This window comes from Excalfactoria chinensis, chromosome 1 (genome assembly GCF_039878825.1).
Source record: "Excalfactoria chinensis isolate bCotChi1 chromosome 1, bCotChi1.hap2, whole genome shotgun sequence".
Taxonomy (NCBI): Eukaryota; Metazoa; Chordata; class Aves; order Galliformes; family Phasianidae; genus Excalfactoria; species Excalfactoria chinensis.
Window position 1 is genome coordinate 123,224,051 of NC_092825.1, and position 121,896 is coordinate 123,345,946.

General features: G+C 42.3%; 4 protein-coding genes across 13 annotated transcripts; 2 read left to right on the forward strand and 2 right to left on the reverse strand.

Annotated features, from left to right (window-relative positions):
* Positions 1–24,022: 24,022 nt before the first annotated feature.
* Positions 24,023–46,701, forward strand: TUBGCP5 (tubulin gamma complex component 5). 2 transcript variants are annotated; one of them, XM_072345126.1, is made up of 24 exons: positions 24,023–24,342; positions 26,279–26,332; positions 26,453–26,561; positions 28,416–28,512; positions 29,066–29,176; positions 29,727–29,806; positions 30,819–30,954; positions 32,744–32,861; positions 33,510–33,599; positions 34,147–34,240; positions 34,506–34,737; positions 34,948–35,150; positions 35,700–35,815; positions 35,988–36,256; positions 36,676–36,874; positions 38,237–38,425; positions 39,209–39,391; positions 39,662–39,746; positions 39,849–39,969; positions 40,909–41,087; positions 42,342–42,467; positions 43,025–43,113; positions 44,001–44,101; positions 45,449–46,701. In XM_072345126.1, exons 1-24 carry the CDS (start codon positions 24,053–24,055, stop codon positions 45,493–45,495), a joined length of 3,318 nt encoding a protein of 1,105 aa, XP_072201227.1. In that variant the 5' UTR covers positions 24,023–24,052; the 3' UTR covers positions 45,496–46,701. The 2 variants fall into 2 exon arrangements, with proteins under 2 accessions (XP_072201227.1, XP_072201237.1); XM_072345136.1 differs by lacking the exon at positions 29,066–29,176 and having other exon boundaries at positions 45,449–46,700.
* A 4,893-nt stretch (positions 46,702–51,594) lies between these two features.
* Positions 51,595–109,476, forward strand: CYFIP1 (cytoplasmic FMR1 interacting protein 1). Of its 4 annotated transcripts, none has more exons than XM_072334279.1 (31): positions 51,595–51,787; positions 62,117–62,240; positions 62,407–62,496; positions 63,245–63,322; positions 63,991–64,092; positions 65,472–65,653; positions 66,307–66,403; positions 66,546–66,674; positions 67,302–67,406; positions 67,599–67,690; positions 68,781–68,898; positions 69,525–69,647; positions 70,967–71,092; positions 71,393–71,559; positions 72,413–72,560; positions 74,429–74,582; positions 75,810–75,966; positions 76,564–76,660; positions 77,004–77,080; positions 77,166–77,274; positions 77,499–77,618; positions 79,558–79,757; positions 84,209–84,296; positions 93,101–93,244; positions 94,997–95,087; positions 103,177–103,307; positions 104,963–105,035; positions 106,092–106,186; positions 107,384–107,622; positions 108,493–108,640; positions 109,071–109,476. In XM_072334279.1, the coding sequence occupies exons 2-31, from the start codon at positions 62,124–62,126 to the stop codon at positions 109,233–109,235; spliced, it is 3,762 nt and encodes a 1,253-aa protein (XP_072190380.1). In that variant the 5' UTR covers positions 51,595–51,787; positions 62,117–62,123; the 3' UTR covers positions 109,236–109,476. The 4 variants fall into 4 exon arrangements, with proteins under 4 accessions (XP_072190380.1, XP_072190372.1, XP_072190364.1 ...); XM_072334271.1 differs by lacking the exon at positions 74,429–74,582 and adding an exon at positions 73,984–74,131 and having other exon boundaries at positions 51,654–51,787; XM_072334263.1 differs by having other exon boundaries at positions 51,654–51,787; positions 67,602–67,690.
* Positions 85,731–90,875, reverse strand: LOC140256908 (fibronectin type III domain-containing protein 9-like). Its single transcript, XM_072345798.1, has 2 exons — positions 90,486–90,875; positions 85,731–88,660 (listed from the first exon to the last, which is right to left on the reverse strand). Exon 2 carries the CDS (start codon positions 88,535–88,537, stop codon positions 87,884–87,886), a length of 654 nt encoding a protein of 217 aa, XP_072201899.1. The 5' UTR covers positions 88,538–88,660; positions 90,486–90,875; the 3' UTR covers positions 85,731–87,883.
* A 153-nt stretch (positions 109,477–109,629) lies between the features above and the next one.
* On the reverse strand, positions 109,630–121,523 carry NIPA2 (NIPA magnesium transporter 2). Of its 6 annotated transcripts, XR_011903360.1 has the most exons (9): positions 121,297–121,523; positions 119,534–119,590; positions 116,044–116,104; positions 115,510–115,732; positions 114,200–114,256; positions 113,688–113,778; positions 112,957–113,117; positions 111,810–112,560; positions 109,630–111,147 (listed from the first exon to the last, which is right to left on the reverse strand). XR_011903360.1 is itself a non-coding variant. In XM_072334298.1 (8 exons), the coding sequence occupies exons 4-8, from the start codon at positions 115,646–115,648 to the stop codon at positions 111,923–111,925; spliced, it is 1,086 nt and encodes a 361-aa protein (XP_072190399.1). In that variant the 5' UTR covers positions 115,649–115,732; positions 116,044–116,104; positions 119,534–119,590; positions 121,297–121,523; the 3' UTR covers positions 111,578–111,922. The 6 variants fall into 6 exon arrangements, 5 of the variants coding, with proteins under 5 accessions (XP_072190399.1, XP_072190412.1, XP_072190428.1 ...); XM_072334298.1 differs by lacking the exon at positions 109,630–111,147 and having other exon boundaries at positions 111,578–112,560; XM_072334311.1 differs by lacking the exons at positions 109,630–111,147; positions 121,297–121,523 and adding an exon at positions 120,967–121,190 and having other exon boundaries at positions 111,578–112,560.
* Between the last annotated feature and the right edge of the window lie 373 nt (positions 121,524–121,896).

Below are 121,896 nucleotides of genomic sequence, written 5' to 3' on the forward strand. Positions count from 1 at the left end.
TTGTTTCATGCTATTTTTTAAAGAAAAAGAGGGACAAAATCGACACGTTCTGCATAGTTTAGTGTAGCAGTATTTCCATTCTGGTTTCCAAGTTTGTCACTGAAAGCACTGGCTGTTTTTAACCTGATATAGCATTGGCTTCCTGTGTATTATCACTCTAACTTGATTTTTGCTCTTCCGTCTCCCACAGCTCTTCAGCTGACAAGAAAGCCTGTAAATGTTGGAACGCAGTGCTTCAGCCCCAGAATCATTTTTATCATCTCAGCAGAGGTTTTAAAATAGAACTAGTTTCCTCTGTATCTGTTCATTTTTTGGATGGTGCATGCTCTTGTCATTTTCAAAGAGCACTTTGTGATCAAAAATAGCTTGATTATCTGATAAAATTAAACGTGCTTTGCAAGAGGAGCATTGGCCTCACACATCCTGGCTGCTAATGAGCACCGTGCTCGCAAACATTGTCACTACGGACTTCAGCCAAAAGGAAGCTCGTGGTTAATGACAGCTTTCAAAGCTTAAAGCAGCCAACAAGCTAGGACAACTTTTTTTGTGTAACTGTTTTTCACTTTTTTGAAGGTTCTTAGTCATCGGGGGTTTCAACACGTGAGGCGGTACGTGCTTTGCATACAGGACCGGTCCCAATAGGTCACAGGAAGGAGTGCGCTGAGAATAGCAGGATGCCTGGTGCCATAAGAACCAGGTGGGTAAGCACTTGGTTTGCTGCAGTAGCGGAATTTCCCTAAAGCAGAATAGAGGCAGAGCCTGCAGGAGGCCTGAAATACTAATAATTAATACTAATTAAGTAGCAATGAAAAAAGAATGAGATGTATTCAGTGCTCAATCTCAATGCTGATTTAGCTTGAGTATTTCCATGGATGAGTCTAATTTGACGTATTTAAGGTTCTTCATATCAGACTATGCCCTGTTATCCCATTAACAGTGGCAGAGTAACCTTGCAGCTCAGCAGTGGGCATCTGCTGTATGAACAGCCAGCACCTCCTGAAAGCCTCTCCATGCCTGACAGTTTGCAGTGTCTACTGAACAAGAGTTATTCTAACAGGAACATGTTTGGGGTCTCAGCACTAAAATGGATCCGATACCATAATTGATAATAGCAGAAACCAGAAATATTTTTGTTTTCTCTCAGTGTTGCAGACAGGCTGTTGCTGAATTAGAGATGCTGACAAAGAATAACAGCAAGCTTTTGCAACTCGACTTAAACCATTGTGTCTGTATAATTAGGGAACCAAATCTTGTACAGTTCAGTCAAGCGAAAAATTGAGACTATTTTTAACAGGGGATTTATTTTTTTTTTTCCCCAAAAAAACTCCTCTGACATTTACTGCTACAAAATACGTGTAGGTCTTCTGTGCTTTGTAACTCAACACTTGCATGGACACAGTATGACATATATCAGGCATTTGGTAACCGCACTTTGCGTAGTCAGAACTGAAGTGGCAGTAAGAAGCAAAGGTTGCAGTAGGTATCGGCACCTTGGCAGAAAACAACTGAGGAGGATGACATGCTCACAGTAATTTGCTTTGAAGGGTGGACTCCTTAAATTTGCCCGTTCTTTGTGTGCAAACTTGAATTGTCAGGCTCTATGCTGCTTTCGTTCTGTAGATGGTTTAATGCAATTTTAGGCTGCACACAACACTGAGAATTGTCTTGCAGATTTTACTAAAGCTTTAGTACAGATGACATCTGCCTTTTTGCTCTCACATTATCTTCACTCATACCATACCTATCAGAAAAATGAAGAGCAAACCCACAAACTCAACTCATTGAACAACTGGGTGAGCAGAAGAAAACCACAAAGTAAAAGGTAATTACACAACTACAGGGTATAGTAGCTTGCTGACAGATGAGATACAACTAATGTTCCAGCTGAACGACGACTGAAAAGTTGCATACAGTTGCAGAGCTCCTGTGCAAGTTAATGGGATCTCCTCAGCTCAAATAGGAATCACCTAAATTCAGGCTGGTCTCAGTGTAATCCCTGCAATACTCCTCATGTTCTTCACCCAGGATAAATTCCTGCCCTCTCTGCTTTTGGGTTCTCTAAATAAATGTTCTGATCTCTGCACCTCCTGGAACTATCCTCTACCCAGGCAGGTTTCCTGCATCATGCATTAGCTGCTGGCCTTGGTTGGATGGAGAAAAGCGTGTAGGCATTATGGCAGTAGGATTGAATGGGTCAAATTGAGCTGCTCCAGCTTGCTGCCTGTGACATTCATGAGCCAAGCAGATACTAAAACACTCCCCATACCTCTGTTCTGCATTCAAGAAACTTTGTCCTTCACTCTCTTTAATCCTCTCACCTACAGGCATTGTCTGCTTATCCTCCTGGTAAAGGGTGCAGCCCCCAGCCCCAAGGAAGAGCCCTGTTCCACCTGAGGCTGAAGCGGCTGCCAAGGTAAACAGCAAGAGCAGGCTTTCCACATCTGTTTTGATACTGGGGTGAAATGGAAGGAAACCACTGTTTTCCATCTTATTTTGACAAAATGCCTCCTGGAAACACAGTAAGACCGTTGCTAAGTCAGAAGATTTAGCCAAATTGTCAAATATTTCACGTATTTGAAATCATTGCCACAGCAGCATCTGTGTACTGACACGCTGCTCAGGCAGGGTGCCTTTGATCTGGACTTTGCCTACAGATGGCCCTGAGCAGGTTGCAGGAGCTCTGGAGGGCAGGCAGGAAGAGAAAGGTGTGTGGGTGGGTGCTCTCAGGGGATGGCACTGGTAAATGACAATTTTCTGTGCTCTTGGCTTTAGTTTCTGTCACCAGGCACTTCGAGGGATGTGCTGGATACCCCCTCACACCTGAGCTGACTCACTGCTCTAGGGCTCAGGCTCTCCTACCTGTGCCCACTAATAACTGCTGAAAGAACAGAAATACCACAGTGCATTGCTGTTAGGGTTAGTGTACAGTTGGTGTATGTGCATGTTCTCCTCACATTCCCAAAGTAAGCATAACATCAGTGTCACATAGGTGTATCTTCTCTTGGCACCCTAGGTGTACCAACAGCTCTGCACAGGCATCGGTCTGAGCCGTGCCTGGCGCTTTGGGGAACTTTAGTCTCCATGCCTTTCTTGACCTATTTTGTTTGTCACTCTTCTTTCTAGAGTCTTTTTTTTTTTTCCTTCCCCAGGTCTTCCAGTACCTGAAAGGTTCTTACAGTGAGAGTGGGGCTGCTATCTTCTCACTAGTGACAAGTGACAGGATGAGGGGAAATGGCCTCAAGTTGCGCCAGGGCAAGTTTAGGTTGGATATTAGGAAGAAATTCTTTACAGAAAGGGTAGTTAGGTACTGGAATGGGCTCCCCAGGGAGGTGGTTGAATCGCCATCCCCGGATGTGTTTAAGAGCCATTTGGATGTGGTACTCAGGGATATGATTTAGCAGAGGGTTTTTAGAGATAGGGTACTGGTTAGGCTGCGGTTGGACTTGATGATCTTCAAGGTCTTTTCCAACCTGGGTAATTCTATGATTCTATGATTCTAATTTGCAGCCTCAATTCTCTCCACCCAACAGTACTTTGTATTTTGATCTATCTCACCTTACAGCACCGACAAAAAGTTCTGTTATAGGACACTGTAAACCAGTGCTTTTTCAGTAGTTTGGGTTTACTGCCTTCCATAGGGTCCATACGATGGCTAGGGAGCCTGATATTTACTCTGCAAGGAAGACAAATGGATCGGTTTGTTTAAATGTTCTGCCTGGGATCTAAGATGCCCTGTGTCTATTTACTTGGTTAATTTACCTTTATCCTGTGGGAGACCAGGAAAAAAAAAACCAAACAGAGTGTCTTTAAATAGCTCCTGAAAAAAAACCAACTAATTAAAATTATCTGTGTTTGTTTTAGGAAACTTGTTTTCCACCCCTACGTGACCTAAATAAGAGCTCCCTGCGACCTGAGCACCAGCCTTGCATTTTGCAGGGCTGAGTCTTTCTGTCTTGACCACAATTCCTTCTGATCCATGATATGCTAAAGCACAAAGCGTGCAACATCTTTCCTGATCTAATTAGTGATGCCTCCATCTGTCTCATGATGGAAGTAACTGGCGTCACCACCAAGTTACATGGCTTTGTTTTCTCTCTGTCCTTCAGCCTTTCTGTACTGCTGTAACGTGTCACCTGTTGAGAGGTGAATTATTATGTATTTCTGATGTAGGAAACTGTATGGAGAGGCTGGAATACAGTAAAATTAAATTCTGAAAGGATGTCATCAAAGCAATGCTCCTGAGCTTCTGGTGGCCCGTGCTGCAGCCTGCTCAGTGCCTCGGCAGGTGATGTGCCATCACCACGTGGCAGTGCTCATTAGCCCACCCTGGTTGTACTGCTGGCGTCTGCTAATTGCCACTGGAATTTTGTACCCAAGGACATAGTCTGACTTGACTATGTAGCTCGTAGGCCCACATGGTTGTTTCAGGGCGTGACACTGAATTAAATTCATCTTTCTACATTAAAATACAGCTGCTCCTTCAAAAAAATCCACTGTGCTGGCAACTTTCTAATTTGTTCTGACACTTGAGTAGAAAATGTCCGAATCACAGACTCACGGGATGGCAAAGCCTGGCAGAGCCCTCAGGGCCCACCTGCAGCAGGGCCACCCAGAGCAGGGTGCCCAGGGCCCCATGCAGGCAGCTGCTGGAGATTCCCAAAGAGGAGACCCCACAGCAGGTCTCTCAAGTTGGGTGAGGCCCTGGGCAACCTTATCTAGTGCCTCATCTAGTGGTTGGCAACCCTGCCTGTGGCAGAGGGTTGGAACGCGATGGTCTTTTAGATCTCTTCCAACCCACACCATTCTGTGCTTCTATCATTCTGTGATCCACATCCTTCTCCCCATATTTCCAAGGGCTCAGCCCCATGCAGCTCCTGGCACCAGCACTAGTGATGTGGCAGCCACATGTATGGCATGCTCCTGTCCCCTTCCTCCTCATCACTCAGTTGAAGAGTGATACAATTTTCTACAATGACAGTCATCAAAGAATAAAGAGAAGCCTACAGTCCTAGCTTGTACCATGTCTTGGTTCTTCAAGCATTTGGAAGCTGCTCGCTGATGTGGAAACTTGAACAGCACACCACCCACCTTATCTGTACTCAGTCCCAGCCCTACATGGGACTGCATGTTGCCTGCAGATGTGGATAACAGGAGCTCTGCACCACCTACAGCTCAGTACCATATCATGGTTCTGCAGGCAGCTGGAAGGCACCAATAAGTCACAGACAACTGGAGCTGCTCCCTACCCACCAGCACTGTATCAGAGCAGACTGCAAAACACCACCTTGAACAGCAGTGTTTTGTTTTCTGCGTGTTTAAAAACACATGAATAAGCCAGCACGTTTCTTTGCTTGGCAGATATGTCTCTGTATTTCTGTGAGCTACTGTAAGGAAATACTGTAAGGAAAAGCTAATGTAAGGAAACCAGATGTGCTGGTTATTTAGGTGCTGAAGATTAGGTGGTGATATTCCTAAGTATGATCTCAATGTGTGACTGATACTTTCAGCCATCGGTGCTATATCAATGCATGCAAAACACCAAACACTCTCCTCTCTCTGCTTCTGCTGAAGTGAAATGTGCTCCCACCACACCAGGAAAACTAGGCACAATTGGATTGGGCCTACTGTTAGCCTGATAAAGGTACTTATATTTTCTGTGCAGCGGTGTACTCGTACAGATATGAAGCCTTTTCAAAAGGCTCGATTTAAGAAAACTAATGTAGTTTTGTAAGTGTCCCAGTACAGAGCAGTAACTCAAAGGATGACCTACAGTCACACTGTGGGCAGTGTGTTGTTACAGGGAAGGTATTCAAGTAGGATTCAGGACATCTGGACATCTTGTACTGAAGTACTACATGGACAGGGACAGGCTGTTTTCCATGTCAGCCTCTCAGTGTTCGTGTTGATCTTCACCGGGAATGCTGTTGTCATAAACATAATCAGCACAGTCAGATGTACCTCTTCAGAAGAACTGAAAAGGACACGTGTCACTGCTTCATTATAAAGACACAACACAACACTCAGGTCTTAGGCTAAATGCGAAATGCTGTGCTCCTCTGGCCACACCATCTGCTGAGACCTAAGGGCAGATCTGGGCTGGCGCAGCATCCAGAGATGCAGCAATCTGCATCACAGGGGAATAGAGGCGTCCCTGCAGCAGACAGATTAAGCTTCTTTTTTTCTCATTCTAATCTGTTAATCATGCGCAGGGTTTAAGTACAGCTCAAGGCACAGCAGACACTGAATGATTTAATTTTGCACTATTTATTGAACTGGATTTAACTTGAAGATACGTTGTTATCCGCTGCTCAGCAGGTCTTCAAAAAATATATAGAAGTCCGTCATGAGATTGCTGCCATGAATCGGTGATTGTGTGCTTAAAATGGGTCACGGGGCATCAGGGCTGGTCTGTACAGCTCCTGCCTTTGCTGTGCTTATGCAGGGTAGTGGCAGATATTGCACAGGCATTGCAGCACGCATGACAGCATGTTTCACAGTCATTGGTGTCTGTTCCGCATCCTTGCTGATGCTGTGTGCAGGACTGCGTGTTTCTAAATCTTCCTCCTGGTTCAGGGCTGCCTGTTGGCCATGCGGTCCCACGTGCTGCAGCCCCTCTGTTCACCTCGCACCTGGGATGTGGAAGAGCTAACTGGTCATGCAGGCTGCCTGCTCGTGTAGGGAAGTGATCATCAGCTCTATATACATTTGCCAGTGCCAACTGAATGTATTCATCTCTCTCTATCCATTCCTGAGGTAGATGTGTGCTTTCAATAATCACCAAGAGTTCTGATGTTTTGTTTTCCCTTCGGCTCCTTCTCTCCTCAATTTCCTCTCAGCCACATTCCTGGCCTCATTACAGAATTTGCTCAGATAGTAAAATATTGTTTTTTGGGAGCTGGATTAGAAAAGAATGCTAACCACATTAGAGATAAAACCCGTGTTGTGGAGATGAATGCATAACCCACAGTCCAGAGAGGGATACAGCTCTTGAGTGCGGTATGTAAGTTTGAAGGGGTGAGGGAGTTAGGGAAACATTCTGTACTCTTTCTTTACACCTGAACATTTTCCTCATGTTTACTGATGACATTCCTTCAGCTGAAAGTGCTGAAAAGGCAAAGGGTGGCAACCCCACCCAGGTCAAGGTGTTGGAACTAGATGATCCTTAAGGCGCCGTCCAACCCAAGCCGTTCTATGAATGTGATTCTATGAACTGTTCTTTCATCCTTGCTCTCTGTTATGTGTAAACCCTTCTTCAGCCATATGCCCTTCAGAGGGAAAGCTCCCAGTCACACTGGTTTGAGTTATGGAGTTGTGATCACGTCCTCTCTTGTGATGTGGTATTCTTTTATTCTGAAGGGATGCCTCCAGCTTTGCTTCTGTCCTCTCTCCCTTCTCGTTACTCAGAAGCAATGCTCATGGCACCAATTACTTGGGTAATTGAATCTGCATAGCTGTTAGCCAAAGGATGCTATGGATGCCATGCCATGAGTGCTGCCGAGGATGTCCTTCTATCAAGACTGCTTGCTTGTACTTAGTGCTGTTTCAGAAAGGCATGGATGACCTTCTAAGGTATTGGGTGTGTGGGAATTATAGCAACCGTAGCTTAAGGCACTCCTAAACCTAAAAAATATTGAAAAACACATTGTGTGATGATTACAAAGGGAGTTTCTTCCCTTCTGTCACGCAAGCAATCTGTGTGGCAGCTATGGGCTGTATTTGACAGCAGTGGCAGAGGGATGCTTTTCCTCCACACCTCCATACTACTTCACACCCTCCCAGCCCACTGTTATCTCTGACTCATACACAGGGATGAAGATCGAGCTAATCTATTTTCAGTAATTAATGAGAGAATGAGATTTTCTGGTAAATAAGGTGGTACTTCCAATGCTAGTTGCTTCTTTGGCCATCACAGTCTTCTCACAAATTGGCCATTCTGGTTGCAGGCCTCCATCCTTCCCTTTTCCTATGTAGCTCAGCCCCAGGCGCTTTGCATTCCCCAGCAGATCTGACAACAGTTCAGTATCTATTGCTCTGCCCACAGAGGGATAGTGGAAGAATTTCTTAATAACTGGCTAACTCTCGTCATGTAAAATCTTCTTTCTTCAGTTCAAAAGAGCTGCAGTTTCAAGCCTATCAAAGTGCCTTCAAAGAAGCAGACTTTCATGCCTTCAAAGTGGCAGACAGCATAGAGATCCTTATCTCGACAAAATCATTCCCTTCAGTAAGTTTTCCTTTGCCTTCCTGACAATCTGTTGAGAATATGCACATACAATTGTGTCAAAACTTGCTTTTTTTTTTTTTACTTAGATAAGTAAATGGAGCAGCAATATCACTAACCCTCTACGATTGTCCTGTTATCGTTTCAAATGCTGCAAAAGACTGGACTCGCAGCTGGTGTGGGTACAGGCCTTGGGGGATAGCTGCCTTTGGCTGCTCCAATTTTACATGTAGACACTTTTGCCTGGGCTTCACAGCATCTCAGGATGATGGAAGCTGTAGGAGACCTCTGGAAGTCCTCTGGATCAGTCCTCACTTCTTCTGACCTGGTTTTATTCATCCATGTTGGAAGCACGTACAGCTCAGCTGATCACCCTGTCTACACTTTACAGTCAAAAGAGCGAAACTGGCAATATCAAGGTGCTGTTTGTTTTATCTAGTTCAAATATCAGCTTTTCAAATAGAATGACTCATGCCTAGAAACATCTGCTGTTCTCCATTTGCTACAAGGAGAGCCCAAGGTGACTAACGCTGAAGCTGATGTCCGCACAGGAAACATCTAATCTGAGCCCACTGTCTGTTCATTGCATTTGCTTTTTAAAACCTCTTGGCATGGCTCTATGCACTCTTTGTGTTCTTCCTACTTGCTGCGGAACTTCAGAATTTCATCCGCAAGGATTGGGTTGAGTCTGAATAGTCTTTATTATGGATTTATAATACAAGCAGAATTAGTTCACCTAAGTGTTCTAAGATCCCTTCTGAGGGATGATGGCAGACTTTTTTCCACGCATCTTCAGATCCGGTGCTCACTTACTAGGCGTCCTTAAAGAAATCAAAAGGTCATCAAATTATAGAATCATAGGATGACAGAACGGCTTGGATTGGAAGGACTGTTTCTAAAGAGTCTGCTTTCTCTTTCTCAAATGTCATTCTTCGTATCTCGCGTGCACATGAGGAAGTACCTGTATTTTTGACTCACACTGAATTGATGGCCATAGTCTGAAAGATGCAAGATGCTCTTCTTACCCCCAGACAGACCCTCTCTGACTCCCCTGTACACAAAGAGCAGGGGTGAGATGAGAGATGGACATCTCAGCCTGTTTACTATTGAGCTGAATTCCTGCTGGTTTATGTGGAAAATCGCCTTAAGGAACGAGATTCACTCCTCAGCCTCTCCCCACTCTTTCCCCTGTTATCCTAGTATTAGCATCACTGTGTTGAACACCATAGTACGGTTTGGATATTTGGTTAAAACCTGAGGTGATATCAGGTTACCCTTTTGTGATAAGAACTTCTCCAGGTTTCTAGGAACCTGAAAAAAGTTGCTTCTGCCTTCAAATGTGAAATCATCTCATTTCTTGATGTTTGGTATCTTTATTTAGGTTTCACAGTTCTTGGAAGCCGCCTCAATGCATTGCCTTTTGCTTTGTCAACAGCTCCATGGCATTGCTGATTGATTTTCTAGCTCTTTGTTACAGTTTTCCACTTTCTGCCTCCTCTCTCTCTCTTTTTTGGGTTGTTTCACGTTTTATTTAGCCAGGATGAGGCTGGCTTCTGTCCTACTTTGATTTGTTTAGAAAGCAGCTTCCTCTCTTCACAGTTCCTGCTTCACTACTTTCTTCCAGAAAGGAGAAGGACAATTTAAGCACAATTTGCCTTAATGCAAGTTAATACAAAGGTGCAGTTTTAGCAGACTTTTGTCCTATTCCTCAGCACTGAAGACAGGCTACCTTGAGCTACTGCCAGCAAATGCTGAAAGTATTTTCCAGACCAGATGACATTTGCCAGATGACCAGATGAAAAGTAAAATGAATTAAGAAACAAGGAAGTAGATTTGGAAAACAAATAAAAAGGAAGCAAGAAACAACAAACTTTATTGTCTGTCTGTCTCTGCTCTGATTCCCAAAGTCCTCTCTGGGTTTTGTTCAGCTGGGAGCTGATGGGACACGTCTGCAGCTTGTTGGAGCACGGAGCTGGCTCCCTTGACAAGCTGTATGCCCTGGCGCTATCCCCTGGTGCTAGAAATTTGTTTACAGCAAAGCTCTTCTCATGAATTTCTCTAGGTGTTGCCAACTGCTGAATATAAATGCAATTCTGGAGACATCCGGTATGCTACAGCCATGACACTTCCTTTAAGTAGGGTATTAATTTATGGCTCCTCTGTTTGTGAAGCGCGGTGTCAGCCAGAATTAGCTTTCAATCTGCTGTGGCACTTCTGAGATGTCAGACAGGGCCACGTGGCCTGTGTTCTGTTATTGACCAGTTGTCAATAACTTCACTCGCCTAATGCAAATCTATCCCTTTTGACAAATAGGGTAATTAAGAGCTAGATTTACAAGGCTCCAAGCATATAAATTTTCTGTAGTGCAGGCCTCAACAGCTACTTATTTGACAGCCATTTCAGTGCTATCAAGAAATACGGCTTCAGAGGGAGACTAAATATGGTAACTTGGGGATCATCCTGATAACTGCTTTCAGGATCCGTGTTTACTGGCAGATGAATATGTGAAAGGGACTGCAAGAACCTGGGGCGGGGTAAGTGGAATGCTCTTCTTTAAAAGGGCTAGATTCTCATCTCAGTGTTGTAAAGTAAAAGTGAGACCACTGACAGCAGTGAAAATATGCAGGTGTTTCAGGCTCATAGGGAATGTTGTACATATACAGCTAGACAGGACAGGAGTGACTTGCCTTAATACCAGTGTAATAGTTGTATGGATTGTGGGACCTACAGTAGAGCAAATTAATAAGGTATACTTGACCATTAGAACAAACCGCAATATACTCTGGAGCCCACAACCTTTCTACAGTTTTTCTACTGCTCAGGGCAGCAAAAAAAGGTGGCTCAGAATTGTTACGATCCATCACAACAAATGGTGGCAAAGCCCTTCCCCGAAGCCCTGCAGAATTAAACACGTGCTTCCCCAAAGCCCTTCACTTTTAGATCTCCTCCACCTATGAGTGTGATGAGACCATATATGGCTAAAAGAATTTTTGTTATATAAAAATAATCACAGTCAGGAACTTGCACCAAAAAAAATAACAGGAAAAATAGACAGCAACTTTGACAGAAGCTTATCCACCTCCCTCTCTGTGATTTCCAGATGGCATCCAAATAACCACTTGTTATGAAAGTCATGTTGATGGTGTCCTAAATGTGTCTGTCAACATCTTCCTGCTATCCTTGATGCTGATGTGTGCTTGTCCTAGTTAGAATTCTTGATGCTGTAAGAAGATCCTTCTCTGAAGATTTCCTGTATGTACTTTGGAATAAATCTATCAGTTTTTCCATGCCCTCACACCTACAAAGTACAATGTCTCCATCAAAAACACATATTTCTGGGGCATTCTTAATTTATGAAGGTTAATTCTTGTTTAGATACTCATTGCTCATTGCCTACATAGAGCAGCAACATTATTTTCTTTCAGTAATACTTTCTCTACCCACTCAGGCATTTTGGAATGCATGTAGCAATATAGTTTGACTTTTTCCTGAGTAACAGGTATGGTTTCCATATTTCTAACAGATCAAGGCACTCAAAGTAATTAAATTATCCAAAGAAAATCAAGCACTCACTATGGCTACCTTCCTTACGGCTTGTCTTGCAGAATTAATACTGCAGTTAGGGTAATTTGCACATCCACACTTCAACATTGGGAAGGCTGTCAGTGGCAGATGCTGGTGAGTTCCTTCCAGCCATTTCAAATGGTCTGTTTAGCAGCTCTGTACAGAGCTCAGGATATTTTTTTGGCATCACCTACCTTTGTGTTCATCAGGTTTGTTTTGGCGGTCTTCTTTCTTCTACTGCTTCCTGTTAAGCTGTTTTACTACTGCTCTTATGTGCTCCCCATTTCACAAGAGTTTCTCTCGTGTCTTCTGAAGAGCCCGGCTTTTTGCAGTTGCGCTGGCTCCTCATTTGCAGCTGAAACATTCTTTGAGTGCTTGTCTTTTACTTATGGACCACTGGAGACTCGTCTACTCACCCTCTCCATTTAAATTAGTTTCCACTAGTGTCACAACCATGCTTGCTAGCCTATACAGCATTCAAATATGTCTAGAAATGTTAAATTTTCCAGATACACACCATGTGCTGGAGAGCTACGTTGCATTTTATGTATTTCTAAGTAGATTTTCTTGAATCAACAGTCCATTCACAAAGCTAAATTCAACTTAATCATTCATTGTTTTGGTTAGAGTCAGAACCAGTCCAAACATGCCCAAGATTTGCAACAAACGATCACTGTTGTTTTGCATTAAAATCACTACCTCAGCACAAGATGTCATCCCTTTAAAAGCCTCCTGTATCAAGTTATGACAAGAATCTTCACCTTTTCTGGTTTTCTTTATTATTATTATTATTATTTTTTAATAGACTTATAATACCGAGAAATATAGAGAGTGGTCAGGCACTGGAATGGCTGCCCAGGGAGGTGGTGGAGTCGCCATCCCTGGCAGTGTTGGAGAAGCGTCTGGATAGGGAGCTAGGAGCTATGGTTTAGTGGTTTGCTGTAGGTATGGTAAGGGGAGAACAGTTGGACTAGATGACCTTGTAGGTCCCTTCCAACCTTGTGATTCTATGATTCTATGATACTGTTTTGATTGCTTTTTTTAACCCTCTGATCTAGCAATACACTTTACTAGTTCTTTCACTGAGTGGTTCTCCCTGAGTCAGTGCCTGCACTGCTTCCAACATCACCAAGATAGCTCTGCCAGGTTCTAGAAGTGGACAACAGTGATTTTTGTCCTCCTACATAATTTCCTTGAACTGCTCTCTATTTTACCTGACATTTTACCACTGTCCCTCATTAATCTCACATTCTTAAGTTCAGTTTTTATTACTGGTTTTGTCTACAGGATTTTTTGGGGCCTGGCTTTCTTCTGTGTTTTGGCAGAAGTCCATCACGTTCTTCAGATTAAAGTGATCTCTTGCTGAGGCCAGCTTGGCTCCCAGTATGTAATTCAGTAGTAAGAATTCTTCTGTGCTATGGGAAATGCATAAATGCAATGGGAAATCCTCTAAGGCACTTAGTGAGGAAGAAAATATTAGAGATCCCTATGGTATTATCTGGAATTTATCACTTGAAATAACTGGCTAAAAAACCACTCTTCCAAATCATCCCTCTTTGTGCCTTTTGGGAATGCTGTGAGAAGTCTGAGAAGTCACCGTGGATAAAACCATATGGAAAATCATATAAATAACTGAATAGACATTCTCCCCATCATATAGCCCGCTAACACTTTTACTTTTTTGTAGCTCAGTTTTAGATGTGCTGGATGCAAATACATAGCTCCCAAATGATTGTTTAGCATGTCAAAAGGGATGTTTGCTGTGCTCAGCAAAATGTGTAAGCTAACCTTATTGTAAGGCATAAAGCAAATGCTAATTTATCTGTAAAAATGCAGTCATGAACTCGTGCAAATACTCCTTCTATAGTGATGTGCGTGCATCTATTTCATTTCTACAGATGAAAAAGGTTTATGCGACGTATGTGTTGAATTTGATGTAGATTGATTGATTCTAAAAAAGAAAAATCATGAAGGATCCTCATCTCCAGTACAATTTGCCATACTAACAAGAACGTGCAGAGTTCTGCTCTCTTGGACAACTGTCAAATCAAGTCAGTTTTCATCACCAAGCTCCTTTTCACCAAATACCCCACAAACGTCCTTTCCGAGGGCAATGCTGCTGTGTGTGTTTAGACTGCTTTGAGGTCTGCCTACCAGTTTCACCATCGGAACTCTCTCTTATCCTTGCAGATCTTAGAAAAGTCCATGGTAGTTCCTGTGCTCCCATTTCTTTCTTTCTTTTAGACAGCGATAGTACCTGTGTTTTGGGTATGAATACCGACTTAACCTCTGCTGCCAGCTCACGTAAAGAAACTTGTACATTTCTTTTAATGCTCTGAAACGTAAAATTAAAGACGCTCCCAATTATATCAACTTAAAGCAATCCAGCTTGAAATCATGCAAAATAACTAGTGATCTCCTAATAAAGTGCTGACATAATTCAGCTCATCATGTAGCAGTTACGTCATTTGCTGTGTGTTCATTGGAAATTCTCAGCTCCAGGACAAGCATTTCTCATATTTCATTTATTCTTTAATTTAATTCTTCAGCATCTTCCATCCTACGCCTGGAAATCAGCTTCAAAGCTACCACCACAGGAGCCCCAGCTACAAACTGCAATTACGTTTCTCAGATGAATAAAAAGAAATACCCTTGACAATACTGATGTTTTCACAGCTTGCAATGGGAAGTGTTTCCGGATTAGATCAGGCATTTCTCACTCCAGCATGCAGTGACTTCAGATTTGCTGAATACTTGCACATCCATGGACTAATAACAGATTAATCTAAGCGATGTGTCTGGAAAGAACTGAAAACGATGCAGGCTTTTACAGGGAGGCACAAGGAGGTGCTTTCCATGGAAAGGAAGGCTATAAAATTTCAGAGATCTTCAGGAAATGTAAGGTAACTACAGTGTGTTATGAAGAGAACGTATGCTGCTTTTTTCTTCATTTGGCTTGTTTTCCTTGCATGTCTCTTCACGCCTGTGTTTTTAAGTGAAATCTATGGATTAATACTTAGATGAACTTGAGAGTTCAGGTGTTGTATTTTACCTGTACAAGGGAAGAACCTGTTATCCCCGTCTTGCTTTGTTTTCTTAAATAGGCTTCACATTACTGCAGCAGACAATACTGAGCAACTGTACAGATACGCTAAGTCGTAATGCCACTGAACACAGGAACAGAATAGCAACATGCTCCCAAAAGCACCTGACAAGGATGGAAACTTACATCAGTACATTTACCATTAAAAGAAACCAAAACTGATCTAAAAGAGCAAAATATTTTTAGTTGGAAAGGGTAAAAAGAAGAGAAAGTGACGATATTTTTTTAGCGAGAAGGAAAGCAGCATATGGTAAAACTGTCTAAGAAAGCTTGATAGCTTTAAGGGGTGGGAAAAGCGAAGAACAGAAACAAAATATAAATGACGGTGACAAACTTCACAAACTGGAATACTTGCTGACATTTGTGAAGGTCAAGCGCAGTTCCCATGGAGGATTAAAAAATGGCTCTTCAACCCGGTTCACAAACAGGTGACTAAATGTGGGGACTGGCAGCTCCAGTGACCTTCTGGAATTAGATTTTTGAAGGAAAATGCGTCATATACAAATACAAATTCAGACTAAGAAGTTATTTCAGCAAAGAGGCTTTCCATGGAGCCGGTTTCACCAAGCTACCATGTAACTGCTGAAGTGTAACTACTCAGAAACACTGGAGGTTTTTCAGTATTCCAGCAAGGATTTGCTGTTTCTAGTGCAATGGTGATTTGGGATACAACGTGATTTCTGTCTTCTGTGACTCTACAGCACGAGGCATTACAGCCCTGATCAAATGGATGGGCTGGCTGTGCACACAAACCTAAGCTGAATCACGAAGTCTTTTACCCTGTACATTATCTAATGTCTCTTGTTTCCTCCTTCTATTTTTTTCCCCCCTCCCCTTTTTGGAAGTCTTCTGCTCAGCTTTTCTTGTTTCATTCTTTTTCTCTGTGTGCTGGGTTTCCAGTCTTTAGTCACAGTATCAGTCTTCCAGCTCCTTCTTCACTCATGTCATGGTTTTGCAATTTTGTAATTTTGCTATCAGTATTCCACATCATAACATCATGTTAAGCATAGATAATTTTGACGAATCTGCTGCTCACAGAAAGAAGACTACATGTCCCAGGGAGCACCACGGTCAGTCATATGACCAGGACTATATAATCTCACTTCAGTGCTGGACTCGCTCTCTTGGATCCTGCCAGCCAGGGGGAGAGCCGTGTGGGAGCGTTGCAGCCGTTTCGCCTAGAGTTACAGTAGGCCTCTCGGTTTCGGGACTCACTCTCTCTTATTTTACTTGATTTGTTAGCCTTAATTCCAATTATATTGCATTATATTGTGTTATTCTGTATTCCAATATAGTATTTAGTAAAATAGTGTGCCTCCTTAGATCGTTGCCGCTGTATTTATTTTCTCTTTCCTTGTTTTCTTTTCCTTTTGGGATAGCGGCCCTGCAGGCCGTCTATACCCCTGTCATGGGTACCGGTAGATTTTAGGGTAACCTATGACATAATTGGTGGAGAATGCGGGCAGATTGCCAAGAAATTTGGGCAAAAAGGGGCAAAAGTGGGTAAAAACTGCAAAAGCTGCTGTTTTTCCTGCTGTTCCTTTAGCTTCTTACAGAGCTTCGAGTTCTTTTTCGTTAAGGAGCTATCTGAAGTTTACGTTTCTGCACCTGGGAGCTTGACCTTGAAAGTCCAGGCGGACGGCCAATACCCCAGAATATTTTGTAAACTTTTAGCTCTGCTATCTCGTTATTGAAGAGAGGAAAAAAAAATGTGTGCTCTGTTAAAACTGCTAGTAAAACTGCTTTTCAGGGTGCTGTATGCTCCTCGTCCCTTCCCTGAATCCTTTATGCAGTTTTTGAACGCCCATTTGACCACACTGTTAATTTCCCTGAACATACTGTTGGTTATTTTATTAATCTCACTCAGTATCTGGATTTATAACATTCTGAGGAAGTCTTCCCCAGAACCAGAGAATACTGAGTGGCAGGGAGTGTGGAGAGGCTTTGAGGAGACTTTAAAAAGGCAGACATCTTCAGCGTCATGGAGCTTTACTCCTGAACACTTGAAGAATCCTGAGAGCTTGATCGCATATTTGAGGCAGGAATGTTGTGGCACAGGCAGATCTCAGGAGGCACAAATGATTTGGGGCCTGGCTAATGCCTATTGGGCCTTATTCAATTTTGAAGCTGAGAGAGAGAGTCTCAGAGCTGAAAAGGCAGAGAGGGAAAAAGTTTCTGAAGCTGAGATAGAGAGTCTCAGAACTGAGATGGAGAGTCTCAGAGCTGAGAGAAATGACCTCCTATATCAGCGTGACACCCTCCGGTCCGAACTTGATGCTTTCTGGTCCAGGCAAGACGCACCCCAGTCTGTGAGAGACGCACCCCAGTCTGAGCGAGATGCCTTTCAGTCCGAGCGTAACACTCTCCAGTCTGAGTGTGACACCCTCCAGTCTGGACACGACACTCTCCAGTCCAAGTGCAACACTCTCCAGTCCGAGCGCAACGCCCTCCAGTCTGAGCACGACGCCCTCCAGTCCGAGTGTAACAACCTCCGGTCAGAGCAAGGCTCCTTCCCGAGCCCAGACGAGGCAGCCTGTAGCGGAGCAGCGCAACCCCAAGAGGACAACACCGGTCTTGGCTCCCCCAGTGGGTCTGTTCCATATCTGGAAGGGGTTGGTGCACTTCCGGGCTGAGCAGGCGCCCGCTGCTATGGCCACGGGTCAGGAGGTCATGCTGCCCCCCATCCAGCCCACTGGAGGCCCAGCCGTCCGGCATGAGGGGTGGCCTTAGATGTGGCTGAATGGGACAGGTGGCCAATGCTTCATCTTTATACTGATTCATGGATGGTGGCAAATGCCTTATGGGGGTGATCGCAGCAGAGGGAACAAAACAACTGGCAACGAAGAGGTAAACCTATTTGGGCTGCTGAACTGTGGAAAGACACTGCTGCCCAAATAAGAAACATTGTTGTAAAAGTACGCCATGTAGATGTTCACGTGCCTAAGAGTAAGGCTACTGAAGAACATCAAAATAATCATCACGTCGATCGAGCTGCCAAAATTGAGGTGGTTCAAATAGACTTGGACTGGCAGAACAAGGCCGAATTATTCCTAGCTTGATGGGCCCATGAGACTTCAGGTCATCAAGCAAGAGATGCAACATAGAAGTGGTCCAGAGACCGAGGGGTGGACTTAACTATGCATGCTATTGCTCAGGTCATTCATGACTGTGAAATATACGCCATAATTAAACAAGCCAAGAGGATGAAAACTTTTTGGGGGGAAGGGCGATGGCAAAAATATAAATATGGGGAGGCATGGTAGATTGATTATATCACCTTGCCATGACCTCGCAATGGTAAGCGTTATGTGCTCACCATGGTGGAGGCAACCACTGGGTAGCTCGAAACATACGCAGTACCAGTACCCCATGCTATCGCCCGAAATACCATATTAGGGCTGGAGAAGCAAGTCCTATGGAGGCATGGTACTCCAGACACTGCCCCAGCAGTTCCACTCCTATCCCTGTCACCTGGGCATGAAGCAGAAGCCCATGGTGAGGATGGTGTGGATGTGCCAAGTGAGCCACCCCGCAGTGAGAGGGGGGTCATCCCGCAGCCACGAGGCCTGAGTTCACTGTTCCCTTACGAGGGTTTGGAGCTGAACTCTCCAGGCCAGGATGTGAAGCTGCTGGCACAATCGTGTGCCCCGGTGGTGCGGTGGTAGAAGTGCTACTTGCAACGCCGGAGGTCCGGGTTCAAATTCCCTGTGGCGCAAGTGGTAGAAGTGCCGCTCTGCTACACAGAAGTCTTGAATCCCGGGAGTTGGACTCAGTGATCTCTAAGGTCCCTTCCAACTCGCACAATACTGTGATACTATGATCACTTGCTGGGGAGTTTCTTGATGAGCCTCTCCTTGATGCTTCTGTTCCACTGAAGGGAACAGATGACTTGGAGGATGGCCATACCACCAGCAGTGATGCTGGTCTGCTTCTCCCCTCTGCTTATGCTCTGGGCTCCTGCCTGACATCCAGATTGATGGAGACAGAGGAGGACAGTCCCGAGAAGTCCTCCGTGCAGCAGCCCTGTAGCTTAGGGAAAGGATGAGTGCACCTTGATGTGGGGGAGGCCCCACTAGTGCTGCCTTTCCCCTTTTTCTCCCTCCACCGTTATCATGTTCCTCTTTCCGGCAGTTTTGCCATTTTCTCGAGTTAGTAAATAATAGTGTGTTAAGTTACGGAGTTTTATTTTCAGCTTATGGATTTGCATGAAATAGATATAAGTTGTTAAGAAAATAAGGTTGCTGATTGCTCACGACTATATATATGTGTGTGTGTGTATAATAAGCATAATGTAATGATGTAGAATAAGGGGTGGAATGTCATGGTTTTGCAATTTTGTAATTTTGCTATCAGTATTCCACATCATAACATCATGTTAAGCATAGATAATTTTGACGAATCTGCTGCTCACAGAAAGAAGACTACATGTCCCAGGGAGCACCACGGTCAGTCATATGACCAGGACTATATAATCTCACTTCAGTGCTGGACTCGCTCTCTTGGATCCTGCCAGCCAGGGGGAGAGCCGTGTGGGAGCGTTGCAGCCGTTTCGCCTAGAGTTACAGTAGGCCTCTCGGTTTCGGGACTCACTCTCTCTTATTTTACTTGATTTGTTAGCCTTAATTCCAATTATATTGCATTATATTGTGTTATTCTGTATTCCAATATAGTATTTAGTAAAATAGTGTGCCTCCTTAGATCGTTGCCGCTGTATTTATTTTCTCTTTCCTTGTTTTCTTTTCCTTTTGGGATAGCGGCCCTGCAGGCCGTCTATACCCCTGTCATGGGTACCGGTAGATTTTAGGGTAACCTATGACAACTCACCACGTCACATATGTTTGTGTGCCTTGGTTAATTCATGAGGAAAAGCTTAAGAGTCTGATTTGGTTTCAACAACATGCATAGCTGAAGGGAGACTGTTGGCCCACACTGTCCTGTAACCTCCTGAAGAAAAAATGACACGAAGTCAGAATGTTATCTGTTATTCTACTGTGTAGTTAAATGAGGTGCATCAGAACGATACGGTGATCTTTTTGAAGCTGGCAGTAATGGTGTAATCAGAAGACTTGCAGTATGCATTCTGTTTCAGTATGATTAACTTGAATAACGGGCAAGTGGAAATTTAACCTGCGTATGAAATACTGACTCTTAAGATTAGCAAGACTTTAACACGATGCGAAATTCATCAAATCAGCCCCATTATCCCACTGTCTTTTCTTTCCAGTTAGTCAGTTCGGCACCCTTACAATATCTTCATCTGCACTCCTACATCTTTTTATGACTGCTAAAAATTACAAAGCAAACTTTTTCTTCCTTTAGGACTTATACCAAATCTTTATCAGTCCAGCATAAAAGTCTGCTGGATCTGCAGTTAATGATGGTTTAACTTACGTCCCGGAATTTCTATTCAAACAGGAAATACAAGCAATCATAAATCACAGACTTAAAGCCAGTTCCAGCAGTTTAAATTATCTGTCCTACATTTTACTCAGTTGTGAAACTCCACCAGAGGAAGAATTCAGAGTAAAATGTTACGGTGTGCTTAAAAAACTATTGTAGTAGAAAGTTATCAGATGACCTCCTTCCTGTTAAGGATAAAGATCAGGTACACCATCTTCCTGTTGCGCTTCTGAGGTACTTTTTGTGCAGCTTCTGATGCAAATCATTAGCTAAATTCCAAGAGCTTAGAGCCTCCCCTGGCATTCAGTCATCCAGATTGATTTCTGCAAGACCACGAAGGCAGGCCTTATTCTATAATGACAGTTCAGCACTCAGATTAGCCTCGTTCAACCTATGCTTATTATTAAAGGAAAATATAGCCACAACTTATTTATAATAAATATCTATTTTCTCTAGCTTCCTCCAACTAATTATGAAATCATTATTTCTATAGATACACTGACAGTGGGAAAAAAAAAGCACTTTGAAGTATTAATTACTTCTCTAAACACAGTATTATCCCTCAATCCTTTGGAATTTGTTGCATACTTTTCTGGTAGCAGCCAGCAGGCTGAGGGAAGCAATTGTCCACCTCTGCTCTGCCCTTGTGAGACACCACTGGGAGTACTGCAGGAGAGTGGGGCCCCCAGCACAAGAAGGACGTGGAGGGCCAAAAAGATGATCAGAAGGCCTCTCCTGTGAAGACATGCCGAGAGAGTTAGGGTTGCTCAGTCTGGAGAAGGCTGCAAGGTGACCATATAGCAGCCTTTCAGCATCTAAAGGTGGCCTGCAGGAAAGCTGGAGGAGGAGGGGCAGTGATTTTGAACTAAACCAGTGCAGGTTTAGATTACACTTTAGGAAGAAACTCTTTACTCAGAGGGTGGTGAGGTACTGGCACAGGCTGACCAGAGAAGCTGTGACTACCCCATCCTGGGCATTGTTTAAGGGCAGGCTGGATGGGGCTTTGGGCAACCAGGGTGGCGGATCTGCCCACAATAGGGGATTGGAACTAGATGAACTGAGGACCTCACATAGCTGATCTGATGAATGATCCTTTGGAGATAGGATTTCACCTGTTACGGTTCATATCACACAGTACTTTTGCTTTTAAATCCTACTTGACAGATTAGCTTGTCAGTTGTTCAGAAGCAGGGAAGAGCTCACAACAATCTCACTAAAATAAATACTTCAACAAAACTTGCCTTGTAATTCCTCCTCCAGCATATAACTGGACACAGATGTTTATATGACTTTATACGGATAAACATGCCTCAAAGATACGACCCAGTTCTATGACCAAGGAAAGTGTTCAGAGAAACACATCTAGTTCACGATAGCAGTGTGATCTGGACAGATAGTCTTAAGCTTCCTAGATTTAAATCTTACTAGAAAAAAGTTGAAACCTCTTTAAGAGAGAGCTTTTGTGCCCTCTCTTTGCCCGGTGCTCTCTCCCCAAGTTGAAAACAGACACCAAGCCTTGCTACTGTAAAGTGTCAAAACAAAAAGAGAAAACGAGACTTATGATGAGAAAAAAAAGTAAAAAAAAAAAAAAGTAGCATTAAAACCTTTTATGACTGAAGGAGCACAGATGTTATACATTTGTCCCAGCCCTTGTATCCTGTTTTGAAAGCCAGCTACAGATTTCTTATTCACCAGCTACTGAGGGTGTTTTACTGCTTGGAGGCTTTAGGGTGTGCGGTTCTTCCCTCTTCTCTTGACATCCCCAATGGATGGGATTGGCAACTCGGTCTGGGTTAAAACTTGCAAAACAAGATTATTTTTTAAATGGGACCAATCCCCTGATGCAGCTCACTGTGAAGCTCCAAAAACAGTGCAATTGAGGGTGTGGTGTGAGGGGAAAGGACTTGTACAGGGCAGCTGGGAAGCAGGAAATCTTTCAGACAGTGTTGTTATTAAGGCTTGTGTTTTGTGGGACTTGGCTTGTCATGAGGCATCTAACAAGATTTGGAACCCTCCCTGTGAAAATCCCTTTTATTCTGATGGTGTATCAAAATGGGTGGTTGCCAAGCGTAGCGTACCACAAAGGGCACAGAAGACACATGCATGCCACTGCAAAGCCTGAAACTTCCCCTCTCAATAACTAAAGCAGTGGCACAGATATGCTTAAGTACATAGAAGTAAGCGATAAGCTAAAAACCACAGTGGTGTTGTATAAAGAACATCTGAAGCTGTAGTGTCTAATAACTTTCTTTCAATGCCATTCATAGCATTCCAACCATTAACTGCTATGATGTATACCACTGAAGTGTCTATTGGCTGCACAGACCCAGGACAAACAATGATGGCTCAGCATACTGCTTGGCTAACACCGTTCAGCTAAAAAGTGAAAATGCTGCTTCTAATCCAAAGCAAGAAATGTAATATCAGAGGAGAAAGAGGAGCACCAACAAAGCTTTATAGATTTACCTCGGAGTATTTTATTAAGGCTTTACAGGAAAGGCCCTGGCATCCCTCTGAGCTCAGGCTCGTGCCGAATTTCCTGCCTGTTGGTGCACTGAGAGCATCACTTCCTTGCAAGCTTGCAAGATTTAGCCTATCTACATAAAAACGCACTAGTGCTCCTTAACATAACTTCTAAGAATCTCAATATTATTTTCCTGTTGTCAGGAACACGAAATTACACTGCATTTTCACAAGAAATAACAAACAAACAAACAAAAAGCACCCCAGAAAGAAAAGTCCTTTTAAAAAAATACACGAAATGTATCAACAAAACGTAAAAGCTGTACTTCTCTGTTGATATGGTTCATGTATTTTAAAGAGGGATGATTCTTTCCATGCCCCCTTTTTTGCTGCTCACTGTGATCCACTGGCTGGTCCATTGGTTGTGCCAGTAGCAATGTTGGAATGGTAAAGAAGGTCATTCCTCTTCACTGCAAAGAGAGAGGGAGGAAAGGTTACACCCAGCATTTGTTGGCGAAATGAAACACAACAAAGCCTAACGGTAAAGGATATGGGGTATGACAACCGCAGCAAAGGAAGGACTTGCAGTAAAGGATCAGTAATCATTTCCCTCTGGTTCGGATAATTGCTTTCCAGGAGGAAGCTCATGCTCAGGATGCTGTTGCTGCGCTACAAAGCTACAGTGAAGGACAGAAGTGCTTTAGGCTGCTCAGTGCCGTAACTGTGAACATTTAACACAGAACAGGGACAAAACTGAAGCTGGTTTATCGCTCCGCTCCTCCCACGTAGCCATGTTACTATTACAGAACATACACGGTGAATTTCTCCAGCTATGCCAAGCGGTGCTTGGTCCGGGAGGTGCAGATGCAGCTGCTTGAGGTCAGCTCACTGACAGCTGGACCTGCTGGTGATGGGGGAGGTTATGAAAAGGCTTCAACCCAACGTACTGCTGGTGACAGCAGGCTGGATGATGTAACACCGTGCACAGCACCCCAGGGAAAACCCCTGAGAGGTGGGAGCACCCTACCCTGACCTCAGACCTTCCTCACCACCGAGACTGCCACAACATTAGATGGGTCGGAGCAGATGATCTCCAGAGGTTCCCTCCAAACCTTCTTCTCCTGCGCACACATGACACCCACACGACCACGGAGCTGTGCTTTAGGCTGCAAACACCCACAAACGACCCACGTACACTCAACTTTTCCGCCCCATCACCACACAGCACGTCCACTCTTCCCCTGCCTTCCCGTCCCGCGCATGCGCACACTCCCTTCCCGCCACACTCCCACGTCCCCTGGCTGATGGGGGTGGGTTTGCGCTCTCGTGAGGAGTCGCCGCGAAATCTCGCGAGAGGTGCGGCCGGAGCCTCTGTGGCGCCTCCCGGAGGTCCTTCCTCCCGCGCCGCGGTGATGGCGGCTCCGCTGCTGGCTTCGCCCGGCCGTCGGAGCCGCTTCGAGCAAGAGCAGGACCGGGCCGTCCGCGCCCTCATCCGCAGCGTCACCGGCCTCCCCGAGGAGGAGGAGGAGCAGGAGGAGGAGCCGGGAGGCGGCCGGTTTCAAACGGCGCTGAATTTCGCTTGGTCCAACTTCAGGTCAGCGCCCGCGGTCTGAGGAGCGCCCCTGCGCGGCCCCGAGGCTCGTGTGTGGGCCGGCTGCGGAGGAGGGCTGAGCTGCTGCTGCGCTGTTCGCGTAGGAAGGTGCCCTTCGGAGGCCTCGCCGGGCAGCGTGTTGTTGGTTGCAGGGAAACGAAGCGTAATGGCTGTGCGTGGTGAGCAGGGCAACGAGCTGCCGGCCTGGAGCGCTGCGGATACCGAACTGACATCTGAGCTTGTCATAAACATGGTGTATTTTAACCCGCGTCCTGTAATTCCGCATTGGCTGCGTGCCTTTCATTTTATTACAGTGCCATCCAAAACGCTCCTTCTGAACTTCCCTGCGCTGCTTTTTCAGTTATCACAACTACCATTTCACTGGCTGCTGCCACTCCTGACATGACCCATTTCCAGCTTCCCTCACCACCACTTGGCTGCTGCTGCTGCAGGGCCGTATGCTCTTGCTGAACTTAATGCATGGAGCACTGAATCCACACGTTAATACTATTTAGATCCAGTTTTTAGGTAAGCAGTTGCATTACTGCACTGCGTCGAGTGAGGCAGGGAATCCGAGCTCCTCTTAGGCTCAAATAAGGCTATTTTATATAGAACAGTAAACAGCTGTTGGACGGCAGTGTGGAGGTTTGACAAGTTCAGCTTGGATAGATATTAAGTGCACTTGTGTGCACTGGGAATGCAGTAATATGGTGTTGTAACTGCAATGTAAACATTGCTTGTAACAGTGGTCATGCTGAGTCTAAATGTTGCTCATGGCCCCAGGATTTCTCAAAACCTCTGATCATTCTCATTTATAACTTCCTTTCACATTATCAATTTATTCTTGCGTTGGGTGGGATTCTGCTTTCCAGCCTTTTATTTTTTGCCCCCTAAGTCTTCCAAGTCTTGTGCTTGCCACTGTTTACTGTCTTGTTTGGTTGTTCCATCTGCCATTTATTCCAAAGCCTTAGATGTAGCTGAAATCAGGCTAGTAGATCCGTGGTTAACGAAAAAGGTTCTTTTTCATTTCTTATATACAGGCGTGTCTTTTTCCTCCAATGATGTTATTGAAAAGCCTTGTTACTAGGCTTGCAGTTTTGTTTTGCTTGTTACCGTGACACTGAGGTGATGTTAGATTGTTTTTTTTCTGATTTTGGTTGGTTAAACTTGGCTTTTGCCTCTGATTCAGAGGCAGTGGTTTTCATTTCTCTCTGCAATCACATGAGTTTAGGCTGGCTTTCAAGCCTGTGTTCTTGGTATCTTGGATCTTGCTCATGTGCTCAGTGCTGTTACATTCCATTTCCTGTTTTTTTTTCTCCCTCTATACCTAACTGAAGAACCCTTATTCCTGTTCTGACGCATTCTGTAGAGTCTGTGGTACCTTTCACAAGTTTGGTTTTTTTTTTAACCCTATGCATGCTACTTTTGGTGGTTTATCTTTTTGTTTGTTTGGATGAGGTCCTCTTTTCTTTTAGGCACTGTCCTTTACCACTTAAGAAGGAGTTTCATTTGGGTTAACCATTTCCACGGGGGTGTTTGTTTCGCCTGTGCTTGTGGTGCAGCTCCCAGATAATTTGTGTGTTTGACACAGATGACTTTGACAGTCATTCCTTTTTATCTCCTTGCTCTGCTTGACTGATGACATACTTTAATTACTTACTTTGCTGTTACTGCAGTAATTTTCCATTCATCTGAAATTGCTGGTTAAATTTAAGCTGCGTTCCATTTTTCTGTCTTTAAGGCTGATTGCCGTTAATCCTTCTTGAGATAAGAGGCACGGAGATTAAATTCTGTTGATGTTTAATGATGTTGCTGAATTAAGCAGGCTTTGTTAAACAGAAAATAAGATTAAAAAATTGCCATAATGTAAATTGTCTTTATTCTCTTTCCTATGTAAGTTGCCTTTTCAAGCATACTCTAATTCAGATTTCTTATACAGATTTCACCGTTTTCTTGATGTGAACAGTCATAAAGTAGAGAGGACTATAGAAGGGTGAGTTATGAGTTTATGGATTAATAATGGTTTAGTTAACTTTTTTTGAAGCATTACTTGTACTTTATTATTATTATTATTATTATTATTATTATTATTATTATTATTATTTATTATTAGAATACATGAAAAACTGATAGTTCATTCTGACCTGGGAAAAGCAGCAAGCTGGAAAAGATTAACAGAAAAATTTCTGAATTCACCACTTCCAAGCATAGAAGAAACGAAAGTATGTATGGTTCAGTTTCCTTCTCCTTTTTGCACTCTTCTTGACGCAGTGAGCTTCTACTGTAATATCATGTTGGAAATTTCAGGTGGCTTAGCAGTAGAGTCTGTGGTTGCTGTTCACAGCATGGATTTTCAGAGCTGCATTCTGTAGTTTCCCTATTTTCTTTAGAGGAAGTATTTTGTCCTTTTGGTGTTCCAAACCTTGACTTAAAGAACGTATTTTCACTGCTGTGCAAACATTGTAGCCAAACCCTTGTCGAGACGTTTTAAAACAGGGGCCAACTGAGCAGAAATTCTTGCTCTTTGCCCGAATTTGTACCTTAAATAATGAATGTGAACTTTTTGACTTTATTATTCCCAAATGGAGCACTCCTGGATTGTAGCTTCCTTACTGAGACTGCATTTGTGGCTTTGGAGTGGGTTGTTCATTTTGCCTTTGATACAGTTTATATCAAAGCGCTTTAAGATGTGGCCTGAGTGGAAATGGCAAAAAATTGCCTCACTCGGGTGTTTTCCACTATGGTAGTTTATTATAAATTTCACTTTTGAAAACCAGAAGTTCCTGCTGTTAGGAAGTTTTAGCTTGCAATTTGAGAGGTGTTGCTCCACATAGTGTCATTCTTTAATACGAGGCTCTGTTCAGGGCTGGAGTTGATTCTCCTTCTCACTGAACTGCTGTCACATACCTCTCTTTGGACTATTTTAGCTTTCCTCTACTATGTGTAAAGAACTCTGGAACTCTCAAAAGCTTGCACGTCTCAAGCTACTGTACCATACTCCATAGATTTTTTGTTTATTACAAACCTTTAACTTGCATTTGTTTTGACAGATGAATAGAAACAAAAATCCAAGCAAGTACTTTATACTTGAATGTTGCAAATATCCTAAGACTTTTTTTTCTTTTTTATACTGGAGCTCTTATATGTCTCATGCTTGGAAGTTAAACTGCTTTTAGTTGTCAGCGGTGTCACATAACTGGGAAGACTGAGTATTTAGCAGTGTTGTGCCTGCTAAGTGGAATACCAGCTCTCATTTGTGGTTCTGTTGATGACTTACTAAAGCTCTTTGACTAACTCTCATACGGGATGTAGATAGCAGAATATCCACATGGCTAGATGGGAAGTCTTCTGCTGAACAACTCTGGAAAGTCAGAATCAAACCAATGGAAAATCTTGCTTCAGAAAGAAAAAGCTCACTGATGGTAACAGTGGTTGTCCTCTAAGCAAGCGTTAGGAATTAGGACCATGACATCAATCTCTGCTAAATACCACTGTTGCTATTATTAATATTCTAGCTTGCTTGAAGGCCTGTTTCAAAATTGCTTTAGCACAATATCAGAGTTAAAAATGCGTCATTACACTTTGTGTAGGTTTTCAGATGAGGGAAGGTGATGTGAAGATGATATCTAAATGTAGCAGTTTTAGTGAAATGTATCTAGCTAACTTCACTTTAGCCTATATTTGAAATAACAAACCATACGGGTGTGGGAAATCAGATATCTGCAGGCCTGTTTCTTTTGTCCGTGTTGAAATAGCCACGTACACTTTCCCTTGCATCAGGTGACTTCTTACTTTCACAGTAGTTCTGGGTTCCTCTTATCTCTTTTCCATATCTCCTGATTAGCTGCTCAGTGAGAGGCAGCTGAGAGTGTTTTCTAAGTATTTACATATTGATCAGCTAGCTAGTGGGCAAAGGCAGATACCATTGGATATTGTGTTGCAGATCTTCTTTTCAGGACTGAGGTGAGGGAATTAATGTGGATCATTCTTAAAGATAATAGGCTGAGTTTGTTTTTAACCAAAATCTTTTCAATATCTTTTTAATTGGCTTTTTTTTTTTCTAATGTGTTTTATAGACAGATACACACTATTCCATACTGTCTCTTCTGTTATGTTTGTCTGATTCTCCATCTAACACCACCTACGTGGAAAAACCAAGAGAAAAAGAAACAGGTAAGTTTACAAGATATTTGTGTTGCTAACAAAAGATGCACTCAGTTAATACAAACTGATAAGGAGGCTGTTTTTCCTCTCCATTTTTATGATCTCCATCACATCAAGGTGCATTATTGATAGTCTTTTTTATGATGTATACATTTCAAATAGTCTGCAAATAGCCTTTCCTGCCTCCCGTTTATGTTGCTTTTCATAATTGGGTTTTCCAGCCAGCAAAGTACCTTGGGAGCTCTTACATGCTCAAAGACAGACAGCTGGTTTCTATCCTCAGTCTCTGTCTTGCACCTTAATAGGATATGTATTGAAACAGTTTTGGTAATATAAATTCCTCTGTTCCCAATGTAGTCAAGGAAGGATAAATACCTTTGAAGGTTCCCAGAGGGAGACCCCAGATGCTTGCTTTCTGAAGTAGGACTGTCTCACTCAGTGCCTAAAATGAGGCTTGTGCTTAAGTTTGAGTGGATACCCTCCCCCATTTGTTTACAGTATTGTATCATAGACTGAAAGAAAAATATTTCAGACTAACCGAAAGAAAATCTTGCATCTTAAGATTCCTTTTTGAATGATCTCTGCACATTCCCTCGGCGGTGTTTTGAATGCACTTTCAGCCCATTCCAGGAATGTGAATATGAAGAGGTTATCTCAAACAGCTCTAATTACAGTTGAGTAAGCTTCATGTTTAAGATATAATATATTCTAAGTGTGATTTGTTGCTTTTAAAATATGACACATCACATCATGGATATGTGGTGTCTTTAGGAGAGTAAGACAGTTTTTGCTTTATTGTTGCTTATAGTCCACTATACTTGTGTGTATGTAAGTTACACAGTTAGAATGTCTCCACTGAGCTAATGGAGTAGTCACAGTCAGTGATATGTCGCATTCTTGCATGTTTTTCAAGGACTGAAGCATAGGGTAGTGTAATATAATAGAGATAAATATGCTGACAGTGCTCTGTGCTGCATATTTTGAGTGTGTAAACAGCTAAATTGAGAACTCATAAATAAAGAATATACAGAGTTGATATCACAATTTGTGTGTCATGTTGAAGGTGTATGACTTTATTAAATGAGCAGTGATGTAACCTTAAGTGGACGGCAACGTGTTTGTTTTAGATTTAGAGTATAAAGGTAATTTAAGCTTTGGAATTTGTTTACAAAGGCAGTCAGAGTGAAGTGATACTTACTGTTTTATTTTATTTGTACTTCTAGAAAAGGAAGAAAAATTTGACTGGGGAAAATATTTGTTGGAAGGAGAAGAAATTTACTTTGGCCCAGGCGGAGATTCACCAGTAAGTAATTTCTTGAAGTCAAAGGAAGGCATATAAACTGTTCTGAAGTATGCTGTCTGCTTAAATTGCCCTGGCTTGTGTGCTCTGTTTACCTTGGTTCTTAAAGGATTCCCTACCATGCTGCTTCTTATTAACACCATGAAATGCATTCAGACTTAAGCAGAGTGGTAGTAATAGAAATGCTTTTGATCTTCATTCTGTTCTGTCTTAGCCTTGCAACTGAGCTGGCCTTGTCTGTCTGGTACTTGTCAGAACTTCCTTTAGCTTTGCAGTGCCACTCCTAAGTTCTGATTCCCCTGAAAGAGTTCAGGGAAAAGAAATAGCTTTTCTTTGGCAGCCAGTGTACACTTCTGTCCTCTTTCCTACTTAATATAGGTGACTGCTAGCCTTAACCAAATATCATCTGTAGTATAAAGGAGTATGTGGAATTTTTAGTATCAAAGTAGGATGTATATAGCAAGAGGAGGTGAGGACTACAGCGGGTTTTCAAGCAAGTTGAAACTAATGGAATGTGTGTAGATTTCCCAGATCATCCTAACGTGGACTTCCAAAAGTTAGAATCTTGCCAGTATTGTGGTAAGTTTCGATAGTAAGTAAGAAGCAGAGGAAGTTCGGGTTGCGCTATGTTTTGAGTCTCAGGAGGAGAATTTCTGGCAGTAACTTTGAAAAGCACAGTATCATTATCAGAGCCTTCTTATGTGATTGTGGGCATGTGGAATATAGCTCAAAAATTCAGTGGCATGTGTTTTATTCCACACTTAAAACCAATTGTGCTCAGTTTCTGTGCAGATAAATACAAATGCTTCTTCCACCCAAAACCTGCAGCTTTAATGTTAATATCATTTAAACCAGTCTCTGTGAGACAGTTGTGTTAGTCTTAATGTCCTGAAATTAGCTTTGTAGTGAAAGAAAGAAAATTGTTATGTTCAGCTTCAGCAAGTCCATAGGAGCTGAGTATAGATATGTCCATTATATTGTACTGGAACATGTGGGGTTTTGTTTCCCTTGTTAGGATTGGTCTGGAGAAAGTGAGGAAGAAGAAGATACTCAGCCTTTGAGCAGGGAGGACTCTGGTATTCAGGTAGACAGAACACCTTTAGAAGACCAAGATCCAAACAAGAAAACTGTACCTAATGTTTCCTGGAAAGGTTAGTTTAAGTATTAATTCTTCTAAACAAATCATACATACTCAGATTTTATGAACAAATATGCTTTATTATTCATTAATGAAATACTGCATTTCAGACCTCTAATTGTAATTCCACGATTCACTTCACTTGTTTAATCTGTCAATATGGAAAGCTTGATTTAATTTCTGTTGATGCTAATGGAGAAGGCTTCTGTTAATTTGTGTGGAAAAAGGCATAAATATTCCAATATAGAAATGAAAGCTTTACACAGTAGTTGTAGCACGCGGCTTTATGCCCATAAAGTAAATCTTTATTATTAACTACCAGGATACTAAAACAGTGTTTAATTGACAACAGAATTGATTGACTCAGTTCTGTGTATAAAACACTTCTGAAAAATTAGTTTCATGTCATTAGAACACTGGTGGCTTATTCTTGAATAGTTTCACAGATCATTAACTATAGCAGTAGATTCTCATGTAGAGCATTGTTCGATATATGGTATCCTATATAAGAAATCTGTAATGTTCATAGTTTGTATAAGTGGTAGTTATCTACTGGGATTAGTAAAGGTTTTCTTGGTAATCCCATTTCAGATAAAAACATTTCTGTGTAAAGTACTGAATGCATAGTAAAGAGGAACAGCGTGACAAAGACGGTGACATTTGGCAGTTTATTTTTGAAGTCTGCCTTGTTTTGTATTGTCAACAGTTTATGGGCTGGCTTGGCCCAGCTCTGTGACTAGCAGGGCAGAGGGACCCATGGATCCGTGCCCTGGAAAAGGGAAACGGGTTGAGAGATGGGTCCTAAAACAGAGCAGCAACATCAATCTGAGGAGAAACAAGCTATTTTTCTAAATAAGATATTGGAATGCAAGATAACACCCTATAGTACAATATAATTAGAATTTGAGCTAATAAATCAAATACAATGAGAGTGTCCAAAAGCTGAAGGCCTTATTTAATGCTGAGATGAGCAACAGAGACAAGCCAGACAATCCATCAGGTGAACTACAAAGGCCTTTTGTCTTTTCCCCTGTAAGGTGGAATGTTACAAAGATGGTAACAGATATTCAAAAGGTTATTTATAAGGAAAACTCACCAACATGGATGTCTTCACTGGGAAATGCTGAGGCAATTTCCACCAGAGAGCAGTCTCCAAGAGATGCTGCCTTAGTGGCAGTCAGCCCTTAAATGAGGTCTAGAGGAGGTGGAGTCAAGCTCCACCCCTTTTGGGAGCACAGCTAAATTACTCTCACCTGTGCTCCCACAGCTGACCTGACACTTGCCTCAGCTGATTAATCAGAGGTTCAGGCTGTGATTTCCCATACATCCCCCCAGTGGAAATGGTAACAGAACAGCATACAGTCCTCTGGGGTACGTAGTTCTTCTCTTCCAGACAGGTACCCAGACCTGGAGCATTTACTCTTTAACTCCCAGCGCACTGCATGATGTTATGATGTGGAATACTGATAACCAAACATCATAAAACCATGACATATATATATCATATGACAACTGCCAGAAATAGAAATGCATTTTCTGAGGAATAGTTGAAAACTAGGCACGTCTCCGAGTCTGTTTTTTAAGACTTTTACAACTTTAGGAGGTGAGACATTTCTGTGTGTGTTAATTAGTGTATGATGCACAAGTCACACGAGCAAAGTAGTTGAAAACTTTGATTTATATGAAAAGGTCTTTGCTTCTGCAGCTGAGCGGATAGGCTTATAAATAACATTTCTGTGTGTTTTTATAAGCATTTCCTGAGCAAATATAAAGACCTCACCCACAGTCATATGTTTTTACAGTTGGTGAGCCTGATGCCCGCAGCTGGTTGGAGCAGCATGTCGTTCCTCAGTACTGGACAGGAAGAGCTCCTCGTTTTTCACATAGTTTGCACTTGCATTCCAACCTAGCTGCAGTCTGGTGAGAAAACAGTGTCACATCTTCCTTGCTGGCATGTAAAGCTAAATAATGACTTAATTAAGCACCTTTACTGTTAAAGTATAAATCTAGTATAGTTATTGCTTGTGTAACTGTTGCCTCTGATAAAGAGTCAAACACCACAAATACGAATAATCATTGTGTCTTAAAATATAAAAAATACTGTGGAAGGCTTACAAAGAATTGTGAGTTACTACAGGGAAATGTTCGTAGTTGCCTGTGGAAGTTTCAATTTCAGAAGCAAACTTTTGAGATGAAGTATGAATTGGCTGCTATGAGTTAAGGAAACTGAAACGTTACTTTTTAGCTTAGTTTTTGGAACGGAAAGATTAACTCCATAACTTCTCAAACGATTGAATGTAAAATAATTAGAAACAAAAAACAAATTTCAAATTCATTACTTATTTCCTACCTAATTGTTTCTCTTGCTGTGTACAACTAGATGATAGTATTTTTCATAGTATTTTACTTAGCAGTGTGGAAACAAACTCTGACTTAAAATTTCTATGTAAACATTGTATCTGTCCATATACAATTAGTGCAGAACTGAGCCTGAAGAGTACTGCTTGATCCTTCCTTTCAGATGACTGATCATTGATTTCAGCCCTTAAACTGTTTTCATTTCACTAGGGACCACCACCTGTACACCAGTGATCCTTTATACCTGCCAGAAGAGAGAACACTAGTCACAGAAACTCAGGTTATAAGGGAAACACTTTGGTAAGAGCAGTATCATAAAGCTTGCATTTTAAGTTCTATGTTTTTGTATCCTCATTCAAGGAAATAAGAAATTTATCTTTGAAAATCTATCTGAAGAAAGATTTATTACAGAGCTTCTAGCTTCCAGTGTTGCTGACAGTAAAGATGCTGCTCCTGTATATTTAACCATTGAGATTTATAAAGAAAATAGTTTACTGCTGCTTGTATGTATTGATTCCTCAAGCCTAACTGTTAAGAAGAACCAGCTTTTTCTGATGTTGCCCCAGGGTCTTTTAATGCAGTGTCCAACTTTGCAAAGTAGGTTTTGACTCATCCTGTGGCTGGAAAATGTCTCATTTGGAGAGGAACTTTCGGATGTGTTAGCCTAGTGTCAGTGTTTTGTTCTTGTCTAGCAACAACTTAACAGTATGAATAGCATTATAGGTGATCTTTGATCCCCTTTCATATGAAAACAAGAAACGTAGGTAAGGCAGAGCTGATTCTTTTATTAATGTTTTTATGAGCCCATCAAGGTGGAGAAAAAACGATCTTTTTGTTTCTTTTCAAGGCTACTTTCGGGAGTGAAAAAGCTCTTTATATTTCAGCTGAATGATGGAAAAGTGGTTGTGCGGAACGATATTATTGTAACTCACTTAACCCATGTAAGTTGTTTCTGAATCTCAGCTGAACGTATCTGTCAGTAGGAAGATGTCACTTTTGGGAATAGGAAGTTACATTGCTTGTGGGAAAGTAACATTTCCGTAATTGTTCTTGATTTAGTCAGAGCAGGATGGGCTGTTCCTGAATGTGAGAATGTGATGAAGCAATAAAGATGGCAGAATTTCATCGTGTGTAAATTCAGATAAATGTCTTGTGATGATTTAATTGTTAGGCTTTCATAAAATAAAAAATACATCTTTATTCTAGAATTGCCTAAGGTCTGTGTTGGAACAGATTGCCGCGTATGGTCAAGTCGTGTTTAGACTGCAGAAGTTTATTGATGAAGTGATGGGACACAGCCCGGAAAATGTTTCTACTCCAAAGAAAACCACCGAAGCCCCATTCAGAACATACCAAGCTTTTATGTGGGCCTTATACAAATACTTCATTAGCTTCAAAGAAGAGCTTACTGAAATTGAAAAATGCATCATCAACAAAGGTACAGTGCAAGGGAAATTTTATGGGATATTTTACAAGAGGGGAGCACAGAAGGAAGTTTTTGTGAAGGAAGCACGCAGAATATTATGTGAATGCATTTTGAAACTTGGAAAGGTGTCATGCTGTGTTTTCCAACCTCGTGAATAGCAATACCAACATTTGATTATCCGTTGCATGTTGCCTTTATGCATCTTTTTTTTTTTCCCCTCAGACAAAACAGTCACACTTTCAATAGTAATAGATAAGCTGTCTCCCCGCCTGGCACAGCTGAAGGTACTTCACAAGGTTTTTAGCACAGGAGTAGCAGAAGTGCCACCTGACACTAGAAATGTTGTACGAGCATCTCATCTGCTTAATACTCTTTACAAAGCTATTCTTGAATACGACAGTGTTGGAGAAGCATCTGAGCAAACGGTAGGCAAAATCATTCTTAATGAAATCACACTCTAGAATATTTGGTAACATAGATTTCATTCTACTGCCTGAGTACGCTGTCCTTCAGCAACTGAGGACAAATCTGGTAGCCGTAATGAATTACTGTTTTCTGACGAGTTCATTCAGACTGCATACAAGGTTCACGAGGAGATGAGCATTAGTGAAAATGTCGTAGATGTCACTTTGTCCTTTTTTTCACATTTTCTGCACTATAAAACCACGGTGTGTTACAGCTATCGGTTATCATTTAAAGGATGTCAGAGTGACAGTAATGAAAGTTGCTGTTTGGGTCTAATTGCAATGCCAAAAGTAATAAGGGGAATCTTGCACAATGCACGTCTCCGTTAATACCACTAGTCCTGTAATTTTTAATTGAATATTTTATCTTTAAAAATTCCTGAAGTATAGCTAAGTATAAACTTACTATCATACAATTAACGAGTTAGACTCTGCCATGTTGCTTTTAATACTTACAAAGCTGAATTTTTACTTAATTATTACTTAATTTTTTTCTTTCTTTAAATTCAGGTGTCCCTTCTGTTCTCTCTCTGGGTTGAGACTGTGAGGCCATACTTACAGACAGTAGATGAGTGGATTGTCCACGGCAATTTGTTTGATCCTGCAAAGGAATTCATCATTCAGAGGTAGGGGTACCGATGCTAAACACTCATAGTTTGAAAGTACTTCTTGACTGTTGTGAAAGAAAGGCAAAGTATAGAGCAAAGATGAAAATAAACCTTCTACTAAGGAAGCTTCATCTTTTAGTAAGGGAAATAATCAACACCTTTTTTTTTTCCCTCCCCCCCTTCTCGGCAGAAACAAAAACGTTCCAGTTAATCACAGAGATTTTTGGTATGCTACCTACACGTTATATAGTGTGTCAGAAAAGACAGAGAATGAAGAGAAGATGAGTGATAATGCCAGCGCCAGTTCTGGCAGCGATCAGGCCCCTTCAAGCAGGCAACACACCATGGTCTCTTTTCTGAAACCTGTGCTAAAGCAAATCATCATGGCTGGAAAATCCATGCAGCTGCTAAAGAATCTTCAGTGCAAAGACGGCTCTCCACAGCAGGCTGCATCCAGGGGTGAGCTGTCAGCTGGTGGAGTACTGCGCCATAGGGTACCTAACAGCATGGGAATATTTTATATAATGGTGTTTGTGACTACAGAACAGTTTAACTGTCCTCTTTATATGTCACTATCATGGTTTGTAACTCCAGTTCTGATCTAAAACTTATTCTTCCAATGCAATCATGTGACAGGAACAAAGCGAACAATGATCAGTGATCAAGTACTCACTCAGGTACTTGGCTCAGGTCTTGTTGCTTCATATTTTCATAAACTTTTTTTTACATGCTTTCAAAACATTTCATTTGTTATTAGACAAATACAGATAGTATTTGATGCTCTTGTAGTTCATCTTGTTGTACAAGATGCTCTTGTAGTTCAGGTGATACTTTCTCTTATGATGAAATCTTACCATGAAACATTTTGCCCAAATTAGATGCTGAAAGAAAGAGTTTGTATACGCTGTTCCTGGAGTCTGTGCAGTCTCGCCTGAGGCATGGGGAAGAGTCTGTTCCAGATATTATTACAGAGCAGCAGGCCACCAAGGAGAGCCTGATAAAGATGCAGTCTATAGCAGAAAGGCACTTGGAACTGGATGATGTCCATGACCCTCTGCTGGCTATTAATTTTGCCAGGTAAGTAAATACCCACTAGATGAATGATCTTCCTGCTGTGTTGTTGAGAGCAGTGTTCTGCTTAGTGACATTTGGCAAAGAAGATTTTTATTGCTGCTGCAGAAAACAAGCAAATAGAATAAAGAGGAGCACCCATAATCAGTGGCAGAATCTCAATAAATACTGCCCTCCTGCTTAGTTAGAGGAAAAACAAATCAGCGAGGAATTGGCTGCTTATGTCGGTTAGTATAGAAAATAGGTGCAGCCTTTCTCATGACCTTTTTACACACAAATAAATGTTTAAGTAGTGGATGCTGTTGTAAAATCTAAATTTTAAATGTGCTTGCTTGGAATTTGTGTGCAATACGCACCCTAAGAATGTTTTTCTTTTGTTGTTTCAAATAAGGAATAGCTATTGAAGTTTTTCCTAAATACTAGTTGGCAATTCGTGTGTTTTCAGTTCAGACTTAGGAGAAGGTTGTTCTAAAGAAATAATAATTATAATTATTAATAGAGGAAACTATTACTTCTCTCGTTTGTTGGTACTATTTAAGTTAGACAGTCAAGTTAGTTCAGTGTCTGACTCATCCAGTCTATCAAGGCAATATCTGCACTGAACCAGTCTTCTTACACTGGATTCAACTACTGAGCGGCTTTTCAAACATTATTATAAGCTGAATTTTTCTTCAGATACAATAAGAAGTAAACTTAACAAATGCAGGCTGCCTGCAAATAATACAGGTATCTTATACTCAAGGCAAACTCTTCTTTTCCCCACATTTTTGCTATTTATTTATCTATTTATTTTTAATTTTTTTCCCTACTGGGAAGTTCATCTGGCTACTATATGTACATAATGGTAGCATAGAATCATAGAATCACCAAGGCTGGAAAAGACCTAAAAGATCATCCAGTCCAACCGTTCACCTATTACTAATAGCTCCCACTAAACCATGTCCCTCAACACAACATCCAGTCTTTCCTTGAACACATAGCATAATTTTCAATGTACCAATGAGGAAGGGTTTATTAAGCTGGACAGTGTTCAAACTTGATGTTGTTTGTCAGGATTCTTCCTTTAGAAGTTCAGTGATTCCGGTATGCCATCCTTTTTCATATTATTATGCCTGGTCACTATATTGTGAAACTAATATACTAATGGTCGTAACTGCAATGTTATATAATTCTATGTTAGCTAGTAATAGTATAACTTTTAATGTAACAGTTAAATAGCTGCAAACACCTTTTATTCTGTGATCCTATTTTTTGAGCAGAGGTTCCAATTTTGATTAAAATTTTCTTAGATATGACATTTTTCTTCTATATGCTGTGCAAATTTTATGTATTCTTCCCTAAGTAATTGTATTTTATGTAACTTTTAAGATTATATTTGGAGCAGAGCGACTTTCATGAGAAGTTTACTGGTGGGGATGTTTGTGTGGATAGATCCTCAGAATCGGTCACCTGCCAGACATTTGAACTGACGCTGAGGTCTTGCCTTTATCCTCACATAGACAAGCAATACTTGGAGTGCTGTGGTAATCTAATGCAAACTTTGAAGAAGGATTATAGGTAAGAAAGTAATGTGTTTAGCATTTCTAATTACCAGTGTTTTGCCATATGAGTAAAAGCAGGAATTTTCTTTTAAAATTTTAATTTTTCTTTCTACAACAACTGAAACGTCAAGAAAATACTTAACAAAAAAGGGGAAATCTAAGATGGACACGAGTGAAACTTTGGAACATCTACTTTAAACCAGCAGCACTGTTGAACACCCACTGAAAACAGGGAAATTGTTTTGGATGGTATTTTTAATAGTGCTGTCATTTGAAACTGGAAGATGAATTTTAGGAGGCCAGAATGTGTCTATATAGTCTGTAATTTGGTTATGGTGGTAGAAAATTTCTACTACGTGAAACAACATTAGGCAATATTTTTATACTACATAAAATAGCCTATTCCTTTTAGGTGGTCAGAAGTGGTTGTACTTTTAAGCTACTTTAAGTACTTAATGTATTTTTGCAGTTGTGTTTTGAAAAAGATGAGGAGGCACTGCGAAGGAAGAATCACTATCATCACTTTCTGGAGATCTATTGTGAAGTCCTTTCTTACACAGAACTCTGCTAAGTTCTGTTTAGAAAGAAGGGACAGAATTGCCAAACTGTAAGCTGTTTTTGAGAGTTGCCTGGCCTGTAGGAAGGCTAAATGTCGTGATCATGTCTGTTGAAGACAGCTTGCCGTTCAAGTTGATGGGAAAAAATGAGTTGATTATTTTGTTTTATTTGAACATGCTTGGAAGCTTTTCTTTTCTTGATGAAGACTTAGGTAATGTTCTTTAATTCTTTCCTTCTTTAGGCTCGTAGAATATTTGCAAGCTATGAGAAACTTTTTCTTACTTGAAGCTGGAGATACTATGTATGATTTCTATACATCAATTTTTGACAAAATTAGAGAAAAGGAAACTTGGCAGAATGTTGCCTTCTTAAATGTTCGGCTTCAAGAAGCAGTAGGGCAGCGCTATCCAGAAGACAGCTCAAGGTAAATGCAAAATCCTGCAAAACAGACTTTAGTTACAATCTCTTTCACTTCTGCCTGTATTAGTACATTTCACTTACATAGTTCAATACTAATTACTGCATATTCGTTGCAAGAATCTGTTTCAATGAAGCTTTGAGTTGTTGTCACAACACAGCTCTATCAGATTGAATTAGACAGATGTTTAAGAAAGTGAAAAAAAATCTGGAACACGGGTAGCCACTAATTTAGAATTAAACCACCACCAATAAAATTACTTCTTTCCTTGTAAAGGTTGTCTATATCATTTGAAAGTGTTGATACAGCAAAGAAGAAACTGCCTGTCCACACCTTAGATGGCTTGACATTGAGTTATAAGGTAGGGTATAGTAAGTTTAATATTGCTGCGGGTTTTTATTCTAGAATAAAGTGTTGTATTAACGTGACTTACCTTTTCTGTCTCATCCTCTGCTGTTCTTAGGTTCCTTGGCCTGTGGACATAGTTATAAGCCTGGAGTGCCAAAAAATTTACAATCAAGTTTTTCTGCTCTTATTGCAAATAAAGTGGGCCAAGTATAGTCTGGATGTTCTAAGATTTGACGGTAAGAAACTGTTTCAATAAGAGATCTAAAAACTTTTTGTGTGGTTTAAGGATATAAATGATCTGCTGCTTTCTGAAGTGAGTAGTTTGATTAAATCTGTAAAATATCAATCTCTTTTGGCTTCACAAACCAGATATATTAAGTAGAGTATGTTTTTCACATCTCCTCAGCCTCACAGACAGTGCTATGCATGCATTCTTGTTGCCTCTTTGGTTCAGGTCTGGTTGGTTTATATAGAAGCTTGTATTTCTTTCTTCCTATCTTGCAGTTTATAGGAAGATTGTCCACCACTTCCCTTATTCATAGCCCAAGTTTTTGAGTAATATCTTGCAAGCAAGTTTAGAAAACAAGATGAAAAAAGTACTGTAGTTGAGACTGAAACAGTAAACTAAGTAAGAGTATATAATTTAAGCTACAGTTTAATAATTTGAAGTTTTAGAAAGGGGTCCGCTGGTGAGCTCTTAATCTTCACAGTTTATGTTTCTCCTTTCCTATATGAAGTCTATATGTGTTTTGTGTCCTGGAAAATCGAATTAGAAAGTTGGTGGTTCATCTATGTTTTATACATCAGCTAAATAATTCCATTCCTAAAAGTATGTGGTTGTTTTATTGTTAAAACTTTACAGATAAGGCTTTGTGTTTTAAGTATTTCCCCCTTTGTGGAGATAGTATACACATTCATTTTGTAATTTTTTTTATCCATTTACATAATTAGCTCTTAAGTAGCATTTCCTGTTCTAGTATTTATCAAATTACATTGTACATATGTTTTCACAGTACAATATACTGCTGTTATATTTTAATAAAACACCTGAATTGCAAGAAAAATCATATATCAGCGTATTGTGCATAGTGATGAGAAATAAATCAGTTTTAAGTACCATTTTAGCTACAGTTTGTTTTCATAAACGTTTTAATACTTCTGTGTTCTGTTTTTAGAACTAGTCTGTGCTGCAGAAAACCCACAGGTTAAGGAGGAAAATTTATTAGAACATGGAACGTTGCCTGGAATTGGACCACAAACAGAAAGTATAAAACAACAAATACATCGCATGTTCCTCTTAAGAGTGAAACTTATGCATTTTGTTAACAGCCTGCACAACTACATCATGACTAGGGTTTGTCTTATATTATAATTTCATTTATGCTAAGAACTTGTAACTGTAGATGCAGTATTATTTTTAAACTGTCCAGACTAAAGAGATATAAGTTAATTGAGGCCCTGGAGTGTGTTCAAAGAAGGGCAACAAAGCTGGTGAGGGGTCTGGAGCACAGGCCTTATGAGGAGCGGCTGAGGGAGCTGGGATTATTCAGTCTGGAGAAAAGAAGGGTCGGGGAAGATGTTATTACTCTCTATAACTACCTGAAGTGAGGTTGTAGTGAGCTGGGGGTCGGCCTCTTTTCTTGCATAACTGGTGATAGGACTAGAGGGACTGGCTTCAAGCTGCACCAGGGGAGGTTCGGGCTGGATGTTAGGAAATACTGCTTCTCTGAAAGAGTGTTCAGGCAGTGGAATGGGCTGCCCAGGGAGGTGGTGGAGTCACTGACCCTAGAGGTGTTCAAGGAACGTCTGGATGTTGTGTTGAAGGACGTGGTTTAGTGAGAACTATTGGTGATGGGTGGATAGTTGGACTGGATGATCTTTTAGGTCTTTTCCAACCTTGGTGATTCTGTGAATAAAGCAAAATCTTTTTCTAATGCCTGTTCTGCAAGGTGATTTTAATCTAAAATTTAAGATTAAAAAGTTTCAGCTTTCACTTGGACAGTTAAAATCAGTAACTCTAAGAGTGCTTCACAAGTTCTACTTGCAGACTGATCTTCAGATATTATTATTTCTTATCCCTTTTTTCTTCTCGGCTGTTTGTACAAGTGCTATGTGTGCAATGCACAATCATGTCAAAATAGGCTTCTGTAAACTGTTAATCTCTGAAGAGCTGTTACAATCATAAAAGTGTTGCTGCAGATGTTTCACGTAATTAGATTCTTCTAAAAAATCTCTACTATGCAGATCCAAAAGTATTACTTCTCAAAAATAAAGGTAACATCTAGAAAGTTCCTATCTACTCACTTGCCATTTTATTGGCCTTTATTGAAATAATGTAGTCCAAATTGATTCCTCCAGAGCTAATGTATCTGCTTGTGTGCAGTGATAATGTTCCTTGTACAAAGTATACAACATGTCACTGAGTTATGAAAAGAGTTCAGAGTTTTTACTTTTTAGTAGGTAGCAGGCTGAGCCTCCCAGTTGAGATTGAAAAGGGAAGAGTGAACGTATCAGGCAGTTTTTGGCTCTCAAAAAGAAAGCCTTGGAAATGAGTCACAAGGATTTGTGTGCAACATAGGGTTTAATTAGCTGTGATTTTCTCTTTAAGATTCTTCACAGTACTGGCTTGGAATTTCAGCACCAGGTAGAAGAAGCTAAAGATTTGGATCAATTAATAAAGATTCATTATAGATATCTATCTACCATCCATGATCGCTGCTTACTAAGAGAAAAGGTGGGTAAAAATGGAATATTTGATGTATTGAGTTCGGTAGGACATGATAATAGTTTAGTACTAACTATGCTGTGACTATTTTGCCGTTCATACATACACTGTAATAAATAGGTCCTTTTGAGGAAACAGTAACTTGTTCAGGATTAACGGTGATGTTGTTTCCCTTGCAAGTCTCAGTTTCATTTCTATGAAGGAGAGAAAATTAAGTTATTTACATTGGAGTTTATGTACATTGGTCTTTCAGAGGTGCTGGGATTTGAACAAACAGGAAATGTAGTGAGGATTGTACGTGCTAGTGTGGTAGGAAATGGAGATGTATGTTGTTGCAGTCATCAGTCTCATATGCTGTCTGTGCTAATCCTCAGTGAAATAATCATGAAATGAATCAGGGCAAATAGAAGATACATCTTAACTGAGCAGACTTGTGTTATACCTTGGAGACCATTTTTGCAGATGAGATTAAATGGTGTAGGATACTTTTGCATCCTTAACAATGAAAATGATGATGCAATTCATTAACAATTATTTTCTTATTGTTATTCCTTTTGTTACTTTAGGTGAGCTTTGTCAAGGAGGCGATAATGAAAGTTTTAAATTTAGTGCTGATGTTTGCAGACCGTTGGCAAGCGGGTTTGGGAGCTTGGAAGTAAGTGTACATACCTAAAATGATACACAGTCATGATTTCACAGCTCACAATGTGCTTTTGGGATGTTTAACAGTAGGTGCCAGAATCACTGTTTCTTAACAGAAGTGAAATTTATCTTAGATAGAACATAACATATGCTTGTGTGAATGTATGTTCAGCATTTTCTAATGACAAGTATGGTTCATAGGTATCTTTAAAGTATTTGAAAAGATTGCAGGGTGTAGCAACAAAAAGTTGGTATTCATCCAAATCTAAATCTAATACCTAAATAACCTTATTTTTGTAACTTAGACTGTCCACATTATAAAACCTTTGTGAAAATTTCAAGGGCAAAAATGTGGAAATGTTGAAGTCTATGATAGTTGACTTTGGGCTGAAGGTTTTCGTGTAAAGTCTGGGTGATCTCCAGAGGTCCTTTCCTGCCCCTGCAATTGTGTGTTGTTCCGTGATTCTGTAATAAGAAGGCAGTATGGGTGATTGAGGCCCTGTTTAACTTGCTATCTGTCCCCGTTTTACTTGGCAGTGTAAGTTTATCCCAGAGAGCTCCAAAGCAATTGGGACAAGGAATGACTGTCTTGAAATTCCTGTGAAGACCTCAGAATAGTAGTTCTCATCAGCTGAAACCACAAAGTTCCCCTTAGTAACTGCAGGCACTTACAAAGAGATGACTATCCTTAGTAATGCCACTCTGATACAGTGTTCAGGCACTCCAGTCTAAATTGGCCACAGCTAGGGTGGCATACTCAGATATAAGTGGAATCTTTTAAATTCAAGATGGAATGCAGTGCAGGGAACATGTTGGTCATTCACTGAGAAGTTTTGGTTACATTTTGAAGGTAACAGTTGCTCAACTGAGTGGTAAGGGTACCTCCCTTATACTTTGTAGGATGGAATCCATAGAGAAAATGGAATCTGACTTTAAAAACTGCCACATGTTTCTTGTAACTGTCCTCAACAAAGCTGTCTGCCGAGGCTCATTTCCGCACTGTAAGTACACGATGCTTTTCATTTACCTGCACTCGTCACACAAAACGTGTTTAAGTTTTAATCTGTTTGTCAGTACAGATTAAAGAATCTCATTTGTGAAAGTAATAAATGAAGTATTCAGAGAAACATAAAACCTTACTTTCAAATAAGTTGAATTCATTCATTTTAGAATACGTGTACCATATTTTCTTTTTCATGACAACTGTCTCCAGTTTACCTGTTTGCTTGAAGAAAGGATCAATAGAATCACAGAATGGCTTGGGCTGTAAGGGACCCAAGGGTCAAGTTCCAAATCCCTGCCATAGACAGGGCCACCAACCTCCAGATGTGGTGCTAGAGCAGGCTGCCCAGGGCCCCATCCAACCTGGTCTTCAACACCTCCAGGGATGTGGAATCCACAGCTCCTCTGGGCAGCCTGTGCCAGCACCTCATCAGTCTCTCTGTAAAGAAATTCCTCCTAACATCCAATCTAAACCTTCCCTCCTTGAGCTTAAAGCCATTCCCCCTTGGCTTATCACTCTCTGCTCTTGTAAAATGTTGATTCTGCTCCTGTTTATAATCCCTTTTTAAACACTGGAAGTGTGCAGTTGAGGTCTCCTTGCAGCCTTATTTTCTCCAGGCTGAACAAGCCCAGCTCCCTCAGCCTGTATCCCTTGACAGATAAAGCCAAAGCAGTCTTCTATATAGGTAATTAAAAGGAAGACCTGAAGAGTATATACAAATATTTTTGATGTTGCTAGGTGACAGCTGGGAAATAGCTTAAACAAATAACATTTTAATATTTTGGCACCTTAGCTGCAGCTGCCCTTGTGCTCTTGACTTCCTGCTGGAGGTTACTCAGTACCAGAAACAGAAGAAGAGGATATGATACTAGCTTAAATGGGTTGTCAATGCCAGTTAGAGCTAGGGCGTGACTTCTGAATGGAATTAACTGGGATTTAGATGCACATTCACCTGTTTCTCCTCTGGGATCAGCTCTTTCTGATAGGGAAGGGAGATGGGCTTCTAATAGAGGTTTGCTGCTTTTCAGTCAGCAAGAGGTTGTCTGCAAGAACTGTCTGTGAGAATGGCTAACTGCACGTAATGCCCCCAACTTTTATTCAGTTTTCTGTTTGCTGCCAGTAGTATTTCAAACAAAGGAGCTTATTTCTTGCCAGTTAACCATCAATAAGAAATATCAGAAATTCATAGCATTTAAAATGTCTTTACCATCTTAGATCCCGAAGCGTTAACATTTAAAAAATAAACTGGTGTTTTCCATTTAAACTATGACATTGAATGTTACAGTGAATGTTTGCAGACTGGTGTATGTGCAAATACTCACTTCTTAAATGGTTTGATTCACAGTGGAATCTTTAGCTCTGTCACTGATGGCAGGCATGGAACAGAGCTAGCGCCCGAATCTGCTGAGCTGCAGAACAACTGAAAGCTGCGTTTATGTTGAATGTCCTTTGTTAACTGTAAGCATTTTACACTCCATTTTGAAACATACATCGTTAAATTATACCGACGGTTTGGAGTTGTGTAAAGTATTTTCAAATGTAAATAATGTACAGGTATTTAAGTGTGTTGGTTGTGGCTGCATTGTTCTCTGTCTGAATATGCTTTACTGTGGAAAAAACGTGCATTGTAAAATGCATCCTGCGTGAACAATCTTGTTTGAAATATATGAAGCGTATTTCGTGCTGTATAAAAGGTTCTTTTAAAAAAAACTATTATTCTGAATAATTGCTGATTTATTGTTTCCATTAATGGCTGGGTCACAGGGCACTGTGCCGTGCTGTGACTCAGTTCTTGTAATTATTCAAAAGGTTGGTTGAGTTCATTTTGGCCTTTTTTCCTTTGGAGGGAAAAAAAGAAAAGAAGCTAAGAGCCATTTATCTTGTTTGCTTAATGGCTCTTAAGCACTCTTTGGGAACAGTTATGACTGTCACAGTAACCTGATATTAAAAAAACCAACAACATTAACTTAATTGAAGTGGGTTATTGCAGGCCATAAAATACTGATATTTTTGATGTTAAATGATGAAAGGGTACTAATTTTGGTGGTAAGCTTGTCAGTTTAAGCATGGTGAAGATTGCAGTGTGAAATACGTTGCTTTTACCTGTTGGATTGCTGAGATGTTTCAGAGGTCGTCAAATACTACTTAATCGTTCTCCTTCAAAGCCTTTTGTACACAAATCATTCATCTAATAGTTCATCTCTGGTAAAGATCATGATGCAGAAAGGGTGCGTTTTTAGAGAAGTGGATGTAGGGCTTGTTCTACAACCCTGCTACATCCCCATGATCATTTTTTTTTTTGTCATTCTGACATGAATACACATTTTAAAAGAGTAAATCGCAGCCATTTGCCTTTTTATTTGAATAAATAAAAGATTAAATAATTGGAATTTGACCAGTTGTGTGCGGGAGTTTCTGCTTGAAACTAAATGGTAACTTACTAAAGTTAGAGAGGTGTTTCTACTGTATAAGTATATTAATAACAGCTGTGAAACTGTAGCTCACGTCATAAAGCTGTTTTTGGAGCTGTGAATTTGCTGCATTACTTTATACATATAAATATTGCCAGTCTTATATAAACAAGAGATCTCAAAAGGTTCCTGCGAAGTTATGGCTTTTTTTTTTTGTTTAACTGAGTGGAAGAATCATAGAATCATAGAATTACCCAGGCTGGAAAAGACCTTGAAGATCATCAAGTCCAACCGCAGCCTAACCAGTACCCTAACTCTAACAACCCTCTGCTAAATCATATCCCTGAGCACCACATCCAAACGGCTCTTGAACGCATCCAGGGATGGTGATTCAACCACCTCCCTGGGGAGCCTATTCCAGTACCTAACTACCCTTTCTGTAAAGAAGTCCTTTGGTTTTGGTATGTACGCCTTGTGATGCTGCCAAGACCTTCCATTGGCCTTCTGGCAGTGCCTAAGGTCTGCCTATTCACAAAAGAGGTTTTTTGGTGAAGCTTTGGGTATTTCAGCTATTTGCTCAAAAACCAAAACCATCTAGCATTTTCTGATCTCTTTGGAGAGCAGTGCTGTTAGTTGGATTTCACCCCATGCCCATTTGTTCTGGATGTTTTTGGTTGTTCGCAAATTCCAATTTCCATCAGTTATCTCAGATTGGAATCTTAAGTTTAGGATCCTTCTCTTCAACAAGGAGATGCAGCACTTCTATATGCATTACTTACACTTTTGGGATTCTGAGCATGGAGGAGCGAATGATTCTATAAAGCAGCACTGATCTGGGTGAAACAGCAAGCATGGATTTAGCTACTTAAAAGTAAGGATCTGGCTAAATGGTATTAGAAAAGATTATAATGTTCAAGGTAAGATGTTACATCCGATGTCTCAGAATCCGTGGGAAATACAGAAATACTGCATGACTGGATACTGTCACTGTTAAATCTACGCTTTATTTCCACATCACTTTTTTCCTCTCTAACTTCTCGGTGCACTCTGGCAGAAGTTACAGTGTAGAGGCCCTTATCTGTCAGCCTCAGTACTTCCCTTCCTTTTCTTTCCTGTGATCTTCTATGGTATCTAGGCCCCATTTTAGAACAGATTTCAGAAATTCTCTAATGCTTTCTTTGTTGTTTAGTTTAATAACCTCCTAATTAACTAGGTCCTTGAGGACCTTTGCTAGTGTCAAGCTACTGATAGCAAAACCAGTTAGCAAGCAGTTGCTGATTGCATGGTTTCCTTGGTAGCATGGATTAAAGATACCATCTCTAAATTGCATGCTCATAAAAAAGCATAAAAAAAAACAATCCATCCCCCAGCTGCATTTTAATCATATTAACTCTACAGATTTACATGTTGCCAGCTTTCCTCCTATACTCTTTTGCTCACTTACAGAAAAACATTCCCACATCTCTGCAATTTGTAGCTATTGGATCATGCTGTGGCTTGTTGCTGCACTGCTTTTATTGCTGGGAAAGCCATATTGGGTTGTTGGTTGTGGCATTTAGATAGCTAGTAAAATGGCCAGCATTAGATGGGCCTTGGATGAGACCAAGTGAGGGATTATATTTGAGCTGTTGTTTGCATGGTAGAAATGGGATTTGGACACAGCAAACACTCCCCAGATATTCTGCCTATCTCCTGAGAGCTGAAGCAACAGCCTTGTTTTATGCATGGGAGTATGGAATAGTTCCATAGTCTTGCTCTGCTTTAAGCCATTTGTCATGTCTGATGCAAAATTGTGTACTGACTTGTTATGTCAGACATCTTTTTTTCCCCCAGTCTTTTAGAGTGTGGACAGCTGGCTGACTTTTTGCTGCAGGTGTGGGTTTATTTATCACTTCTCTTTCTTTGTAGTTTTGCATGGTGTCCTGTTCTGGCTGTCCTTGTGGCCATTGCTCACAATGGCTTCATAAATGCCTTTCTGTGTTGGATCATGACAGATCACTGTATGGGAGATTGGTAATCACAGCCTGAACCTCTGATTAATCAGCTGAGGCAAGTATGGGGTCAGCTGTGGGAGCACAGGTGAGAGTGATGTAGCTGTGCTCCCGGGAGGGGTGGAGCTCAACTCCATTCCCTCTGAGACCTCATTTGAGGGCTGACTCCCACTGAAGCAGTATCTCTTGGAGATCGCTCACCAGTGAGGACTGCCCCAGCTTCTTCAGCCAAGGCACCACCATTGGTGAGTTTTCCTTTACTTATATTTACTTATACCGTCTGTACATTTGCCACCATCTGTATATTTATAACCAATACAGATCACAGAACGTTCCTGTGTTGTGTTATCTCCTTAGCGAGGATAAAAAGAAGCAGGTAAAAATTAAATTGATAGGTAGGCATGCTGTTAAGCTCAATCACTAAAATACCAGGGTGGAAAGGTGTAAAACTGGAGCACATGAGCATCTTAGACATACATAGGTAGGACCTCAAGACCTCTGTCTAACCTCTTCTTTTACACAGAATGACATGGAATGGAATCCTCCGGGCTTCTGCAGATGATTTTCATTCACAGACTTTGGATAAATATGGTACAACCCTGAGAAAGGAATTCAAAATAGAACAAAACCAGCTGGAATTCAGGAAATAGTCTTGTGGGTATCTATGGCTAGCATGGCTAGCATAGAGCTTTGACGAAAGACTTAGTCTGATCTGCAGGGAGTTAAGCTTGTACTGTCTTAACTATCTGGTGTTTATCTGATGCAGATGTAAAGGGCAGAAATTGTCAGGAACATAAAACAGTGGTGTTACAGATCTCAGTAAAGATTATGGTGACAGGTTAAATACTGAGTTTAAGTAAATGCCACACAAGAAAGGACTGTTTGAAATTCTGATTCTAGTCATTGACATCATAGAAGCCACAGCTACCTTCTAGTGGGTAGGACATCAGGTAATGATCAGCTATATGTAGATATACATATATTTAGCCAGGCCCAGAAGGCCTGTATTGGCTTGTGCAAGAATAAGAGGGATGATACGGTAAAACAAGAAGCTGGTGATACAGTGAAACAAGAAGTGGTCACGAAGACTCACTGAAACCCTTAATCAAGTACAGTCATTGCAGTACTTAAATTGCACAAAAATGGAAAGCAAGGAGTCATGGGGGCATTCCAGAATGTAATACTGATAAGCATGCTTCACGTTACATGAGAATGTAGACATCCAATCCAGATGGTGAAATGGGATCATCCTCTAATTCCAGTATAGAAAAAGGTGGAAAAGATCTTGACAGACAAAGGAGCTGCATGTGATCAATTATCAGTATTTTTAATTTATGGGTTGGTATACATTGGAGCATGGGGATGCCATTAAAGAGCAGATAGCTCCACTAGTGGGGAAATCTCTCAATCACTCAATCACTTCAGAAGGAGCATGGGAAGACCCTCAGACGTCAGCCAGTCCTTAGGATAAGTTGGAGCAGCCGCTCTTGGCACTAGGAGACTTTTGGCAAAGGTGGGAGCTGTGCCCCCAGGAAGTCTAAGCAGCATCACCCAGCTGGAGGCAAAATGCTGTTGATCAGATCTCTGTGGGAGCTTTTAGCTCTGGAGTAAGTTCCCTGTCTAGTGCTTGCAGACACAGCATGTTTCAAGTCTCCCTTGTTTCACTTGTGGCTTGGGAACAGGTTTCGATGCTGATGTGCTGAGTGCTGCACGAAGATTGGGATGTTGTCAACTTTGTGTTCACTTGGGACAAGGAAATGAAACCAATCCTTCATAATGTAGGTGAGTTGTGTTTTGTTTTTTTAATTTAAAGACCTCACTGCACTAGGGATTGTTTATGACAAAGCATACGAGAGCTTGCATTGAGTAGTATCAGCTAGAAATGGAAGCATCTGGCTCTGGTTGTCTTCTGCAGTATTCATTGAGCTGAGTAAAGAAGCTAAGGATCATGGGCTGCGATGGGTGAGATTCATTCCACTGATACAAACATGTTGCACAGAGAGGTGATGGATCATAGAGATCATAGGTCAGGCTGGATGGGGCTCTGAGCAGCCTGATGTAGCTGTAGGTGTCCCAGCTTATTGCAGGGAGGGAGTTGGACTAGGTGTCCTGTAAGGCTCCCTTCCAATGCAAACAGTTCTATAACATATACACTCAACATATACTATGGAAATATTCTATCAGAGAAGAACAAGTAGCCACATCCAACAACAGACTGTTGGAAATCTTGCTGATGTGGAACGGGTGGAATAATTCCATAAGCCAGTAGTTGAAGTACTGAGAATGATGGGCTTTGCAACTTATTCCCACTTTCCAAAGGCAATTATTACAAGGAAGCTATTTAAAGGAAGCTCTTAGTACAATGGAAACTCACTTGAGGGGGGAAAAAATAAGACAGCAAGTGAAGGAATAATAAATAAAACAAAGCCAAAACACAAACCTCAAACATCAGCTGTTGAAAGTATGACAGAAAGTCGCTTGCTCCAGCAATACCGCCTAGTTTGCCGACGACTGAAAAGCTGACTTTCAACAGTGAAAAATATTGGGAACAACTTAGTCCAATGACAAGCATCCAGACTCTGGGGAGATACCAAGATGCTCTGGACCTTTCCAGGTTGCGAACTGGCAGCAGCCCCTTACACACGGTGTGTTTGTTTACCTGGCCTACGCTAACTCAGCGATTCTACCAGTCTTTAAGAAGCAGCAGCAGCAGCGCTTCGGCTACGAAAAAAAAGCCATACATGAGCACCACCTAGAGGAAATGTTTTCAGACGGCTTTCTGTTGCGTCCCCTTTGATTCCTCAAGGTTAGATCCTCGACCCTTCCTGCTGGGCTCACCGTCCTGCCGAAGAGCTGAAGGAAAGAAACCGCGTTAGTTTTCCACACAGACGAATGTGGCCGGGGTGCCCCAGTACCGCTGTCCCCTCACACATTCGGAGTACAGCTCGGACGGGAGCGCGGCCTTTTGTATGCCGACGAAACAAGCTGCCGTTGTTTGAGCAAGACGCCGGCAGGCCGGGCGGGAGGAGGGGCCGGCCCGGGAGGGAAGGAAGGGAAGGGGCGGCAGGCTTGGGACGGGCGGCGGGAGGAGGGGCTGGGTCGCAGGAAGGGTGTTTCCCTGCGCGGCTCCCAGTCCGGTGACTCACACAGGAAACTCCCCGCCGGGCGCGGCCCAGGAGCGAGCCGCCGGCCCAGCGCCGCTCTCAGCCCAGCCGAGCTCAGCTCCGGACGGGTCCCCGTCGCCGGGCAGCGCCGTTCTCGGGAGCCGGCGGTGCGGAGAGGGTGAGCAGCCGCCGCGGCAGCGCTTCTCGGGAAGTGGAGCGGCCTGGTCCGGCCGGGCCCAGAGCGACGGCGCTTGGGGTGCGGCCTCGCCCCCTGCCCGGTCCGGAGCGCTGCGCCCGGGGCGCGTCCCGCCGCTCCTCACGGTTCCGCCCCTGGGTTTCGTGTGCCGTCTGATGGGTTGGGGCTGCTGGGGCGGGGGCCGTAAGTTCACGATGCCTCGGTGGGAGCCGAATTCCCGCATCGTTCGGCGGGGGGTCTGGGCAGAGTTTGGGCATGTGCGTCGTTATGTATAGCAGGGAGCCCTGTGGCTGCACGGCGTGCGTTGGAGGGGAGGAGAGCTGTGTGAGGGGGTTTCTCCTTAGTTAGAGGGTCACGGAGCGTTACGGTAGCTGTGTGGGGTACAGAGCCTGGGCTCTAATTGCAGCTCCGGTCCTTGTTGCGTTCTGCTTGCTTGTGACAATTTGTATTCTGAAAACTTCCCCTTGAGTTATTGTATTTTCTTCGAGTGCAGGTTCTGGTAATAATAGGAGGTAACTTTCCGTTTTCTGGATTGTGCTTAAGAATTGCGTTTGTACAAAGAGTTTTTTATTTTCAGATTGGGTTTGTGAGCTGCGTGCATGAAACTGATGCCAGTCCTCATATCAGTGCTCTTCTGCTTCTCGTCCTTATCTCACTTTTCCCTGCATCCTTTTGAAAACCCTGGCTTTTTCAGCTCCTCCTGGCCTAATGCTGAAGGCTTTCTAAGCATTCCCAAACAAGAGGTCTGTGAGGTCTGGCTGGCATAGGCAGCAGTGTTTCTGAAGCTGCCAGGACAAGGAAAGAGGTGGGGGTGCTCAATAGCTGTCTGCTGAATGGACACTGCATTTGGGCAGGTCCCGCTGAGGGTCACAAGGAGGAGAATGGAGCAGTGTTTGAGTTCTGCTCAACAGGGTTACCCTAAAGCTTCTGGATGAGATACGTGCTCAATGTAGGGGGGCTGGACTACGTGACCTTTAAAAGTCCCTTCCAACGATGAACACACGGTATCTAAAGTATTCAGTAATAAAATTATTGGGTTTTAAGTTTGCTTTAGGTAGAAATCTGCCCCAGGATTTGAACCTACAAACTCTCTCAACTCGCATAGACCTTAAAGTGCAATTATGTAATTAACAGATATCAGTTCCAGCTGCGTGATTTATGTTAAAAGCTTGCCTGATGTGCTCCTTGGTTTTGGTTAGTGCTTTGTTTATTCTCTCTGAAAGAGAGCTGTCTTGGAAGGTGATTGGATCCTGAGAGTGGTTGTCATAGTCTTCCCATAACCTGTTTCTCAGGATCATCAGACCGTTTATTTCTTGTTTTGCTTCTCAGAGATTTGAGATAACCTCAGTCTGAGGTTTGTTGAAGGCATGGAAGCTTCAGAGGAGTTGCATGAGAGCTACGAAGTTACATAAAGTGGAACAAAAAGCCCTCATAAAGCTCCTCCGGCTCAGTTTTATTCATCTGCTGGCCCTTAAGTTACTAGGATCACTTGCACTGTTATGCAAAAGAAAACAAATTTTAGCGTAATTACTGTATCTATTTTACATGTGAGTCAAGACAGTTTCATTTTACAGTCATTACTCTGCATTCTTGGGGCAAATTCTTCTTGTGGTTCCTTTGCCGTACCAATAAGTAAAAGTAAACTTCGGTGCTGGGCAGCGTGTTATGTCACAGCAGAAGTCAGACACATGATTGACTTGACATCTGCCATTGTAGTGATGTAACAAATGTAAGATTCATTGGTGTGCCTTGCATTCCTTCTCATAGAGTAACAAAGGTGAATGTGGTGGTCTTTGGACCAGGCAGCTGTTCTGTGGTTCCAAGTGGATCTGTGCCATTACTTCATAGTCAGAGCCGCTACTGGGAGTTAGATTTTTTTCCAGTTCAGTGGTGTCTCCCTCAGTATCCTCTCACAGGATGGCTTTCTGTAGGTCTGTGATAGAACGAGCAAACAGGTTGGTAAGCTCAAGAATTATTCATTTGGAGCACAGAATACCTTCCTTCCCTTCCTCCACCTACAGGTATGTTAATGCTTTAGAGAAAGGGTGGACTTACACTTCTTAGATGACTTGTCTCTCACAAATAATTACTAGAATTGAGTCTCTTTAATGCTCTTATGAATGAATGCAATATAAAGCACTGCTGTTTTTAGGAAAGAGTAGCCAGCGTTCAAAACCAGCACGTTGTGTTAGCACATGCATTTCAAGAGGTGACGTGCTGGGTAGGATTCCAGCTGTAGAATGGGACTTGGAGCTCCCAGAAGTGCTGACCTTATTGCACTGCAGCTGTGCGAGAGATCGGTCTCCAAGATCTTGATAAAAATATAGTGTTGCTACACAATACCTAAACACATTTCAGTTCTGATGAGGGCATGGGTACTTTATTGGCTATATAATCTATCTATAATGCTACAGATCTGAGCTTGACTTCTGTTCTTCTCTCAGTACAGCCCTGGTTATTTCAAGCGGGTCCACTGACATCTGCTAAATCAATAGGAGAGTGTGCTGAATTTTACATTCTGAACGTGAAGTTCAAGTTAACTGTTAGGACACACTGCTCAAGATTGACACGTAGATGCTTTTCAGGTGATGCCAGAAGTAAAGCTTTAGATGAAGAATTTTTGCTGAGACTGCGTATTTTTGTTTTCTGTATGAAAATGAAAGAATAAAACTCATCAGGTGATGAGCCTATTTAAAGGGAAAGGAAAACTGAAGACACGTGTAAAGACTATTAGCTTTCCATCAGGAAAATGGCTTAGAAAGAATGCAGTCCCTGGAGAGAACAATGTTTTCTGCTTTATCTTTTCCCGGCTCCGGTGAAATGAAGGTACGGTTTGAGAACTTGGCTATTGTTTGTATTTGCATATAAGGAGTCCAGGAGGCCCTTTTAGTCCCTGTGGCTCCCTTACCTATAACATGGCAGACAGGTTCTCTGCCTACCAGCCACTGCTGTTTCCAATGCACGCACTGAGGTGTACCTTTTTTAACCATTCCCAAAGCAATGCCATGCTGTGCTGCCTCTGTGCGCATCCATGTGGCACAGCAGGAACTGGTTTGCAGAGCTTCTGAAGCAGCAGAAGAATCTGAAATGGAGGCATGGAGAAAATGTGCTGAGGACAGCTGCAGCAGATGGAGCAGCGGGACAGCACAGCAAGACAAGGAGAAAAGATTAAACAACAGGGGAGAGGTGAATTGTGTGAAGGGTAAAGAACAGAATCATAGAATTTTCTGAGGTAGATGGCACCTGGGAGGACCATAAAGTCCAGTTCCTGGTTCCACACAGCACCACCCAAAATCCAAACCTTATGTCTAAGAGCAGTGTCCAAATGCTCCTTAAACTCCATCAGCTTGGGGCTGTGGACCGCTGCCCTGAGAAAGAGAAGGGGAGTTAGTCAAGTGTTGTGTGCACTCAGGAGCCTGGCTCTGAGTGAACCATTTCCCTGATCTGACCCTTCTGGGATCTGCTGTGTTGCTGGGTGGGATAATTGAGCACTGGAATTTTTAGTTTTCCCTTTTGTGTTTACTGAGCCTTGTTTATTCCAAATGCAAGCTGCTTGTTGAAAGCTGAGCTGTATGTCAGGTCTGTTGCATAAAGGGTTGTCAGCTGCCGCCCGCTTCCTTTGGTCTCTTACTTTAATAAGGTGGGTCAATATATGATGAGAAAAGCATTTTTATTTGCTCCTTCAGTTTATGCTAATCTGTTGCTTAGGAACACAGCATAGCTCCACTCCTGCAAAAAAAAAACACCCAACAACCACACTGCATTAATCCCCTTCACAAAAAGGCAGATTCTGTCAACCCAGCACTGAAAAAGAGCATTCACACAGAGCAGATCTGGCATATTGCTTATCTCTGAAGCAGTTTACTTATCAATTTAATAAAATTGTTTCTGTGTACTCAGAATATGCAGCTGATCAGCTGCTGCATTTGAGGTTTAATTCATGGAATTGTAGAACACGCTGAGTTGGAGAGGGCTTATAAGGATCGTAAGTCCAGCTCCTGGCTCCACTCAGGGCTCCTCAAAAATCAGACCATAAATTATCATAAAACAGAAGTAAAATTTTGGGATGTATCCTGAAGGAGGAAAGCACGGTGGTCATTGCTGTACTGCTCTTGGAAGGGAAAATCCATTCTTTTTGTTAACTCCAACATTCAGGGGCCTTTTGTGATCAGTCTCATGATGTTTCACACAGAGGGTGGTGATGCACTGGAACAGGTTGCCCAAGGAGGTTGTGGATGCCCCATCCCTGGAGGCATTCAAGGCCAGGCTGGATGTGGCTCTGGGCAGCCTGGTCTGGTGGTTGGTAAACCTGCACATAGCAGGGGATTGAAACTGGATGATCACTGTGGTCCTTTTCAACCCAGGCCATGCTGTGATTCTACGATTATCATGGGTAGGAACATTGCAAGGAGTATTGAAACAATTTATCTTCATGCCAGTAAATAGAAAAATGGCACAAGGGAGCAGAAGAAATGATGAAATGTTGCATTGCTACAGAGAGAAACTAAACAACTTCTGCCTGTTCCTGTGGGAATGTTGTCATTGTTTCCTATGGAGTTCACGGAGGCTCGTCCCACATGCTGCAGTTTAACTGACCATTCAGTTGTCTTTTTAAGTTTATCCCTACTGGCCTGCTGAATGCTTTTGCTCCTCTTCTTTGGAGAACGTAGAATCACAGAATCACCAATGTTGTAAATAGCCTCCAAGATCGGCTGGTCCAACCACTTATCACCACTATTTCCCACTAAACCCTGTACCTCAATACAACATCTACACAGTTCTTGAGCACTTTCAGGGTCAGTGACTCCCCCACCTCTCTGGGCAGCCCGTTCCAGTACCTGACTGAGCTCTTGGGGAAGTATTTCCGAATGTCCAACCTGAATCTCCTCTGGTGCAACTTGAGGCCATTCCATGTAGTCCTATCACTGGTTACATGGGAGAAGAGGCTGACCCCCAGCTCACCACAGCCTCCCTTCAGGCAGCTGTAGAGAGCAATAAGGTCTCCCCTGAGCCTCCTTCAGACTAAGCAATCCCAGTTCCCTCAGCTGGTTTTTGTAGACTTGTGCTCCAGACCCCTCACAGCTTTGTTGCCCTTCTCTGGACACGCTCCAGGGCCTTAATGCCTTTCTTCCAGTGAGGGGTCCCAAACTACAGCCCCATTGGGGTTGAGCACAGGGTCATGGTTACTTCCTGCTCCTGCTGGCATCACTGTTTCTGATGCAAGCCAGGGATGTACTTATTTATCCCTTCCTTAAATGCCATACTTATAGAGAATGTAGAATTTCCCCCATTTTCATCATTGTATCCTGCCCTAAAACATGAGGTAAGCTTTCATTTGCTTATTTTTCATTTACTTATTTAAGCTTATTTAAAAACAAGGCAAAAACCCTCACGTAGATGCATGTTTAAATTCCTGACTTGCAATGCATTTGTAATTTTCAGTACCCGCTCTAGGCTTCATTTAAGATTCTTCATTTAATTTGAAATTCAAAGATGCTTTTGCAAACTTGGGAGGGAAGAGAGCCAGTGTGAGAGGAAGTGCTGTTTAAAGAGCAGACAGACTTCCTTTTTGTCTTATTTTGAGCCTGGGAACATGCACAAGCACTTGGAAATGCAGTGCATCTATTTAAACACAAAGTGAGAAATGCTTCCAGTGGTCTGCAAAAAGACAGGGAGAATCTCTTCCCAGCACCTGCGCTCAGTCAAATTAAACAGTGTTTTCATCTATGAAGTCAGAACATATTCTAGAGCTTCTGTAATCCAACAGGTTTTTTTGATGTATTGTTTAAACCCAACCTTAGGGATTTTAGAATTCTAGTAAAAAATACTTCTTTCACAAATTTCAATGCTTGAGATCTTCTTGGGTTATGTATCATCATCATAGTATCATAGTATCTTGCGAGTAAGTAGAACATGACCTTACCAAAACCAATCCCCTGAACATCCCCAGGCCCCTTTGCTTTCCTCAGCAGTATTCTCACACTGCCCCTGGCACGTAGCTTGGGTTCGTGCTGGTTTTAAGAGCTTACATAGTTGAGGGTGAAGCTGTACATCGCCTGCATCCCTTTACTGCCTGGGCTGCCTTCAGAGCTGCTGGTGCAGCTTCTCCTGTAGAGCTGCAGGGACTCCTACCGTAGTTATAGCAGCCATAAGGTATGCTTTTCCAAATGATTTCATTGGTGTCACTTCTTTTCTGAAATGCATTTATGTATTGTGTAACTTTCAGGCCTTTAGATGTGTAATTCTGTGTTTTTAGTGGATTTGCACTCATTTAAACTTCAGGTATGCTTGGGAATGGTGGTTTAATGAAAATACTTCGGGAATTTCTTTTTTGAACGGATATTTAAGATACCGATGTCAAAAAAATGGTGATATAGATGAATCCATGTGGTCTGACCTGCACAGCAAGTAAAATAATGACAAATATGACATGATCTTAAAGTAAAGGTCCAGAGGCCTTATTGTGTCTACGACAGTTCCTTGTTGCAGTCCTTCCTGACAGGAAAGCCTGAGCTTGGTTGCTGTGTCTGCTTCTCTTACCCCAGTGATCAGGACAGGTTCTCATTCTGTGGCATTGCCTGTTTGCTTGTCAGATCTCTCTTGCGCTGTGCTATCAGCTAAACCTTTTCTTTGTTTTTTAAGGAGGTTTTCCTTCTAGAGCATGCTACGAGCATAAGGCTGGAGTAGATGCAGTCAAGTGCATCACCTGCTCTGTCCTGTGTACAGCAGTGACAAAAGATTTGCACTAAGGAGCTGCTGGCATAAACCACCTGGAGGCTGTCACCGTGTCCAGGCCATTATCTGCTGCTATTCCCCATCTTCCAAGCAAGAGGGTTATTGCTCTGATGGTTCTGTGCAGATAAATACATAAAGATTTCTGGATTTTCAGAACTTTGAGTGAATGATGGAAAAGAAAGTCAGTAGAGATTAGCAAGACCTGCTACAACATTGAACTTCTTACACTGAGAATCAGAGGTTTTTTCAGGTTCAGCTGGATAGATGTTTGAGGCCATTAGAGGTTGTTTCTGTGGAAGTCTTGGTTCTGGAAGAAGAAGTGAAAGAGGAATTGCCTGGTGATTCCTGTACTTACAAGGCGGTCTCAAGAAGCATATATTTACCTAAATTCACTTACATCTGCAGGATTTTGTGTGCTGTTTCTTGAACATGCTTAAGAACTATCTCCTGACATCTAGCATCGTTTTCCTGTTTTGGTAATTATAGACTGTGCATGAGTTGTCTGCTAATTTCTTCTTTGATAAATAATTTAACCTGCGTAACTCTGTCACTAGAAGATATCTTAAAAACTCAGAAGTGTTTCTATTCTTTTCTTATGCTTGAAATTAATCTTTAGCAAAGATGTTATTCTGTAAAGATGGAGATGTGGAAATGGTTTATCTGTTAGGATTGATCTTCAGTTTCTCTAAATACCAGAGCAATGCTAAGCGAAGTGTTGTGTGCCATTCTATTGCATAGCTGTTAACAAGGATACAGAATTATACCATTTAAAATAGATTGGCAGATCTTTTGTTTGAATATGTTTCAATACTAAGCCGGCTCTGAAGTTAGATCAAGATGTAAATCATGCTACAGGAACTTCAGGGTCTGGTGCCTTTCTTTTGCTTTTCACCTGGACGAAATGTCATGGAGATGGCACTGTAAGCTTCTCTGTACTTCAGACTGTTCTAAGCAGGTCAGGCCCACCTGGTGCTTGTATCCTTCACAAATGAAGAGAAAGAAGAATATCTTAATTCAAGCTAGATGGTGGTGGTGCCCTATAAAAAAGCAGAAAAACCCCACCCCATGATTGATACCTCTGACCCTTGGATGCAGTGGGAATTTGCATGGTAAGTCTGCTGCTTGTCTGTGCAGGAGACAGGGATTCCTTGTCTGCTAGCTTTGCCGTCTGGGAAGAGTCTGGGAATCAGCACAGACACTGCTTTCTCCTGCTTACAAAGATGGGTGTGCTCATCAGACACTAAAATTTAGCTAACCAGCATGCAGATGTGTGTGATTCTCCCGGAGGGAGGATGTAAGATAACAAATGGCTTTTAATTAAGTTGTGTATGTCCAGGAAAGCATGTTCCTGGAATGCATTTTGACTTCAGTGCCATAATGATGGGCTGTGATGCAAAGGCAGCAGAAAAAGAAAAAAAAAAAGGAAGAAAAAAGGATTGTTTTGAAGTAATTCTCATGTGTCTTCTGCTTGAGCAAATCAGTCCTGGAAAATCCTGGGTGGATGTTCAGCTGAAAATACAGCATCACAGGAGTGTAGTAAGAAAGTAAACCTTGCTGCTTGAGTAAACTTACCATGTAGCTGTAATTATCAGTGTAACTACAACGTTTTAATCTCTTCTCATTTAGGTGAACTCATAATCAGACTATGGCTCGTGATTTTTTTACAGGAGGTCTTTGAAGTTTCTTACGTTCTCTGCCTGAAGGGAGTCTGTTGAAATACTAGTGCTGCGGCCCAGTGGTTTCGCCTAGAAGAACTCATCCTGATCAGTCTTAAGGAGGCAAAACTGTTCAGTTTTGTGTCTTGGGAATTTCAGTTTCCTTCAATGATTTTTCATGATACTTAAGGGGGGGAAATATAAAAGGAACCTTGAATAAAATCTTTCCCACTGAGGTCGCAGGGACGGAGAACCAGCAGAGCTCCAGCTGCCCTTCCTCTGCTGCCCTCAACATATGCAAATGTGTCAGAGCTGGGCAGAAAGGAGTTTCTTCTTTCGTGTCTTGCTAGATAATAGGATAGGAAAAGTGGAGGACAGGCATGCCAAAATGGTAGCTTGGCCAGCTGAACACCAGCTGTATGGATGGCAATTACCAAGGGAGTCTGTCAGCAACCTTAGCACAAGAGGGCTTTTGTAACAGCGTGCGCCCATTTGCTTACGTTCTCCCAGTTCACAGAATGCTGTTCTATCTTTGTGAAATCATGCCGAAGGGCTTGGAAAAAATGTGCCCTCCTGTGTTTCTTCTCACAGTCTGAGGGGCAGCAGGAAGTCTTCCTTTTGTAGCCCTGCGCATCCATCCTGCTGAGGGGAGTTTCTCACATTGGTGCTGTTAAATGGACAGCAGTGTAAGTGAGAGAGAATTTGGGTTACTTTTCTAGTATGTGTATCCTTGGCTCTTCTTCCACACTGGGAAACAGGGCTGTGTTTGAGGAGGGGTAGGAGGATCACAGTATGGCTGAGGTTGGCAGAGCCCTCAGGGCCCACTTGCTCCAGCCCCAGCTCCAGCAGGGCCACCAAGAGCAGGGTGCCTAGGGCTGCATCCAGGCAGCTGCTGGGAATCCCCAAAGAGGAGACCCCACAGCCTCTGTGCAGCCTGTGCTGTTGCTCCGTCACCTGCACAGCACAGGAACGCTCCTGGCTTTCAGAGGGAGTTTTCAGCATATAATAGGCTTCAACTTCCTTGTGGGACTTGTGCCCAGATATGGAATTCTTTTGGCATTTGTTTATTTATTGAAGGGAAGATGCCATGACTTTTGCCTGCCCGTCATTTAAGAATAACCGTATTGGCTGTGAAGGAGCTGTGCTGACTGTGGGCAGTGCTGTCAGCAAGCGCTCCTGTCAGTCCTGTCCTTCATCATTTTTCAACCGGGATTGCAAGTTGTACAACATATGCACTGCTTATTTATTTATTTTAATGAAAACCAACCTGCTCAGGCTCGAAGCAGTGCTGGAGCCATCCATGGTTTCAAGAAGCAAGAGGCCTGCAGACCTGTCTGACACCAGTTGTTAGAAATTGTTGGTGAGCTCTCCTCATGTGTGGTTTGTTGGTTTTGCAGCACCAGCTCAGTGTGCTGGTTGCTCTCTGAGGGCAGGTGGTTTACCAGTTGTGTTTCCTTCCCTTTGCTTTGGTTTTTGCTTTTACTCTTTGTCGTCTTTGGTGGTTTCTTCATTTGTTTATTTTTAACTTCAGATTGATGCTGTCCTTATGGTTACATCTGAGGGCAGTCCTTTTTTCCTGTGAATTTGATGTCCTCTGGTTTTGGTGTGGCAGGGAAGAAGAGAAGCGTTTCTGAAGTCATAAAGTAAGGAGGAGGTTGTTAGTCCTAACATTCATTTTAAACTTGCATACTGAAACCGGATGGTTTTTGGTTTGACTGTGTCCCCTTCCATTATGGTGTCTAGGAAATGTCCTCATCAAAGGGAAACTACCTGTTTCCCACAGTACTAATGGTTCCCTGCTCTTTGTGGTATTCATTTCTTTTCTGTTTAAATAGTAAGATGTATATATAGAAAAAAACAACTACAGGTACATGTATGTATACATATACACATATATATGTATGTATTTTTTTAACCACAGGTGCAAAATGACTGCTCAAGTAACACTGGAGGATGCCTTATCCAATGTGGATCTCTTGGAAGAGTTACCATTGCCAGATCAGCAACCGTGTATTGAACCCCCACCATCATCTCTGCTTTACCAGGTCTGCTGTCATTTTAGACAAACAAATACTGCAGTTCTTTTGCAAGAATATATGCTCTTAAAAAGCAAGCAAACAAAATAACAATAACAGAAGTGTTCACATTTATGATACGTAAAAATTATTTGCCTTCCCAATAATTTGATTTGATACTTTGCTTTCTTTACAGCCAAACTTCAACACTAACTTTGAGGACAGAAATGCATTTGTCACTGGCATTGCAAGATACATCGAGCAAGCTACAGTCCACTCTAGCATGGTAAGAAGGTGTTCAGGTAGATACGTCTCTGCTACCTGGAATAAAAGGGGAATAATGTGTCATTTTGCATTTCATTGTAAGAATTGTGGTCACAGAAAAGAAGTTGCCTGTGACGTTTCCAAGAGGCAGTAACACACAAAAGAGTGTGGCACTTCTTTTCTTGCACATAATTGCTGGTAGTTTTAAAATTGTCCTTTTTCTTGATCAACCAGTATTGTTCAAAAGCTTATGGCTTTCACTGTGTGGTTTTTTTTCAGTATCTAGAGAGGGGTTAGTTTTGTTGACAGCTTTCTGCTGTAACATGAATGAAAAATTACCTTTTGTCCTCCCAAATTTCCTATGCTTCTCTGTCAGTCTAGTGACAGCGGGGGTTTATTTTTGGCTTCCTCACTGTAGAGTGTATACATTCGTTGTTTATCGACATGCTTTTGTGTAAGGTCTTTTGTGGTATTTAACAGTTACACAATAGAGGATGAGACTTGTTACTCATAACTCTCTCCCTGCTGGTGATATTGCTGTTTTGGGATACAAAGGAACTTGCAGGTTTTAAACACTGTTCCATTCTGAACTTTCAGTTGTTTTGTGCATGTTTAAAAACCATGCAGTAAGATGTATCATTCAGCTTGCAATACGCATTTGCACATACACTTTCTGATAAGAAAAGGTTTTCTTTGGAACAATGGCAGAGAAGTGAATTTAACTCCTTTGTTTTACACTGCCATATTGTTACCGAGTTTCTCTCTTGCAGAATGAAATGTTAGAAGAGGGCCAGGAATATGCTGTCATGCTGTATACATGGAGGAGCTGCTCAAGAGCCATTCCCCAGGTAAAGCGTCAAAAATAAACCATCATGTAGCATGTGCACTTCTGTCTTGGTTACAGGTTTAGTAATGAGTTCTGAAATTAAATTTGCTTTGATCCCTGAGTCAGCAAGCTGTGCATGCCACAGAACAGTGTCTTAACACTTGGGAACTAGTTGGGCTTCTTTTTTTTTTGCTTCCCCAAATATTTAAATTCAGAGCAGGTTTAACAGGTGACGCAGCATGTGATAATTAGCATTTGGGTTAAACATCCGAGGTTTTCAGATGGTTGTTTTCTCCTTGTCAGAGCTGTGCAGTGTTTTCTTGATCTGCGTGCAGAATTAAAAGCCTGTGAATGCATGTCTGCGAATGGTGATATGGGGATGGGATGGGAAGAACGTTAAGATGCATCAGGAAAATGAAAATAGTGAATTGGCAACAGCTTGCAAATATTTTTATGCACAAAGTACAGAGATAACAGGGGAAAAAAATAAATCTCAATTTCTGTTTTTAAACTCAGTGAATCTTAGAAGGATGGCGTAGATTTACTAATGCCAGCTATCAATGCCTTAAATTTGTATAGTTAAGATGAGAATATGTTTTCCAGTTTGTCATTTGGGATCTGAGTTTCTGAGGGAAGCTTTTTTTTACCCGGAAAAGCTGTAACTGTGATGGTCTTTCTAATTGTCTTCAGGTTAAGTGCAACGAGCAGCCTAACAGAGTAGAAATTTATGAGAAAACCGTGGAAGTGCTGGAGCCAGAAGTCACAAAACTGATGAATTTTATGTATTTCCAGGTAAAAGGAATAGAAATTAAACATTTGTTAGCAAGATTATATGCTTATTCTGCATGCTTAATATTATATGATCAGATACTCAACCTAATCGTTATACTTTGGGTGGAAAAAAAAGATCTCTTAGAAGGGCAGCATTTCTAATACCTGTCTTAACAACTTCAGGAGTTCCACAGAATCAGAGCATTGCAGGGGTTGGAAGGGACCTCTAGAGATCATTGAATCCTACTTCCTGCTAAAGCAGTTCCCTACAGCAGGTCTCAGAGGGAAGCATCCAGGTGGTTCTCAAGTACCTCCAGAGAAGGAGACTCCACAACCTCTCTGGGCCACCACTCTCACAGTAGATAAATTCTTCCTTGTGTTTGTATGGAATTTCCTGTGTTCAACCTTCTGCCCATTGCCTCTTGTTCTCCTGCTGCACACTGCCACCAAAAAAAGAGATTCCTCCATTAACACTTTGAGGATAAAATAGAAGGTAATTTTACATGGTCCCTGACACCATGGAAGGAAAGGAAAAAGAAATACAACACAAGAGACCATTTGGTGGGTGGCTGAGGATTCTGCAAGCTTTGACATCTTAGCACCCAGTGCAACTCTGCTGCAGAAGTTCATACTTGTGGCAAGCTAACCCCAGTTTTTTTGACCTGCCAGCCACCCAAACTAAATACGGACTGGAAAACAGCCATTTGTCTTGCTCTCTCCTCCTGTGCAAGCAGCTTGCCACTTTATTCAATGGATGGGGGATTCTTCCTGGCATTTTTCTGAGGAAGTCAGAGCAACCAGAGCTTGCAAACCATGGAGCACACAGAAGAATGAATGCAATGTAGTATTTTCTGTCATCTTCCTAAACTGATGGGTCTTACTGACTACAAAAATATACTTTAATTCAAGATTATTGTGCTAAACTCAGAACAGGTTCCTCTTTACACTTGATGTTTCTATTTGTACTTGCAATCTCAGATGGCCCTGGTGCACACATGGAAATAAGCCCTCAAATAACCATGTGCAAGGATGGCTGTGCTGACATTAATCACTATTCTGGTATAAAATCACTTGTTTCAAAGGGATTTTAAATTTTTCTGACTTCGGTTTGCAAATAATATTCCCAGTTGTTCCAGGCAGGGTCTGCCTGTCGTAAGGAAATCCTTTATGACAATTGTAGTACACAGAGGTGAAGCTGGAAAGACCGTGCTCATGTGTTGTTGGCCTCACAGGCCTTAAATGTTTTTGTGCTTTGGTGGTGTTTTACATTAGCTCTTGTAGGTACATCAAAGTGGACTGTTGTTTAGAGGGGAGGATAGACAGGTGTTAGACCTCTAGTTGTGTGATGAATCTTGGAAACATTGTGGCTTTTATTCTCTGACTCCTTTTTGTTTCGTTAGAGAAATGCAATTGAACGGTTTTGTGGGGAGGTGAGACGCTTGTGCCATGCAGAGAGGAGAAAAGACTTTGTCTCTGAAGCGTATCTGATCACACTGGGCAAATTTATCAACATGTTTGCAGTACTAGATGAGCTGAAGAATATGAAGTGCAGCGTGAAGAACGACCATTCAGCCTACAAGAGGTAAGCTGTTAAGGACAGATCAGGATTTATGCTGTGGGGAGACAGAGCTCCCACAAGATGGCAGCAGTAGCAGCTTTTTCTGCAATTACTGCAGCTAAACCATTGACTAAATTGACTTTCTTTATGCTGCTCTTCCATCAACAAAAGATTGTTCTGTCTTTTAAGGCAAAACTGGCAAGTACTTCTAACTTGGCGTTCACTAAATGTGTTGGATATGCACTGCTCAATACTGCTTTTCTTTTCAAGTTTCAGAGAAAGCTGACTTTTTGTTCTACTCCAGTTTTTGGCATCCGGTTTTGATGCTTATAACTTAAAGTTGCTCTTAGAGTGTTTTTGCTTTTCTCTTAGTCAATAAAAGGGTAGGTTTGGCTAACATGTTTTTGTGAAGCTTTGGCAAGAAAGCACTGGCCTTATGTGTCAAATTCTCTTTCTGCTTGATTCAGGAGATAGGAGATATGTTAAGGTCAACAACCTTGTACATGCAACAAATGGTGTTGCCATTGTACTTACTGATTGTACTGACAGTTACAGGTTCCACTGACTACTTGATAGATGCAGAGATGAGTGTGTTTCTGTTGAGAGGGGATGAGTTTGCTTACAAGCAGTGCCATTGAAGGGAAATATAATTGTTTTCTTTTCTTCTATTTGCAAAGAGCTGCTCAGTTCCTACGGAAAATGGCAGATCCTCAGTCCATTCAAGAGTCCCAGAATCTATCCATGTTCCTTGCTAATCACAACAAGATAACACAGGTAAGCTTTAATTGCCTTTTTCCAAAATACTGAATGCTGTATAAAACCTTTAAAAGAAAACCCTTTCAGTTTGGTAGTAGCTGCCGATCCCGTGGGACTGTAACTTCTTGACTAATGTCCTTTCTTCTTTTTTTGTTTTCAGTCATTACAGCAGCAGTTGGAGGTGATTGTTGGCTATGAAGAACTGCTTGCAGATATTGTGAATTTGTGTGTGGACTACTATGAAAACAAAATGTATCTAACCCCCAGCGAGAAACATATGCTTTTGAAAGTAAGTTTCTTTTCAGTCCAAACTTAAAGAAAGGCTGAAGCAGAATAAAGATGTTTGCATTCCTCTTGGATTTTTGTTTCCTTTTGCCGGAACCACATGAACCAAGTAACTCAAATACTGCCCTTTCTTTTTCATTCTTCAGTGTCTTTGTCTTTCTTTTTTTTCTTCTTCTTTTGTTTTAACACTAAATTTGTTAAGGAAACTTCTAATCCATTTTTGTTCTTCATAAATTGAAGTTAGCCTAACTGAACTGCAGCCTTGTTAGGAAACTAATTCTATGGACTGGTGTTTCTATTAAGTATAATAACAACAGAAGGGAACTAGGGTACCTTAGTTCTAAATAGGTGGCAAATAAAAAGGCTTTGAAGGTGATGCTGTGTATCAAAGCTTTGAGGAAACAAGTAACTTAAAAATTAGGGTAAGTAATCAGAAAAATTTAGCTGGTATAAGTACATTTAATAAAAGAGTGCCAGGCAATGTGAAGTTGGTTGATAAGTGAAAGAAGAAGAAGAAGAAAGAAGAAGTATGGAGTAAATACTGAGTGTTTGTCTCATGACAAATATTTTCAGCACGTTTTTACCCCTGAGGTCCTTTTGCAGAGAGCTTTGTTTCTTTTTCTTTTGCCAGGTTATGGGCTTTGGATTGTACCTGATGGATGGAAGTGTCAGTAACATCTACAAGCTGGATGCAAAAAAAAGGATAAATTTAGCCAAGATTGACAAATTCTTTAAGGTTGGTTAAGATAAGCATTTCCTAATACGTAATGCAGAAGGCAATTCCCCCTGCATTTTAAATGGACACCCAGATTAATATAATCAAATAAAACAAAGATCATTTTGGACTATCACTGGATGAATAGCATTTTCCTTTCACTAAGATGCATATTTCATCATTTATCTAATCTGATCTATTCCCTTTGTACAGCAGCTGCAGGTTGTCCCGCTCTTTGGTGATATGCAGATTGAACTTGCAAGATACATCAAGACAAGCGCCCATTATGAGGAAAACAAGTCAAGGTAGGTAGGACAAGGATACAGAGAGGGGAGTATATGGGCCAGGGAAGTTCAGACCCATAAGGTATAATTTCATAATCACCTGATAATAATCTATGGTAATTACCTTAAATAGAATTTTCACCTTGGTCCGTTTTTTGGTGTGGGTATTTCAGTATTAATGTACTTTGCATAGTAGATACAATGGAAAGGACAGGTTATTTAAAAATCTTTCTGTGCTGCTGAGCTATTTCTTGCATCGGTTGCATTGCTTTTCACCTGGGTTGGAGGATGTAAAATTTATCTTACACTAATGTAATTTTTATCTTTTCCTTTAAATATGAAACTTTCTTTAAAAGAAATGAAGGATTATACTAAGCAAGGTGAGCAGTAGTGCATGTGTATTTTGTACATGGAGCAGAAACTTAGCTTGTGTCCCTCTTCTTTTGTTTTGGTAGGGGTACAGTGCAGCAAAATGGCTAGAAAACGCAGCTGTTTTATATAAATTATTCCATGGTTTATGGTTATTGCTTCATTTTAGTAAATGTTCCTGTGCACCTCTGAGACCTTCCCTCTATGCAGTTATGTGAATTTAGAATGTAGTGCTTTGCATTTTAATTCCTGCAGAAAAAAAATACGTAACTTGCATGTAATTGCTAAGAGAAAATCAATAGTAGCGAGCCTACTGAGCTACTAAAATTCTGAGGCTGTTTAACACAACATTTGGTAGCATGTATTTTGTGTCTCTCTTGATAACATGTTAATAGTATTTAATAATATTTTTCTATTTGGAGCATACTGTAAGCTCTCCTTTGTTAAATGTGAATGAAGAAAAACAAGCTGAAAGTGGCTAAACATCTTATGGCCTATACTTGTCCCTCTGCCCTGGCTTTCAGTCCTTTTTGGTCCTGTCCCTAAGTGTGTGCTTTTGAAGAGAGATGGCAGTTTGTATTTCACAGCAGCAGCAAAGAGGAAAGGAAAGGCCTCACATGGATGAGAAGGAAGATTTAAGGAAAAAAAAGAAGTCACACATTTTTGTTCTTTCTTTTTTAGTATCAGCTGTAGTCTTTATTGCATCAACTGATTGAAGATTTTTTTCTGTCTTCTGCAACAGATGGACGTGCACGTCTTCCAGCAGCAGTCCCCAGTACAATATATGTGAGCAGATGATCCAAATCAGAGATGACCATATGCGTTTCATATCAGAACTGGCTCGCTACAGCAACAGTGAGGTGTGGGGGATTAGAGCTATTTGCGCAGATTTTACATCACTGGCTAGCAGTTGTTGTAGAACAGCTAAAAAGTAGGCAGATCTCAGGCTGGGTAAAAGATAGAGCTCCAAGACCTGACTCAATAAAAGCTGGCTGCAAGGCTAGTACCCATCCCATGTATGATATTAATGCTATTTAAATTTTGAATCTTAAACACTGATATATCATGCAAACTACAGACATCTTCTGTTTATTGACATATTCCAGACATATTCAGCATGTCTCTTTGGGAATAGGTTGTCTAACCTTTACTCCAAATGTGTGCTCATAATGCTTTGAGTGAGGCTATAATTTAAGAGATGAATTGAAAACTAAAATCAAGTGCGCATGCATATATGATACATAATCAGTGTCTTGAGTTTGTCTGCAATGATATTTTGGTGATAGAGTCTTGGTGGTTTCTATCTCTTGACCAAAGTGTGTGAAATATAATAATTCTTTAGAAGAAAGAACTGATATTGATCTGTGCTACTCAAGTCTTGTTACGTGATGCTGTTTAATGCTTAAGAAAACATTGAGAAATGTGACCGTAAAAGCTGTACACAAGGTGTACAATTTTCTTTGTTGTTTGTTTACAAACATTGTAGGTGGTGACTGGTTCTGGCCGGCAGGAAGCTCAAAAAACAGATGCAGAGTATCGGAAGCTCTTTGATCTTTCTCTCCAAGGCTTGCAGCTTCTGTCCCAGTGGAGTGCACATGTTATGGAAGTGGTATGTTTTCTGAGGAAGGAAAACAGATGAAAATGAGGTTGGACAGGCTTTGCTTTAACAGAACAAAAAAAATACACGTTACATAATGTTCCCTTAATTCTCTTTTACTGCACTCCTTTTCTCCTGCTTCAGAGTGTTCCCGGAGGAAAGTGGCACCTCAGCTCTCAGAGTCTAGGAGTAATGTTACTGCTTTGAATATCCAGTAGCATGTGCCTTTTCATACACTGCATTTAACTTCTTAAATTATGTGGATAGGTGTTCACCTGTGAGCCTTGACTAGATGCTTTCCTGTGGCTCTTGGCACATGTTTTGTAGACTAAGACTTCATTTATTTTTCCATATCATTTAAAATAATACTGTTAAAAATATGCTTACCAACATGCAGTCACACTGGAAGTCAACGTGTTTAGTTGACTGTGATTAGATGTTGTGACTTAGTGAACTGAAATGTGGGAGGCCTTAACTGTAGACACAGAAAAGATGGAAGGGCTTCCATTAGCCAATGGGAGAAGATATAAGGAAGATTTTTATTAGGTAAATGTAGGTAATATAAAATTTGAAAAGAGATGAAGGAGAGGAAATAACCTGCAAAGAGGTTTGTATCTTAATAACTTACTTTAAAAACAGGTGCTAGTTAGAAAAGTAGCCATTTATATATATATATTTTTCAATCAGAAACTGCTTAATGCAGAAACTGAAGAGGAGGCTGTGGGTATGCATCATGTATTCCAGACTCTTGACTCTTACTTAAATAAAAGCTGTGTGCTTTACCTACAGCAAAGCACAACCTAGAAGGGGTTGAAGCAGGTGATATATTGTATGAGAGGAGACAGATTTGATCCTGCTTTGTTATACCTCTGTAGAAATCTCTCATTTTTACCTCTGTTTTTATACTGCCAGTTCCAGAACAAACCACAGCAGTCATTTTGTTGGGTTTTTGTTTGCTTGTTTTACCTCTTACTACTGCCAATTTTAGGTCCGTGCTTTTCTTTGTCTTTCTGATTTGTATCGATTCCCTTAAGTGCTTGTCACGCAAGTTCTTCTGCCCTCCCACTGAGATTTTCTTCTGGCATGGAGTAATTCACTTATTGATCTGTTTTCTGAATTCACTCAGTATCCACTAACCTTCTTACATACGTCATGTTCTGTTTCAGAATTTATGCAGGTTTTGAGAATGGAATAGTACCAAATATTTTTCAGATGTTCTCCAAAACGTCTCAGTATTTTATAAGCATGTTATTTGTGTTCAGATATGTTTTGTTTATCAGGCCTTTGTTATTTCCATCTTTCTTCTCCCTATACCGCTTTGTGAACTGCAGTATTCATGGAAGCTGGTACACCCAACTGACAAATACTCTAATAAAGACTGTCCTGACAATGCAGAAGAGTATGAAAGAGCAACAAGATACAATTATACCAGTGAGGAGAAGTTTGCTTTGGTTGAGGTAAGAAATTTTCCTTTTTCTTTTTAGACAGGGATTCTCCAAAGATTAATTCCATACAAAAGAGAGAACAGTCTCTATAAGCATTTTCTATGACTGTGCTGACTCTGAAAGTGCATGTTTTCCTTCATTCAAAACACAGAAGAGGCACAGGAAAACTAGCCTCTTCAGAGTAACTTTCTCCTTTGCCTTTCTGAACTTGTTAATTCCTCTTCTTTCCTTTTCTATATTGAAAAAATTGACTTTTTGAATAAATATGCAAGCAAAAATTTAAAAACCTTTTTTTGTTCTTTGTTTTTCCAGGTGATTGCCATGATCAAAGGTCTTCAGGTGCTGATGGGGAGAATGGAAAGTGTTTTCAATCATGCCATTCGCCATACCATTTATGCGGCTCTTCAGGACTTTGCCCAGGTCACGCTTAGAGAGCCATTAAGGCAGGCAATTAAAAAGAAGAAAAATGTCATTCAGAGGTAACGTTCTTCTTTTCATCTCTCCCTGTATTCTTTTCTCCAACTCTTATTAAATTTTGCCTCTTGAATCCACGCTCCCTTTGTAGGCTGTATGGTATTCAGAGTTAGCTTGGCTGATTGTATGTTGAGAGTCAGAGTAGATGACTACCAGTATGGCTGAGGTTGGAGTCCAGGTTGTCTTGAGCTCCTTAGCACTACCTCAGGATTTCTTTGTACAGGATTGCCTGTGGTTTATTTTTATCCTGTGGTTTATTTTCTCTGCCCCCTTGGCATCTTGCCTTGTTTCTTCATTTCTGCTGCTTGTACCTTATTAGCCTTCCATTTCTCTTCCAAATGCTCTGTCCCACACTGATTACTATGACTTTTTGCTTCATTTTTGTGTCCCTAGTTGTTTGATTTTTAAGCTTCACTTCTCCATCAGTTGTTTACTCCCAGTTTAGTTGAAGTATAACATTTGTATCAAATCCACCTGAATTCAGGAGTTCTGCAGGAAACGGGCATTTTTTTCTTCCTTTTCAATTCAAGCTCAAATTGTCTTGTTTTATTAGATTAACATGTCTGCATTTTATGGTGCATGAGTACAAAATGGCTTGACACATCACAAAGGCAAATTCTTGACAATTGGGTTTTGAGCCAGTTTCAGAGGTCAGCTTTCTTCTGACAAAGGAGGAGAGCTCTGGACTGTACTTTCTGAGGGAACAGTGTAAAACTATCACGTGGATCTGGCCTTGAAGATGTGGGCAAAGTTGTTTGCAGTTCCTCTGAGGTACCCTGAGCTCTAGGGCACTGTCTGTTGCAGGGTTTCTGTGCACTTGGATGCTTACAAGTCTGAAGCAGCGTGAATTGTGTTCAGTGTTTTGCAGGCCATCAGAAAGACGGTCTGTGACTGGGAAGCAGGTCACGAACCATTCAATGACCCAGCTCTAAGGGGAGAAAAAGACCCCAAAAGTGGCTTTGATATTAAAGTCCCAAGGCGTGCGGTGGGACCCTCCAGTACTCAGGTATTTTCCCATCTAACGGTTGTGATACTTGTCGGTGATTATTGCACATCATATTTTCACTCTGGCTAAACTACTTTAAAGTGCCGTTTTCTTTTGGAATGTTCTACTCTGATTAGATTTATATTTACCATATGCTTAACCAAATCATCTCTCTGGGTTGCTGTCACTTTCTATTCAGATCTGTGATTTTCCAAGTGTTCCATCTCCATAATTTGACTCAAAGAAATGTTTTCTCCTTGAGCTCCTAATATTTTATTATAATATTTTGGAATGATTTGATTATTTTTTAACTGTTTCCATTTTAGATTCTCTCTGATGTGGCTGGTAGATTTTTTTTCTTTTGGTTAAGTCTCATAAATTACATTGTTTTAAATTATATTTAGAATATAAAGTATGGGAGGGTATTTGAATCTTGACAAGATCCCTCATCTTGTTCAGTAATGAAAAAAAGAAACTGCTCCCTAAAATATAATACTGTGCAGCTATTAATGGCATTTCATTGCATAATGGTAATTGCATTTTCTGTGGCAGCCATCAAAATCCCATACCTAGACATCATCTTTATTTTCTCTGTCTCATTTCCCGTCTTATTTTATTTGTAAATTTGTTTGGAGAGTTTATGGCCTGGGTATTCATAGCCCAACTGAGAAAACAAGGTGCTGAGCACTTTGGGTGAAAAACTGAAGGCCACTGTGGTTTGTAAATCAAATATTTTTATATACATCACTGGGGAAGAGAACCCATGTGGATAACAGTCTTGGGTAATAAAAGATTGTGTAAGTTTTTACTGAGATGATTCTAATGAAGGTTTTGATTTCTAATTTTCTGAGGGAAATATAATCAACTTACAATATATGTATATGTATATATATACATCTGTGTATTTATCTATGTATCATTTATCTATGTATCATCTATGCTTGGTGTGTCTGAGAGCGTTGTTTCAGTGGCAGCTACAGGCTCGTTAGAGCACACAGTTCTCTTGTCATTTCTTCTCTTGGGGGGGGTGGCACATTTGTTTGTCTCTGCTAAGGGGAGGAGGTCAAACCTATCCACTCTGGGTACTTCTCTCTTAATCTCCTACAGTTCTAAAAAGGTTATTTGCAAATTGGACATGCTTGGCAATCGTTGTGAAATACTCTTGAGAAGCCAGTGGCTGTGGGCCTGACTCCACGTACGCTGAGGTGAATGGTGATTTTTTTCCATTCACCTCAGGGAGCACCGGGTGGCAGCGATTATTCTGAAGGAAGAAACCTTTCTGTTTTAGAAGTGTATTACTTTCCTTTGCATGCTTACTATGCTGCTGTTCATTTTTAACAAACTAACGCAATTTCTCTGCTTCTGTTTCCCCTTCCTTATTTACCTGTGTGTTTTTATTAACGGATTCTCTCTCCCTTGCCTGCCCCTGTCTGTTGGTTTTTAGCTCTACATGATTCGCACTATGACAGAGTCCTTAAACTCTGCTGAGCTGTTGAAGCAGCTCAAGGCTCTGGGACTGGAAAAGCTATTGCAAATGACACACAAGTTTCTGAGGCAGTCCTACATCTATCCGCCTCTGTTAAACTTTGGTGGTAAGACGTTACTTATTACTTCTACTCTTGTGGTGATGTGAACTGTTCCACTGCAAATGGTCTGCTGCTCAGAGTCGGTGGAGGCCCCTTGGCATGGGTAGGCATTGTGCTGCTGGGTAGGCTAGTGCTGCATCTGTTCCTTTTGCCTAAAGGCTTTTGCCCACACAGTGCCAATTTTCAGTTTGAAGTGGAGCAGTCGCTTACTGATAGTAATTCTCAGTGTTGCTCAACTAATGTGCCGTGTGTATTTTCCTTTTTTCCCCCCTTCCACCACAATTGTTTCCTTTAATGATACAGCTTTACATGGTGAGAACTATGTTAGAGTCCCTCATTGCTGACAAAAGTGGTTCCAAGAAAACCTTGAGAAGTAGCCTTGAGGGACCCACCATATTGGACATAGAAAAATTCCATCGCGAGTCTTTCTTCTACACTCATTTGATAAATTTCAGTGGTAAGATATGGAGATGATCAGTGTCCAGCTTAGCATGTCCTAACACCTCTAACACAACCTGGGAAATGTTTCCGATTGCCTAAGCCAACTTACTGTTGTTTTGTTGATCAAAAACCTCGGTCTGTCCAAACGTTTTCTGAGATGTGATATTCACTCTTGTGGTAGGTTTATTTTGACTTGTTGCACATTCATTTATAATGGGTCAAATTTCATATTGTTACCTCATTTTTTTATTTATTTTTTAATGTATTCATGCAAACAAGGGACAGATAATTTTTTGTGCATTGAAATTTTAAAAAGGAGGTCGTTTTTGTGTTTTGGGGTGTTTTTTTATTTTTTATTTTATTTTTTTTCAAGTGCAGAGGAAATGGATTCTCTGTTGTGGTAAATTTGATGTCATTTCACCACTTTTACTATTCAGTTAATTGTAATCGGAAACATGCTGTCCTAAAGAATTCACCTACTGACATTGAATGTGTTTAGTCTTTGTCATCGCCATGCCGTGTTGTCTTTCATTTTTGTTTTGTTACTGGACTCCTTTACCCTCAAAGAAGGGGGAGCCTGTTAATTTCTGTTATAAAGCTGCTGGTGAGCAGCACATCCTATTTTGGAAGGTTTTAATGTATAAAAAAAAAAGTATTTTTTGGTTTAGCTCTTAAGCCTTATACAAATGAAGGCTTGCGCTGAGTGTTTACTGGAAAGGTGGGAAAATGTATGTCTGTGTCCCCAACAGTGGCCTTAGAAACTTTTTGTTTTAATCCCTTCTTCATGTGTCTGTGTGTCACTTCCTGCCCGTCTGCTAAACAGAGATGTGTGGAGTGATTGATTCCTCCAAAGGGATGGATAGTACTAACGGTCCCAGTACTGTGTTGTCTCCTTCACCAGCTACTTCCCAAGTTCAGTGCACGGCTGAGGAGCAGACCCTAAATGAAAATTTAAATTAGAAGCCCCCCATAATGGTGTTCAGAATTTTTCCATTTAACTGGTAGTCTGGTCCATTCCCACAGTGTTTTCTGTAAGAAGGCACCTCTTTGGGGGCCAACATGGAGTTCAGAACTATTTCAGAAAGTCACGGGCTCTGCATTTTGAATTGAGTTTACACATTTGGCTTGTGTATGACTTAATTCCTGCTTTTATTTGTTTCACCTTGCATCATCAGAATCACAGTTGTATTGTTTTTGATGTACGTTTGTAAGAAGTGTAATTCTGCCTTATTTATCCCCAAAGAAACACTGCAGCAATGCTGTGATCTGTCCCAGCTGTGGTTCAGGGAATTCTTCTTAGAGCTGACCATGGGAAGAAGAATCCAGTTTCCAATTGAGATGTCAATGCCTTGGATTCTGACAGACCATATTTTGGAGACCAAAGAGGCATCAATGATGGAGTAAGACCTACTTGTGCTCTTCCACTGAATGACTATTCTTAACGATTGCCACTCTTTATAGTAATGTTACTGCTTTAATTGATTTTAACAAGCAGTCTCTGAGAAGGTATTCTAAACCATCATACAGTTTTCCTCTTCTCTTTGCTTATTTCCACAACTCACAGATTTTAATTCAAAGCAATTAAAATATTAAGTATTTAATTTAAATGTAATTGCAGCAGCTAAATATGCGTTCTTCTTCTAGGCTTATTTTGCAGTAGACCTTCTTAATAACGCAATATAATCAACATAATTGATTGCCTACTCAATATAATCCAGAGTACTAAGAGCAAGCATTGTTTCACCTGATGAAAAACTGTATCTGGAAAGCAAGTTTCTGACTGCAAACTTATCTGTAAAAATGATTAAACTAACAAAAGACTTTCTTAAACGAGCAAGTATGAATCTTTATATAAACTCCAAGAGCAAAAAATCTTGTTTATGTGATACACATTTAGATCACAATACTCAGTCTTCAAGTATGTTGACTTAACTATTTTGAAGAGCTATATCTCTACAGATATGTAACATTTTTGTTTGTTTGTTTGTTTCATTCAGGTATGTTCTGTATTCTTTGGACCTTTATAATGACAGTGCTCATTATGCGCTTACTAAATTTAAGAAGCAGTTCCTCTATGATGAGATCGAGGCGGAGGTAAAGCAACCTTACCTACAGAAGAAAAGTAGTCTGTACATTAATGTGTAAACTATGTTAAATGATGAGACCTATTGCAAGAGTTTCACAGCAGATGGAGATGAGGAACAAGTTGAGAAGACAGAAGATGGATGACTGATTTGCTGATGCATCGCAAGGAAATGTGTAGATCTTTACAAAACCCTTCACATTAATGCTGAAGGCTGAATGTCATCTTGTGGAAGGAACCTTAGAAACGTTAACTCTTCTAGTTATGCCACCTGAGTGGTGGAAAGTTTTGGATAAGTTCCTCTTTGTTAATGCTGAGTAGCCATAAATGCACTTTTTTTTCCTTTCTCTTAAGGTAAACCTGTGTTTTGACCAATTTGTCTACAAGCTGGCAGACCAAATATTTGCGTACTACAAGGCAATGGCTGGCAGGTAGATATTTCAGTGGCATGAACTTTTATTCATGCTTGGGTTTGCTGTTTGCTATACTTCAGCCGCTTTCTTCTTTTCTTGATAGCCTGCTTTTGGATAAACGATTGCGTTCAGAATGTAAGAATCAGGGAGCAACCATTCAGTTGCTGCAGTCCAACCGCTATGAGACGCTGCTGAAACAAAGACATGTCCAAGTGAGTTAACTCAAACTCTTTTATTTGCATTGCTGGGCAGTTTTCCAGCAGTGTTGATTTCTGTAAATACACGAAACTGTTTCTTTGCTTTCTGTGTGTTTGGAATGCAAATTCACAGTTTAAATGCCTGTTAATATGTGGAACCTCATATTTCTTTTAGTCTTTGTATGGCTTGTCTTGTGATTTGACATTCAGTCCAAAGCTTAGTGGCATTTTTTCCTCAGCTACTTGGTAGGTCGATAGACCTGAACCGATTGATCACTCAGCGAATTTCAGCAGCTATGTACAGATCAATGGAGCTGGCAATTGGTCGATTTGAAAGTGAGGATTTGACTTCCATTGTGGTGAGTGTTCCACCTTTTTTTCTTTTTCTTTCTTTATTTTTTTATTATTATTATTTTTTACTTTTCCCGTTAAAGGCATGTGTTCTTTTTTAATGGTACAAGGAAAAAAAAGAACAAAAAATCTCAAGTTTGGCTGAGTCCCCTCTAGGTGTTCTCTCAGTGATTAACTGCACAGTCACTTCTGGACAGAGGTGAAGAGGCTGAGCTCCTCATGAGCTTGAAGTGTAAAGAGCACCTTCAGAGAAGGCATATTCTAGGAGCTTTGAGCAGGCAAGGAGAGTAAGCATTCTTGTTATTTAAGTTTTGGGGAATGCCAACTTCTGCGTGTGCTTATATGTAAACTGCAGACCTAAACAAAACAGCGCTGTGCTCAGTGGAATCTCAAGGAGTTTGTTCAGCCAGCCAGCTTGGTTTTTTTTGCATGACAAAATCAAGGTAAGTTTTTTTTTGTGAAGTGATGAGATCTGGCATGTGGAAGGAGAATTTTAATTGCCAGACAACATGAATTTGACAAGTTAATAGTCAGAAATGCCAGGTGTAAGCTGTATCCTGTTCTGCTGGAATGAAAAAGATAAAAGGTTGTGCAAGAAAGTTTACGGCCAGTCTTGTTATGATATGTTTGTTTTTTCACCTGTGAGGTTGTGACATGCAGTTAACTCACCCAATTTCATGTCATCCTTTACTGCGGATAAATAAAATTCTAAGGCCAGGAGATGGGCAGGAGCCAGGTTTGTCATGACTTCTCAGTGCACGATGTTATAACATTTGAATTATTTAAATGTAGTTTTCTTACTGGCTAAGCGAACAGAAACCATTGATGATTCTTAGGTCATAGGTTCTTATTCTTCTTTGAGGTAGAAACTGGCAGGGCTAAGTTGCCATCCATCCACCCGTTGCCATCTTCTCTTTTTTTTCTTTGGCTTTACCTAGAATCATTTCTGCTTAAATCTGCTTAGTTTCCTCCATGAGAAACTGGTACTATAATAGTTTAACTTGTAAATAACTTCTGCTATTTTTGAAGCTAAATAAGTTAAATTAAATAGTGCTGTCTGGGAACACGACTGCACAGCGCAATGAAGCCCAGTTTCCACTGGATATTCCTTCATATGTCATTGGACAACTATAAGCAATGCTCAGTGGTGGTTTTTGAATGAGTGGTTGTGTTCTCTTTCTCTTTTTTTTTCCTTGATACATGCTGGTTAGAGGCTATGCTGTAATTTGCCTTGCAATTGCTAGACCAAGTCTGGTCATTAACACGTTCAGCTCTCTGTTCCATAAATACTAGTGTTTCGGTGTCTGGTGTCAAAGATGCATCATCTCTATTGTAATTTATTGAAAAGAAAGTGCCAGAAGCCATACTTGGAAATGTCTTTGTCAAGAGAAGAAACATTTTGAAAGGCAGTGCCTACATGTATAATCCACAGCTAGTGATTTTGTTGGTACTTTCACTATGTTTGTAAATGTCTCATCCTTTGTTGCCTCTTAGTAAGCTCTTTACCTGACTAAACCATGAGAAGGATTTATGATAAATCTAGTATTATCCCTAGCAGTTGTACTACAAAAGTTCAGTCACCAGCAAAAACCAACTTTGTGGTTGCTTGTAATGTAGGAGATGCAGAAGCTGTTTCTTGAACCTGTTTCTGACTCCATTTAAGTGTTAGAATTTTAACTTTAGCTTAGTTGGCTCATAGCTGTGTTTGAGACCCCTGCCAGCAGTGCAGACAGGTCATACCCTTGGTGTATAGACATAGAGCAGTCTTGGGAACACAGATGCCTTCCAACTTTGTAATTAAAGTAAGAGACTGGAGAGGAATCAGCTGTCCTTTTTCCACTGATAGTCTCCCATTCAATTAAGGTTATTTATGTACTTTGTTGAGGTTCTCTACTTTGTTAAATTTACTGCTTGTTTCTCTTTCCTCTTGATTTATTTTTTTTGTAGGAGCTGGATGGCTTGATAGAAATAAACAAAATGACTCACAAACTTCTGAGCAGATACATGACCTTGGACAGCTTCGATGCCATGTTCAGGGAAGCCAATCACAATGTGTCAGCCCCTTACGGACGAATCACTCTTCATGTATTTTGGGAACTCAACTACGATTTCCTTCCAAACTACTGCTACAATGGATCCACTAACAGGTTGGCATGGTAGCCTTTTGTTGGCAGCAGTTCTCTCGCTCTCCTGCAACTTCTCTCACAGTAATTGGTAACAAATTCCATCACCGTTCATTCAGTGTATGTTTTGCTGCTAGCGCTTTTCTTGAAACGAGGTAAAATGAGTCATTTTGCTAAGTACTGTCAAATGTATGAAAGACTGTTATTAGTCCACGGTAGAAATAGAATTTGGTTGCTGAGGTTACAGTTTATGACATTTTATGACTTAGTTATGATATGCTGAAAATAAAGTGTGTCCAAAAATACTGCTATGTGCATGTCAGAAAGACATTCAGTAAACAGGATCCTCAACTGTGTGATGACGGAAGTAAAATTATGTTCCTTGTTTCCGCGTTGATAAGAAGAAAAAGGGAAGAGTTCAGTGCTCACTGAATATGGTGTTATCTGCCTTGCTGCTGTCTTCCACGTTCCTGGGACTTGTGGCTATTTCATGTCCAATGGTTGTGTCTTACTGAGCCTTCATTAACCATGGAAGTCTTACTTTGAAGTATGTATCTTTTTGAGCAGAGGAAACATCCTAGGTCATTCAGTGGAGCTGTAAATTGTATTTCTTGTTATCTTTTTTTTCTCAGGTGATTAGTGCTACTTTTAGAAGTCTATCTTCTCTGATGGTGAGCTTTTCTTGTTTCACTCATCTTATGGCAGCAGAAGAACAGTGTGCTTCTGTAGTGTTAGAGCTTTGTTCCAGGTGTTCTTCCTTCGCACTGTTGCAGCCTTGAGGGAGAGTAAGTAATGGAAATAGGAAGCAAATGATAGGATCAAAGTTTGAATGAGTGAAAGGCACAGCACTTGGGCTTCCTGATTTTGTGCTGTTCTTAAGGATTTGTGCTGCTTCTGGCTTTTAAGCAAAACCTGATTAAAGCATTGTGAAGAGTCAGTAAAGTAATACTGAGTATTGGGCTATGGCAGGAGGAGAAGCCTGTTCTCATCTTTCACTCTCCTTGGAATGCTTTCTCTGTCTGACGTGTTCTTGATGGCTTTGTTGTGGTTTAGAGCCAAGATTCTGTCTGGAAAAAAAGAAAAAGTGAATGTTGTGTTTAAGTTTTAGCCAAGCTTTTGTTACGTGAATCTGTTTGCACAGCAGTGTTGAGCTGTGCATGTTGATGTTTGATGTGATGTGTTAAGGATCACATCAGCATAATATTAAAAGAAAATCTTGATGAAAGGTTGATACTTCACGTGGCAGCTTTAATAAAAGATGTCCAGTAGCTCCTAGCATTTGTTATTCTCTGTTCATTTTGGCTATGAAGACCACAGTACCAATAGGACAGCTGCTCGCCTATTTAAAAACTGCACACAAATTGAGTTAGGCTGTTCCTCAGGCTGGTTGGGTAGTTAATTCAGGATAATTCATTTAAGAGATACTGAAAGGAGGCATCTCTTGGGCAGATCTGTTTTCATCACAAAGTCAGTCTAGTTTCAGGAGAAAACGGGAGTGTGATGAGAGTTAATGGCAGACACTCAATATTGTGCCCTTTGGTATTTTTGCTGGTGGAGGAACAGGTAATTTCTAGCACTTCTGTAGTTCTCAGTCGTGGTCATTATTTCTGTTACTGCCTTGCATGAACTTCAGATTGATGAGTTATCTGTGTATTTAAGTGAGCACAAATAATTGTGTACAAGTACATGGGTGAGAGTGACAAACTGCATGAGCCGTCTGTTTAACTCTTGATAGGTAATGAAAGTATATGTAAGCAAGGGGAGCAATGGAACAGTGAAAGGTTAAAAGAAAGAGAAATGAGTATGGTGGGTAGTAGAGATGAAGGTATTGCTTGGGGTGGGGAGCTAGAGGCAGAGGTCCCAGGCAGTGTGAAGTACCCGTGCCTTGCCTTCTGTTAATTCGAGTGGAGCTGACGCATGAGGGTTGTTCCTTTAAAGTTAGTGTGCTGATCAGATTGATTTGTGCCTAGCATACTACTTTGGAAGGTTTTTTCCCAGCAGTGCTTGAACTTGGTGATTTCAAATGTTTGTAAGAGCTGAAATGGTTACAAAGCCTGTGGGTTTTATTCAGAGACTGCCGTTACTTATGTAAAAGTATTGAAACATGGCATCTTTAATTGTTTGGGATTCAGGAGTATCTTTATATGACATAATATACTGAGATGAAACAATGAAGCTCTTATCAAAAGATTTAGGAATTTAATTATTGCAGTTGCTGCTTTTCTGAATGTGTGTTTCTGACCCTTAGCAGACTGCTTTTCTCCCATTGCTTTATCCAGTCCTTCTGTAAAGCTCTGCGAAGCTTTCTCATTCATGACATGCTGTAGTGAGGGCTTCACAGGGAAGCTGTATGCTGTAGGAAAAGGCATCTCTCTTCGGTTTGTTCTGAAGCTGTTCTGGCCAGTTCTTACACTGAGAGTGATGATGAGAGTCCATTTCTCACTTACCTTTTCTTTGTTGCTTGGGACTTCTTTTAAGAGCTCTCTTCATGTTTGCTACTCCTGTAGCTTTTGTCTTCCCGATTGGTCTGGTCTTGTTTTTGAACAGTACTTGGCACTTCATGCAGCAGCACACTGCAGTGTGCTCGGATACTGCAGTGATGGACAAGCTGCAGAAAAGCCAGATAACTGGGTTGTGCAGTGTGCTCTTAAATCTTCAGAGCCATGAAGAAACAGCGGCCTAAATAGGAGCTGAATTTTAGTAGCTGAGGTTTTGATCAAGTCAAAGCAATCACTTCATCCCTGTGCTGCTCACGTAGTATGCTTTGCTTTTCTCAGCAGCTTGGAGAAGGGATCAAGATTCATTAGCAATGTCATACAAATGCTTTTAATATGCACTGTGCTGTATGATGTGAAAACAGGTGTGCTTGATATTCATGTTCAGGAAGGGTGCATTGGATCTAGAATGAAGAGATGTAGGAACTGTTCTTTGAGCTGGTGGGTTGGGCAGGCTGGAGGTTGAAAAGATCCCTATCCGTTAGACAGGGAAGTCCAGAAGGATACTTTATGAGGAGGGAGGGAGAGACTATGGTGAGGTGAAGCTCAGAAAGTTTATGAATGAAGTTGTGTGATCTGGTGCCTGTGGCAGCAAGGAAGTGGGATCACTAACCACAGTGGTCCTTTGCAGTTTTCTCTTTATATTCTTAAGTAGATGATGGCAGTTGGTTGTAAAGTGCTCACCGTGAGCTCCTTCCTGGGAGGTATCACAGAAACACTGACATAACGTGATTTGATCCTGAAAATACTTACTTTAGGGCTTGTGTCATCCTTTAGCAATCACTGCTGCAAAGCTCTGTTTAGCCAGCAGGCTTTTCATCCACTTAATCTACTTTGGCTGCTTACAACCTGTGTTGATTAAAATGGGTAAATTACTGAGATCATCAACAGTGATTAAAAATGAAAAGAACTGATTATCCTGTAATGCGCCAAAACCTGCAGCCAGCAGCACTGGAGGGGAAGTACAATCTGCCTTGCATTATTGTTGGTATTCAGAGAGTTGATCCCTCAGTCCTTGAAAGTGGTACATCTGTTTCTTGGAAGAGGAGCAGGAGGAAGGCAACCTGCAGGATGTCAGAAAGAGATCAGATCTGCTCACTGAAAAAGACTGAAGAGTGCAAGTGATGCTGAACTGTTATGGTTCCTAGGAAGAAATCACAGAATGGCTTAGGTTGGAAGGGACCTCAAAGCCCACCCAGCCCCAACCCCTGCTGTGGGCAGGGCTGCCCCCCACCAGCTCAGGCTGCCCAGGGCCCCATCCAACCTGGCCTTGAGTGCCTTTGGGGATGGGGCACCGCAGCTTCTCTGGGCAGCTGTGCCAGCACCTCACCTCTCTCTGAGTACAGGATTTCCTCTTACCATCTAATTCAAGTTAGGTTTATTTGAAGTTATATATTCTCAGAAGAATAATTCAGATTACTCAGAAATAAAACGTAGTAGAAATAATTTTAAACAGAATGATACAATTTGTACATGTTTGGCCGAGACAGATTTTGTTTAGGTAGCTGTTCTGTTTTCAGCTACAAAATTGCCATAAATAGAATACCTACGTATTTACAAGGGGAAATGATTAATGAATCGTTTATTTTGTGTGTTAATTCAGACATATTTAAAACAAAAGCACATCCAGGTACAGTATTATTTTTCAATGTTATAACATGCTGCAAACTTCCCTTTCTGAAACCTTTTCCTAAATGCAATTTCTTTTGGACACTGTCAGCTGGACCAGCTTGACTGGATGCAAACACTTGATGTGCAATTCTTAAATGACTCGTTTTCAGCTTCCCTATGCCCATGCAACTTTGTGCCTTTTAAATTTAAAGCAGTATTAGGGTTATCCCTTTCCCCATCCTCAGGTTTGAAAGGCTACCAGTCTGGCTTTGTTATACGTAGACAACAGTGGTGTACAGGTTAAGGTGCATTAGACACATACCTAATAACTCAAGTGTTAATAATTATGTCTTTGTTTTATTATTGTAGATTTGTTCGGACCGTGCTGCCATTTTCTCAGGAGTTCCAGAGAGATAAGCAGCCCAATGCTCAGCCCCAGTATCTCTATGGATCAAAGGTGGGAGTTTATTCTCTTCACGTTTATGGCTTGACAATATTTAAGGGTACTGTTTGACATTAATGTTACAAAAAAATATTCATATATTTTACAAATATGAAAGTGACATAAATGGACTCAAACACATTCTGTGGTTGTGTTAAATTCAGTATTTACTTCATTTTTAGACTGTGCCATGAAGTATATTTGAGCCAAAGTGCAAGTGATTAGTCTGATGGTTAGTCTTGCCTGACGGCTAAAAACAGCTGCTCCTTTCAACCACCTGGCACTGCAGTTGCTTGTAGCTGCAGAGCAGGCTCAAAGAGTAGTCAGCTGGGGAAGGGAGAATGAGAGCCCATGCTGAGTGCAACCACTTCCTTGCTATGCTGCCGGAGGTGTAGCAGGAGACACGGGAGCAGATGGGAAAAGCAGCTTCAGTTATTGTCTGACATAGCAGGAAATGAGACACTTCTACTGTCCTAAACGATCAGATACTAAACAGCTTAAATTATTTCAGAGAAGATGTAGCATTTCTTTGGCAACGTCAGCCCAAGGATGTCACAGTCTGTGTTATAAGCTTGGCGTTCTGATCAGCTCATCTCCTCATCTAGTATCGGCCTCGTGGTGCTTTGCAGGTTCATGTGGGGTTTCTGCGGAAGCCTGTGTGATTTGTACTTGTGTACTCTGTACAGTTACACGTCTTAGTCATAAAGAATGTGCTGCTTCTGTAAATTTGTCATGCTTTAGCATGTAAAAGAGTTGGAAAGCTTCACCTTTTGGTTTTATTTTTAACACGGAATGGCAACAAGTGATTATCTGGTCCCGTGAGAAGTGTTTTTATGTAATTGTTCTCCAACTGGCAATGGTAAATTATAGGAGCGCAGGATTCTCTTACATTAGAGTTATTGTGTTCTTTACTATTTTAGGAATTCACCAGATGCTGTGTAAAGAGCAAAAAGCTCTCTGAATTTAGTACAGATTGCTAATGTAATTTATCTAAAGGATGATACAGTGGGGTGACTGAGGAGGATTTACCGGGGAACGTTTTATCAGTAAGGTTACATTATTAAAATGAGTTCAGTAATCTTTACTGTGAGAGCCATATGTTTTTAGATAGCTGAATATTTGTCTATATTGCTGTGAAGAGGAGCCATCAAAGGGGTTCTTAGATGTTTTGTTCTTACCAAGAGAGCGGTGAGGTGCTGGCACAGGCTGCCCAGAGAGGCTGTGGATGCCCCGTCCCTGGAGGTGTTCAAGGCCAGGTTGGATGCACAACGTGGTCTTTTATTAGACATGGAGGTTGGTGGCCCTGCCTGTGGCAGGGGGGTTGGAGCTTCATGATCCCTGAGGTCAGTTCCAACCCAAGCCATTCCATGATTCTGTGTGTTTCTGGAGCAGATGTTGTGACTGGATGCACCTGTGTTAGCAAGGATTCCTTACTAGTTCTCAATTTTTACAGAGGTTTATTTCTTTAATTCTTAAATCCAATACGTTTTGGAGTTGAGAATACCAGAATGGAATTGTAAGAGGGACGTTTCTATGTATGCAGCAAGTAACAGGTGGTATTTCTTACATGATGGGTGCTACAAATTCCAGCATGATACTACTGTGAGATATTATCCTGTGCTCTATACAGCCAGTAGATGCACTCTGTGGCAAGTTTCGAGTCCTTTAACTGTTAAACTGTTCAGTTGCTGCATGAGTGGGTAATAGAGGAATATGGAGCAGCTATGTATTTATTTTTAGTCTTTCTGAGTTCTTGAACTGCTCGTTCCTCACCCACCGCCCTGTGGTGCAGCCCCTTTCCCTGCCCCCCAGCTGCCCCTCCCCTGACAGCTCCATGCCGTTCCCTCGGGCCCTGTCACTGTCACACAGAGCAGAGCTCAGCGCTGCCCCTCCGCTCCCTGTGAGGAGCTGCAGCTGCCATCAGGCCTCCCCTCAGCTCTTGTGCTCTGCGCTGAGCACACCAAGAGACCACAGCTGCTCCTCACACACCTTGCCCTACAGATCCTTCACTATCTTTGTAGTCCTCCTTTGAACACTCTTTAACTGTTCTACATCCTTTCTGTGTGACAGTGGCTTCCATTGCCTGGCTGTCAGTGCTGCGCTTGCAGCACCTTCAGAGCGTAGTTGGCAAGAGTACCTGATTATAAAGTGCCTGTTTCTGTAGACCAGAATTTAATAGTCAGCTTTCTGCCTTAAACAGCACTTGCTGAACTTTTTCCATGCTTGTATGTCTTCTGCATTTTGTATGTGCTGACTTATTTAGTGGAAAAAAAACCCCTCATCCCTCTGGAAAATACTTCTCAGTATAAAGATAATGGTTTGTATCTATACTGGTGTGCAAATGGACACCGGTTTGCCCTATGCCACATCTTGTTATCAGCTGGATTATTAATTAGAATCTTTGCCTGCCACCCTTACCCTTTTTTGGAAGCAGACCTGTGGTGTTTCCCTTACGCTCTGAAGAGTTTGTCAGTGCATTAACAACAGAGAAGTGCTGTCATCTTCACAGTTTATTGAAGACTGGTGTCAGACAAACGCTTGTCAGCTGTAGGAAGTGCTGTGCAGGGATGGAGAACACGTTGCCAGCTTAATGTAACAAAGAGTGAGTGTGTCCTTCTTTTAGAAATACCATTTTTACACAGCAAGATTTACTATGTTTTTAGGGACTTTAAAGACATTTAAAACAGGGTGACACACAAGCGAGACAAGATGCATCGTTCTGCAAAGGTAAACAGGTTTCTGTCTGAGGATTTTGCTTGATACTTGGCCATGAAGTCCAAGGCAGAGTGAGATGAGGAGCAGATTTGGTTGTTACAAACAGGAAATGCATTTCAGCATGTTTTTACTTCCTTGCCCTTTGGCTGTACAAAACTTAAGAATATGGTTGGATGGAAACTGGCAGCTGCTGGATGAGTTCTGTCATCAAAAAAGGAGGAAGGACCAGGAGTTGCTTCTCTGAACTCAGTTGCCTCTGTGGGAAGTCACTTGCCTGCGGTGTGGAAAGGAGCTTGTGGTGGGAGCCAGAGAGCGCCAATAAGGTTAGCCTGAAGCATCTCTTTAGCTGCGTGGAATTGTCCTTGCGCAGGTGCTGTACTGTGTGTGTACAGCTGAGTGGAGGCTTCGGAGAATACAATGAAAACCCGATGAGTGTAGCTGATGTGCTGTGACTGAGCCATTGCTGAATGTGGGCACTATTGAGAATGAGAGAGAAGTGGTCAGAATTGGGTGGTGACACATGTACCAGCAAGCTATCCTGCTCAGGGCTTGTGCTTCAATATAGCAAACTGAGCTCCCGTGTGGAAGCTTCTATTCTTGTTTGTATTTGTTAGGAAAAGGAAAAAAAAAAAGAAAAAAAGGAATTAAAAATTAACTTGGTCACTGTTTATGCTTGTTTTTATGTCTCTTTGCTCATTTAGATGAAAGGAAAGCAACCAAATCCACCCCCAGAATTCAAAGCCCATGGCTTGGTCCATGCTTCTTTTTGTAACCAGCAAACTTCTGGGGAACCTCAGCCTTCGCCCAGGGCATCAATGACTGCATAAGGGCATTGGAAAGGGCCATGAAGGCAGCAGGCACAGGTGGGAGTACGGCTCTGCCGTGATCTAAGGTTCCCAGCTGACAGCGGAGCACTGTTGTGCTGCTGGAGCTCGTTCCTGGCCGCTGGAGACCATTTGGCCAGTCTCCCTGCAGACTGCAGGATTCTCAATGATGGTGGCCAGCTGGATGCCATATGGCTGCCTCTCCTCACTGTCCTGTAGCACTTGGCTCTGCCCGCTCGGCTCCTCCAAGTCATGTGCCTCCCTTGGAGAGGCCCTGGCTTGCCCCCGTGGCCGCTCACGCCTTGCACGGCACAGCAGGTGCAGGCAGCCATAGAGGAGGATTGCGGCAATGATGAGCAGCAGGAGGCTGCTGGCCAACCAGATGCCCAATGCCAGCTCCTTCTTAGTGGTGCTAGCGGATGCTGGGTCTTGTTCCAGTGTGTTGAATACCTGGCACTGGTCGCTGGAAGGGCTGGCGGACTGGCAGGTGACACACAGGAGGTACGTGGTCAGCGGGGTGAGGTTTTCCACCACAAACGAGGAGCGGCTGGCAGGCACCCTCTCCTCCTTCTGGAAGCTCTTCCTGGAGTAGCTGGACAGCACGCTGTTCCAGTTGGGGTGGTACATGACACTGTAGAAGCTGTCGGCACAGCTGGCCATTCTGGGCCAAATCACCATTGCTGTGTTTCCCGTGATGTTCTGGATGGTTATTCCCATTGTGGTGCTGCTGTGGTGTACTGGCTTTCCCAGCAGTGATCCCCCTTCCCAAAGGAATTATTGCTTCCCAGGATGGAAACTGAGATGCTGCAGCACAGGGGATGCTGTGTGAATCATAGCACTCTGTAATTCAAAGAAGGAATTTGTTAGGAAACAATGCTTTTAGCTTTAAAACTGCATAGTTCTTTGCCAGATTAAATGTTAAATGTGTGCCTGTATTAGTTGAGCCATAGCTGCTGCCTGTCCAGGTGACCTGCTGTATCCTGTCTCTGAGAGATGGACCCAGCAAAGGGTTTGGTTTTGGGGAGCCACTTTCTTCCAGTGGGATTTTCATACGACCATGCTCTCATAACATGGAGCCAAGGGGGGGGATTGCCCTTAGTATCCCATTCAGAATTTGCCTCCTCTCTTTTAGGTGCATAAATGTGATACAGTCTGTAGAGTAAAGGCCAGAGGAGTTTGCGTTCAGGTGACATTGGGTGAAACAAAAACTCCTCAAGACTAGAAACATCCTTTACAGTTGTGCAGGGTGCAGCCATCCAGCAGGGAAAAAGTGAATGTAAACGAATGCATTAATACATCTCTCCTTTGGGACAGAGATGGAGTATTCTGGTTAGTAAAACAAGCATTTCTGTTAGGAAAAACAATCTTTGTACGTAGCCTAATCTTATGGTAAGGGACACTGCTATGAAAATGTGACGTTGAACCTTAAACCAAACTGAAACTCTTGTCTGGGTTGGCATTAGACTGAAGACGGCCAGATGCACCACCCAACTAATTAACTCCTTACCTGTTGCAGTTACTTCGTGCCCGATGAGTATGTTGATTAGCAGGGTTTGGGTTGGTTTCGTATGTGTTGTTTTGTTTTGCTTTGTTTTTCTCTCTCTCTAGCATTTTATTTTATTTATGTGGTGATTTCTGTAATCCAGTTGGTGAGCAAATGATTTCCTTACTTGGCAAATGAGGGATGGCAAGAGTGGCAATTGAGTGATACATTCCTTTGGCCACCCACAAGTCTTTGATTTTTTCCAGTCATGGCTAATTGAAAACAAAACAGCATGCAGAGCCATCACCAGCCAGTATTTTAGTCTCCCATCGTGTTTGACATTAACTGCACGTTCTCCTTTCCTGCAGGTGCGTTAGCACCTCTCTACTAGCAGCTAAGGCAGCCGCTGTGATGGCCGCACACTGTTGACGTCAGTCACGGTGCCCTGCTGCCCTTTGGAAGAGCTTTCTCAAGCTGGGGTTAGTTGGTGAAATACAGCTTTCATCATTGTAATGCTTTTTTTTTCTTATTTATTTATTTATTTATTTATTTAAATTACTAATATTCTTTCCTATGCAAAGTTTGGTCCATAAGGAGCGGTGCTGCAGTGGCACAGGCTGCCCAGGGAGGTGGTATAGTCACCATCCCTGGAGGTGTTTAGGAGCCATGTGGATATGGCACTGAGGGACGTGGTCAGTGGGCAGGGTGGGGGTGGGCTGCTGGTTGGACTGGGTGATCTCAGAGGTCTTTTTTAGCCTTACTGTTTGTGTGATGATATGGTGCTGCCTTCCTGATCAAGTTAAGTGCTCTCTTCTTGGTACAGCAACCGGATAAAGGAGCTGAGTTTGCTGTCAGATAAGCTTAACAGAGAGAGACATTTTGACAAATACCTGACTTCTGAGCATCAGTAGGAGCAGAGCTTTTCCTTGCTCAGTTGTCTCTTTTCTAGCTGGTGAATCCCAATTATTTAAAAATACAATCATTTCTATATAGAATGCTTCCCTATAGAAACATTTATTCATCACGGCATTTTCTACATAGAGTATTCGATGCTTACCTAAATAACAATAACACTGTGGTTTTTTTGGTCATTATAACACAACATTTGCTACAAGATGCGTAAATCGGAGCAGGTAAATGTTTGGAAAGCACCATGTGGTGTTTTGTGAAGGCGGTACTTACCGTCACCTCCTGGCAGAAGTGTCAGAACGGGACTGTCGGGTGCTGATGCCGTGGAAATGAATGGACAGGCACCAACCGTTCTGCATCGCTTTCCTCAGGAGTTACTGCTTCGTGCTCTCTGTTGCCAGTTTGCTTTCTCTTCTCTTCAGACTCCCGGGACCGAGTTCTCTCTGCTCACTCCTGTCTTTTTCCCCACGGTGCTGCAGTGCGTGGTTTCTTTGTCTTTTCTACTCGCATTCAGGCAGGGCCACATCTTGTCTAAAGGTGCTGTTGCCTTGGTTTTCAAAAAACACAGAGGAGAAAAATGATGTCCTTTCCCTTCCCCCCCCTCCTTTGCTTGCTTCACATTGGGCAGCAGGCTGCCTGCACATCCCCGTTATACGCTGCTCTGCCTGTACCGGTGGTGCTGTGAGTGATTTATGTTAGCACTTGGATGACATCAGCAACCAGTAACTCTTCTTTTTTTTGTGTGTGTGTTGTTTTGTTCACTTTCAGGAGGGGAGGGAGCAAGGCGTAGCTGAACAAACGTGAGCTCCCTCTCTCTACCTTCCCCTCCCTCCGCGTTAGTGGCATTTTCCCTTGGTGTTTGATGGTTTAGTGCACCATTGGGGGAGGGGGGGGAGCAGCAGTGCTGTGTGATGGGGTTTTCTAAATCTCTGGTCCTGCTTCGCTTTACTGCTGATCCGGTGCTTACAGGCAGACCGGGTCAGGTGCTTCTCTGCAATGGAAAAAGGTGTACTGTTAGATTGGCAGACTTACAGGTATGCACTGGTGAGTTGTTTGTAATGAAACCATGTTTTTAGGGCTTGCTTTTCCATGCCAAATTTCTGCTGTGTGAAGGGGAGCCCCCTTCTCTTAACCAGCAGCACAAAGAGCTCGTGGCAGTGGGATGCTTTAAGCCAGCGAAGGAAAATTCTCTCTGTGCTGTGGCTGAAACACTTTGCACATGTTTAATGCATAGATCTACCTGACTGGGAACATGAAGAGAAATCGGAGTCTTTCCATTTTTGGGATAACTCTATAAAACGTTCCATATGTTGGGACGTTTGTCTGCACACGTAATGTTTTAACAGTTCTCATCCATTTCAGTGCCCCAGATCCTCTCAGTGCGAGCACAAATCTGCACCAGTAGGTTTGTTGTATGTGAGGGACTGCAGCTTCGTGCTGTCCAGTCAGTGGGAGTTTGGAATTAGCATTGCCTCCAGCCCTTTAATGATCGTTGTGGCCCTTTTGCTGGACTGCAGGTGAAGTTGACAAACCCCCCCTTTGATCCACAGCTTTAGCACACGTTTTCTAAATCCCTACCCAGCATCAGTTTGTGTATTTCTGCGTACTCTTTGATGTAGACAGGGCCCCGATCCTCACTACCCAAACAGGCTGTGGAATGTAACGATAGAGCACAGCATTGCTAAAAAAGACCTGGGATACTGGTGGATGAGAAGCTGGATGAAAGTCAGCAATGTGCCCTCAAAGCCCAGGAAGCCAACTGCATCCTGGGCTGCATCAAGAGTCATGGTAGGGTGAGGAACGTGAGCCCGCCCCTCTGCTCTGAGCTGGTGAGGCCTCACCTGGAGTACTGTGTCCTTATGTGGAGTCCTCAGTACAGGAGAGACATGGACCTGTTGGAGTGTGTCCAGAGTACCACAGAAATGACCCAAGGGTGGAACACTTCTACAAGGACAGGCTGTGAGAGAGTTGGGGCTGTTCAGCCTGGTGACCTGAGCGCAGCCTTTCAGTATCTAAAGGGGGGCTATGAGAAAGAAGAGGACAGACTATTTGGAGGGTCTTTTGTGATAGGACAAGAGAAAATGGTTTCAAACCAAAAGTGGGGACATTTAAATTGGAGATAAGGAAGTTGTTTTTTTTTACAGTAAGGGTTGTGAGGCGCTGGCATGGGTTGCCCAAAGAGGTGATGGATGCCCCATCTGTGGAGACACTCAAGGCCAGACTGGTCAGGGCTGAGTGACCTGATGTAGCTGTAGGGTGTCCCTGTTTGCTGTAGGGGAGTTGGGCTGGGTGACCTTTAAGGGTCCCTTCTAACTTGATTCTGTGTTTCTTTATAAACTCCAAAAGAATTTCTGTGAGGTTGCATCTCAGACTTGGATTTGCTTTAATCTTGTGTACAGCTGGGGGGGGGTGCAGGAAAGAGATCCTTATTAATTAGCTAGAAAGAGCAGTAACTGCAAAAGGCAGTAATGGGGGTCCTCAGAGGTTTACAGCACCTATTATGAGCTGAAAATTGAAGGCACTTCTTTCAAGATGTGTTGTACGTAAAATGGACTGCGTGGGAATAGAAGTTGTGCTTCAAATTCACCTACCCATCATCCTTTTCTACTTATGTAAACAGAAAAATACACGAGTCAATGTTTGTGACTGTATAAATGACAAGTGAAAGATGTCTGGTGAACAAATACTTCTTATGGGTTTTTCTTACTTAGCAAGGGAGTTCCTGCCTTACAAAAAGGAAGCTTTATATGTTGACTTTTTGGATAGAGAGCGAGATGCGAGGTTTATGTTGTAGAGTATTAAAAACAAGGCACTGTTTAAATGAGATTCTTCATAAGATGCAGTCAGCTGCTATTTTCATTAATCCAGTCTGTTTTTCTCCATTTTAGGCACTGAATCTGGCATATTCCAGCATCTACAGCAACTACAGGAATTTTGTTGGCCCCCCTCACTTTAAAGTCATCTGTAGGCTTCTTGGCTATCAGGGGATTGCTGTGGTGATGGAGGAGCTGCTGAAAGTCGTCAAGAGCCTGGTATGCCATTGTCTCTCAGTTTTGCTATCCCAAACAGCTTCTGGTAGGAAATATCTTAAGGAAAATGAAGTGGAAGTCAGATTTCTAAGGAAATGAAGATCTCAGCTTAAATTGAAATGTTACACCCACTGACGTTCAGTATAAGCTGTATTTTCCTGGTGTCTGGTGAAAGCTGTAGATCTGCTTTTGGAAGCTGAGCAGTGTTTTGAAAATCTTGAATTCTGCTTTGGGGATTAATGTAATTTGTGGAGGTCTACGCTGCTGGTCCTGGGTAAACTGGAAAAGTATAAATGTTTCAAATGAGTTGGCTGCAACTAAGGAATGTACCATGAATTTACTCTCTCAGAAGGCTTCGAAGCAGCTGGAGTGTGTTTTCTGCCTCCTGTGGCTTCAGAGCTTTGATTAATAATGGCACTGACAGATGACCCTTAATCAGAAGGAAGGCCTAATCTCCGTGCTTGATCTGGCAGTGGGTAGCATCAGGCCTATTCAGGGGAATGCTCAGACCATCAGATGTTGCAGAAGTCATCCATACAGCTTGTGTACCCTGTACTGGAAATGGCCTTTTTTGTAACCAGGAGGTTGAGGGGCTGTTAGTTCACTGTATTATGAATGTTTTTGCATACAGTCATAATGCATTGGCGGTAAGTTTAAGCTACAGGAATGGTTTTTCCCTCCCCAGCTCCTGTTTCAGTAAGGAGCATGCTGCCTACTTGCTCCAACTGTAACAGGTGCATAGCGGTACTGTTCGTAATCTCACTTCAGGCGGTTGACATACTGTTTGCTGTCATTCCAACATTGTTCTAGGTATGTTTTTGGAATGCCTGAAAGGATGGAGCCTGTTTGAAGGAGTGCTAGGGGGAATGGCTGTTTATGAGGGTTAATAGTGATAGGGCAAGGGGGAATGGTTTGAAACTGAGACGGGGCAGGTTTAGGTTAGAGATTAGGAGGAAGTTTTTCACACAGAGGGTGGTGACACACTGGAACAGGTTGCCCATGGAGGCTGTGGATGCCCCATTCCTGGAGGCATTCAAGGCCAGGCTGGATGTGACTCTGGGCAGCCTGGTCTGGTGGCTGGCGACCCTGCAGGTAGTAGGGGGGATGAGACTAGATGATCTTTGAGGTCCTTTTCAATCCAGGCCATCTACGATTCTATATGATTCCATGGAATAATCTTCAGGGAAAGATGGAAATGCAATGGTCATGCTTTGAAGCTAAGTGTTGGTTTGTTGTTTTGAGGGGGATTTTTACTTTTCTGCAGATCACCTCAATTCGTTAAAGGCAGCATGGAACCACTGGGCATTAATTAAGGAGGCTGAAAAGCCTCGAGGTGGGGGAGGAGTCCTTATACCTGATCTGAATGCTCAGATGTTGAGAGATAGGTGTCTAATGGCAGGAACGTAAACTGACTGTGGAATGGAGCTGTGTCTTAACTGGTGTGCCTGGAATAGCCAGCATAAGCTGTTACAGACGTGCCTCATTCTAAGCATTGTTCTTTTGCTGCTTTCGAAAACGTTCTGATGAACTTGTTTACCAAAATCAAAAAGCTGGTTGGCCAATAGAGGCTGGCTGTGAGAAAAGATGATGATTTACTGGACTTTCTTTTCCTTCCTGGGCTTAGCTGTTGAGCCACTCTTTGTGTAGGATAAACAGCTAATGCCACGTGAAGGAAAGTGCTTGATGTGACTCGAACACAACTGTTGTGTTTCTCCAATAACACTGACACGTTAACACGTGCCTCTTTTCTCTTAGTTACAAGGGACAATTCTTCAGTATGTCAAGACCCTGATGGAAGTGATGCCTAAGATCTGTAGGTTGCCAAGACATGAGTATGGTTCTCCAGGTTAGTTCATGTTCGGTGTTACTATGAACTTAGTAAAGTGATACGAATTACTGTCCTCTGGATTTTATGTACCTCTGTCTGTCTCTCCCTCTCTTCTCTGTCCCATTAAACAGAACTCGGTCATTTTTTTCATAGCAAGTATCGTTAAGGGCTGAGCTTTCAGAAACTACGGCATAAAGGTTTAGATGGTGTTTTACAGCTTCAGTCCCTAGGGAAAATGAAAGGATGGAGGTCTGTCTATAGACAGCCTTATGACGTGATTACCTTGGGCTGGGATATCCACAATAGTTTCTCATTCTGGTCTTTCTCACATGCACGTTGACCTTTCCTTCTGCAAGTTAGCCCTTTGCACCAGTGCTGCTTAAATGTCTCACTTAGATAATCCTGACTCTCCAGAAAAGCCTTTATTTCCTCTTGCTTTACTCTTCAGAAATGTAAAATAAAAGGAGCCTTCCTGCTGAGGGGCAGACTGGGCCTGCCAGAGCAGCTGTGTCAGAAGGTTGTGCAGGGAGCACCCAGGCCTCTTAACAGGAAGCCTCGCAGCTGCAGAAGAAGAAACGTCTTTGAAAGCTTTATGCCACTATGGGGAAATAATTGGCTGATTAGTATTTATCACATTGTTCTCTGAAATGTTGAAACTGCTTCCCCCCCCCTTCAAAATATTCCTCCTCCACAATATCTAATTAACACAAATTAATCTTTTAATCTTTCCATGTGCCACCCACCTCCCGAGCATATCTTTATTATTTCAGAGTTCTTTAGGTTTATTAAATGCCACTCCAAATGGAATAAGGTTGTTTTTTCTGCTTCCCACAGCTTGCTTGACGCTCATTACCAATGTTAAACGAAATCGAGGACTCACTAAGTGTTTCCTTCCTGTTTTTCTCCCTGGAGCATAGAAATGGATGAGTCACAGTACTTAGCAGCTTAAAAATAATCTTTCTGGGGTTTTTAGCCACTCATTAAGTCCTGACCACAGTAGTATGTGTTCTCAGATAAGGAGTCTGCATCACCAGGGGTTGAGGAGCTGCAGGTGAGGTTAGGAAGCCTGTGTTCTCTTGCCAGAAATCCTCAGCTTCAAGAACTACTAGGGACCTAAAGAGAAACTTTCTCCTGAGGTAAAAAGGCAGCCTGTCCTCTAAGAAAGGCAAAACTTTACTTGTGCAGCTATTCACAGAGACGATCTCTTCTCTTGCTGTAGGACCTAAACCTTTTAAAATCCTTCTTAGCATTCCTGTTTTCTAGAGATTACTAATAACTCTGACCTCATGATTACTACTTGAAAATAAATCCTCTATGATTGGATTCCTGCTGTCCTGAGATGTCAGAGTACTTTATGTTATGGTAGAAGACGGCAACTCGAATTGGAATGGATCTCAAAAAACCCGCTTGATTCTGTGCCCCTCAGCATATCAGTGGCTGGTACACAGGCTGATTTTTGTCTCAACAGGGGTGTTTTTCTGTGCTGAAATACATCTAGCAAAGAACACTCGATAACTTCCCAGAGAGTCTCTTCCAAGAAGCAGTAGCAGCAGTCTTTGTAGCACAGTCACAGCTTTTCTATCTGAAACAACTAAACAGCAAATGTGTGTGGAAGCTCAGGGGGTTTTCATCCGACTGTAGCACCACTGAAGAATTGCACTGCTGCCTTTGGAGCCTTTCCATCGTGAGCTGCCTGCCCTTGGAGCGCGTCTGATTGGTGACAGAAAATGTTCTCTGCGATGGCAACCTGCTGTAGATTTTAGCCCCAGTCCAGCACACAGAGAGGGACTGTCATGGTCATAGTGTGAAAGGAAAAGGCTCAACCTACATTTGATTAAAAAAACTGTCCTCTCTTTTCTGTGCTAAAATCTCTGTACCGTTTCTGCTACTTGTTCACCTTATTCACTTGGCTCGCACTGAAAATGCAAGCAAGTGCATGCCAGCTTTTGTCTCTTGCCTTCTCTGCCTCTGGCAGCCTGCTGCAGAAGTCGTGTTCAGTAGTTGTAGTAGTTAGTTTGCATCGTACAGAGTGTGCTTGTATGCTGCTTTTCATCCCTAACAACTCATTTAATCGCTTCTTTATACCTGCACTGCCTACACATAAAGACCAAAGCTATGACTCCAGTTTATGGATTAGATACACAGTTCTTGTCTGTCTCAATGTAACATTTGTTCATCAATTTGGAATTCAGTTCCTGAGTCCATTCTCCGCAAGCAAAGCAATTTAAGTTTTCTCGGTAAGGCTCCAGCTATTTCATGTGCTTCAAACTTTGATTGAGAGCTTCGTTTGAACTCCACTGATTGCAGCTCTGGGAGCTCTACGTGATCAGCCCTCTGGACCTGTGGATTTCTGAAGAGAGATTTATTCTTGCTAAAAGGAGCAGAGTACAGACAGTAGCAGCAGAATTGTTCAGGACTCCTGTTCACCAATGGGTTTGTTTCCATAGAAACAATCTCAGAGCAGTGGGGAATTTGCTCATCCTGTAGTCATAAAAACGTTTGTCTAAAAAACCCATTAAGCGTAAGGGTTTCTAGAGGGACCTTGGAAAGTCTCTGAAGCTCTTGAAAGGATCAGTGGCTTATAAGAGTCTGAACTTGAATTTTAATCTTGGAAGTAAAATTTTTTCTTCTGGTGTTTTTTTAGGATTTAAATACAGCTTTCCTTTTTTTTTTGTAAGCAAGTGTTTCATTCCCTGCCACTCTGAAATGCCATTAGTTGTGGTGAGGAAAATAGCTCCTTAGCTCTGCTGTGAGATGAGGCTTAAAGGCCTGGTGTGAGGCAGAATGTGCATTACAACACGCAGGAGGCCATGACCTCTTGTGCTTATGCTTGCCCTCCATCTGGGAGAAGCCCCCCAGCTCTGTGGCTCCAGTTGGCTACCAGCTGTGCTGCCATCTCTCTTTTGACCAGCTGTGCTGCTGGCTGTGCCTTTCTGCTTCAGCACAGCAACCCAGAAGGAAACTGTCTCCACCTGTGCTTCTTCTGGCGTATCTAATGAGAACTGGAGGGAGCCTTGGCTGGAAGAGAGCAGTAGTGGTGAGAGAGAAGCGTAGCTTGGGGCATAGCAGAGGGGCTAAGGATGCTTCCAGTCATTTCAGGTTTTTGACTGAACTTGGATCAGTGGAAAGGTAGGTTAATTTTGCTGAGGGGCCATGACTTGAATTCTTTTGGGGGAGAACATGAAGGAAATTTACTCATAGATTTTTCTGCAACTTGTCCATTAGAAAAGAATGTGGGGACATGGGGAGATGCAAAGCTGGAAAAAGACAGGAGTGCTGTTGAAGGACTTGCAGAAGAACACAGGGGAGGCCATTTTCTGAGCTCCGATATCAGATAATTCAGCAATGGCAAACTTTCAGAAGCTCTCCATACTGTATTTGCTTCTGTCTGATTTGGACACAGAAAGGAAGCTGAGAAATGACACAGAAATCCTTTAAGAGGCGGTGGTGTTGGAAATACCCTTCAGGTGCCTGTACTTAATGAGAACAGTGGTAATCCTGGTTCATTGTTGACAAAGCACTGCAAAAGCGTACATTATGATTTCATAAAACAAAATGCTATATGATTTTGAAAGGACAGTGATTAACATGATAGATATGAAGACCCAACAGGGTATTTCTTTCTAACAAAATAAGCAGTGCACAGGCTTCCTGATCGGAATTCCTTTTTCTTTCAAAGGAATGGTGTGACTGCTGAGATGCAAAGCTAATGATGTCCCTGTGGAGCCAAAGAAATGATCATAGATAGCACTTGAAGGTCTGCAGGGGAGTGAATATAAACTAAAGTTCATTACACCACCCAGTTTCTTGGGAACAATTTTGCTGCTGCAGATTAGCAGACTTCACCTCACAGTTGTTAAGTCAGCACTGTGCAGAAAATAAGTCATAACACAGAGAGATCCAGAGTTATTTTCAAGATCAGGTTTGTTGTTTGTCAGCACCTTAGGTCTATAATTCATAGCCAGTTGTTAATCTTTGAGGCACCAGGCTTGTTACAAGCTCTGGAACATGTTTGATTTGAGTCTCTAGGTGTCAACTGATGAGATCGCTTTATAGAAAATGAGAGAAGGCTGAAGTGAAGAAATCTGACCATGTGTTGATTTGGTCTGACTTCCTAAATTAATTAGTGTGCAGGCTGCACAGCTGAAACTTGGCATCTGCTGTTGGAGCGCTGTTGAGATGGAGCCTAATCCTTTACTAATCTCCTGTGCTTTACTAGATCTGTTTGATCTCAGCAGAAGCAAGGCTGCTGATATCTGTGTAAATCAGAAACTGGGATTATATGACCAATTATTATTGCACCTAACGTCATCCCATCTGCAGGAATAGAGGGGGTTTAGTAAAAGTTGCTTTCTTGGAAAGGAGGAGCAAACCGATTCATTTTCCTTGCAAAATACAACATGTATGTTCACTCAGTAGCTTGCAGCTTGCACCCACAGAGTTAGGAGAAGGATGGAGGCTGCATTCAGTTAAATGAAACCAAGACAGTTGGTCTTTCTGCAGGGCTTCATTATGCACATAGAGTCTCATAGGAACGCCCTTCTGTGTGCTGTGCAGTACAAGTAGATGTAACCAGGAGCGTCGTCGCTTAAATATTAATGGAAACTTGCTGCTGCCCCGGGACTCCACTGGGGAGCAGATTGTGTTTCCAGCATCGTTTCTGTTCCATCAAAAAGTACCCATGTACTTCTGTAAACTTTCCTCTGCTCGGCCCCTAAATGAAGCGCTGCATCTAAGGGAGGTAGTTGATACGGCTTTTGGAACAACTGCGTCATAAATACGGAGTGTCAGATTCTCAAAATAATGACACCATTTGTTCATGAGTGCCTGTGTGTGGGTGTGTGCACTTATGTGTCTGCATATGGCCATGGGAGCTTTCAGAGAAGAAAGAAAAGTCTTTGTTAAGGACTTTGAGAGGAACTTGGTTACTTGGAGCAATGTGTAGTTTTCATAGAATGAATCATAGAAAGGTTTGGGTTGGAAGGGACCATTTAGATCATCTCATTCCAACCCCCTGCTGTAGGCAGGGACACCTCCTCTACACCAGGCTGTTTAAAGCCCCATCCAGCCTGGCCTTGAATGCTTCCAGGAGAAGGCATTCATAACCTTGCTGGGCAACCTGCTCCAGTGTCTCGCCACCCTCACAGTATATTCCTTTTTAATATCTAGTCTAAATCTACCCTTTTCCAGTTTAAAGCCATTTCCCTTCATCCTGTCGCTACATGCCCTTATGGAAAGTCCCTCCCAAGTTTTTCTGTAGGCCCCTTCAGGTAAGGTCTTTTCTTCTCCAGGCTTAATAGCTCTAGCTCTCTCAGCCTGTCCTCAATAGGGGAGGTGCTCCAGCCCTCTGATCATCTTCATGGCCCTCCTGTGGACCAGCTCCAGCAGCCTATGCTCTTGTATTGGGGCCCCAGAACTGGATGCAGTATTCCAGATAGGGTCTCTCACAAGAGCAGAGTAGAGGGGCAGAATCACCTCCCTGACCAGCTGGTCACACTTCTCTTGATCTAACCCAGGATACAGTTGGCCGTCTGGGCTGCAAGTGCAGATTCATGTTGTGAATCTTTCATCAACTGACACTGCCAAATCCTTCTCCTCAGGGCTGTTCTGAAGTCATTCTCTGCCCAACCTGAACCTGTGCTTGGGATTGCCCTGGCTCAAGTGCAGACCTTGCATTTGGCCTTGTTGAACTTCATGAGGTAGGCATGGGCCCACCTCTCAAACCTGTCCAGGTCCCTCTGGATAGCATCCCTTCTCTCTAGCATGTCAGCTGCACTGCTCAGCTTGGTGTTGTCTCTAAACTTGCTGAGGGTGCACTCAATCCCACTGTCCTTGTCACCTACAAAGGTGTTAAATAGCACCAGTCCTAGCACCGATCCCTGAGGAATGCCACTCATCACTGGTCTCCACTTGGACACTGAGCCATTGACCACAACTCTCTGAGTGCGACCATCCAGCCAGTTCCTGATTATTATTCCTGATACATTCATCAAATCCATCAAATCCATTCTTCAACTTGGTGACCACGATGTCATGCAAGACAGTGTCAAATGCTTTGCACAAGTCCAGGTAGAGGACACCAGTTGCTCTCCCTTATCTACCGGTGCTGTAACTCCATCGTAAAAGGCCACCAGGTTTTTCAGGCATGACTTAGTGAAGCTGTGTTGGTTACCACCAGTCACCTTGTCTTTGTTTTCCATGTGCCTTAGTTGGGCCTTCAGGAGGATCTGTTCCATGATCTTGCCAGGCACAGAGGTGAGACTGACTGGCCTCTAGTTACTTGCTGTTCATGGTATGAACTTCTCTGGACCCTGCTGCTTTTGGGTGGACTTACAGCCTTGATTTAGTTTCTGTTGCACATTCAGTATGGGTTTAGGTAACAGCTTTCTTTATTGCTGGTCATGGTTCTCTGTGCTGCTCTTGGTTTCCCTGTGTGCCATCCTCCTCCTTTATTATATTTGCTGTAGGTGACATCAGTTATTCTCAGGATTTCACTGCAGAGCTGTCCATGTAACATTAGTAACATTCCCTTCAGCTATATTTCAGTTTCTTCTTTGAATCCATCAAGGTCAGCAAGCATTCATGGCAACTGATGACCTCCATTAGGGTTTCTGCTCTGTTTTTCTATTCAGTCACTAAGCTAGTGAAGCTGGGTCTGAGACCTCTCTTCACATGGAGGAGCAGCCCTTTACTGCACATTTTCTGTTGACAAACAGGTCTTTGAGATGTAGCAAAAGCAGTTCTGGCTCCCCTTACCGTGCACTTTACTGATGTTTTCAGTTGCTAAATTTAATGGCGTGAGGCTTTCCGTAGAAGCACATGGGTTAGTCGTGCTGTTCCTTCCTCCGCTGTAAATTCTTAAGCTCTGCTGAAACTGAGGGATTTCCTTGGCATGGATACACTCAGGCACGTATTTTGTGTTATGTGCTCCCCCTGGGCTGTCTCCATGCTATGGAAGGCTCATCCTGTGTATAAGAAGTGTTCTCCCATCACATCCAAGCAGCACACGGGAAGGTGCTGGAGGCTCTCTGTGTGCCTCATTGAGTATAATGGAAACTGCTCTATCTAGCATAGCATACAAAAGCTTTGCATTATATATTCTATTATTACTTCTGAGGGCTTTGGTTGAAAAGGCCGGGTTTATGCAAACAGATGGAAAAATGCTGATGGCAATATGTTATAAGAAGCCTGGAAGCTGTCTGTCCTACTGCAGTTTTCTGCTCTTCTTCACCCACCCTGCACATCCCTTCAGCCTCAGTGCTGCTGACCTGCAGGAGCCACCTGAACCCAGGGGCTTCTTGAGCTTGCTTGTAAACCAGGGGATGGTGTAACCTTTTTCTGGAGTGGGGAAAGGAGCTGGGAGTCCATCAGTGCATTAAGCCTCACCGTTGTCTGGGTGAGGTTTGAGATGATTCTGTCAGTTGTGTGGCTTAGAAAAGGATAATTTAGCTGTTTTTCAGCAGTTTTTGGGAACACCTGTCAGGAGCACAGTTCTGAATGTGCTTGTCAGCCAGGACCTAGCGCATCCTTGCCAGCAGAGTTTGACTTGGGCTTCTTTGTATTTGTTTTGTGAGATTACGGATCACATCTGGATGTCTGTGTTGCTATCAGCTCTATCTTGACATCACCTGTGCTCCCTTCAGTGCTCCGCTCCTTGCTGGCTCTGTCATCTGTGGGAATAAGAGCTGCGAACTGAACGTGTTGGGTGGTGCAGCAGACTGGGGGACAGAAATAGAATCAAGAATAAGAAGCTGGAACAGAACTAATAGCAGACCAGAGCCCTGTTCTGTCCTCCTGCTTCTGGAAATCATTCTCTTACCTCCTCCTTTGGCGGCTCTATCCAGTAGAATGTAGGCACTCCATTCTGCATGACATATCCAGTCGAAGTGATCAACACACCACTGGCTTAATGCTTAACCTCTGATTGTTAACATGTTTAAATACTACTCCTTTCAGTTTCCTCTAGGAAGCACGTCCGTAAATCAGAAATAATCTCATGTGCTAATACATGCAGAGCTGTACCGGTGTGATCATCGCTACGTTTCTTTCTGGCTCCTGACTTTGATTTTTTCTTTCTTTTATTTGTTTGCTTCTCTGTTGATTTCAGGTATCTTGGAGTTTTTCCATCATCAGCTGAAGGACATCGTTGAATACGCAGAGCTGAAGACTGTCTGTTTCCAGAACTTGCGGGAAGTGGGAAATGCTGTCCTGTTCTGCCTGCTTATTGAACAGAGCCTGGTAGGTACCTGCTGTGCTGGTTTAAAACCCTGCTGTGTCTCCAAATGTACTCTCAAATTTGTGTTACTAATGGCACAAATAACAAGGTTGAAATATGCAGGATTGCTGTTGCGGATGGACAGATAGGTGGAAACAATTTCCTATGCTGATCTCTTGGTCTTAATGCTTTTGGGTGCTCACAGTGGGAAAGCTGGGCATTGCTTATGAGCCTGAAAAGAAACGAGTGGTGTTTTCCCTTTCTTTACTTGTGTGGCCCCTTCTAGGTGGGGAGAGACTCCCCACCTGTGCATACAGATACTGAGGCTGGGCTGTCCATCAAGGGGAGATCTTTGCCGACTGCCAACCAACCCAACATGAACTCACCCAGCAAGCTGGCTGGGGGCATGCTGTGCACAAGCATAAATCCTCGTGTAAGAGTCCTTCTCTCAGGTGTTTGAAACTGTTAATGTTAGCTGAGATAATGAAGGCATGCTGTTCCTCAGGAGACCTGTTTAGTGTTAGAGCATTCCTCCCTAGGGACAGAAAGTGATGGGAGGGCCAGGTGACTGGCGGTGAAACCGTATCCTTTGATGGGATAACTGTCACGGCGGAGAGAAACTGGACTCCTAGAGCGGGCTTCAGGTTAACAGGGCACAATATGAGAGGCCAGGCAGGTGAAGGTCCTGCTGCTGCCTGGGACGATTGGCTGAGGGTACACTAAAGTGATGCTGGTGCTGGAGTCACATTCAGTGTGTCCTGGTCTTGAAGCACTTTCTAGTAACGCACCCCTGCTTGCTGTCCCTCCTCTTGGTTTTGCCCTCAGCGATGCCCTCATGTCCTATCACTATTTCAGTATTTTTCCACTGTGGTTATCTACCATAACTAATGCAAGATTTATGGTCTTCAGTGTATCTCTGCTAGTGGCTGGATCTCATTAATCTTCACTGTATACCATGCCCATTTTCATGTTGTTGACATCAACGATTAGAGCTAGGAAAGCACACAGCTGTAGTGCTCTGGCCTTGCCAGGGCTGTGGCTGATGAACATCTTCTGATACTTGCACTGCGGACTGCAAATAGGCAGAGCCTCTGCTCCAGAAAAGAGGCAGATGCACAGCAAAGCTGTGTGTAACCTGCTGGTCATCTCTGCATGTACAGCAACCAAGAAGGAGGAGGCATCTCTCTTCCTTCCCCACATCCCTGAAGAGGTAAAGCAGCTCCTTGGAGGTGTCTCAGCCTGCCTGGTTGGGAGACTTGCCCAACGTGATAATGTGTTATGGGAACGGTGCTGGTAAAAATAGCTGAGCTGTGCGTCATCCATCACAGTTCTGTTTGTCTGCTCAGGATCCGTCTGCCACTTTCACACCGAAATTACTCATCCTGAATTAGTCTTTTTAATAAATATCCTGTCCTTTAAGAACTGCCAGCTCAGGGTGGGAGGAGAGCTGCTGATTTCTTTGTCAATCCAAGGTAACCTGGTGAAATCATATCGTCTTTGGAAGTGCTTCTGTGAAGAGCGCGCCAGAGCAGTTCTGTGTGCAGCTTTGACAGCAGAGGCTGGCTGCCCTCTGCTGTTCCTGCGTCAGCACCAGCATGCTTTTGGAAGCCCAGTTTTGGCACTTGGTGTGATCTGGGGACTCTTCATTCCTAACTGCCTCTTTTCCATTTTGTTCCAGTCCCTAGAAGAAGTGTGTGACCTGTTGCATGCGGCACCTTTCCAAAACATCCTGCCGAGAGTTCACGTCAAAGGTATGGAATGAAAACGCCCTGTTTGGGCAATGCTTTCTTCTTTCCTTACATGCTGCTGCGCGACTGGTGACCACTTCCAGTCCTTTCCAACACTGCTGTTACATTTATGGTAGAGGTAACTGGTTCAAGCCCAGTTGCCTGGATAAAAAGTATATTCTTGGCAAGTTGCAGTGCAGACTGCAGGAGGGAGCTGAGGAATGCTCTGTCAGAGACAAGGGGGGTATTTGGGGCAGAAGTAATGCATCAGTGTGGGTAAGGTGAGAGGCTTTTCTGAAGCTACTGTCTAGTGTACGTGGCTGTCAATCACAATGTGGTTTACGAAGCCTGGGAGCAGATAAAGTAAATGCAAGCGGTTCCTGTAGCCTTTTCATGTTTCTATTTATTTGTATATGTATTTTTTCCTATTACATTGATACACACTGATGTTTTCAGGATTGCTTTCTTGAGTATCCCCTTTTCTTTTCCATCGCTGTTAGGAAGTGAGCATTTTTCCCCTTGCTCTTCTTCTTTCCAGGCTGCTTTTCTGTCTCATCCCCTCTATTTCTCACTGCCAGGGCAGCTGATCTGCTCTGCTCAGAGAAATCCCCATCAGCTAAAAATCTTTGAGAACGTTCTCAGGCTCTCGCATCTCTGTACACAAAACAAACCGTTTGTTAGACTGTTGTAAACAGGACTTCTCACTTGCCAAAGAATATTTCCTACTTGCCAGTAATGGCGGGGCTCCAAGTGCTTTTTCTAAGCCTTACTATACACAGAATTCCACCCTCATTCTAACCCACCTTCTACAGTCAGGCAATTTAGTTGGTTAGTACAAGAGGAAGTCAAATACGTTAGCAGCAGCAGCATAATAGAGCCTTCCTTTCTGCCTTGAGTCTAGTAATGCATTAAATGTATTCCCCTATAAATATTTGGTGTTTTTTTTGTTTGGACATCCCAATCTACAATTTAAAATAGGGATTTTTTTCTCAAAGCACACTGAAGATTAACCAACTGTTTAGAATTGAAAAGGCCTATAAAAATATCCAGCTTTCTACTGCGCTTTTAATTTTCTTTCAGAGGGCGAAAGGCTTGATGCTAAAATGAAGAGACTTGAATCCAAATACGCTCCGTTACACTTGGTCCCTCTCATTGAAAGACTGGGAACACCGCAGGTAAATGTTGCTCTCGTTTCTGTCTGAGGCAATTCAGGGCATTTCTGGGCACTCAGAAGCCTGTTCTTTGACACAGTGCAGATAGCTGTGTCTGGAATTCAACCCGCACACACAGCTTGCTCATAACAGAAATTATACTAGACCTGTGGATTTGGTAAAGCTGTGATAGCCCAGAAGTTTAAAATACTTGAGATGGGTGGAGGTGACAGGTTTGGAGGAGCATTGTATTATTCATGTCCATTGCTACATAATACATGCTCAGTGTACAGGCCAAGCTGTGAGCTGCTGATACAAATTCCACCCAGTGTGATCCATTTTAATGTATGTAATTTTCTTAATTTCTTCCTCTTTTGGCCAGTAAATTAGATAGCCACCGAAAATGTGTGGTCGTTTGAGTTGAGTTCTCTAGGCAAGCTGATGACCAAGGAGGCCATTCTTTTTTCACTGCCTTTGTAGCTTCAGCACTGTTTTTCTGTCAGTGTGGGGGCACAATAATACACTGTGAACCATAGTGGTTTACAAGCCACTGAGATGTGAACTGTGTAGAGCAGGGTGCTCTGAAGCAAAGCCTTCAGATTGCTTTTATTGTAATGCACAGTGGTGGGTGCTGCTGTGCCGCAGGAGAGAGCAGTCAGTGTGCTGGTACAAGTGGGACAAGCACTGATGTGGTATTGCCATTTTTTGGTTCTATCTGAGTCCATTTCTGCTGTCTTTGAAGCATTCTCATCTCTAGCAGCTGCAGCAGCTACAGCCCCTACTAGCAGCAGGCCACTGAACACTCTTCTTGCTCTCAGAGTCCATCTGTGCAGGCAAAAACCTCTTTAAACTTCCTTTGGACAGGTTCAGAACTAACATTAACGCATTAGCGTTGCTCACTGTGGAAGCGGAATATGCATTTATTTGAAAAGGCCTTTAGATTTGTCTGAGTGCTTTTGCACTCACTTCACCTCAAGGTCAGGAGAAACTTGTAGAATAAACCAAGTTGAACTGAATTATGGTTGCTTTTTTTTTTAAGTTCCTATTGCGTTTTCCAATCACCGTGCTCCAAAGCAGAGCACAGGATGGGAACTGGAGCACTGATGTGAACAGGGCTATGCTGTTAGCTCAGGATGATACTTTTCTAGAAGTCATTGTGGAAGAAGGCCTGTAAACTGAGTGCTCCATGTGACGGATTTTACACTTTCTCTCCGTTCTCAGCAAATAGCAATCGCAAGGGAGGGCGACTTGCTGACCAAGGAGCGCCTCTGCTGCGGCCTGTCCATGTTTGAGGTTATCTTGACAAGGATCCGATCCTTCCTGGACGATCCCATCTGGCGTGGGCCCCTACCCAGCAATGGGGTGATGCACGTGGACGAGTGCGTAGAATTCCACCGCCTCTGGAGCGCGATGCAGTTCGTCTACTGCATCCCCGTGGGAACACACGAGTTCACTGTGGAGTACGTATGGGCAGCTGCTGGCGGTGCACCTGCGCCAACAGTGCTTCCTTTGTTCCTCCTGCACTTGGGGGGGCTGCGAGGCACCAAACAGAAGGGTTTGTTTGTGTGTCTGCCTACTGCAAAGCCAAGGGAAGCGCTGCAGTCTCTGGGAGGGGCTCGTAACGCACGAACACAGAAATGATTGTATCTTTAAAGAAAATAACCCTCTATTTTAAGTACTGGCAGTGTAGAATGAATGATCCCATGACAAGCAGGCCCTAGCACACGTTGTTCAGTGATAGTCTTCCCGTATTACAGGAGCTGAATGCAATTAAAATAGCTGGACATGTGAGCGCGTTCCTAGCCAGTCTTTTCTCATCTGACTCCTCTCTGCAAGGATGAGCATTTGAAAGTGAATACGTTTAATACGGTTCTTGGGTCTAATTTGCACACGTCTGTATTTTGAAAAACTGCTGTTGTCAAGTGTTTTTTCACTGACCAGTCATGGCGGAAAAGGCATTTGCTTCCCTTCCTGTCTGCAGCCCGAAGCAGGATAACAGTGTTGAATTCCCTTTTGTTTTCTTTGAAAATGAAATGTATGCTGCTAGAGCCAGAGAGGAGGGGGGAGGGAGGAAATGTCCTTGAAGTAACTAACTGTAAGTTGTAGGAAAGCAGAAAGTGATGCCTCCTTTTGTTGTGTGTTAAGCATTCATTTGCATCACATGTGGTACCTGGAAAGCAAAATTGATTTACTAGATTTTATAGTGGTTTTTTAGATTCATGTTTGACGTATTTGAAGTTATTTAATATGTATTTTAGTATAATGGCTGATTCCTAAATGTTTCCTGTAGCTGTATTTGAAGGCTCTTTGTGTTCTGGTTTCTGTTTTAGGCAGTGCTTTGGAGATGGCCTGCACTGGGCTGGCTGCATGATCATTGTGCTCTTGGGACAGCAGCGTCGCTTTGACGTGTTGGATTTCTGCTACCATCTGCTGAAAGTCCAAAAGCACGATGGCAAAGATGAGGTTATAAAGAACGTGGTACGTAGAAAACATCTGCTTTTTCTTAATTCGCTACAACAAACAAACCAACCAACCAACCAGAGCTGTTTGTATTCAGGTGCTGTGCGGATGTACTGATCGCTTGTTGGAATGAAACGTTGAAAATCAGAGTACAAAGGATTAGATGCTGATAGTGGAGCCGGAAGGCTGTAATTACTTGGCTGTATAGGATTTTCTGAATACTGCACAACTGTGCTATGCTTGCACGCAGATTATGATTACAAGAAGGCAGTTGTAAATTGCCCTTTTTGTACAAAAAGCTACAGTGTCAGAAACCAGAACGCACCCTGGATTTCTTCATTGCGTTAGCAGTAATGGGGAAGGGAAACATTTGTAACGAAGTGGCGTCACAGCATTTGGTGCTTTTCATCTCCAGAGCTAATTGTTGGGGTTTTATTTATTTCTGCAGCCTTTGAAGAAAATGGTTGAAAGAATTCGCAAGTTCCAGATTCTGAATGATGAAATAATCGCTATTTTGGACAAGTATCTGAAGTCTGGAGATGGAGAGAGCACACCCGTGGAACACGTGCGCTGCTTCCAGCCGCCCATTCATCAGTCCCTCGCCAGCAACTAGATTTCCACTCTGATGGTACTTTATGCACCCGCTTAGGCTGAAAGTATGAGAAAGGAGAATGACAAAACGCCCACAGGTCGAAGAAATCCTTTTGTCTGCCCTTTTCAGTCTGCCTGTGCCATCTGAGTGGTGCACTGTCTTCCTCAGTCTCCAAGCACAGGAACTGTATACAATCCATACTTATTTTTCTAGACTAAAATTTTATATACGTTGATTAAAAGCCTGCAGCTGTAGAAGAAGGTTTGTTCCTGCAATCTCTTTGCATTCCTTTTCTGAGGTGGCCATCTTAAACCGGATCAGAATAAACATTCCCCCGAGCTATCAATATAATAGCTGTGGGGGGTAAGAAACCGGGTTGTGGAGGAAGATTTAGAAACCAATGCCTAATTGTATTAGAGCATTAATTGCTTAATTAGCCTTTATTAAAAAAAGAAACAACAAACCCAACAATAATGCAGCTGCTTTGTGAATAATTTTTTTAGTCGACTGCTCTTTCACTACGCAAAACTACTCTCTGTGATGGGTAATTGCAGAAATGAAGGCTAACTCACGGGACTGCTCTAGAGTTACTTAACATGGAGGCAACTGGTAGTATTCCAGGTATTTATAAGTGGCAGAACTTTATTAGAATGGGATCTCTACGTTTTCGTAGTAAGAGCTTCTTCCCCTGCTCGTATTTTGGTTAGAGACGCATCTACCCAAATCCATGTTTACATGTGGTAAGGAGTTCTTGTTTCCCTTTGAGAAAGGAGAGAAAAAAAACAAGAGCTAAAATTCCTCACACAACAGAAGAAAGATTTGCCAGACAGTCTGCAAGTAAATTTACTCTGATGCAGGTTGTCCCAGACTGTCTGTGCTTGAGAGCCACTCTTCTGGCAAGCAGGCACTCATGGCTGCCATGGTGTGTGGGAGATGCTCGAGCTTTGTTACAGCAGCTTGAGTCAAACATTTCTTCTACCAGATGAATAAATGTTTCTTAAAGAAAACTCTTACTTCTTCGCAGTGGAGTGCTAGGAAGCCTTCTGGTCAATCAAACATTCCCCTCTGCTTCAGGCTTCAATTAAAGAACTGAAGAAATGCTTAGTTTGCTGAGATCATTACTGGTTTAGAGCTAAGTCTCACAGACCTCAGGCTTCAGGTTGGCCCTGTGCTGCACAAACAGTTAGTTGAGTAACAGAGCCTGGTTTTTGGCTTAAGAACTCTGTAAAATTAACTAGTTGTGTGATCAAAGTAAGTTATAATTCTCACTGGTTAACTGGCAGCATTAGGTGAACTGATTAGGTGAACACATTAGAAATACTAGCATTAGTACAGATTTCAGGATGGTATTTTCCCTTCAATTATTATGTTTAATAGAACGTCAGAGATTACTCCTCCGTTAGCTTCCCATTCTCTTAGGTGGCTTATTATTTCCTCAACCACATATAAGTGATTTAAAATAAAAAATAATCCACCACCTTCTTCACTCAGTATAATTGCTTGCCTTAAAGGGAAAAAATAAAGTGCACAAAAGGCATAACTGTCTTCTTTTAAATTATGAACCACAATGGATCTGGAATCCAAAGCATCTATTTATAAAGTAAAACGTTACGTGAAGTTTTAGCCTGTTGCTCAGTAAGTCAGGCTGGTGTTTTGTTACTGGACATGGCAGCCAGCAGTCTGGTGCACCCAGTTTGTGAGGTGTTTGGAAGGCTGTGCTCTGTACCTGAACAGTGGAGATATGATGCTCCTTAAGACTATACAGAAATTCTAATCCTGTCCTTTGCCCAGGATTTCAAGGACCTTTTTTCTTGTTTGGCATCTTGGTGTCTCCTCCACATATGAAAAGGCAGGTAGCAGAGTCAGTTTCGCAGGCCAAGGGAGTTGCTTGATTTCTGTCCTGGTAATAAAGTGTACTCCTTAACATTAAGCACTGAAAATGACAAAATGAGAGCAGTAAATAGTTGGCTCTAACATTCACCATTTACAGTAGGAACGTTCTTCTTATAAAACTATATCATTCATACTAATTTTCTGCCTTTGTGAACTTGCTTAAAAAAACATCACCACCAGAGCACTGTCACCACAGCACACAGTGACATTTTGGGTTTGTTTTTTCCTGGTCCGACTCCTGAAGTACCATATTACTGCAATCAGAACTACGATTCTGATTAGGGTTGGCTTGTTCATGTAAATGCTCCAGGTCTAACAAAGCTTTTTAGGTAAGCAGGACCTTCAAATGATTATTGCTGCTTGGTTGTAGCTTTCCTCTGGCCCAGGCTGGGACAGCTCCCATTGTAAAAGGTTACAGCCATTCAGCAGTCTTTGGGGCACAAGTACAAAGGATTGAGGCCCACTGCAATCCGTTTACCACCAGTGCAGAAATAAAGCCATTTATTTTGGATAAAATTGTCATTAGTGCAATACATCCTGAAACAGTAGAGGGAAATGAAAGTATTTACATAACTTAAGCAGTAACACCAGCTGTGGTCTGAGGTCATTTTAGTATTTTTGTAAAGTAAAAATAAGGCAAATTAAACCCCCCCTTCGGTGTTTGTGATCCAAACTAATCGAACTTAAAGATTGTCTACCTACACTGTTAAGAAGTACATGAGGTTCCGGACAAGCTCAGACATTTCACAGCAGGAAAAAAATAACAAATCCAGAGATACAGAATTGTTCTTCTCTTATTTAACAAGTGGATGTTTTCAGAAGGCTGACAGACTTCCGTTTCTCCTGGCTGAGAGGCTCTCCGTGGATTGTATTTCACTTAGACAGGCAGTACTTTCTTCATCGTGATTAAAGCAGTCATACGTGCTCAGCAAAGACCCATTTGCTGCTCTATCATCTTTCCGCAAGGAAACGGGCAAATTCGCTAGGGTGAAGTTAACATCTTTGAAGGCATGCAATAAAAAGATCCCCACGATAATAGTAAGGAAGCCACTGAAGGTGCCAATAATATCATCAGCCGCCATGTGTTGCCATTCCTTGAACAGGATAGCAGAACAAGTTAAAACAGATGTCGTAAAGATTACATAGTAGATGGGAGTCACTATTGAAGTGTTGAATATATCCAGAGCCCTGTTCAAGTAGTTGATCTGCGTGCTCACGCAGACAATAAGGCTTAGCAGCAGAATCCAAGACAACGGACTTTTCAGCACTGGTTTTCCCGCAAAAAGTTCCTTTATAGCAATGCCCAGACCTTTTACACAGGAGACTGATAATGCTCCAATCACAGAGCAGATTGTGATGTACACAAGAATGTTGGTCTGTCCATGACGAGGTCCCACCACAACTATTAGAATTAAAGACACAATGACAACAAGTGTTGCGAAGACCACAAAACCTGCGTTGGGGGAGAAAAGACATCTTGTTATTTATGTACTCCATCAAACACCTTCGGGGTAACAGGACAGCACGCGTTAGTAAGGCAATTGGCTCAGCTTTAAAAGAAAAGATCAGCAAGTTTCTCGTTACTCCACCAGCACTGAAGTTGAAACAATTTTAGCTTGACCTTGCTAAGATAACGAAACTCGGGCACGTTACCTTTGCCACTGTATCAGCATGAAGACTCCCTATGGAATCACGCTGCAGAACCTAAATCTCTACTCTGCTGTGACAACACGAAGCAGACATAGGCCATCTTCCTGGTAATGAAGGTTGGTAATAAAACTGTCTGCTTAGAGAAGTATACATCTTTCTGTATTAACTACTCAGAGACCAAAGCCAGCGTTTTTCTTACCTGGATCACGCAGTTTGTTGGACATTTCATCTAAAGTTTCTACTTCTTCCTCTTGTGGAGCATGAATTACCATCATGGTTGATCCAAGTATACTTAGCAAACACCCTATTTTTCCATGTAGATTAAGTTTTTCATTTAAAAAGAAGGATGACAGAATGGCACTAAGAAGAAAAAAGAATTGACAAAACGTGCAATTAGTAATATTTATTTGCTCATCTGCGTACAGCTTGATTTGACCATATATGCCAGTTACATACAGAATGTGTGCTTTTTGGTGAGCAGGGACACCCTTAATGGCCATAAATCACTTAGGGCGATTCCACTGATTAAGCTTTTATTTAAAATAGCAACGCAGTCGATTTTCTATCAGGATCCTTCCTGCAGGCAGAACTAACTTGAAGGATTCTGCAGTTCTTTTTTATGCTGCCTCCCCTGAACAGTGTTTTTAAAGAGACAAAATTCTTGAATTAGGAGCAAAAATACTCCCGTCTTGTATACAACGTGTTTTTAAAATGGAGAAGGCAACAGCTTTTCACATCTTGAGGTGCAGATTGCCAGAACCAGTTCAGAGCAGTCACTTCAAATCTGGAGAAACTTAAAAGTTACTTCTGACATTTCTAACTTGATTTATAGTTACGAACAAACCACATTTACTACAGCATATCTCAGGCACTTAGAAATATTTAGCTTCACTCTCTGCAACCGCATTGCTTTCTGTTAGTATTTCTTACCTTACAAGAACACTGAGAGCTCCTAGAGGAGTCACTAATGTAGCTGGTGCAAAAGCATAGGCAGCAAAGTTAGCTACTTCGCCCGCTCCCACTGCAGAGTAGTAATGATAATAAAAAGAAGTTAGGGTGCAACAAACGTGTAAATCTTCTTGCACACATGAACATGCAGTAAGGGAACAAGGGAAAAATCTAATGGTGGTGTTGGGCTAACAGTACTAGTAGAACACAAAACCTCTGTTACTATTTTAAACACAAAACAGGCTGGGGGACCACAACAGGCACTACAATTAGTTCTGCCGAATAAGAAGTGCTTTACTTTGGTGTCCAGGTTGTATCTCCCCAGCTTGCTAACTGGAGTCATGAACTTTTACATGGAGATACCTGCAGTGCCAAGCTACAAGGCAAAACACAGGCTAGGCATACATTAAGCTATAGTTACTGTGACTACAATAAGTTCAGAGTTTAAGTAACGAGATGCAAAGAAGACGGACACCATCCCCAAATTTACTTACTTGAAAGAAGTCCAGCCCACCACAGCCACTCCTTAAGGTACGCATGACCACCTTGACCTGAAAGAGTGTTTGTTACTCCATTAAAAACATCTATCAACAAACAGCTGGCCCTGTCACTAATAACGCTGCCAAAACATTTTTGTTTGCTCTTAAAAATACAGGCAAGTCTTTGACATCTTTTTGACGTAGTCTCTTGAGCTAGAGGAACTGAAGTCATTGTCAAGCTCCGACATGCAGATGCTTCCTGCAGCCCACGCTGAAAACTGATTGTTTTGTTTCCTTTTTATTAGAAATGGCAGCGATGACCATATTGGCTTGACATGAAAGACAGTTCTTTCAACTCACTGCACCAAAAAGCCAAGCTACACATCTCAGAGAAACACTGTGGAAAACAGGCATGGCTTAGACAATCAACTACATGCACCAACGTGAAATGCAGTCACGCTTCCCCATTCCAAACCAGGCAGAACAAATTGTGTAACTCACTCAAAATCAACCAGCTTTCGGAAGCAGGCAGGACTGGTATCGAACTTAAAATATTCAGATTCAACCTTCTGAACAGTGTAAAGATTCTGCAACCATCTGCATGCTGCTCTCAAACCAACGTTCTACTACAGCTCCGATGTACTGTAACGATCCCTCATTTCCTTTACAGCTATTGAAGTGGGGAAAAGTGGCTTATAAAATCTTTAAGTTCTTAAGTTGGACAACAATCAATTCCCAAAACGGTAACAGCTACACTGAAAGTCATTTAATATTGTTAAATTCAGTTCAACAAAATAAAGCTGAAAATGTATACAAGTGTCCACTAACAAGGCTTCTTGTGTCGGTAATATATTAATCCATAAGTAGAACTGAGTGTTGCTTAGAACCTTCCAGGCTTTAAAAAGGCAACAGTGAGAGACAAACACTTTCAGCAGCTCCACTACAGCATATCATTAAGTGTGACCGAGTTTTTTAAAACAATCTCCTGACAAATGCAGTTAAATTCACCCCCCTTAGGAGCGTAAATGCAGTTGTGAGTGCTGGTTCCAAGTTCACTTTGCAAAATGAATTCAAACCTCAACTAACGTGCAAAAGGAACAGTTTTATTCCAAGTATCCCTACAGGGCACTGTATGCAAATCAAGTAGTATGTGTCACATGCTGAGTTAGGTGTATTTGACACCAGAGGGAAAAAAAATAACAAGAACACGCTGGATAAATGTTTGAGGTTCCACATAATGAAAAGTAAGGAGGAGATCATAAATTCAGTAATTTATTAAGCAGTATAACTGGAAATGTCATCAAGTTTCTTCAACGTGCAGTTACCTGCTCTCATGGAGCCCTTCCTAGCTAATCGGAGAAGGCCTTTCTTTTTCAGGATGAAACTCCCTCCAATGAAGATGCTGGAGCTCATAGCCAACACCAGCCCAATGCAGAAGTCATATCTCCCACGGGCTTGGCTCATCTCGTAAACTGCTGGGGACTGTCACATTGATCAGTGAACAGAACAGCTTCTGTTACTCAACACAAGGTGATGCAATACTGAAACCTGAGCAAAACAAGCACATGATTAAAATGGCAGAAACGTATAACATACAGAGGATTCCCCAGCACTTCGTGTGTCTGGTTCTTCCTGAGATTGGCCAATGGAAAAAAAAAGAAGCACATCTAAGCTTGACTCACAGATGAGTCAAGGCCATCTGACCCAGAACATAGAAACTGAAACCTCGAAACATAAAAGCTTCTCAGAAAGGAAAGGCAAACTTGTAAGTGATATGATTTATTTTCCTTTTCCTTATGTACACAGACCTGTGAGCTGCACACCGCTTAACTGACAACACCAAACAAATAATTACTTACATTGAAATTAGTTTGTCAGAGAGCTTGAGAACAGCCACAGCATCTCTTCCACATAAACTCACTAGAAAAAGTGAAAGAAGAACAGAACAGGTGTTAAATTGTACAGCAAACTGCCTGACACAAATGAGCCTGGATGTAAGCGTGTGCATTTACCAACTATAAACAAGGAACAAGAAAAGGCCTCTGTTTCTTGATGCACAAAGACTTCCCACACCTGTCTGAAGCATTTTTCTGCTCAGCTACAGTAACTATGAGCTTGCTGCTGAAAAGCACCCACCCAACCTAAGCCTTAGTTATGTAAGACCACAGCTTAGCAAAAACTACTAACTAGGCTGGACTAGAAATGAAGGTTTTATGTGCTCATCCTCTAGCTAAATACGAACATTCATTTCAGTACATCCTTTCTCCCGTTATATACTGCAGTGAGGATCCTGGATTTCATCTGATATGCAAGATTGCAATTTAAGATATCTGTAGAAATCCTTTTAAAATGAAAAAAACAAACAAACCACAAACCCAAAACAAAACCCAACCCAAAGTCCTTTCAAGAAGATTAACATCTCTGTAGTACGAAGGGAAATGGAAACTAGATTTAGGCTTTTATTTTAAGGCTGTTGGTTATTACGAACGCTCAGAGAACTGGCCGAAAGGAAGAAAACACCTATAGATAAAAGAAGCTTTATTTCCTGGGAACACCAATCGCAGATGTGCATTCATTTCCCCAAGCCATCATTTTCCAGATAATCAGAAGCACTGCACGTGCTGCACATTGTATTAACAAGCTTTTGACTTCAGAGGGAGAGGGAGCAAAGAACAGGAGGGAAAAAAAGCGTTTCCATTCAGGTGCTCATTAAAGTCATGGAATTCAGATTCTAATACTTGAGAGACAGCAGCAGCCTCCTCACACAGCAGTGCAATACCAGTGTCAAGGCAGTGCAATACCAAGCACCCAGCCTTCGGCAGAGACGGGCATAGCAATGAAAGCCTTGGACTTGGTAAAAGCACACTGCAGTCTGCCAGGCAAGCTCACAGCTCTGACTGCTCTTGTTTCTTTAAATTCATTGTTTTCTTCCAATACTGCCCTTCCCTTTATGCTCTTGCTGCCAACTATCATTAACACCTCACTAACAGCTCCAGACATTGCCTGGCTTTGAATTCAGAAGACCAACAGAAGCTACTCCAGTTATATTACCAATGAGAGTAATGTTATCGGTGTTGTTTTTTATTAAAGCAGAACTCAAACTGACAAAATCACCTTTCTTCGGAGGAAGGATCTGATTGCAAGAGAATGAGAAAAGCTTGTGAGCTAGCAGGTACATTTCTGAATTCACACCTAAAAACGCCCTAGTTTTGCAATGCAGCATCCTCTGTATCCTTACTTTTCCTCAAGTCTTTAATACATTAAAAGCGCTTTGGTTCCTTATCAACTGCCTTGTTCATCTTAATTCTAATTTCAATTACTTCTTCACATAAATCATTGCTGGTTTTCCCTATGCTCTAGTTGCCCTCACAGATGTGGCCAGTCCAATTCTGGCTTGGATTGGAGTGCTTACTTTCGTGCACAGTCCCAACTGACGTCTACCTTCATTGGCCATTTCTGCAGCAGGGTTGTGGTGAACCCTGCTCCTCGCTGAGGAGATCTGGCTCACCGTTAGGGAAGTCAGGTTGGTCGTGGTTTTAGTTGGACTGGGCACAGTTCTGCAAAGATTCCTTATCGAATTCACAACTGATTTTAACAATGAGAATATCTGGGAAATATCACAATATAATAACAAGCAAAGCTGCTGACAAGCTAGAATGAATCACAGAATGGCCTGGGTTGAAAAGAACCACAATGATTATGTAGTTGCAACCCCCCTGCTATATACGGAGCCGCCAACCACCAGCCCAGGCTGCCCAGAGCCACATCCAGCCTGGCCTCAAATGCCTGCAGGGATGGGGCATCCACAACCTCCTTGGGGAACCTGTTCCAGTGCATCACCACCCTAACAGAAGGAAACACTTCTCCTTCCTCTTTGCTCAGAAGTCCTTCTCTCTCCACAAGGTAAGGAGCTTAAAAGATGTTAAATATTTATTGTACCAAATTAGCTACATGTGCAGAAACATTAGAAGTGATTTTGTGAGATGAAATAATATTTTACATTTAAAAGCAGATTAGCTTAAGCAAGTATGAGAGTTACCAGCCAAAGAAAATTAATTATCAGCTCTAATAGTTGTACTATGTATGAAAGCAATAATTACAGTCAGTAAAAGTTAACACAGTAGATTGTTCTAACTTTGCCTACTTGGCCACCAGCCCTCAAGAGCTAAGCAGACTGTCTTTTCTCTGAGAAATAGCCTAAATATACACTCAAATCTTTGAATGCTAGAATTCTGGATTTTCTTTCCACAAGCTGATCTTGTTAACTGTGAATGGGATGATATCACTAAGCTAAGACAGACCTTAACAGACCATTTACTTCAACTGTCTGCCCAAGTGCAGTATCACTTGCTGCTGCTCCTCACTACAGGCAATTCAAACGCTCTTCTCCAAGGAAGATATTTATGAATGAAACTTTATAGACACCACAAGCCTGAAGCTTGTTAGGAACTCTCTTTTTATCTAATGATCTTCATCTAGATCTTCCCTTTGACTAACAAAACCCATCACAAATGACCGCTTCGGCCTTGGCACAATGTACAACTCCCTCTGTGCCTGCAAGCCAGGTGCCTGCTGCCTTCTGCTGTGCTGCCCTCTGGGGCCTCTCTCAACAGCCCATGCTCTTTTCTCAAGTGCAGCTCCCGAAACTGTGCGCTGCATTTCAGCTGAAATATTATCGCTCCCACACTACAGTGGAAGTTTCTTTGCACTCAAGCCAAAACCAGTGGTTTTCTTCACACTTCCTGTGCAGTCAGCTTCAACTGCTCCAACAGCGTAACCTCCAAACTCTTTGCTACAGAGCTGCTGTTCTCCGAATTGCATTTGTTTAGCCAGTTCCACCTGGCTGTTTGTGATAACTCTCATTTACTCCTACAGAAGCATCTCCTTTTACACAAACGTTTCCTGAAAGTATTCATCAGCATTTACACACTGGCAACCCTTCCCTGCTCGGTGCCATTAATTACCACGCTTGTTTCGGCCACATCACCAACACTACATGACTCACCAGAAGGATTTTAAAACAGCAGGTCTTTTTTGATACGACGTTACTCAGTGTTACTCCCAGGTACAGCTGCTCACCATTTTCTGCTGTATTTAAAATCCTGCTCATCTGTAAGAGCTCCAGGAGAACTTCTGTGTTTCTAACTCTCAAATAGGGCACCTGCTTAACGCCCTCCCATCCACAAAGCTTTATGTGGAAGAAGAGCGGGTTCAGGCAACCAAAGCTTAAAACAAGCATACAGTGACCCTTCTGCCCTTCCAGAGGCATAAATCCACAGGAACAAGAAACATCCCCTAACAACACAAGTGTTCACTACGGTACCCTTTGAAGGCTTGTTACATACATACCAATTTGTTCCAAAATCCAGTGGCATTCACTTCTTAAATACTCCCAATGTTAGGTTTCTAAAATATAAATTAATAAGAACATTAGTTGGTACATTAAGAATTCAGCTACAAGACCCCTATGTCCATAACTTAATGCTTATCTCACTATCACGCAAATCCAAATCTTTTTCCTCAGTCACGTTATGTGCACCTGTGAGCATCTCTCTGAGACACGGGGACAGAGAACACGTCAAGGACGGATGCAACACACAATTAAGACATAAGAGCTGCTGGTTCCAATCTCAGTCACGTGCAACTGTAAAAGGCGAAGATGCACATCATCCAGAGCCCAATGAGTCCAGAAAGTAGGAAAGTGCGCCTCCAATTTTGTAGTGCCAGTCTAACTCCAAAAGAATCAGATCATAGACTCACAGAATGGCCTGCATTGAAAAGGACCTCAAAGATCATCCAGTTCCAACCCCCTGCTATGTGCAGGGTCACCAACCACCAGACCAGGCTGCCCAGAGCCACATCCAGCCTGGCCTTGAATGCCTCCAGGGATGGGGCATCCACAACTGCCTTGGGCAACCTGTTCCAGTGCGTCACCATCATCTGGGTGAAAAACTTCCTCCTAATCTCCTAAAACAGAGATAAGGTTTTCCATCCCTGTCCATGAGAGTGCAGACCTATGCTTAGTTTTATGTACTACACAGATAAGGTAAACAAGGAAATACACTTCATCTTAATATTTTTTTTACCAAGATGTCATACATGTGTGTACAAACAGCACACTAGAAGCATAAATGCCCAAAGCACAAGACACATCAGTTTCAAAAAGCCCATTTAAGAAGATTTTTTGAACACTGAGCAAACATACTCTTTAATGTGATATTAAGAAAGAAAAACCAAAGAGCATTCAAATTGAAGATACTGAGAGAGAAAAACAAGAAAAAAATCCATTCTTTAACTTCTTGTACATCCCATTCTTCCTATGTTATTTATACTTATCCTCTTCTATATAAAGAACAATCTCCAACTGCAGGACCTTCGCTAAAACAGAGCATTATTCATCAGCTAAATGACCACAGAGCGTGCTTCATAGCCGCTACCCTCCTGCCTGCATTTCCCAGAAGTCTATCAGAACGGACCCAACGTGAGAAGTCAATGACACAACCTCCTCCATCCCTGCTGCAACTTTTTCGTTACCTCATTCTCCAGCCAGATGAGCAAAGTTCACTCAGTTCTACCTTGAGCTTTATAAGATAGGCAACCTCATATTTCCGACAACCTAAAGGCACACAAGGACTGAGACACCAGACACCAGATGCAACTCCTACCTTCAGAGCACGGAAACAAACCCAAAGTCTCGCTCTGAGAACGCAGCCAAAACCTTCCTTCCCACTTCGGACCGAAGCACAGCCCAGCCCGGGCTGGGAAGCTCTGCCGGAGCTCACCTGGCACTCAGCCCCGCACCAAGCCACGGAACAACCTCTTCGGCTCCACGACGAACGCGGCACCACGAATACCCCCGGCACCACGAATACCCCTCCAGGCTCGATCCCCACGTACCCACCGCCTGGCACGGCCCACCCAGGCCTGCCGGCTCCTCACCCACACGGCTCCCGGCACGTCGGCACCGGGGCCCGCGGCTCGACCATGAGGCGGGGCCGCGCCTCGCACCCACAGGCCCCGCCCCTCGGAGCTCGAGCTCCCGGCCTCCTCCCCCTGCTCAGCCCGCCCCGCCGCGGCCCGCGAGGCCTCCCCCGCCCTCCTCCCCTCGTTACCTGCGGTCGCCGCCCCTCACGCCCCCGTCGGGAGGAGCCCCGCGGCTGCCGCGCGAGGACGAAGAGGTGGGGGAGGCCGGAGCGGGCGGTGGGAGGGGCAGGCGCCCGCGCTCTGCACCGCCATGAGGGGAGGGATAGAAGGGTGAGGACTGACGGCGGGGCGATGCGGACGGCGGCGGCGAGACGCGAAGGCAGCCGCCTTCCCCGCGCTCGGCTGTCCCCGCCCCGCCGGTCCCGGCAGCGCCCGCCGGAAAGGGAGCGGCAGCCTCGCTGTGGGCCGGGCCGCGCCCTGCCCGCCCCGATCACGTGGTCCCTGCCGTAAGCCATCCCCTCCGCTTCCCCCCGGGGGTGCGCGGTGTGGCGTCAGCGAGCATCGGCGGCTGAGGGTCGCGTAGCGCAGTCGCTCTGTGGAGAGCTGCCTCAGCCCGCGGCCGGGCGAAATTCCACTTACAGACGTTATTTCTAACCCGGCTTTGTTGCCTTCTACGGTCACTTTATTTTTTTTTAATAAAGAGCCGTTTAATGCATTACAGAACACTTCATAGCGTGTTTGCTCACAGCCGCACGTCATTCGTTACTACTTCCTCTCCCAAGCATCCC

Bases quoted from the DNA above. Each gene is read 5' to 3' on its own strand.
- LOC140256908 (XM_072345798.1), bottom strand. From the start codon at position 88,537: ATGGGAATAACCATCCAGAACATCACGGGAAACACAGCAATGGTGATT.
- NIPA2 (XM_072334298.1), bottom strand. From the start codon at position 115,648: ATGAGCCAAGCCCGTGGGAGATATGACTTCTGCATTGGGCTGGTGTTG. The intron at 114,257-115,509 runs GTAACTGCACGT...ACACTCTTTCAG, and splicing joins GAAGGGCTCCATGAGAGCAG to GTCAAGGTGGTCATGCGTAC. The intron at 113,779-114,199 runs GTAAGTAAATTT...ACTACTCTGCAG, and splicing joins GTGGGCTGGACTTCTTTCAA to TGGGAGCGGGCGAAGTAGCT.
- CYFIP1 (XM_072334279.1), top strand. From the start codon at position 62,124: ATGACTGCTCAAGTAACACTGGAGGATGCCTTATCCAATGTGGATCTC. The intron at 62,241-62,406 runs GTCTGCTGTCAT...CTTTCTTTACAG, and splicing joins CATCATCTCTGCTTTACCAG to CCAAACTTCAACACTAACTT. The intron at 84,297-93,100 runs GTGGGAGTTTAT...TCTCCATTTTAG, and splicing joins AGTATCTCTATGGATCAAAG to GCACTGAATCTGGCATATTC.
- TUBGCP5 (XM_072345126.1), top strand. From the start codon at position 24,053: ATGGGGGTGGGTTTGCGCTCTCGTGAGGAGTCGCCGCGAAATCTCGCG. The intron at 26,562-28,415 runs GTATGTATGGTT...TGTGTTTTATAG, and splicing joins CAAGCATAGAAGAAACGAAA to ACAGATACACACTATTCCAT. The intron at 35,816-35,987 runs GTAGGGGTACCG...CCTTCTCGGCAG, and splicing joins AAGGAATTCATCATTCAGAG to AAACAAAAACGTTCCAGTTA.